At 44.1% G+C, this 135,353-nt stretch overlaps 2 protein-coding genes and 1 long non-coding RNA gene across 7 annotated transcripts; all 3 read left to right on the forward strand.

Annotated features, from left to right (window-relative positions):
* Positions 1-17,810: 17,810 nt before the first annotated feature.
* Positions 17,811-96,953, forward strand: LOC133899493 (uncharacterized). Of its 5 annotated transcripts, XM_062340480.1 has the most exons (12): positions 17,811-17,820; positions 92,000-92,167; positions 93,586-93,666; positions 94,139-94,229; positions 94,903-94,977; positions 95,060-95,096; positions 95,210-95,293; positions 95,523-95,583; positions 95,675-95,781; positions 95,882-95,947; positions 96,088-96,236; positions 96,536-96,953. In XM_062340480.1, the coding sequence occupies exons 2-11, from the start codon at positions 92,116-92,118 to the stop codon at positions 96,181-96,183; spliced, it is 750 nt and encodes a 249-aa protein (XP_062196464.1). In that variant the 5' UTR covers positions 17,811-17,820; positions 92,000-92,115; the 3' UTR covers positions 96,184-96,236; positions 96,536-96,953. The 5 variants fall into 5 exon arrangements, with proteins under 5 accessions (XP_062196464.1, XP_062196462.1, XP_062196465.1 ...); XM_062340478.1 differs by lacking the exon at positions 17,811-17,820 and having other exon boundaries at positions 91,959-92,167; XM_062340481.1 differs by lacking the exon at positions 17,811-17,820 and having other exon boundaries at positions 91,959-92,167; positions 94,145-94,229.
* LOC133899372 (uncharacterized) lies at positions 31,227-32,516 on the forward strand. The gene is made up of 6 exons (XR_009906357.1): positions 31,227-31,340; positions 31,443-31,504; positions 31,598-31,673; positions 31,861-31,925; positions 32,041-32,141; positions 32,264-32,516. It is a non-coding gene; the product is annotated as an uncharacterized LOC133899372 (long non-coding RNA).
* Positions 35,746-58,780, forward strand: LOC133899356 (protein ENHANCED DISEASE RESISTANCE 2-like). The gene is made up of 22 exons (XM_062340341.1): positions 35,746-36,103; positions 37,078-37,152; positions 37,345-37,398; positions 37,485-37,550; positions 37,930-37,985; positions 38,086-38,162; positions 38,570-38,695; positions 40,117-40,151; positions 47,679-47,779; positions 47,901-47,996; positions 48,349-48,413; positions 49,203-49,274; positions 50,088-50,255; positions 50,342-50,547; positions 50,645-50,711; positions 51,603-51,778; positions 54,153-54,254; positions 56,955-57,002; positions 57,156-57,299; positions 57,390-57,485; positions 57,776-57,877; positions 58,482-58,780. The coding sequence occupies exons 1-22, from the start codon at positions 35,843-35,845 to the stop codon at positions 58,566-58,568; spliced, it is 2,280 nt and encodes a 759-aa protein (XP_062196325.1). The 5' UTR covers positions 35,746-35,842; the 3' UTR covers positions 58,569-58,780.
* Positions 96,954-135,353: the final 38,400 nt, after the last annotated feature.

Consider the following 135,353-nt stretch of genomic DNA (forward strand, 5'->3'; position numbering starts at 1 on the left):
AGCATGTCAAGTTCCAGAGGACATGTTCAGAATAGTGGAGATCTAGCATGGAGATGGCGGTTCAGACTTCGGAGCTAGCATGTGATCTGATCCTAAGTAACAGTAGATCAATTAAATTCATGTGTTCATCTTGCAGCCTAAGTTGCGGATGGGCGGCCTTGTGCACATGATCTTTGACTTTTTTTTAATAGAGATTTTTAAAAAACAAACCGGCAGGAGAGTTGTCAATTATATTAATAAAGCATGAGAAAATATGAAAAATAAAAAAGATACATCCGTCTGTCCAAACCCAAAAAACTCCATGGCAACGAAGAGACCCTACTATATGAACACTTGCTAGAGGTGAGCAACACCAGATTGCACAACACCCTTAACACGGACCATCACTTAGCATGCACATACAACATGGCCAAGTGAAGGACAAACCCCACTACTTGACACACTGAAAGCTTTGAACCGGCTTTGAGCTAGCTGATGCAGAGGACCACCTTTGCATAAAGCTTGAAAGAGAAGAATAGAATCTAAGGCAAGATATATCCTAAACTTCACCATGGTTGAAGAACCACAGCAAGCAACACGCTACTAGCAACATCCAGCGATCAAGTTTAGAATAATGGTGAGAAGCAACCCCTTTTCTTGACAACCTCTATCCCTCGACTGGAAACGCGGAACCCGAGCAACTTCCCTGATGGGACTCCAAACGTGCACTTCTTAGGGTTCAGTTTCATGTGGTACTTCTGAAGGTTGTCAAACATTTCCTGGAGGTTCACGACCAGGTCATCCTTGGTTTGACTCTTTACGACCACATCATCAACATACGCCTCGACATTTCTACCGAGTTGTGGTCGAAGAATGAGTTGAATACAATGCTGGTAAGTGGCACCAACACTTTTCAAACCAAAAGACATTTTTACATAGCAAAAGACCACGAAGAGTGTCACAAAAGCAGTCTTCTCCTCATATTCCCTATACATACTAATCTGATGGTACCCTGGATGAACATCTAAGAAGCTTAAAAGATCACTACCAGTGGTTGAGTCAACAAGATGGTCGATCCGTGGTAGAGGGAAGAAATCTTTTGGGCATTCCTTGTTGAGGTCGGTGAAGTCGACACACATCCTCCACTTACCATTGTGTTTTCATACCATGACTGGGTTCACCAGCCACTCTGGGTACTGTATTTCTTAGATGAAGCCTGCTTCAAGGATCTTGTCGATCTCCTTACGAAGTGCTTCCTTTCAGCTAGCTGTGAACCGACGCGCCTTTTGTTTGACTGGTCGTGCGTTAGGTCGCATGGACAACTTGTGTTGGATTATGTCCCTAAGGACTCCGGGCATATCAGACGGACTCCATGAAAAGACGTTCGTGTTCGTCCGAAGGAAAGTGATGAGCGCGAGTTCCTATTTGAGGGCCAGACCGGTCCCTATCTAGACGGTCCTAATTAGGTTGGAGTCGTCAAGGCATACTACCTTGAGCCCCTCGTCCTGGCTGGCAGCGATGTGAAGCTTCACTGGGTGGTGACTAGGCATAGCATTCTTCGGCTGCGACCTGGGAGTTAGATTGACCATGTTGAGGCTCCTCTTATTACAGTGTAGGGCCGTCTTTGCGCAGCAAAATATGGTGATGGCCCCAGTCGTACCAGGGATCTTGATCATTTGATATGCGTAGTGGGTGATGGACATGAATTGGGCCATCACTGGTCGTCCTAGTATCACATTATAAGCGGTCTTGAAGTCCGCCACATCAAACAGAACCTTTTCGATCCTGAAGTTACTTGGCAAGCCAAAAGTGATGGACAGCTCAACCCGCTCGAAGGGCTTAGCCAAAGAGCCCGGGGTAATCCCGAAGAAGGCGGAGATGGTTTCAACACACTCCTTGGGATTTGCAGGGCTTCCAATGTGTCGACAAAGAGGAGGTTGATGGAGCTCCCTCCATCTATTAGCATGCGACCTAATCGGATGTTCTGAATGGTGGATTCAACCACAATAGGATAGCGACCAGGTCGCTTAACACTCGTGGGGTGGTCGACCTGATTGAAGGTAAGGGGCACCTCTGACCACTTCAGATGTGGGCTTAGGCCCGGCGTGGTCGCCCACACTTCCTGGACCATCGACTTGTATTCCCTATTCGAGAAATATGTCGCGATGCCCCCGAAGATGAGGTGGACCATGTGATCGGTCTGTTGGTACCCTAGTGCCAACTAGTCTGGGTTAGCCCCATCCTCACCATCATTGTCGTGCTTGACTTGGTACAGGTCTTCCTCGACCCTGGGTCAGGCATAGGTTCCCTATAAGTTGGTGACAAACTGGTCGTACAGATCCTCCTAGGAGTGAACCGGCTCACGGGGGAGGTTCATAAGCCAGGACCGAACCAAACCGATCGAGGCGGTCAGGAAGTAGTTGGCCATGACTGCAGCCTGCAGCATGGTGGTGTAAATCTACAGGAACTCCTCGAGTTGGTCGAGCCATCATACTTTTCAGCTAGGACTAGCCAAAACTTGTCCGGACAGTGCATCTCTTGTAGTCGGGGTGATAGGGCGTTGCACCCTATTCCATAATGGGGAGTCACTTGCTGATTGGCGACAACGCGTTCTCGGGGAGAGAGACGACAGTCACGTGGTCCTGGGGATAGGATGGAGGAATCTGATGCCTCCCTGCGTGGGGGAGGTGAGTGGTAGGGCTGCTTGCCCTTTTCCTGCTCTCATCAAGCACTATCCTCCTGCTCTCGCATGGCCACCTGGCTCTGGATCATGTCGTGGAGGTTGTGTTAGCACAGAGAGTTGCGCAGGAAAGAGGATTGGCTATCCCGATGCAGCGGGGGTCTTCGAGCGCTCCTCGTTACCGAGGGAGGAAGGGACCTTTCCTGCCATGGGGCCTGTCGTGATTCGTGGTGATCATGACCTCCACCAGTCCTAGCGATGGAGGTGGTGTTTGCGGCTGTAGTTCGGCGTTGGACGGTCTCAACCAAGAGGGCGAGGTCACGCAATCATGGAACAACTGACAAACCCTTTGGTATTGCTACCGGTGGGTGGCTAAGAAGCATTCGCACTGTCTACAGATTCTATGCATGTGTCATGGCCTCATAGTCGAGCTACTAAGTGTGAAGTGGTGACATATCGCGAGGGGGAGCCCCCGGCATTTGTGCGATGTGATGGTCTTGGTGAGTCCTCTACAGCAGTTCCTCCCGGCGACGCTGTGGTGGTTGAGGCTATGCTAGAGCATCCCCGAGTCCGATGCTGATATGGTTCCCCCTAGGCGCGTGGCCTGGGGATTATCGCTGACACCCAGAATATAGGAGCCTATGCTGCTCCCTGTTGCATGAACTATTCGTGCAAACTTTCCGTTGAGCCTCGGAGCTCTCAGACTCCAATTCAGTGTCCCATTTTTAAAGCACACTGGGCTCATCTGGGTCGTATCCCATCACGAACCCCTCGTGGTGGCCGGAGTCCCCGGAACAGGACTCAGTGGTTACTGTGGATCCGACCATGGGTAGCCCAATCTAATCTTCAACACTTACCGAAACGTAGAAATGTGCACCCCCTACCTGGCGCACCAACTGTCGAGGGTTAGTTCCTGACAATGATTCTGGGGTGTACCAGTCGATGGGCGCGTGAACAATGCTTGTGGGGTGCATGTGTTTGTGATAAACTCAAGAACACAAGGATTATCCAGATTTAGGTCTCCCTGAGGATAACAGCCCTACGCCCTATGTATTTTCTTATCAGAGTTTGTGAACTGGCTACAGATGAGTTTCTATGAATCCTCCTTCTCCGTCCCTCTACAAACCGGGTCCTCCTCTCTTTATATACTAGAGATAAGGAGAACTTACAAGTGGGTCATGTGGATCCTGCTTAGCAGACCCATGCCTAGCCAGATATTCTACTCTTGGATCATCATCATGGAGAACTTGGTGAACCCAACTTACCCTGAGTGCTTTGCATGCCCGTCCTATCTGTGGAACGCCATCGCACCTGCCTCCCCTGGTCGCCTGGTATGTCCCATCACCATGCGCTGTAAGTTCGTCTACCAAGCCATCCTATCCCTACTCTCCACGAGTCTACTTGGAAAAATTATCCACTTACCTGGTCATTCTACATATCATGTCCCATCCGTCGCGTGGCACGAGTCGTTCCGTAACATCTCACTCCGTAGCAATTAATGCTATGAGATGGGGCACTAACATCTATGTGGCCCACAACTTTATTCGTTGGAGGAGGTGCTTTGGGAATGAAAGCACTTGAGTAGACATCAAAAAATGCGATTAGACAGGTTAGGTATGGGCGTCCCGCGACCAGCAAGGTAGACTTGTGGACCATATTATATTGCAAGGAGGCTGGTCACGCAAGCCTCGCACTAGTCATGTGAGCCAAGGGCTGGTTACATGATGGGCTAGGGTTCAGGAAATATCCCTGCTGGTGACCACATCCCTTGTGGGGTCCATTAGACAGGATGCCCCCTTACTCAATACTCTGACATCCATATCTATGATCCGTGAAACATGATCATCAATCGGTCAATGTGCTAATCTTCAAGCCATTATTGTCCCGCATAAATGATATGAGATTAGGGATCATTTAGAATAATATCACAATAAAGCAAAGAGTTTCATAAACAAGTCACATACTTGTTGTTCAATGTAAATGATAATTATTCAATGACCAGATAAACAATTATCTAAAGGCACATTAACATAGATAGGACCCATTCTCTCACATGCACTAGACTCAATTATGCAAGTATCTAATACCCATAGAGCTCATGTGTGCCTCATGCTTGGGCTATGAGAGAGGCTTTGTTAGCGTTTCGACAATATTTGAATCTGTGTGCACTTTGCATATCTTTACATCACCTCTATCTATGATCTCTCAGATGAGGTGATAGCGCCGCAATATGTGCTTAGACTTCTGGTGTGACCTATGTTCTTTGGCTTTTGCAATTACTCCACTATTATCACAATATAGATCCATTGGACTAAAAGCAGTAGGTACCACACCTAACTTCGAAACAAATTTTCTGATCCAAAAAGCTTCCTTTGCAGCTTTAGAAGCTGCGATATACATGGCCTCCATCATGAAATCGTCCACCGTTTCTTGCTTGGAACTATTCTAACTCATTGCTCCCCCATTGAGGCAAAACACAAAACCAGATTGCGATCTCGAATCGTTGTTGTCAGTTTGGAAGCTAGCATCGATGTAACCATTTACAACGAGCTCCTCCTCACCTCCATAGACCAGGAACATATCCATAGTTCTTCTCAAGTACTTTAGGATATTCTTTACTGTTACCCAGTGAACTTCACTCGAGTTTGATTGGTATTTACTTGTAACACTTCAAGCATAGAAAACATCTAAGCGTGTATAAAGAATGGCATACATGATGGACTCGATAGCGAAAGCATACGGGATCACACTCATTCTCTTGAGCTCATTAGGTGTCGAAGGACACTGACTCTTGCTGAGAGTGATACCATGTGATATTGGCAAGAAAACTTTCTTGAAATCCTGCATATTGAACCTTTTTCAATACCTTATGTATGTACTTCAGCTTAATCCGATTAGCCTTCTCTACCTATATCTATATATCTTTATACCTAATATGTATGCTGCCTCTCCAAGATCTTTCATTGAGGAGCTCTTTTCAACGAAGATTTAATAGCATCAAACATTGGAATATCATTTCTGATCAATAACATATCATCTACATATAAGACCAGAAACACAAGTGCGCTTCTAATTGCTTTTTTTAAACACAAGGCTCTTCTTCATTCTTGATGAAACCAAACTCTTTGATCACTTTATCAAAACAAAGATTCCAACTCTGGGAGGCTTGCTTTAGTCCATAGATGGACCTTTGTAGCTTGCATATCTTTCTAGCAGTTTTCGGATTGACAAAACATTCAGGCTGTGTTATGTACACATCCTCACTTAGGTTTCCATTGAGAAAAGCCGTTTTGATATCCATTTGCCATATCTCATAGTCATAATATGTGGAAATTGCTAGAATGATCCGGATAGACTTTAGCATTGCGACAGGTGAATTTTCCCAAAACCTTTCACCACTAATTGTGCCTTATAGATATGAATATTTCCATCAACATCTATCTTTTTTCTTAAAAACCCATTTGCACTCAACTACTTTAACACCATAAGGTGGATCAACCAAGTTCTATACTTGATTATCATCCATGAATTCTATCTCAGATTTCATGGCTCCAAGCCATCTCTCAGAGTCCGATCCCACAATTGCTTCAGTATAGGTCTTGGGTTCATCATTTTCTAACAATAATATGTCACACTACTCTATGGTTAGGAACATAAACCTCTTAGGTGCATGACTGACCCTTTCCGACCGATGTGGGGCTGGTGTCTCTACAACACATTCTGCAACATCTAATTATGGTTCAGTAGGAGCTGAAATAATTTTTTATGGTTCCCGAATCTCTTCAAGTTGCACTGTGCTCCCACTAACTTTCTTTGAGATAAACTCTTTCTCTAGAAAAATACCATTCCGAGTGACAAATACTTTGCCTTCTTCCCGACTATAGAAATAATATCCTTTGGTTTCCCTAGGATACCCTACAAAGAAGCACTAATCTGGTTTGGGAGTGAGCTTATCAGACGTCAAATATTTTACATAGTCCTTGCAACCCTAGATCTTAAGAAAAGACAACCTAGGACGCTTCCCGGTCCATATCTCATATGGTGTCTTCTCTACAGCTTTAGATGGAACCCTGTTTAAAGTGAATATAGCAGTTTCTAGAGCGTATCCCCAAAAGGACAATGGAAGATCATATTAGCTCATCATTTATAGGACCATGTCTAACAAGGTTCGGTTACTCCATTCAGATACTCCATTCCATTGAGGCGTTCCTGGCAGAGTCCACTGTGAAACGATTCTGCATTGCTTTAGATGATCACCAAACTCATGGCTCAAATATTCACCTCCACGATCTGATCATAGAAATTTAATTGTCTTGCCTACTTAATTTTGTACCTCATTCTGGAACTCTTTGAACTTTTCAAAGGATTCAGACTTGTACCTCATTAGGTAGATGTAACCATATCTACTAAAGTCATCGGTAAAAGTAATGAAATACTGAAAACCACCTCTGGCGGTAGAACTCATTGGTCCACATATATATGTATGTACAAGGGCCAACAATTCATTCACCCTCTCACTTTGACCAGTGAAAGGTGTCTTAGTCATCTTACTAAGTAAGCAAGATTCACATGTATCAAATGATTAAAAATCAAATGAATTTAGAAGACCATCTTTATAGAGCCTTTGCGTGCACTTCTCATTTATATGACCTAAGTGCCAATGCCAAATAAAAGTGGGATTCAAATCATTAAGCTGAAGCTTCTTCATATTCATGTTATAAATAGAGACATCCTCAAGATCTAGAATATATAATCTATTCACCAATGGACAAATATCATAGAGCATACCATTCAAATAAATCGAACAACACTTGTTTTTTTATTATGAATTCATAATCATCTTCTTCTAAACATGAAGAAGAGATAATATTCTTGCCCAAGGAAGGAATGTAATAATAATTATTTAATTCCAAAACTAATCCTGAGGGTAGCGATAAGGAATAAACACCGATGGCCAACGTAACAACTTTTGCACCATTGCTGACATGAGCATCCATCTCGCCTCTCGCACACTTCCTAGTCCTTTTCAGTCCCTGCAACGATTTGCAAATATGAATTATTGATCTGGTATTAAATACCCATGAATCATTAGGACGAGTAGCAAGATTAATTTCAATAACATTTATACTTGAAGTGGAAGACTTACTTCCCTTCTTCTTCTTGAGTTCTTCCAAGTATAGCTTGCAGTTCCTCCACCATTGGTTAGGATTATGGTAGTGGTGGCAAGCATCAGAAGTAGTAAGGCTAGCCTTGGACTTTTCAACAGGTTTAGGCTTAGAGCTTGAGATATCATCTGAAGTTTCAACCTGGGCCTTGCGTTTTCTCTTCTTACTATCCTTCTGAACCATGATCACATGACTAGAGTTTTTGTTAATGCTTTCCTCAGCAGTCTTTAGCATCACATGCAATTCAGCCATACTTTTCTCTATGCTATTCATATGAAAATTCAAAATGAATGGCTCGAAGCTTGTAGGGAGCGACTGGAGAATCACATCTGTAGCCAACTCAGGGCTAAGGGGGAAAACCAAGTTTTTCCATGCTCTCAATATAACCAATCATCTTGATTACATAAGGGCTGAGTGGACTACCTTCTGCCAACCTGCAGGCAAGCAAGGACTTCGAGGTGTTGAATCTCTCTGCCCTAGCTTGGTTCTCAAACATGCCATGGAGTCTCACAATCATGTTGTAAGCATCAGTATTCTCATATTGTTTCAGAAGCTTAGAGTTCATTGTGGCAAGCATGAGATAGCTAACATCAAGTACATCATTAGTGTGCTTCTCATAAGCCCACTTTTCAGTGACAGATGCATTATCAGCTGGTCCATTAGGATAGGGAACCTCTAGAACATATTCCTTTTTTCTCTTGTCTGAGAACAATTCTCAGACTTCTATAACAATCAATAAATTTTGTTCCAGAAAACTTCTCTTTTTTAAGAATCGATCGCAAGTTAAAACTGGAAGTATTACTAAGCACGATCACAATTGATTCGATCCTTATATGACCGGAGCAAGCATCTTCAATATTGGCACTGGATATCACCTCAAGCCCTCAAGAGCATCCTTCCCAAAGGAATACCCACATGAGATAGCCTCCAACTTTTAGAGGACTACCCCGCTCACCCCCGCCAAAGAGGGTTTCATGGTTTTTCTTAACCCTAATACCATTTTCCATTACTCACACCATCAAACACCTCAACACATTTCGCTCATTTGCAAAGCATGTGACCATAACAAAAAGTGATTAAGTACTCTCCGAGGAGAGATCAAACGTCTTCGAAGAGAGTAGTGTATCCAGCCCTAAGCATACTAATTAGCAAGGGTTCATCCAATATCATTATATCAGGTATTGGGAGCAATCTAGGGTTATCATTTGAGTATTGTGAGTAGTGGTTGTAGTATGGCTCAGTAAATGGGTTATAACTAATACCAGAATTTTAAAAAGAAATCTTTATATAGCATGCAAATATATCTGCATGTTTTTAGTTTGTCATGTTATTATATTGCAAACTTGGGTTCAATATGATCAAAGAATTAGGACTTGCCTTTATGAAGGTTAAATCATGATTGGTCTTGTCGTTTGAGCATCCCGGGTTCTTCATCATCGACGTCGCCTTCAGTTCCTTCCTCATGTTCTTGCTTAGAACATTGACTTCGAGCCTACGCAGATTATCGACAAAAAGCCCACAACGACTAAGCAATGGAACACTAGAAGAAAGCCAAACGAACACCAAAGCGACAGAAGAACGACCGAGAAAACGAAGAAAGCTAACCTATCCTAGCGGAAAGATGATTGGGAAACTATTAGCTAAGCGAAATGGATACACAGAGACTATCGAGGTTATCTAGTGAAGCTAGGTTAAGTTATTAACTAGTTATTTTATTAACTTAAGAGAAATCTTAAACATGCCATTAATAACTAGGTGAGCATTTCTTAGCTTAACTTCTGAAAGGCGACAGTTACAGTTTCTACGTGTATGTGAGTGCACGTGTATCGACATAAACATATGTGTGATACTTACATCTATATGTATGTGAGCATGTATACATATATACGTAAGTATAACTCTAGATGATTATATGTGCTTACGTGTCGAGATTAAAATTCTAATCTACAACACTAAATCATGGTTATCTAAGTAATTAATCTTAATTACCTAGTGTTACTTAATTGCTACTCTAATTAAGCGATAAATTATTGATATTGCAAAAGCATACATGTAATTAATTAACTAGGTAAAACTATTCTTTAAATCTAATTAATTATTAAAAGGGTATTAGTTAATTAATTACTAATATTAAATTATTCTATTATATTCTACACTCGTATTTATTTATTTAGCAGCTACACTGGTTAATTTATTACCTTAATTATGCTAAGGTTAATTTATAAACTATAACAATCTACTTCTAAACATTTAATTGAAAGATGAAAATTAAATATAGGTTAAACGTCGTGACACGAATTAAATACCAAACGAGAATATTAAACGCGCTCCAAAAAATACAAGACTTGACAGGGAGGAAGATCATGATTTTAGAGGAATATTGGCGAAAGGATCGCCAAAATCAAAGTTAAAACGGATGAGTTATGGTCGTTGGAAGATATGATGGAAATAGAAATCCTGTAAATTGGAAAAGTGCACTATGTTGTAAAGTTGGTCCATGAGACTTGTGAACTGAGGGAGTTTTTTTAGTGGAGTCTATAGTGGACTAGATTTGATGGACCGAGTCTATGGCTTTGGTGGACTCGGTGGACCAAAGCCGGCCCGGGTAGGGCCCATGCGCCAGATGGGAATAAGGACGGTCGGGTGTTTTTGGCTTTTGCGAGCGGCTCGCTAAGGGAGAGAGAGGACGGCGCCAGGCGATGGGGCTCATTGGAGGGAGGGAGGGAGGGAGGGAGAGAGAGAGAGAGAGAGAGAGAGAGGATGGGAGCTGAAGGGATGGAGGGTGAGCGGCCGGTGGGGAGAACTACGGCATCGAAGGAAGGAGACGGCCAAAGAAGACGGAGGCGCGATGCGCACGGTGACGACGCAATGCGTGCAGCATGCTCGACTGCAGTGTGCCATCGGGCGGGAGATGGCACGATGGTGAGATGGTCAGGTGGTGGCACAAACCGGCGGTGCATCGGCGCGATGGCATGGAGACGTAGCAGTGTGGAGGTGCGCAAGGGCGTGGTGCACGCGTGCCAGCGGCGGAACGGATGGGATCGGCTAGCTCGGCCAGCCGGTCGGCATGGTGCGCACGACGCGGTGTGGACCAGCAGCATGAGGGTGGATTGGCGGCGTGGGCTAGCTATGGCACAGCGCACGTGGATGGTGGTGTGAGCTCGAGGTAGATAGAAGGGCGTGGCACGGCACGCCACAAGTGGTGAAGGGCGCAGCGGCGTGGCTGCAAGCACAGCACGGCGTAGGAGTGCGGCACATGACTAAGTGGTGTATGCCAGCTGGGCGGTGCTGAGGGGCGCGTTGGGTCGATGGAATATACAGAGAGGAAGGTCGATCGGTGAAAAGGAGACTGGGTAGAGGGAGGAAGAGGGGTGCTCACCGAGGCTGATGGCGAGCGCGACGGCACAACGGTGTAGGTCAACGACTTTGGAATGGAATGTGCGATCTTGGATGGTGTGGACCAGAGCTCAGCCGTGTCGCACTTGGGCGATGACTGAGGACAAATGGACGCGGTGACGTCGGCACGCGCACAGTGACAGTGAGGCACGCTGGAGTGCGACGTCAGTATGCACAGTAGCAATGGAGCTCCTAGGCATCAAACAGCGTAGGCGCGATGATGGTAGCGCGCACGGCAAGGAGGAGCAGAGCACAGTGGCGGCCAGGACGACGCGGGCAAGTGGCGAAGACCAGCTGTGCTAGAGACCCTGTGTTGCTTCTGCCGCTTTGTGTTTGTGCCGTGGGTATAAATGCTTGTGGGTGTATGTATGCCCTATTATGTGTGTGCCTGTGATGTATGCATGGGGAGGGTTGCTTGGTGGAAAAGGAAGGGAGAGGAGGAGAAATGGCTTTTGCCTGTTGGTGAAAGATCACCGGGGGGGAGGCAAGGGTGTGGTGTGAATGTGGAAGAAAGTGGTGGTGTTTGAGCTGTAAGAGGACTTTGGGCTGTTGTGGGAGAAAGATCATGGAGAGAGGAGAAAATGGACTTCTCCTAGTGTTGTGTGATGCTGTGCTTTGGCCGGTGCAGATGAACAAGAGAGAGAGAGAGAGAGAGAGAGAGAGAGAGAGAGAGCAAAATGGATGGCAATTTCAAATATATGTAACTGAGTTTGAAATTGAATATATGATGATTGAATGAATGTATTTGAATTGTAAATGGAATGTGTGATAATTCGAATAAAGGTATTCGAATTTGAATTGGATTGTATGATGATTCGATTTGGGAGTATTCGAATTTGAAATTGGTTTTCAAATTAAATAACTTGAATTGGAAATGATTGGGTGACGATTCATATAGGATTTGAATTGATTTAGAACAAGGATTTGAATTAGAGATAGAATGACTTGAATTTAAAACAAATAGAAGTACTTGAATTTAAGATTTTGATTTGAGATTGATTCAAAAAGAATATTTGAGTTGGATTGGAAGATCAATTTTCACGGATTGATTTGGATTAGGAAATTACCAAATGGAATTAAAACATATTTGATTTTGCGAGACAGTCAAATTCAAATCGCCCCACAAGAACCATAAAAGCAATAAACTAAAATGCATCTGCTCAATTTATTTCAACGATTAATTTAGTGATCTTTGGAATACTTAGCCAAAATAATATATTTGAATATATACATACGAGTATATATACATCAAATATATATTTCCTTGATTTTATACTACTTTAATAATTAGAAAAGTTTTAATTTGGAGTGAATTTTGCTATTTTTATATGCTAAAACTCAGGGTGTTACATTAGAGAACGGTCCCACGATATCGAGCCCCCAAACAGTGAAAGGCCAAGAGAGTGGTATAATTTGCAGTGCTTAGGTTGGTTGGTTGGTATGTCAGCTATGGTACTGACATAACTCGCACCGTTTCACCAGCTCGCAAGCATCCTGGAGAACAATGGGCCAATAAAATCTTTATCAGAACACTTTTTCGACTAGAGCGCGGTACGAAGCGTGGCTACCACATATGCCTCCATGGATATCACAGAGCAATGTGCTCCCCTCTACCTGAGTGATTCATTTTAGTAAAAGGCTAATGCTCCGTTGGCAGTAAAGGTATCCCTCTATCAGGGAGTATTTGTGGGTTTGCCATGAGACTTTTTTTGCTGACGCATCATCGTCATGGTTTGCTAGATTTTGAAGGTAGTTCGAGATCCGATCCATCCAAGTCGTACCCGAATCGAGCAAGGTGGCCACATGATGGCCACCCAAGATCAACATTATCGAAGGAGGCGTTGCCTCCAAAGGTGTTGTCTCTGTTGCTTCATTTTCAAGCGGACCATCTCCTTCACCTCGGCCCGAGACCGCGGTGGATGGTCAGGTGAGTCTTTCTTTAAAGATTTCTACTGAGACAGGTTCGCAAGAAGAAGCTAGACAGGCCAGCTCATCGGCTATGAAGTTGTCCTTGCGAGGGACATGCTTGACTTAAAAACTGAAAAAACATCTCTCCAGTCTTCTCATTTTGGCGAGGTATGTTGCCATTGTCGGATCAAAGCATTGAAACTTCTTTTGTACTTGGTTAACAACCAATAGTGAGTCCCATATCACTAACATGCGTTTAATCCCAAGTGCGGAGGCTACTTGCATTCCAGACAAGAGGCCCTAGTATTCCGCAATATTGTTTGCGGTTGGAAAATATAATTGAACTACATACCTGAGGAGGTCACCAGTTGGTGAGGTCAGGACCACTCCTGCCCCTCGCTCCCTTCAGTGTGAACGATAAGTTGAAGTCGTTGTACCTGCTCGAGCACAAAGGATGACCACTCGGCCGTCTAGGACTTGATAGCCGTTCGGGGGACGAACTGGAGGTTTAACTCCCCGAGCTCTACTACCCACTTTACTGTTCTTCCTGCCACATCTCTATTGTGGAGAATTTCTTTAATCAGGAGCGAGGAAATTACCCTAATTTTATGGGTCTAGAAGTAGTAACTGAGCTTATGACATGCCATCAGAATGGCGTATAGCAGCTTCTGAGCCTGTGGATACTGAGTTTTCACGTTGTGCAAGACCTTACTGATGTAGTATACTGGTTGCTAAAGACCTTCTCGCTCGACGACCAGTACTGCGCTCGTGACCTGTGGGGTAGATGTAACATAGAGCAAGAGCTCATCATCTGTCCGAGGTGCGGTCAATACAGGAGGGGAGGAGAGGTACCTTTTTAGATCTTGGAGGGCCGTTTCCGCTTCTAGGGTCCACCAGAAGTGGTCGCTCTTCTTTAGCAGCTTGAAGAGCGGCAACCCCTTCTCTCCCAGCCTTGAGATGAACCTGCTCAAAGTTGCCACATGTCCTGTTAGTTTTTGGACTTCCTTTAGACTGGTCGAGGATTTCATTTGGTCAATGGCTCTGATCTTGTCAGGATTTGCCTCTATCCCTCAACCGGAAATGAGGAACCCGAGCAACTTCCCTGACAGGATACCAAACGTGCACTTCTCAGGGTTCAGGTTTATATGGTACTTCCAAATGTTGTCGAACGTTTCCTGGAGGTTTGTGACTAGGTCGTCCTTAGTTATACTCTTTATTACGACCGCATCATCAACATATGCCTCGATGTTTCTACCGAGCTGTGGTCGAAGAATGAGCTGAATACAATGCTGGTAAGTTGCACCGACGCTTTTCAAATCAAAAGGCATTTTTATATAACAAAAGACCTTGAAGGGTGTCACAAAAGCAGTCTTCTCCTCATCTTACCTATACATGCTAATCTAGTGGTACCCTGAACGGGCATCTAAGAAGCTTAGAAAATCGCAGCCAACGGTTGAGTCAACAAGCTGGTCGATCCAGGGTAGATGGAAGAGATCTTTTGGGCACGCCTTATTGAGGTCGATGAAGTCGACACATATTCCCCACTTATCATTGTGTTTTTGGACCATGACTGGGTTAGCCAGCCACTATGGGTATTGTATTTATCGGATGAAGCTTGCTTCTAGGAACTTGTCGACCTCCTTACGAAGTGCTTCCTTTCGGTTGATTGTGAACCAACGTGCTTTTTGTTTGACTGGTCTCACGTCAGGTTGCATGGACAACTTATGCCCGATCACGTCCATGGAGACTCTGGGTATATCAGATGGACTCCATGAAAAGACCTCCACGTTCATCTGGAGGAAAGTGATGAGAGTGAGTTCCTATTTAGGGTCTAGACCGACCCCTATCTGGACCGTCCCGGTCGGGTCGGAGTCATCAAGGCATACTGCCTTGTCGCTCATCCTTGTTGGCAGTGACGTGAACCTTCATCGGGCAGTGACTATGCATGGCATTCTCCGGCTGCGACCTGGGAGTTAGCTCTACCATGTTGAGACTCCTCTCGTCGTAGTGCAGGGCTGTCTTTGTGCTACCAAAGATGGTGATGGCCCTGGTCGGACTAGGGATCTTGATCGCCTGCTACGCGTAGTGCGTGACGGCCATGAACTGGGCCATCGCTGGTCACCCCGGGATCGCGTTGTAAACGGTCCCGAAGTCTGCCACATCAAATATAACCTTTTCGGTCCTGAAGTTATTTGGAGAGCCGAAAGTGAGAGGCACCTCGACCCAACCCAAGGGATTAGTCGAAGACCCTGGGGTAATCCCAAAGAAGGGGGGAGACGGTATCAAAGCGCTCCTTGGGACTTGCAGGGCGTCTAGCACGTTGGCGAAGAGAAGGTTGATGGAGCTCCCTCCATCGATCAGTATGTGACCTAGTCAGATGTTATGAATGGTGGGTTCAACCACAATAGGGTATAGACTCTTGAGACTCGTGGGGTGGACGGCCTGACTGAAGGTAAGGGGCACCCCTAACCACTTTAGACGCTGGCTTGGTCCCGGCATGGTTGCCCACACTTTTCAGACCACCAACTTGTATTCCCTGTTTGAGGAATATGTCATGGCACCCCCGAAGATGTGGTGGACCATGTGATCAACCTGCTGGTACCCCAGTGCTGCCTAGTTAGGGTCAGCCTCATTCTCACCATCCTCGTCGTGACTAGATTTACGCTCTTCAAGCTCCTTATCGATGATGCCTCGTACAACCTTACACTCGGTTAGGTCATGGACATTTGTATGGTGGATCGGGCAATAGCCACAACCCTTCTTCCTCTCCCTCTTCTCGAAGCACCGGCACGATTGGTCGGTCTGCTCGATCGCCATGACGTCAAATGGTCCCTCCTTGCATTTGTTCTTCTTTTTCTCCTTCCGGCTGACCCCTTTGGAGGAGGCGGGTTAGTCGGAGGTCAGTTACGATCCGGCATCAATCTGACACTCTTGGGCCTCAGCGGCCTATGCACACTTATCTGCAAGCTCAAAGAGCTTGATAGTGTTTCGAATTTCCTTAGTGGACAGCTTCTCGACCATCTTTTGGTCTCTGACCCCTCTCCTGAATGCTATGACTATGGATTCACTCATGATCATTGGAATGGTGTTTCGGCACTCAGTGAAGCGCTGAATGAAGTCTCACAATGACTCACCTTGTCGCTACCTGACTTGGTACATGTGGTCCTCGACCTCGAGTCAGGCATAGGTCCCTTAGAAGTTGGCAACAAACTGATCATACAGATCTTTCTAGGAGTGAACCGGCTCATGAGGGAGGTTTATAAGCCAGGACCAGGTTGAACCGGTCAAGCTAGTCGGGAAGTAGTTGGCTATGACTTTCCTGTGGTCTCTCACGGCCTGCACTATGGTGGTGTAGATCTGCAAAAACTCCTCGAGGTTGGTTGAGCCATCATGCTTTTTAGCTAGGATCAGTCGAAACTTGTTCGGCCAATGCACCTCTCGCAGCCAAACTGATAGGGAGTTGCACCCTATTCCATAACAAGGAGTCACCCGCTGATTGGTGACAGCGTGTGCTCAGGGAGAGAGACAACAGTCACGTGGTCCTGGTGATGGGATGGAGGAATCTAATGCCTCCCTGTGTAGGGGAGGTGAGTGGTAGGGCTGCTTGCCCTTTTCCTGCTCTCGCGTGGCCACCTGGCTCTAGATCATGTCGCGGAGGTCGCGCTGGCATAGAGAGTCATGCAGGTCAGAGGGTTAGCTGTCCCGACGCGATAGGGGTCTCCGAGCCCTCCCCATTACCGAGTGAGAACGAGATCTTTCCTGTCATGTGGGCTACCGCGATTCTTGGTGATTGCGACCGTCATTAGTCCTAGCGATAGACGTGATGTTTGCCATTGTAGTTTGGCGTCGGGCGATCTCAACTAGAAGGGCAAGGTCACGCAAGGCGAATCCTCTGGTGCTGCTACCAGTGGGTGGCTAAGAAGCATTCACATGGCCTGCGGATTTTGTGCAGGCATCATGGCCTCATAATCGAGCTGCCGAGCGCGAAGTGCAACATATCGCGAGGAGGGGAGCCCCTGACATTCATGCGGTGTGACACCCTTGGTAACGACGCTGCCAAAGATCAGGTTCTCTACGGCAGCTCCTCCAGGTGATGCTATGGTAGTTGGGGCTGTGCTAGAGAGTCTCCGTGTCCGGCACTGGCCTGGTTCCCCTCTAGGCGCGTGGCCTGGGGATCATCGCCGGCACCCAGAATACAGGAGCCTCCGCTGCCCTTTGTTGCATGAACTGTCATGCAAACTTCCCGTTGAGGCTCGAAACTCTCGGACTTCGATTTGATGTCCCATTCCTAGAGCACACCGGGCTCACCTGGGTCGTATCCCATGACAAACACCTCACGGTCACTGGGGTCCTCGGAATAGGACTCAGCGATGACCATGGGCAGCCCAATCTAATATTTAACACCTACCGAAACGCATAAATACGTCTCCCTACCTGGCGCGCCAATTGTCGAGAGTTAATTCTTGACAATGATTCTGGGGTGTACCAGTCGGTGGACGCGTGAACAACGCTTGTGGCGTTCGTGTGCTTGTGATAGACTAAAAAACATGAAAAGGGTATCCAGGTTTAGGCCTCCTGAAGGATAACAATCCTGTGTCCTGTGTATTTTGTTATCAGAGTTTGTGAACTGGTGACAGATGAGTTTTTTCGGCTCTTGCCCCTCTTCCCCTACAAATCAAGTCCTCCCCTCTTTATATACTAGAGAAAAGAAGAACTTACAAGTGGACTTTGTTTAGCAAACTCATGCCTGGCTAGATATTCTACTCTTGAATCGTCATCATCATGTTCAACTTACTCAATACTGTGACATATAATCTGAAGACTCCCATATACTCGGCTAGATGTACAATCCTATCTAGAGACCCAAGTTACTACTCGAGGAAAATAGTCTACCAATTTTTTTCTCTTTGCTGGACTAAGTTTTTTATCTGTTGAAGTCTTATTTAACGTAATGATGGGGGGCTTGATGATGGGTAGTCAATATATGAGTATTTTATGTGTATCTAGATCCTCTAAAGTTTCCTGTATTCTCGTAGCATACATTCATGCTCAAGAAAGGAATCTTTAAACGTATGAAAACTACACACAGGTATCAGAGTATCTTATAAATAGATAAGTTTATCTCTAAGGATAATATAATCCTACTCGAAAAGAAGTTTGGAGGCTACACGACAACTCCTATATATATACGGAACCAAAGGATCCTACGAAGGACAAGACACAAGCCCTTTTGCACCAGCCTACAGAAGCCTCAAGTGCACCATGAGCCCCCAGCCTTATGTACTCACGATATACATCAACATTTCACTGAGACTACACGCAAGGAGCCCTCGACTAGATTTATATCACATCTAAACTAGCCAAAACTCCCCCTTGTAATATATCTCAGAGATCAATATAAGATCACAGGATATAGAACTATTTATCCTACGGTAGGTATGAACCTATATAAATCTCTATATTTTATTCACATATTCGTAAGATAAGTGGTTTACTAATCGTCGACATAACCAATATAGAGTTATAGACCCGTCCTTTGCCCATCTAAATATTCTTAGAGCATGTTTTGAAGACTGAAATTACACTAAGAAATTTTAGGATTTAGTTAAAGTTTGTACTAAATCTTAGAGATTTGGATGCCAATACTCAAGGGTGGGCCTACTTTATAGGTTGCACATGATATCATTTAATTTTTCAATTTTTAGTTATTCATCGTATATATCAGTCCTATATAACACTTTTTAGTTTAACAAATATGACATCCGGATCTTTAATCTAACAAGTAAGACACCTAATTATTTTTATTGTAAATTCACCACTGCCAATACCCCTTCTAAACTTGAATTGGTTGTTGAATGCATAACATCATTGAGTTCTAAAGTAGATCTATACCATAATTCCCCGCGAACTTCTCAGCTCCTCACCTGGCCATGTCGACTCGTTGCTTGCGGCCGTCGGATGCTTGCATCGTGTGTCTCCTGTTGCCTCCCGCTCGCGGTTAGGTGGCCGGCCCTCCTCTTTATTGCGGTTCCTAGTGCGGTCCACGTGTCGTCGTGCCGTTTGTACGCTGCGGCCCGCGTGGGGTGCGTGCGTCGGTAAAATCGCTGCCTCGTTTGGGGGATTGGCCCTCCTCTTTGTTTTCTCCGTCGCTGGTTCTCTTGACTACTCGGTTCCTGAGCTGTACCGCTTCCCCTTCCACTTTCCTCTCTGGTGAATGCCCTCCTCTTTGTTTTCTCCGTCGCTGGTTCTCTTGACTGCTCGCTTCCTGAGCTCTACCGGTTCCCCTTCCAGTTTCCTCTCTGGTGGGTTTCCGTTCACTTTGTGTGCTTGCCGGATGGGGATGTTCACCTTTTTTCTTTGGATCGGATCCTTCTTGTGTGTTCCTGTTGTGTGCATGCCGTGTGGATTTCTTTCTTATTCCTTTGGTTTGTGCAACTTCTTTATTTGTTGGATTTTACGGATCTGGTGTTCTTTGTCTCGGATTTATAGTACTTCTTTGTTCCTCGGCTCTATTGTCTCCAGTTGCTTTGAGTTAGGCTTCGATCTACTCTGCTTGTGTCCTTGTTTGTTGATCTTTTTTGCCCCAAAAACAAAAAAGAGATGGGCATTTGTTAATAGGAAAATGGTAGCTTTCTTTTTGTCCAGCCTACGAATCCCTGGCGTTTGGGTTTTAGGTCTTTTTTCCATTTATTCTCTCCCAGCGTTTTTGCCATCGTTGCTTTCAGTATATTTGTTAGCTGCGTCTTTTTAACTCCGTTCTATGCCGCAGGTTTGTCCATGTTTCTTTTTAATTTATTTTTTACCTTTGTTGTGTGAGTGTTCATTAACCTCTGTCTTTTTGGATCTGTTTTGTGCCGACATTTTGTCCACGTTTCTTTTTAGTTTATTCCTTACTTCTTTGTTCACCCTTTTTTCTCGTTCGTATTTATTTAACGAGAAAATCCTAAACTTTGTTTCTTGGATTTCTTCTTTCCTACCGTTTTGACCGTCCCTTTTTTTGCTTTATTTCAGCGGTTTGCGCTGTCTATAGTTCGGGCTGTAATTTTCGTTCGTTGTTTCCTTTTTTTTTTGGCCCGTTCCAGCTCCGGAGATCGGTGCTTTTCATCTTATAGCTCTGTTCGTTCCTGCTGTATTGTGCTACGGGTTCGTCCACGTCTTTTCCACCCGGGCCCGTCGTTTTTGCCGTCGTTGCTTTCGGTATATTTGTTAGCTGCGTCTTTTTAACTCCGTTCTATGCCGAAGGTTTGTCCATGTTTCTTTTTAATTTATTTTTTACCTTCGTTGTGTGAGTGTTCATCAGCCTCTGTCTTTTTGGATCTATTTTGTGCCGACATTTTGTCCATGTTTCTTTTAAGTTTATTCCTTACTTCTTTGTTCACCTTTTTTTTTTTCTGGTTCGCATTTATTTAACGAGAAAATCCTAAACTTTGTTTCTTGGATTTCTTCTTCCCTGCCGTTTTGACCGTCCTTCTTTTTGCTTTATTCCTGCGGTTTGCGCTGTCTATACTTCGGGCTGTAATTTTCGTTCGTTGTTTCCTTTTCTTTTTGACCCGTTCCAGCTCCGGAGATCGGTGCTTTTCATCTTACAGCTCTGTTCGTTCCTGCTGTATTGTGCTACGGGTTCGTCCACGTCTTTTGCACCCGGCGGCAGGTATGCAAGGCGTGGGCAGGGATTAATGTTGTTTCTAGCTATTTTTTACTCCCGGGCTTTTTTTTGTTTTCTTTCTTAGCCGTTCGGTTTTTTTGCTGTGTTCTAATGTTAGTGTGGATGGTTGTACCGTCTCTGATCATTTGGGTATACGCCGGCCACTGGTCTACTCTGAAGGTTAGTTCTTTTATTCCTTTTATGGATATATATCTTCGGTTCATAGAATATGGATTCCTTGTTTGTTATCTGGTTACTGTTACCGATTGAATGTTGATAATCCTGTCTGTTCTCACGGTCTCCTTGTCATGGTTCCCCCCTGTGTTTTCATACCTCCATGTGTAGCCGGGGCACGCTGCTTTAGGAGCCTGTGTTAGAGCTTATGTTGCTTAATTACCTACGTTGATTCCACTGTTATGTATATGCGGTGCTCCACCATCTTGGTTCTACTCTGTTAGTCTGGGTTAGCGGTCATGTGGTTTCGTTATGTAGGTGAGTTTTGTTATTGCAGATGTTCGGTACCTTAAACGTTTAGTGCACCCTCTATTCTTTCTTGCAGATTTATTAGAAGTTTTTCATTTGCTTAGCGAATTATAATGTGATTACATCACGCTATATCCACAAGCACCCTTCTTTCCAGAGGACGCCAGCTTGTGTCCTGCTTAGATTGCTACTTGCATTAGAGAATACGGTTTCATTAGATTCACATGCCCTTTGCAAGTTAGGAAAGGCTACCCATTGCTTCTCCCAGCGTTTGTTGTCGGTCGGTAATTTTATTTTTCTTCTGATGCGTTGTTACCACATACCTGGTAGCCATCGATTTTCATATTCCCATTTTTTCAGCCTGTCTTTTACGTTGGATTTGTCGATGATTGCTAACTTTCCTTGTTGCTAATTTTGTAGATTCGGTATGTAGAGGTCCTGCCTTTGTATGTTCTCTGTGGCTTTTCCACCTGGTCGTTTCTGGGTGATCTCATTTCTTAATCTAATTCTGGTGCTTCTTCTTGCGGCTTGAAAAGTTACAATCAAGGTGATGTAGAGCTTCATTCTTTATGTATTGTGTTTCAATTTTGGTTACCTGTTGGTTCATACACAAGCATCCTTTTCCCTGGATATTACCCAGCTTGTCACATTGTTTAGGTTGCTATTTAGATAACAGAATCCTGTTTTATGTAGTCTACACAAATATTCGAAGAATGCTAGAAATTCTCTGTTGCTGACTGTTAGTTCCTTGTCTGTGATTTGTCATCTTCTAATCTATTTTTGTGACCTGTTTGTTGACGACTTTCCTGAATATTACCCAGCTTGTCACATTGTTTAGGTTGCTATTTAGATAACAGAATCCTCTTTTATGTAGTCTACACAAATGTTCAAAGAATGCTAGAAATTCACTATTGCTCACTCTTAGTTCCTTGTCTGTGATTTGTCATCTTCTAATCTATTTTTTGACCTATTTGTTGACGACTTTCCTGGATATTACCCAGCTTGTCACATTGTTTAGATTGCTATTTAGATAACAGAATCCTCTTTTATGTAGTCTACACAAATTCTCAAAAAATGCTAGAAATTCTCTGTTGCTCACCATTAGTTCCTTGTCTGTGATTTGTCACCTTCTAATGCATTTTTGTGACCTGTTTGTTGACGATTGATCCTGCTTTGTCACATTGTTTAGGTTGCTATTTAGGTAACAGAATGCTCTTTTATGTAGTCTACACAAATGTTCGAGCAATGCTACAAATTCTCTGTTGCTCACCATTAGTTCCTTGTCTGTGATTTGTCACCTTCTAATGCAATTTTTGTGACCTGTTTGTTGCCGATTGATCCTGCTTGCCTACATCTTTTGATCCATCTTTTGTGTTAAACTTCTTTATAGCAAGTGATCTTCATTGTTGCCTCTTCTCTGTTGCTCATTGTTAGTTCTTTGTCTGTGATTTGCCAGCTTCTAATGTACTTTTGTCATCTGTTTGTTGCCAATTGATGTTGCTTGCCTACATCTTTTGATCCATCTTTTCTATTAAATTTGTTTGTGGACATTAATCTTTTGTGTCACCTCTTCTACAGGGTTGGCATCTGAAGGTTCATCCCTATTGCTGCTCTGTGTAGTTAATCTACCTTGTGCTTCCTGGAGCTTTTGATTTCCTCACTTACTTCTGGGATTACGCGGTTTAATCTATTGTGATCAAGGTAATATATTGTAGCCACCTATCTATCTATATCCTTATTAGTGATTTATGCTTGTTTATTACATATGATAGTTGTTATGAAGCTGGCTCTAACAAACAACTTTATTTTTCGCGGCTTTCTTTTCTTCCCTCCTTGTCTTTTTTCTCCCTCTTTTGCCACCGCCCCCCCCCCACTTTCCCTGTGTGTTTTTCCCCCATCGCGTAGGTGCCAACTTCAGATTTTTAGTTTAGAATGTTTGTGGTTGGGGCGTCTTATGTTTCGTTGTTACAAGCTGTAGTTAGTCGATACGACTCAGTCTCTATTCTTACCTATGTGAGGTCGGTCATGATGGGTCTGTTTTGGCTGGCGTAGAGATAGAGATGCCACCGTTTGATGTAGCCGCTGCTCCTCCCCATGTGTTCTTTTGGAGTTCTCCTCACATCACGTATATGGCCCCTTATGAGCAGACGGCATTCCAAGCTGTTACCTTCCTACAGATGCTGTATGGGTTTGTTGTCCTCGATTATAGCTACCAAAGTCTTTTGTATTATAGAAGAGTAGCATAGTCAGCTGTCCAGATAGCCGCCAGTGCAATACGTCGGCTCAGCTCTGTTTGCCCATTCATTTGTGGCCAGGTTCTATCTCCCTCCGACATAAATGAACTTCGCCGGCTTCTCATGGCTGACCTTTTCCCTCTTATAATGTGAGTTTACCCAAGTGCCATGCTCCCCCTCGTTTGTTGCATACTGTTCTTCCTAGTGTAATATCTATTCCTCGTTTACTGATTAAAGACGTACGTTGTTCCAATCAGCTGATTGTGTCAATCTCCTCTTTTCCTCCTACAATTTAGTCTGCTACGATTGTTTTTAGAGCGGCCTTTATTTACCTTATTTTCCTACTTCATTTTACATCTTCTTTGGGTTTTCCCTCCCTTTCACGTTTCCTTATAACCCGTAGAAAAAAACCTGGCGTTTCCAATGGCCCGAGGTTCATGTAAGAGACCAAGTATGTATATTTATTTTAGTTGTCCTGCATTCCTCATGGTTCCTATGTTCCTGTGCTGATGACGCGTTCAGAACCCCATGTTTTTTAAAATGGGAATAGGAGAGATCATTCTACCCACTGTAGCACCAGATGTAGCCAGAGAGAATCGCCATAAGCGCCTCAGGTTATTTAGGCTCAAACGCCACAGGTTGGCAGGTATTTACTTATCCAACCGACGGTTTCCCCCCTTAAGATTCATAAGTGGATAGTAAATGATGCTTTTCAATTCCCTGATAAACTGTAGGTCCAACCGAAGGCTGTGTTATAACTGATGTGTATGCAAGCTTTACGTAGAAATACATTGATTACCTTAGAGGTATATACACCATGGTACCTACATGTATTCCTCCGTATTTAGTCTTCTATACTTTCCCTCACTGCCTTCCCCTATCCCTTTTCTTATCTGTCAGAATCTTATCCGAAAAGATCATACTATGGTTCGCCTGATTTCGAGTGTCAACATTGCCATGCATTGTTTTGGTATCCTGAAAGAGTACGAGGATCCACCTCTGCTAGAGGTTCTACACCAGCGTATAACCTTTGCTGCAGAGATGGAAGAGTACGAATACCCCCATTTAAAGACCCACCATCGTACCTTCAAAATCTTATCAAATTCAATGGCAATACTCGATGCAAAAATTTCCTTAGACATATTCGCCAATATAACTGTTTATTTGCCTTCACTTCAATGGGTGCCAAAATAGACCACGCTATAAATAGATCTCGAGGACCATATGTATTTCGTATCAATGGTCAGATCCACCATCGTATTGGATCTTTGCTTCCATCAGCCGGCGAGCTTCCGCAGTTTGTCGAGCTGTACATTTATGATACTGAAAATGAAATAACAAATCGAATTCATGCATTAGATACATCTGAGAGGTTAGAAGCTGACTTAGATAGAAATATAATTCACGGACTGTTGCAGATGTTGGATGACCATAACCCTTTGGTTAAGATATTTAGAATGGCAAAAGATCGATTAAAGGACCATGATGAAGAAAATGTGGCTATTAGAATTATTGGTGCTCGTGAAGGCGATCCTGTTCAGTACAATTTGCCGACGTGTAATGAGCTAGCTTTGTTGGTTGTTGGTGATTTTTCTCTTGAGACCTACAAACGTGATATATTAGTTCATTCTTCTGATGATACCCTTCATCAAATATCAGTGTTGCATCCTGCCCTTATGGCTTTGCAATACCCGCTTCTATTCCCTTATGGTGAACGTGGTTTCCAAGTTGGTGTTCCCTATATTGGCGCCAACCTAACAAGATCAAATACTCGAAATAAAATGACTATGCAAGATTACTATCGATATTGGTTCCATTACAGAAAAGACCAGCCAAATCCATATCTATGCTATGGTAGACTCTCTTCGCAAGCCAAAGTTGATGCCCGAGCTTCTATTGACGAGTGTAGACTACAGTGGATCGTTGACAACCAGCCAAAACTTAGAGCGGATCATTTCCAAGGGCTCATTGATGCTGTAGCCGGCGGCTGTATAGACGGTGATGCTGTTGGGAAACGTACATACCTTCCTGCAAGCCACACTGGTGGTAGACGATATATGGTTCAGAATTTCCATGATGCAGTCGCAATAACTAGAGTCTACGGTCCTACTGACATCTTTTTAACCTTCACATCAAATCCAAAGTGGCCCGAAATTGCTGAGGCTCTTAAACTTGAGCCAGGCCAAAAGTACACAGATAGATATGACCTTGTTGTTAGAGTCTACCATATGAAATTACAGGACCTTTTAGCAGATATCAAGGATGGCTCAGCCTTTGGACCCATTAACGCAGGTGTGTTACCTCTTGTGTTCTTCTATACATCCTTTCTTGTTACTATATTCACTTCCCTTCTTACCTTTGTGTTCTATACTCTTCTTACCTATTTTATTAACTCACGTGCGATTCCCCTTGTCGTGTTTTGGTAGTGCTCCACGTCGTTGAATTCCAAAAATGTGGACTGCCGCACTCGCATGTTCTTATATGGCTTCGCCTCGACACATCAGTTCCTACAGCAGACATCATAGATTCGTTTATCATTGCTGAAATTCCAAACCCAGAGGTTGATCCTCTTGGTTATGCTCTCGTTGCAGAGCACATGATGCATGGTCCATGTGGACCAGATGACCTAACCTGCTCATGCATGAAAAATGGTGTATGTTCTAAAGGTTATCCAAAATCTTTTTCTGACAAAACAAGAATTGATGATCAAGGATTCGCTTTGTATAAACGTCCTCAAAATGGAAGATATATTAAAAAAGGCAGAGTTGCTTTAGATAACCAATAGGTAGTCCCCTACAATATACTTATTCTAAAGAAATTTCAGGCTCATATAAATGTTGAATTTTGTAACAAAACCCATGTTTTAAAATATCTGTTTAAATATGTAACAAAAGGACCTGATTGTGCAAAAATTTATCTTGAACGAATAAGAACAAATGAAGCCACACTGTTTGATCCCACAACAAAAACTATCAATGAGGTCAAAGAGTATTTAGATTGTCGGTATATTTGTGAGCAGGATGCGTGTTGGCGCATTTTTGGCTATGATATACATGCACATGTTCCAGCTGTAGAGAGGCTGCCTGTCCATTTACCTAACGAAAACTATGTCACCTATAGAGAAACAGACAACTTGTCTAACATTGTCGGAAACGACCGATTTAAGCAAACCATGCTGACTGAGTGGTTTATTGCTAATCAGACATACCCACAAGGCCATACCATGACTTACTGTGAATTCCCCGCTAAATTTACATGGGATGACACAGATAGAATGTGGCGTGAAAGGCTCCATGGTTATAAGATAGGCCGGTTATACTTTGTGCATCCAAGTGCTGGTGAACGTTATTTCTTACGAATGTTGCTAATGATTGTGAAAGGAGCAAAGAGCTACGCAGATCTTAGAACGTACAACGAAATAGTTTATAGAACTTTCAAAGAAGCGTGTGCTGCCCGTGGTCTTCTAGGCGACGATTCTGAATGGCTTGCTGCTTTTAACGAGGCTGCTACATGGGGTTCCTCCAGCCAGCTTAGACAGCTTTTTGTCACTATGCTTCTATTTTGTGATATCAAAGATGAATATTCTTTTTTTGAAAACATATGGGTCTACTTGGGAGACGATATCCAGCGTCGTATGAACCAAGTTGTGCGTAATCAGAATTTCGTTCTTCCTTTAAATGAATTAAAAGACATGGTGCTTGATGAAATCTCTCTATTATTTAGTAGACGTGGTTCAAATATACAAGATTTCAACCTTCCTGCTAAAACCGACTACAATTCAGCATTTTGTTCAAACAAATTGATAGATGATGAAATGTCTTACAATCTGCCTGAACTGGAGATAGAAGCTCCATCATTGTATAGCCGTTTAAATCCTGAACAACTACGGGCTTTCACAGAAATTGTTACCTGTGTCTCTGATGACAAACCTGGGTTTTTCTTTGTTTCTGGTTTTGGTGGCACTGGTAAAACTTTTCTATGGAATGCAATTGTTACATCTTTAAGAGCACAAGCAAGGATAGTCCTCACTGTTGCATCCTCTAGTGTAGCTGCTCTTCTTTTACCAGGTGGTCGAACTGCTCATTCCCGTTTTAAAATCCCACTTAGTATTGACTCTACTACAGTTTGCGATATCAAACGAGGCACCATGCTAGCTGATTTAATTACTAAGACATCATTAGTAATTTGGGATGAAGCTCTTATGACACATAGAAAATGTTTTGAGACATTAGATAGAACTTTCCGTGACATCATATCTGTCGACAACCCTGACGCAACCAGCATTGTCTTCGGTGGTAAAGTTGTCATACTCGGTGGCGATTTAAGACAGATTCTTCCTGTCATAGAAGGTGGCACTAGAGCTGAAATAGTAAATGCTTCGATTACTAATTCTCCATTATGGCACCATGTAAAAGTACTCACACTTCAGACTAATATGAGATTATTCTCTCCTGATCTTAGTCATGATGCTCAGTCTGAGATCGCTGAGTTTAGCAAATGGGTCCTTGACCTCGGTGAGGGAAAACTATGTACTGATACACACGGTGCTGATACCGAACCAGTCTGGATAGATATACCACCTGATTTATTAATCGATACTGATCATGATCGAATTGCTTCGATTGTTTCTTTTGTCTACCCAAATTTCAAATCAAACTTTGCTGATCCATCGTATTTATGTAAACGTGCTGTATTAACCCCAACAAATGAAATTGCAGATGAAGTAAATTTGTTTGTGTTGATGCTCGTACCAGGCAATGAAAAGGAATACTTAAGTTGTGATACAATCTGTAAATCGACAGACACATTCGGAGATGCAGATTTACTATATCCTGTCGAGTTCCTCAACTCGCTTAAACTAGCCAATTTCCCACAGCATCGTCTCGTTCTTAAAAAAAATGTACCTATTATGTTATTACGTAACCTTAGCCAAACAGAAGGATTGTGCAATGGAACACGACTCATAATTACAAACCTTGGTGACTTAGTGATTGAAGCGGTTATTATAACAGGGACAAATACAGGCCAGACTGTTTATATTCCTAGGATAGTGCTGTCATCACAAAAAAACAAAATGCCATTTACACTGCAGCGCCGTCAGTTCCCTGTTAAACTGTGTTATGCTATGACTATAAATAAGAGCCAAGGCCAATCGCTAGATAATGTTGGTGTCTACCTAAAGAACCCTGTATTTACACATGGCCAACTATATGTAGCCGTCTCCCGAGTGACGTCAAGAAAAGGCCTTAAAATTCTAATTGAGAATGAAGATGGTTCCTGTGCCTCCAAAACTAAAAACATAGTCTACACTGAAATCTTTTCATCTTTGCAGTAGTTTCCTTCCCTTTATTATACACTGTATCTACTTCCAGTATGTCCATAACCCTTTTTACCCCTTCATCTACCCCTTCGTCTGTGATGCATATACATTTACCTTTCGCTTTTCAATACTGTACCCCTCCATTAACCTAGCTCCCTACATTTGTACTCTCTTTTGGCGTAATTCAGATTTTTCATATTGACAAATTCTTCAATTCTATACCTATTGGCTATATTCCCACACTCTTATCCAGAAAAGAGCCAAAAAAAAAACACTTTATTATTCTGTTTCTATTTTTCTATCTCCTTGCTTCTCTTGATTCCCAGTGGCAGCGCATGGTGCTAATCATCCTGTGCTGCCTATTTAGTTTTACCTTTGTATATCCAAGAACAGATGTCAACCTCTATGCTCAAAGATATACACCCCCGGAGTAGACACTGGGTTGTCTGTACCCGAGTCTCAAGAATGTGGGAATATCGTGGAGGATCTGATGATGGTGATATACGACATATTGACCTTGTGCTCTTGGATGCTGAGGTAGTACACAGTTAATCTACTTTGCTATTACAGATGTATACTCCGTTTACCATTCGTTACTCCCTATTTGCTATTCTAATTATGTATCTTCACCTATTTTAGGGGACTGCTATGTACGCTGAAATTGCCTCGGACAATATCAAAGACAAGAAAGCTTTGCTCACTGAAGGGAAGGTATACACCCTAAAGAGATTCAGGGTGCTCAAATCAAAACCCTCTTACAGACCTGTTGACTCAGAATTTATGATCGAAATTACCTGTCATACCTTGATTGAAGAGAACAGTGGCCACCAATCTACCATTCCGCTATACACCTATAGTCTAACGCGATTCTCTGATTTGCCTACGCTTGTTGGGGAGACCAGGCACTTTATTGGTACATACCTATTTCACAATCTATTTATCACTTGCTTCCTACACCGCTAATTACCCAACATTCTGCTACTATTCTGCTCAATCCTTGCTTTTATCTTGCAGATGTTATTGGTTTAATCACTGAGGTTGCTGATACAACCACACTCCAGCTAGCTAATCAAAGCAAACCCACAACCCGAAGGGCTATCACATTGAGAGACAACAGGTAAACTATAATCTGCATTCTTTTCTCCATGACTACTGTCTTCTCCTACTGTTCGAACCAAATTTTTAATATTCCTCTAAAGTTCTTCAGTTGTGATTTATCCCGTTCCATTTTAGCAACTATGAGATCAAACTGTATCTTTGGGGACAAAGAGCTTCTGAATTTAATGCTGATGAAATATACACAATTGGCCAAAAAGAACTAGTTGTGGCTATCTTTGTTGGACTTCTTATGAAATCTTACAGAGGTCTATCCCTTAACAACTTTCCATTGTTCTCTCTTCATATCCCATTACCATACCCTTTTTTTACAAAAAAAACTTAATACCATGTATGTGATTTCCCATTATAGGCGAACATTCGCTAAGTGGTAATACAGCTTGCCGGTGGTACATAAATCCTAATCTCCCTGAAGCTCACACTGTCCTAGCAAAGTATTGTTTACCTACCATAGTCATACCTCTTTTATTTCATACTATTCCATATTGTGCTATTTATTGTTTTATGCAACTACATTCTCCTCAATTAATTACTTCATTCCCCCTCTACACCCCAATAGCCTCCACGGTAGTTTCCAGCCTGTGCAACACGCCGCAATGGATCAACAGCCTCCTATTCCCCAGCTGCCACCTGCTGAACCAGAACAGAAAACTTTAGAGGAGATGTTTAGTATCAGTCCATACGACTTCCCAGTTAAGTATACTACCAGTTTTAACTTCAATTGATCATTCAGTGCCTTATCCAACATGTACTACAACACGATCCATTACCATATCTTTTATTGCAGCCTCAAGGCTTCCGGTGCACCATTACTATTTCCCGGATCGATCCATCTATATCCTGGTTTTTTCCATCATGCAATCGGTGCAGCAAAACTGCGCTCCCTGACGGAAGTGGATACAAATGTCCACATTGCAAATGTACAGGGTCTAAATTCAAGTAATGCTTCCTTACTATACAGATGTACACCTTCTACCAATTTTGCATACCATATTTGAATAATATAGTATACACATACATTCACTCATACCATATCTTTACTGCAGATATAAGATATGCTTAATAGGAACTGATGGCACAGATGAAGCAGAATTTGTCCTCTTTGGTGACATGGGCCGTCGCCTTGTCCATAAAGACGTGAAGGTATTACTCAGATCCTGCCGCTCCATTGACACAATTCCAAGTGAAATAGCCTCGTTGGTTTCGCAAAAATACCAGTTCACAGTGAACGTCACCAGCAAATGTGAAACACATTAATTGTGCATACGGTCGGCAAACTACCGTTCCAACAATCAGGAGGTCCACCAGTTTATCCCTTCATGACAAACAGAAATCAGTTTTAGCAATTGGATCCTCATCTGATTTTTCAGAATCACACAAAAATCCGCAGGATGAGATTTCTGAATTATCTGAGGTACTTAAATCCTTAATCTTTTCTATTCACCTGGTTACCTCCTATTTTGTATCTTATCATATACCTTCTACTGATATTTGCTTTCTCTACCACAACATCAAGCATACTCCACCACCAGCAACATCCCCAAATGTTGCCACCCTGAAAAACAAGCAACCTCCTCCGTAAGTACACTAATCATATTCTACTCTTTGGAATACCTACTCGCTTACTCTACACTTTACCATCGTTCTCTTTTTGCATGTCCCAAAATCTAGTGATCACCCTGTTGATACCAAAGAAAGAAGAGATGTACGCAGGCGTTTATCCTTGCATACAGATACAAGTGGTCAGGTTAATTATACTTCACTCAGTTCCTTCATTCCCTTGACATCTACGTCTAAACCTCTTCTGTTTTCAACAAATGTGTACACACCCAGCCACTGCCAGCCTAATTATACTTATGATACTTTACTTGCCGGCTATCCAAATGTCTAAATGTCATTATTTCGCTTTCAAAATAAGCTGCGTTTTACTGTAGGATACATCCAAACACATTCTCCCTGATGCTGATAGTTTGGAAACCCATTTACACCCTACCACTAGGTCAGTGCTCTCCAAAACTCTCAATAACTACTACCCTCACAATTTATATTATAAACTATTTAAACCTGTTATTTTTACATCTTGACCATTCAATCCTTACTTTCTTTATGTTAAGATCTACACTTCGTTCCCATGCTGCTGCTCATTCTGATATTCCCCACGGTGATCCATCAACTTAACAGAAGTTCCCAAGCTTCCTCAAAGAAATAGCTACCTGTAAGTCCTCTTGCTTTCAACACCTTCACTGCTGCTATCAATCCTACCTTTACTACTTCTATTACTTCTACTCTTCTAATACCTGCTCTTCTTTCTTACTGGTTCTTTCTTTATTATTTCAGATTGACAAACCCCGCCTCTGGACCTTTTTGTACCAATATGGATAACTCAAGACTTGACAACACAGGAATCTACCTTGGTTCCTTCCTGGTTGTGCCAGCAAACTTAATAGGCTACGTTTTTATTTTGCTGTGAATATGACTCTAGCCTCGAACCTGCTACCGATGAACCTCTGTACATATAACCGTCGTAGACATTACCCCTCCACTATAGCACCTCCTGCCTGTGTGATGCATCTCGTCCTCTAAGCACACTCACCCCTTTTTCAACAATACCAATTGTAAATACCTGGTCAACCTACTATAACTGCTTTTGTTGTACTATCTTAGATTACTACAATACGTTCTATTTTATTACCTTCAGCCAAGAAAATTAACCAGTCATGCCACTTGCCTTTTATCACACTGCTAAGACAACCATGATACTGATAGAATACCGCCTTCACCTTTCAGCCAAATCCCACATTGGATTTCCAACTGCTACTTCTCAGATTTTTTCTTACCACTATGCTATACACCTCTTCCTTTAATTATATTACTCTTTTTTGCACCACATACTCATATTTGTCCCTTCCTTCTAACATAACCGTTGATGTCTACGTCTCAACATAGTAGAATCAAATATATATTCTACGCTCCCTTTGTCTACCATCTTAGACAGCATTTTTTTTTCAGGCCTTCACCTCGGCAGGTACGTACTTCTTCTCTACTTCCCTACCTACAACACTCTATAAATACCTTATGTATATTTGTGTTATACACCCAGCATTCCCTCTAGAAGACAGTACGTTGTTTACCACTACTTACTAACACATAAGTTCACTCAACCAATCCCCTCTCTTCACCTCCTATATCTTGCCATCTCAAAACATACGATCCTCCCTTTTATCAAATAACGCCACTACATATTTAATCTGCCACTAGACTAACATCTATTATCGTTAATACGATTACTCTATTTACTGCTTTCCTACCTTCTAACGTAACCTCTGTTCTCCATTAGCATTCCACTATTATCCACCGGACAAAAAAACAAACACTCGGTAATAAATAGTAGGCTAACCAAGCAATATATATATACACAAATTCGCAACATATACTTACAGCTTTAGTAAAGAGTTACAACCCTGCACCTTCTCAACATGTATCTTTCTTACTAGCGGTTCATAATCAACACTATGCTTTTACATATTAAACACCTAATACAATCTCTACGGAATCCATCTCATGCCTCCTTTCCAAACATAAAGCAGTTTTACCAAGCATATTCTCATCTTTATGCATATTCAATTACAAACACTAACTCTATTAACCCACATAACACAGATTAGTTTTCTTCCTTTCTATGTTTTACCTACCCCTTTACATACCTTTCGTCAACCATTTACATTTACTACTTTTCAGCTCACATTATATATATCATCACACACAAAAAATATATCTATATATCCAGATCTCCATGACATGACCATTATCACTCTCACTCCAAACTTTATGCTTAATCAGATGATGATTCCAGGTCAATTTCCCATGCCAAAATACAATAACAGCAGTGCGTGGAGCAAATGGATCCGTCGCGTCCACATGCGGGTCTCCCCGTGCTGTAAATCATAATCATCTATTCCCCACAGGGCCAGGTATACCGGCTTAGCACTGTCCTAAGCCTGACACACGGTATATGTATATCTTGAACTTCGCAATGAGCGATCATCTATCTCACGCTATATCTATATCTTCAAAAACACGGATCCTCTGATTTACTATACACCCACTGTCACATAGACTCGAACCTCACGTGTTAACAGCCGTGCAATACTCAATCGGTATCTTATCTTGAAGACACCAACATACAAAACTACCGAGATGACCGCTCATTGAAATCTTTTTGCATTACCTATAAACAAGCTTACAATAACTTCTAATCTATTCAAGACTAATGTATTTTGCAACAGATTCTGCAATTCTCAAGTAACTTCACAGGTGTATGTATTATTTCTCATCAAACATATCAAGTCAGCCATGAAAGAAGTTGACAAATGCCTTCAAACAGGAGCAGCAATCTTCCATGACCATGGTGTTTACCCATTTGGTTCGGCAAGCCAAGGATGATAACTTCATCATATCACCGCCGAATCCAATTACTACCGTATACATGTAAAATCTATGTATTATTCTATGCGTGTTTAATTCCCTAATCTACATCCCAAACTTTATAATCACACCATACTGTAAATAAACGCTTTGTTGTATTTTTGAACACATCATCCTCCCTCTGTAATATATCTTACTCCACCCTACAAAATTCTAGATTCACAATACCATGCTCTTACAACTAGATATCATACAACATTACTCCAATAATCAATATTTACGTTATAATACTGATTATTATCACGCTCAACCCCTCCTTTCTACTCACCGTTATTTCCTCGTGACGCGCGATGGCACGCCAATCTCCACTAGTAAGATCAAAGAGTACCAACCAACAAGACGTGTAACGTGTAATCGAAGTCGGGTGCATGCTTGGACCTTGAATGGAGAAAAAGTGAGGCTACTACCTACTGGGCCAGCGGAAAACGCAACGACCAGAAAAGGTCCAAGTCCAACTGCGCAGCAGCCCTTTCGTCTTACACATGTACCTGCTAGAAACAATGGAGGGTGGTTTAGAAGTACTGATCCCATTCATATCATTTATCTTAAGATTCAATAATTAAGTTAAAGAAAAAAAAATAGACATATGTTATCAGAGAGATAATCTTTTATAGTACAAGATCCTATAAAATTTGCTTTCTACTAGAGTGAAGATTTTTTTTATTAATAACATGGTTACACAGAATTATATAATTTTTTGGCTCAAGCTTTCCACCGGCCCGCAAAAACTAAGAATCTTTAGATTGGCAACATCTTCTCTCCTGCAGTTCCGAGGTGCATGCACGAAAATAATCAAATGGGATATTTGTTTAAGCTGCAGATTTCCACTTTGCAGGGAGGCTTGTGAAATATTTCGAAGCCAGCTAGTACATAAGGACACAATTTTGCATCAGATTTCTGGGAGAGGCCTGCATTTCTGTAATACTTGCGCATCAAGTGTGCGTGTTTGCTTACAATTGGATGGAAAACTACGCGTCTACCATCCAACACTGGGGCATCATACGGCTGTTTGGCTAGCAGTAAAAGGAGTAAAGCTAAATTTTAATCGTGCTTTGAAAATTTAGTCTTCATTTGATTTAAAATTAATTTTTGTCATGTTTTGAAAAAATTTTACCAATCAAAATTTTTCTATAGCGTTTCTTAGCAAATCCACCAAATTTTTTAGCCGATCAAATTTTAACTTAATCTCAAACTAAATGTAAATTTGACGGTTAAAATTTAGCACTGCTCTGATTTGATTTCTTGCGGGGAAAAAACAGCCCCCGTATTGTTTTGCAAGTTATTTTGGCAAGCATTAATCTTAATTGATAGCGCTTGTATAATAGTAGTAACATCAGAACCGAGGACTAGGACTCGAAATTTCATTGTCCCTTCCATTGTCCCCCACCCTTTCCCCACCGGAATCAATCCACCCCGCGCGCGCGGCCGGAGATGGCCACGGCCGCGAAGCCGCCTACGCTGGCGGCCGGCGGAGACGTGTCCGAGGTGGAGCTCTCCGAGGCCGGATCGCCGGACCTCGGCAGCGGGAGCAGCGGCAGCGGCAGCGGACGGAGCACGGCGGAGTACTCCGGGTGGGTGTATCACCTCGGCGTCAACTCCATCGGCGTCGAGTACTGCCACCTCCGCTTCCTCGTCATCCGCGGCAAGTCCGTCGCCATGTACAAGCGCGACCCGCACGAGCACCCCGGACTCGTCGGTTCCCCCGCTCCCCGCTCTCTCCCTCCATGCTATTGCTTGCTAAGTTTCGGTTCCGATGCGCGTGATGGCTGCGTTGCTTCTCGTGGATTTCGCGCTACAGCTTGTCAGAATTGCGGGGGTTGGGTAACCGCTAGATGAATCCGCTTCCTTGCGGGACTCCTCTGTTTCGTGTTGCCACCTTCGCTGATTGTTTGGTTTGGCTTTGAGCATGCGTCGTTGTTTGGCTTATTTTGAACATGTGGAATTTTGGACTCAATTACTGGATCGCGCATGTTAGAGTTCCTTAAGCTTGTAGCTCGCGATTTGACAAGTTTTGGTTGGATCGGGTGGTATAATGCAAGGATTTTTAAGGGTGTGAATTCCGAAAGTCTACGATCCCTTGAATTTGAGAGAGGCGAAATTAATGACGGAAAATGTGGCATCCATTTTTTGCTGAGAGCCCCACTGGTCATATCTGCTAGGAAATACGCTAGATGTGCATTTGGGGCGCAGTTCTGGGTTGTAGTTTTGGCTTTGATCATGTTGCTATATATGGTGCGTGTGCTGTTTCAATTATATTGTGGATTCAAACCTCTCTGCTGGGTTGCGTGTGTTCAGGCTCTCTATTTGCTCAATTATCGAATTGGCACTTATGTACTATTGTATTATTTGGGGTTTGGCATCAATAGGTTAGGCTGGTTCTCCTGCATGTGTCTCCTGAGCTGTGGAATATGGAATTTGCCATTTAGGGGTTATTCTGGGTTTGTAGTTTGGTTGTATTGATTTTGGTAATACATGACCATATTTTGAGTGTGAGCCACTTTTGGTGTTTCACGTGACCATTTGGTAGCCAGCCAGTTAGATAGAGCTATGTTTGGAGATGACATCACTGAGTGGTTCCTCATTTGCACAATTTTCTCTCCGAGTGCTTTTCTTTTAGTTTAAAAGTTCTTATGGAGGCTTATTTCCTCTTAAACATTTTGTTTCAGGAACCTATTCGGAAGGGTGCTGTTAGTCATACACTTATGGTGGAGGAGCTTGGTCGCCGGAAGGTCAACCATGGGGTACTGGTCCAACTTTTGTTTAGTCCTTTGATTCATTATGATCGCAACATGAATTTTAGCTACTGTGACATTGTTTAAGTGATTTCCCTGGGACAAATAATGACTCTCTGGTGCCATTTGGTTTGTTCAGAATTGTCTCATACTTAGTTGCTAATCTTAAAAATTAACCGATTTGTGTTTTTGTAAACCTAGGATGTTTATGTCCTGAGGTTGTACAATCGGTTGGATCAAACAAAGAAAGGAGAGGTACTCAGCTTTGACGTACTTGCATATTTGTAAACAACATTCCTACATTTCAACTGAATATTTGCTGCTTTTGATCTTTTTTATAGATAGCATGTGCAACTCCTGGTGAAGCTCGGAAATGGATTGAAGCATTTGAGCAAGCCAAACAACAGGTATTTAGAAAATATTATAAAAAATTACCTGATATTATTTAGGTGTCTTTTGTGTGTTTATGGACTAACTTTTACATGGAACCATACTAATGTTCACTTCAGCTGAAATAATATACTATTTGTTTTATATGTTTCCTATTAATGTCAGTCATCATAGTATGATAACAATGTAATGAAGCTTGTTATTTATTTTGTTAGCTACTATTAGTTCAAGATAAAGGCCATAAAATAGCAAAAGCTTGTTATTATACAGCAGTATTTCACATGTATTCAGATCATTAGATTTGCGGCTGCTGGTGTTCACACTACATCCCTACTACGTTTGATTTGTTCCTATTCCTTTGACTTAACACTTACTCTTTCTTGATATTTCTAACAGGCAAACTATGACCTGATGAGAGGGATTAGCAGGAACATATTGCAGAATGAAAATGAGTATGGGAGTTTCTTAATGAGAATCGTTATTGATTAGCTTTTTCTAATTTGCATATTGTTTTTTATGTGAAATCCTGACATACTTTATTTACATCTGGAGGATCAATCTTGATGGTCATCGGCCACGAGTAAGGAGATATGCACAAGGCTTGGGGAAACTCGTAAGAATTGGCAAAGGTAAAACTCTAAAGCTGCTACATTAACTTATCTTCGCTACTAGAAATGACCAATTGGTGAGTGATGATATGATTTTCTCTCCCACCTTGTCCTTTCACCTCCCTTAAACACCTCTAACCAAAAAATAAAAATAAAAAGACCACAGAAAAACCACCACCCCAACAAACAAATTAACTTTCGTACTCTTATGCCAATAACCTCCTCTTCTGTGTCACAAATTCTTTTCTATGGCTTTTGTCCCTCCATCCTGTCATTTTTTAAAAAGAAATTCTGGTTGTAACCATAAAATGAGGCTTTAACAATAGGATAAACCATGCATATTTTTCTGTGATGTTGTCCATGACATGACTAACAATGTGTTAGATCTTTTCCTTACATAAGTTTCTTATATCACATCTTCGTTACAGGGCCAGAAATGCTTCTTCGGCAGTCTTCAGATCTTCGAAGCCATGAAAGGGCTCAATCAAACTTTGGAGGTGATACTGGAGATGCATTTGAAGCGTATGAATGGAGATATGTTCGAACATTTAATGGTATCTTTATACTTTTCCTGCGGGCACCTTTTAAGCAATTTGTTTCAGCTGCCTGTATTTACTATGTTGTTCCTTTTGCATTGTTATGCTTTTGGATGGTTACCCAACTATATCGTGGCTGTGTGCATCTTAGTAATGCAGAGGCTGGGAGTAAACTCTGGTGCGGTTATATCAGTTTGATGTAACGATAAGAGTTGATAAAGCTTCCTTTTTTTTAAAAAAAAAAAATCTTTACCTGAAACTGCACAGATGATCTTTGTTGTTGTGAGCTTACACTTCACTGCACAATCACCGTGACCAGGTGGCACTTAAGACACTGTTTATCTTGGATATTTTGCAATGCAAGAGGAACTATGTGCAATAAAGCAAACTCAAGTTCTGTGAAGTTCATATAAAGTGGAAGATCCTCAACCATCGACGTGCATGTTCTAGACAATATCTACTATCTGTGGGCAAATTGTGCCTCTCCATTATTGTAACCATAAATTAATCTAATATCTTTTGACCAACGCTTAGGAGCTCCTTGTTTTCTATTTCTGGATAAGGTGCATATTTTGCAATTTGATGTATCTCCGTCTTCTGCATCGATGAAACATGGTGCATGTGTCGTTATATGCAACAGTAACAGGCAACGTTAGATTAGCTCAAGCGGTCTTTGCTGCTACGTGTTAAGCGTATTATGGTAATCTTCTAGTCTAGGGTTTCCCTTATGCACTCTACATATTACCCCCATGAGCTACCATTGAATACAAGTTGCTATTCTTAACATGGCATTAATGGTAGCTCATGGGGGCAATATATAGAGTACAAAAACGAAACCCAGACTAGGAGATTACCATAATACCCTTGACTATTATATCCTTAACACTACGCTATTATTTTGTAACTTCAATCTGTCAGATCATGGACCCTTTCTTCAGCTCTGTTGAGCTTTTTAAATGATTTAAATTGGCACGGGCAGATCCACAATTTACCATTCTTATGGGAGGATTATGTGCTCTATATTTAAATTTGTTGATGCAACCTGTATTAGGTATCAGGATCTATAATCCTCAAGGTAGGTTATGTGCTTTACAGCAAACAGTTTTTTTTTGAGGGAGAAAACAGCAGGGGAGGCCCCTGCTGCCAGAAAAATTTTATTATTAAAGGAAAACAAAGGAGACAGGACAATGAAGAAACTATACAAAGAGCCCCAAGAAGGCCCGAAGGAAAAAAAAACAAGAGCCTAAAGAAAGGAGTCAAGCCAATTTAATTTACAGCAAACAGTGGTTAATAGCATGTCTTTCAAGTGCATCATCTTTATGTCTATTATTTAATATCCCTAGAAGCAAATGAACAAATGTGAAATCTGTCTGATTATATTGAATCATGACCAACTTATCTTGATCTGAATTTCTCATATCAGTTACATTGTTACACAGGCATAAGAGTTTTTGAAGATACCACAAACTCAAAGGTAAAAACTTCTTTTGCTTCTTAGGGTCAAACACATAAAATGTTACTGTACCTTTGCCAGTTAAATGTCTGATGAACTTAACCATTTTCCATGATCCATTTCCTTGTTTGTTTGTTGAGCTATCTTCATTAAACAAATATGCAGCTATTTAGTGAGCAATATGCATGAGCCATGAAATGGGCCACGTGTCTACGTTACTAGCAGTCATGGCTATGCGGTCAGACAACTCTACGCCATTTCTGTATGTCATGAGTTGTTTTTCACAGCTTTACCAATCCACACTTTTTTTTTTCGAACCGGCAGGAGAGCTGCCCGTCATTATATTAAGAAGAAGAAAAGATCAAATACAAAACTAACCTAGCAGGGCCAAACACACATAGAGCACACACCCCAGAACAAAAAGAAGCAAAAAGAAAAAGAAAAGGAACACTGGAAGAGTAATTACAGACGCCACAACGGAGGGAAAATGCCCCTAGTGTCTATGGCTCAGGAAAACGACCTAAAAACCAGACCACACTCAAGACCAGAGGGATTCCAACTCAATGGCTTTTGCTGAGCACCAAAGAGCAGATTCATCTCTGATGCTCTGAACCAGACGAGATACACTAGGACTTCTTCCCTCGAAGACACATTCATTGTGATGTTTCCAGATGAACCATGCTACCAACATGACCAAGGAATGGAATCCCTTTCTCCGTCTTTGAGTCAACCAAAAGCATTGCTTCGAACCACCAATTTTGGAAAGACAGACGGTTTTGGCTCACGGGCATAGACTGCACTAGGCCAACCGATTGTAGGAACTGCATCCAAACTTGCTTAGAGAAAACGCAGTCGACCAGTGTGATGGTTTCATCCATCTGATCGCAGAGGGGGCATCTTGTAGGATTAGGTAGACTTCGTCGTGCGAGATGGTCAGCAGTACAACAACAGTTGTGGCAAGCCAACCAAATGAAATATTTTACTCTGGGAGGTGCCCATGATTTCCAAAGCCTTTACTGAGGTTCAAACTTGGTGCTACCCTCAAAGAATGCCTTATAAGCCGATATGGAGGAAAAGATGCCGGGTGCAGTAGCAGTCCATATGAGCATATCCTCCACATCATCATGCAGTTCCACATTGGCTAGGAGTTCTAAAATCTGAAAAAACTCTTCCAAGATCTGAACAGTAACAGTCCTTCTAACATCCTTGACACAATTGTTGCCAAACAAGGCTTCTCTGACAGTCCTCTTCTTAGAGATGCGCTTAGAGACCAAAGCAAATGTGTGAGGTACTAAATTCTGCAGAGATTGACCCAGCAACCATTTGTCAGTCCAAAATTTAGTGTTTCTTCCGTTACCAACCTCCGTTGTGACCATGATGGAGAAAAGTGCTACTGCATTACTTGGAACTGATGTGCCAAACATACACCAAGATCGGTCTGGATCAGTCCTCTATATCCAAAGGCATTTCATTCGCAAAGCCCAACTAAGGACCTCTAATTCATGAATTCCGAGCCCTCCTAACTCCTTAGGTCTGCTCACCTTAGTCCAAGCAAGGAGGCAATGTCCACCATGTACTTCTCTGCGCCCTTTCCACAGAAATGCTCGCCTTCGCTTGTCTATGGCCTTGACCAACCAACATGGCACATCCATTGCTAATAATAAGTATATGGGAATGGCTGCGAGCACAGCCTTAACAAGCATAGCTCTGCCAGCCAGGTGAATGAGGGCCGCTTTCCAACTGGGGAGCCGATCTGCCACTATATCAATCTAAGGAAGCAAGACTACTTTGGTCAGCTTCTTGACTGATAGAGGGAGACCAAGATACGTGTAGGGGAAGTCCACTATAGCACATCATAGATTCCCAAACAATATCAATGTCTGTTGAAGCACACTGAATAGGAGTGGCTGAGCACTTATGAATGTTAGTCTTGAGCCCTGAAATTCCACTGAATCGAGATAGAATCTGCTTTACCATATCAAGATCCTCACTGATAGGCTTTAAAAATAAGACCACATCATCAGCATACATGGAGACTCAATGGCTAACTCGTCTAGTGGACAACAGTTGAAGTAAACCCTCCTACGTTGCCTTAGCAAACAATGAATTCAACACATCCATAACCAAAATGAAAAGCATCGTAGAGAGAGGATCTCCTTGCCGCAGCCCTCTACGATGAATGATATTTTCTCACGGCACACCATTAAGGAGGATATGAGTGGACGATGTGGAAAGCAGATTGCAAATCATAGCATGCCAACGAGCCCCAAAACCAAGATGACTGAGAATTTCCAAAAGAAAACTCCAAGATACTGAATCAAAAGCTTTAGATATATCCAATTTTAGAAGCAACCGAGGCTCTTTTTGTTGATAAAGAAACCGAGCTATACCTTGCACCAAAAGAAAATTGTCTTGTATACTTTGTTCGACCTTGAATGAATGCACTTTAGTTGGGTGCAACCAGCAAGGACAGCTTTGGGGCGAGCCTATTACCCATTATTTTCGTCACAAGTTTAGCAAAACTATGAACGAGGCTTATAGGCCGATAGTCCTTGACCTCCAAAGCATCTTTTTTCTTTGGTAGTAAAGTTAAATATGCTAAATTCAGCAGCCCCAATTTTCTAGAATCACCATGCTGAAGAGCAACCACTGCTTCCACAATATCATCCTTGAAAATCTGCCAACAAGACAAATAGAACTGCCCTGTGAAATCATCAGGTCCAGGGGCATTGTCCCTCAACAGGGACTTGATAGTACTCCAAATTTCTTCTCAAGTGATAGGCTCTTCAAGAGATGAAAGATCTTGAGTTGACTGGTAAAAGGAGGCAAGATTAAAAGTTTTTGCACGTTCCTCAACTGTTCCAAGAAATGAGTTGTAAAATTCCAACATAGCTTGTTGCTTTTCATCCTGACCTGTGACCACCTGATCACCAACCTGTAGCTTTGCTACAAAATTTTTCCTCTTCCGATGGCAGGCTTGAGAGTGAAAGAAGTATCAGCATCTCCCTCTTTGAGCCATGTAATTCGAGAGCGAAGACGAGCAATAGTCCGTTCAAGAGAGCCAAGACCCAAGCTGTGTTTCTTCAATTCCCGTCGTAACCAAGCCTTCTCAGAAGTTAACTGTCGAGAATCCTATGCGATTTCCAGTTTATGTAGTATCTCTTGCCCAGAACAGTTGCGACTTGATATGACCCATAGAATGTTGCCCCCAAGATTGAAGAGCTCTGCTTACCCTCTTGTATTTCACTGATAAACATTCAAATGGGCATGTTGCAGCAACCAGGGCAGACCAAGCTGCCTGTACAACATGCAGAAAACCATCTAGCTTTGGCCAAAAGCTTTCAAAATGGAACCATCGCTTGCCTCTTGTATTGTCCCGTAAGCCCAAAATAAGAGGGCAGTGATCTGAAATCATTGTCGCTGCACTTTGAAGGAGATAGTTCGGGAAGATGTTGTCCCATTCAGCCATGCAAAAAACACGATCAAGCCTCACAAGAGTAGGGGCTTCACTTTCATTTGACCAAGTATACTTGCGGCCAAGCATCGGGATTTCTTGAAGCTCAACAGCATCGATGAACTGTCTGAAATGCCCCATCAACACTTGATTGATGTTTGTGTTGTTTCTATCCTCTGCCATATAAATTAAATTAAAGTCTCCGACAACCATCTAATGTCCATTGCAAAGAGCACGAACATTTCGCAATTCTTGCAAGAACTGAATCTTTTCCCCATCATGTTGCGGCCCGTATACACCAGTTAGCAACCAATGGGGTTTGTCCGCCGATGTAAACTGCACAGAAACAGAAAAGGTATCCACCCTAGAGGAAATGCACTGACAACACGAGCTTTTCCATGCAATCAAAACACCTCCTCAAGTTCCATTAGCAAGAAAGACAACAAATTGATCAAAATCAGGCTCGAGCGCCGAAAGAGTATGACGAAGAGTAATTCGCACTACTTTAGTCTCTTGGAGATAGACAATATCAGCGCGAGAAGATTGCACAATACTACGGACTGAATCTCTTTTAGCCCTTTGATTAAGGCCCCGCACATTCCATATCAATATATGTGAGATATCCATTAAGAGTGGCATCAAGACGACCAATAAAAACCAACTACCCCGATGGGGAAAATAGTTCCCCCACCGTGCTCTCCATCTCAGGGACAGACCACCCAAAAAGTATTGAACATGATCATGAGAGAGTGGCCGCTCAAAAAACTTGGTGCAGCGCTCCAGAGCTTGATCATTCACCCATGCCTTGTCTACTAATAGACTGAGCTTGCGAAGGATTTGAGCGAGCTCGCGTTTACCGGCAGGAACGGGAGCGCCTTGGCCTACTTGAGCCAGACGCGCGCTGTGCCGAGGCTTAAGTTTGGGCGGGTGGTTCTTCTTGCGTTTAGATTCGACAACTGGCTTGCTGATAGTTGATCAATCGAACGGGTGAGACGGTCCTTAAACTTCACTGGCCCAGAAGACCCAGAGTTGCATGAGGAGCGACGGGCCGAATCAGAGGAGTGGCAGGACGGTTCAGTTACTCATCCAGGGCCCTTGGGTCGTCTTGACTAGAAAATGGAGCACTCCTTGGGCTTGTAAATTACGGTCGTGCGCGGCCCAGGACTGGATTGCATTGGACTGAAGGGCCTAACACAAACGGAGGCCATTAAAACCATCCGCTGCTAAGGATCCGTCAACTGCTTCGGGAATCGATACGTGTCCTACATGCGCATCGACCGGGGCTGAAACAATCGACAACCCGACATCAGCCGCCAAGCCAGGGGAGGCCAACATTAAAGAGCTTGTCGGGGCATCGTAGGGATCCTTCTCGACACCCTGGACACTGGCGGACTCAACACCGCCAGAGGTGGAGTCAATACCAACATGCAGATTTTCAACAGCCAGGACGCCAGCGGACTCAACACTGCCAGGGATGGAGTCGACACCAGCATGCAGAAACATCGCGTTGTCTGGCATACTTCTGTCTTGAGTGCCAGCACCAGGGGCCACCCCAACGCCTCTCTCACACACCATACGAGGATGATGAAGAACCGCGATCAAAGTACAAAAAAATGAGGAGTAACATAGTACGCTCCTTATGATCTGAAATCAAAGAGATGGGACCATCAAATCCTTCGGTTAGAGCAACATCAAAGATTTCCTCGGGATTAGTCGGATGCGCAACAGCCGTTGCAGCCTCAGGAGAACGGTCCAAGTCCAACCCAACCCTGCAGGTGGGGACTGACATCCTTGAGGCCGCTGGAGTGCAGAATGAGACGCTAGTGACGCCATGGTGAACGGGCGCCATGTCCACCGATTGGTGAGGAGCCGGGGCAGAAGGAGCGCCACCACCATCTTGGGTATCAGCACCATCGACATCAGTAGGGTTAGGAGCATTACTGGTGACCAATTCACGATCCAAAGTTGTACGTCTTCTGGAACGTTGGCCATCTTTGTTAGCTTTTGAAGGCGAAGTTGAATCAGGCCATAGAGAGAAATCGACGATGACTGTTTTAATAATTTCCACCGGATATGACAAGACCCTCTTGCCCATCGACGCTGCGATCTCGTCAACCATCGCCGGCTCAGAGATCAGAAGATCCAAGCAGGGAGGGATCAATGTACAATCAGCTACTCATGCCGTTAAGCGAAAAACAGAGAGGTCTGAACGAGGGATCAATGTACAATCAACTACCTAATGCAGACCCTGGACCCAACCGTAGGGAGAGAGGAGCTGCTCCGCTGCAGCGATGACCCAAGCATGCACGGGAACGCCGCTAAGGGAGAGCTCAACTCTAAAGGGAAAAGAGCGCGCTCGTGCATGAGCAAGACATGTCCAGGGCTTGGCAGTAAAACTGAACCGAAGGGTATGCACAGGCCTCCCATGATTGACAACCAGCTTAGCCGTCTGCTCGTTAGGTAGCACAAGCAGAAAGTCTTCCGGAGATGAACGATGAATGGTGAGTTGGTCCACGTCCAGGTTAAACCCGGCGGCAATTGCAGCAACAACTTGAGATGAGACCTGAGGACGATTTCCAGTCACAATCACAAGGACAACGCCTTAGATTAGCCTCCGTGTCGTCGATGGAGCTTGTACGGTTGATCACACAGAGTGGCGTTCGAGGTTGCTGCTCCATGGAGACCACACCACTAGTGGCCGCCGGAGGACGGTCTGAGGAGGCCGAGTCCTGGTCATCACCCGGGCCAGAGGGCGGCGTTGACACATTGGAGGTCGAAGAAGGTCAACGGCGACGCAGGTGGCGACATTTGCGCGCGGCACGCTCGTCCTAGGCCACCGACTGCACGATTCCTCACCTCCGCTCAAGGAAGATCGGGTCAGCAATGATGCAAAAGAGACTCGTTGCCAAACCGATCGACGAGCACCAGTGACCTGAGGAGGTGGCACCATGGCGGATGACGGAGCACGCGAACGAGGACACGCCACCAACCGATGGCCTAGAGAGCTACAGCGGAAACACCAAGCGGCAAACGACACAAGGTGGCCTTGTGATCTGGAGCAAAACAATTAATGCATTTGCCCCTCAGGTCAACAGGTACAGGCCGCCGTAGTTGTCGGGGGACGAGACACCGATTCCTTGACCTTTCGCTGATCACCCTCCGCCAACCATCCACATCTGGACCGTCATCCATGATGGGAGCCCGAAAAACCACAGAGCGGATGAATGATCGGAGGGGACCTTGGAAGTGAATGATCCGGGATTGCAGCGGCCAGGGGGGGGGCTGCTGTTGGACACCCTTGGATGACGATGTCCCGAAAGGAAACCCGATAAGAACGGTCAAAGCGCTCCGCGGATGGCGGCGGGCTTTCGTCCCGCCAACGAAGCTCCTTGGGACGCCTCGCAGGTGTGAACGGCGGAGCGGAAGGAGAAAGCTGAGAGTCCGAGGCTCGACGGAAGGGAGGAGAGGCCGACTCACAAGGAGAGGAGACGCTTTGGAGGTGGCCGCCGGGTCTGGAGTAGATTCTAGCGTGAGGTTGGTGGAGGGAGGGGAAGCGTTGGGAGGGAGGGGAGACGAAACGGGAGCCATCGGAACTTTCCTCTTCAAAAAAACTCGACCGACCTAGGAGGAACTAGGTGGCGTGGTATTATATTAAGAAGAAATAGACACTCAAATTCGAGTTGAAGAGGACTCGAACCTGGGTGGGAGGGTGTACATCCACACCTCCCACTAACTGAGCTAGGCTCAGTTCCTTTAAAACTCGACCGACCTAGGAGGAACTAGGTGATATTATATTAAGAAGAAATAGGCACCTAAATTCGAGTTGACGAGGACTCGAACCTAGGTGGTAGGGATGTATACCCACACCTCCCACCAACTGAGCTAGGCTCAGTTCCTAAAATACCTGAAGTGTTGCATTAATTGTTCAGGATCATCCAAATTCATGCAATTATTCATGACCCATACCAAACAACATGAAAAATCATTACTTCTAAATGCATTTCTTGTGATTACTCTTTTGAGGTGTTATCAATCTTACATCCGGACATGTTCGTTTGGGATTTTTTTTTTGTAAAACTATTCCTTTTTCGCAGGGTGGAAAGGGAATACTTCTGAAGTCTGTTGGGGTGGTTGGTGCGAACCCTGATACTGTGTTTGAAGTAGTTCTCAGTCTTGATAAGCATAAGCGATACGAGTAAGCTAGCAGTTGATATGCACCTTACAATAGGGCATATGTTAACTTCTTTTCTGCTTGTGGATGGAACAAATGTACAGTGTATCATTATGATGCTCTACTTAAATTTTCTCCAATGCAGGTGGGATATGTTGACAGCTGATTTGGAGTTGGTGGAAACAATCGATGGATACTACGATGTGGTTTATGGGACCTATGAACCCAAATATTTAAATTGGTATTTTCTTCTCGTTACCTTGTGCATCATTCCCTCAATATATGATTCTGATGCAATTATAAAGCAGTTACCTCTCTATATGTTTTTGGTACCATTGACACATAAGTGTAGATATATCTGAAGATTTTAGGAACATGATCATGTAGCCATCTTTTCAGGATTTGGACAAATCTTGACAGTAATGAGGCATATCTTTTGTGTTTCTTTTTCTGATTACCCTCATCTTTGTGAAGAAGCATGTGGCTTATATCGAAACATATAAGCATCAATTTGTTAGCAAAGAGTTGCTATTGTTCCTGATTTAGTATTTTGCAAAAATTATCACTTCACTAAGTATGGAGACTGTGCTCAGGTGGAAATCAAAGAAGGATTTTGTTTTTTCAAGACAATGGTTTCGTGGACAAGATGGAGCATATAGTAAGTAACTTGATCTTTATTGTATTATAGTCTTGTTGTAGCATGTCTGAATTTGGAATGCTCCTCTTTGATATTCTTAAACTGATGCATGTCCTAAAACATTCTATTAGGTTCGCTTAGATTGAAACAGGGGCTATGAGGTCAACCTCTTAACTTTCAGACTGTAATGCTTCCATCAAAATTAATTGACAGTTCTCCAGATGATACCATACCAGTCAATGTCAAAGATTCCCATGCTTTATATCAAATTCTATTTGATATACCAGTGAATGCTTTATATCTATTTTTTTTTTTAGGAACACATGATGTAACATTTTTACATTGGATAATAAGTGAAAACCACTATAATTCAATGTACTTTTGTTGGTAAACCTACTTAAGTTAATTTAAGTCATTTACTCTTGACTCTTGCTGTCTTGCAAACTCATAAAGGGTTAATAACCATTATGGGCCTGTCACCTGCCTTTCTGTATATGGACTTATATTTTGATTCGGAGAATTCCATGTCTGTAACTGTAACTCTCCATGGGTATATCATACAAAAGCTTTTCTGAACTTTCTAGTTATGATAGGACAAAAAATTGCAAATAAGTACTTCGAAATTTGAACTATAAAAAAGATGTACTTTTGTAGACGAAAGCTGTACATACAAGTCATGTTATCCACCAGTTATGTCCAGTAGACTAGCTGACAAGCAAATTGGTAGCACATATAACAATTGATATCCACCAGTTATGTACTTTACAGGTTCAGAGTTGAGTTGGTTATGTATGTTTTTCTCTTATGCAGCCATTTTGCAGAGTCCTGCTGTTCACAAGAATAAACCTCCAAGGCATGGATATGAGCGTACAAAAATCAACCGTACGATTGATCTTTCCTGTTTATTTTTGTTGCATTCTTAGTATGAGACCATGAGTTACTCATTAGGTTTGCACCTTAGATTTCAGCTTGTTTTGCAATGACTTGTAGTGATAAGAAACGTTTGGTCACAGTAAGTCTTGATTAATCTACTTTTTATAAGTTACAATGATCACACCCTGAATATTTTGATTATGTGTTTTTATATAACTGAAGTAGAAAGAAAGACCAATATATCTGCAGGATGGATAGTGCCCATGCAAGGTTTCTAGTTTCCTTTTCAGATGAAATCTTTTGAAAAAGTACAATGTTTATAACCCTTTTTGTTTTTCCTCCTACCATATCCTCCTCTTGTCTATAACATTCATGCCCAGATATCAGGTGTCATATCTTGCTAAAAATATTTTAAAGAACCAATTCATCTGGCCAATGCATATTGCTATGGAGCTGATGATGCTTGCTCTCCATCAACATTACTTGATTTATCGAACAGGCCATCCACTTTAGTTCTAGTATGGAGAGAAGTCTAGATGTGAAATGGCTCTGGTATGAAGAGAAAGCCTAGACGTGAAATGGTTCACATAAAATGAGATTGAGCAGGTCTGCTATAAATGAACGTGGGTGCAGACCTAACATAGTAGTACTCTGTACTTGCATATTATTAGATGAAATCAAAATGCATCTCCTTTAATCAACATGGTTGGACAACACTCTTATCCTAGCTGTTTGTAGATGACTTTTCACATCCTAAACTGATTTTTTCCCAATGTCTTTTCACATTGCTGTGGAATGTGTTAATTCTACCTTGTCTTTCAGCATCAACATGGGAGATAAGGAGGTTGAACATATCAGGATCATCAACTCAAAAGTCTATTGTTACTCATATGTTGGAGATTTCTCCGAGTTTTTGGGGCAGATGGAAGAGAAGACACTCCTCAAATTTTGACAAAAGTATTCCTTTTGCTTTGCTCAGCCAAGTAGCAGGTTGGTCAGGTTTGCTTTTGTTGCAAGTAATATCATATCACCAATTTGGATAACGGAATGAAGTTCTTGTTTTTCAATGTGGCCAGGTCTAAGAGAGTACTTTGCAGCGAATCCATCCTTGACATCTGATTTACCTTCAGTACTAGTGAAGTTTAAAGCATCTGATTCTTTGGTCATCCAGAGTGAACTTGAAGATTCTGAACCTAGTGATGAATTTTATGATGCACTTACTAGAGGTGAATCCTTTGAAGATGAGGATAGTGATGACAGTGATGATGTTACAACTCCAAAGGTGAACTTTATTGTAGAAATCAGAATTGCGTAAACAAGATGGTATTTATGTTTAGAAATCAATGGAGATCCAATTTTCTTTTCAAATCTCTGTGCAGGCTGGAAAAGTGAAGTTGAAGAATGTGTCATGGGCTATTGCAGGTTTAGCTTTGAAGCCAAGTAAAGGTAAATGATAACCAGGTGTTTTTTTTTTCTAGCTCTCTAAATATATGTTGACAAACATGTATGCATTGAACATAAGCTTTGCAAATCCTATTATGAACAACTAGACTCACAAGTAGGTACACCAACACGCACAAGCATGGATATACTTCTGTATGTAGGTGTGCATGCACATACAGATATATGTGTGCCCACGTACAAATAAACACCAATGACCAATGCTTTAAATAGTTTCTAGTGGAGGCACAGCGGCTGAGTGATTCTATAGACGATAACAAATAATTCTTTTAGTAAACACCCAGAATATAAGCAGACTACATCTAACAAAGATACTATGAGCAGAATATAAGCAAAATATAAGCAAACAATGATGGTGCAACAAAAGAAAAAGGATACTATGAACATGATGGAACAAAGAATGGTATCTTTGTAGATTATAGTGCTAATCAATTAAAATGAAAGAACATAACTTTTAAGGTAAACTAAAGGAAAATATTGCAAGGCAACAGTTAATTATCCTTCATTTTGCCTACACTAGAATGATGCATCAAAATAGGTCCTATATTCCCTCAAAAAATATATAGGTGCCATATTGTTGGATATTGTTGTTCCCTTTTGTTTCAATGGGAAGAGAACACTGGTTACTGCGTATGTTGGAGCATTCATTTTTGTTGTCTGCGGAAATGTACTAATGCAGTAGTACAGGGGAAATAAAAATCTCTATAATTGTACATAGATGTCCTCAAATCTAGAGTTCCTGTTGTAATATAATACATTGATTTTTTTTGTCCTTCTCAACTTAGCTTCTTTTTTCTAGTTAAGTTCTGTTTTACTCATTTAATGAAAATATTTCGTTTCCCTTCAATCTTAAGTATTGTTCAAGTTGTCCTGCAGCTTTGGTTGAGAGCAGCGAATTGGTTACAAATTCTACTCTTGTAACTATTGATCCAAGCCATTTCCACGGCACCCTTCGACGAGCAAAAAGTGAAAATGACCCAAATTCTTGGAGTGCACCCAGTGGAGAGAAGTTTATGATAAGAGGGAAGACTTATTTGACAGATTACACCAAGGTGAGAGGGGCAGAGGGAGTATTGCAATTTTCATGTAGTAATTATCAGAATTGTTAAGGGTATAATAGTCAAGAGTATTATGGTAATCTCCTAGTCCTAAGGTTTCTCTCATGTACTCTATATATTGCCTCAATGGAGCTACCATTAAATACAAGTTGTTATTCCTAACATGGCATTAGAGCCAGGGTTAGGGTTAGGGTTTTCTCCCTGGCATTGCACTTGCGCCTGCCTATCACCACCATCTGCCGGCGTGCTTTTCATCTTGAGCACATTGCTATATTTTTTCTAAGTTCTACACCACCAAATTCACTTCTTCTAGATCAGGATCGTGTTGGTCCCTGTCTTCGTTGTCAATCCGAAATCCAAACCGATCGCCCGCTGCAATGGCGGCCGTCGCCATCTCTCACCTCCTTCGAGGAGCGACGCGCTACACACTCCTATTCCTCTCCCACCGTCGCTTCTCCTCCGCCACCACGGCTTACCGCTGCCGCGTGTCGACTCCTCTCCACGACGGCAGGTTCCACCACGCCCTCTTCAGGTGAACAATACAAGCCCTCGCCCTTCGATCCCTTCCGCGCCGCTAGCCTTGTGTTCTCAGCACCGCCACTGGATTCGCCCCCGATCGTGGAGCCCCCGAGTAGCCTGCCACCCATGGAGGAAGTGGCTGCGACTGCGACTGCATCCAAGGCGGCGCACAAGCAGGCGACACTAGTGTGCCAAGAGGTGGAGCTCGAGGGCCTAAAGGCGGGGGTGGAGGCCATGAGGAGCATGGATGAGTCGCTGGAGGAGGAGGCATGGTGGCTGCTCGGACGCTCGGTCGTGAGCTACTGCGGCAAGCCCATGGGGATGGTGGTGGAAAACGACCTGCCCACCAGCCAGATGCTCAATTATGATCAAGTATTCATCAAGGACTTTGTGTTGTCGACCATAACATTCATCAAAGGGGAGAGCGATATTGTGAAGAACTTCTTGCTCCACACCTTGCAGCTCCAGTATTGTTCAGCGCCGTCGGATCTTCACCGACATTGCCGCCGATGCCTGAGATCTTCATTGGTCTTCGTTAGTCACCGGTCCTCCTATCCTTGGAGTCTCGTCGTCCTCATTTTCGCGATCTCATCATCAATCTGCCCCTTCCGAAGTTGCTATTGCTCGCTAGAAATCGGTGACTTCACTCTTCAATTCGCCACCTGTCATGGCCAGAGGCACAACTTGCTTCATTTTGCACTGCTAATAGCATGATCTTGCTGGTGCTTGCTGCTTGACTTCTTTTGCTACGATTAGCTTTAGTACTGCTAGTATTTGTTGCTATCTTAATTTGTGTCTAGCTTTAGTCTTTATTTTTCACTACGTCCATCCAAGTTTTAGTCTCTCTTTGACTTCGTCAATGCCATACGAGTCCACATATTCCTTCATCAATTAGTCGATTTCTTTTGTGGTTAGCCAAATTTCGTCTTTGTTTTGGTTAATCTTTTCCCATCGTTATTGATGCAATTGTGCCATCTAGGTCTTTCCATATCTTTAGTTACAATTTCTTTTGTCGTCTTGCTACTCATCATCACTTTGTTGCGATTCTTGACCAAGAGTATTCTTTTGTTGTCATCATCACGACTCTACTCTTTTACTTCACTTTGCACTTCGGCTTGATTCGACAGGATTACCAAGGCTCCACTCAACGACGCCTTTGAAGAGACCGATTTTGGATGTATTAGCTTTACTTTGTCTAAGTTTAGTACTTAATGTCCACTCTTTCAAATACAACGTTATTGCACATACCTTGCATTTGAGGGAGGTGTGAAGGGTATAATAGTCGAGGGTATTATGGCAATCTCCTAGTCCTAGAAATTCCCTCATGTATTCTATATATTACCTCCATGGAGCTATCATTAAATAGAAGTTGTTATTCCTAACAAAAACAATAGTTGAAACTGCCTCATTTATTTGTCCGCTAGTTTAAGAAAGTACCAATCATTATTTGGTTCACCTTTGTGGAAGATGTCAGCAGAAGTTTGTTCTTGTATACATAATGCTGTCTATATCAGCAGAAGTTTTCAAAGATGTCAGCAGAATAACGAATATTGTTGACTCATTAGTTAGTACATTTTGAGCACGCGGAAGCATTAGTTAGTAGATCAGCTAAAGCTGACTTGTACAACCAGTAAAGATTTTAGATACCGTCTTAGAATTTGGATAAGCAACTTGATGAATTTCCTGTTGTTAAGCTTTATTTATCATCGCTGCTATATTGTAGAAGCTTCACCTGCACCCGCTACCGAGTTTAATATAGGCTTTCTAGGCATGGAATCAATATTTATGTTCATCTTTATTTCTCCATATGGTGTGATATCGCGTGGTGTTTAACTTGACATTTAAACAGGTTGTTGGGGGGGATCCACTTCTAAAGCTAATTGCAGTTGATTGGTTCAAGGTTAATGAGCGTTTTGATTCAGTTGCCTTACATCCCAAAAGTCTTGTGCAGGTAAGGTAGTTTAATAAGCATTACCAATAACTCAAAGCGTTGGCATCAGCTTGCAGCTCTTAGAATTCATGCAGTGTTAGAATTGAGTTTCGTGATTACCTTGATGTTTCACATTCTTCCTGGCACAATAAATATAAGCATGTGAAAGCTTCAGCGTCTTCTGCAGTAAAACAGTGTCTAATATTGTAATATTAATAGCCATAATCCGGTATACAGCTATACATACATTTATGTTTTACATTATAACTTGTCACAGCAACATTGTACTTTACAAGCATTTTTTCCGTTGGTCCTCATGTTATACTGTGATAATGTCAACTTCAGTTTAAATGAGATGCAAATTTGGATGACATGTTAGGTGTTGTTGACGTTGGCTATGCGCACAATTAGATTAACTGCAAGCGCACGGGTTAATATAGCAATTCCCTAAGAGTATTCTAAGGTTTATCAAACTCAGGGAAAAAGTGGATCGAAGATTTAGCTAAAGGAAATATAAACTAACTAAACAAAAGGTTGATTGTAAAGTGGTTGGTTCCCAGAGAACATGGTGGATGGTTGTAGGGTTGTAAACAAATAGTAAAGCGGTCTTCCCTAGGATTTAGGTTCACAAGCATGCAAAAATTAGATTAAAGAGTCTACTATCACTGTTCAACGGTTACATTGTAGATGAAGAGGTTCACCTCGCCCAGGGCGTCACATAGGAAGGGTTTGCCAAGATCATCTACAAACACACAATAACGATAATGTCGATACATAAGCCTAAACACCATATTTGCATGTATCTACTATATTATCCTCTTATAAGAATGAATTCAAAATACAAGTAATAAAATTCACATCGCATAGGTTAACCAGCTTAAACAAACATGATTATCATCAAAGTGTTACATACAAGATCCCCAACATCCCAAGGAACAACATAGAGATTACTCCATAATTGACTGAGAATACATGGCGTAAGATGAAGTAGAGCCTCTCTGAAGGCTCTGTCGAAGAGGGCAAGCAACCGACCGTCAGGGTGTCGGTGTCACGTAGCACAGGGGGGTGTTGTGCGGCACACTCCTGTGCTACGTAGTCCCACCTCGGGTTTTTCCGAGAACAATACCCATGAGATTTCTAACCCTAATTTAGCCTTTTTCTTGTGAAAAACTAGAACATCTCGCCGTTGGACGAGATCTTCTTTATATAGGGGTTTAGAGAAGATTTTTCTTGGAGAAGAGGGTCGAATCATGCCGCCAATGCCGTGTGAACGGTTCCAGAAACCCTAAGTCATGACAAACCGACCTACGAAAGAAGATGGGCCTTGTGGGCCTCACTTTGTGCAGGGTACCTTATGGTGATCATCCATCCATAGGAAACGAGCCCACATGGCAACTCCTTGTTCTGGGCCATGTGGCCCAGGTCTTCTGAGTAGGCCTTGACAATACCATCATTGTGTTGTTGGTCCTCTGAAATATGCTCTCTTTGTTGTGAATCTTCCAAGATCTCTTCATTGTGTTGATTTCTCACAATTTTCTGCATTTTTACACAATTGAACACAAAACAAAATGTGTCACAACTGGAGTTAACATTTAGACGTCAAGTGGCATTTATGATGAAATAATGATAATGTGTTAACTATATTTAATTTAATATAAAAGATGTACATAACTAGCGTCATCAGGTGTAAGACTCGATCTTTGCAGGATTCTATCGTCACCTTAGTTACTATCACTCATTCATCTGGTTTAGAGCTTATAGATCTTAGAAGCTACCTCCATTGACGGGAACTTCTATTTATGTAGGGATCTGGGATTAAAATCAAGCTACTATAGTCAAATGTTTAGCGTTAGTTTAATCTTATCTTTTATGATAAGCCTAAATACAGGCGACAAGTAGCCGATCCACGGGCAACATGTCGGAGCGAAGCAATCCAGTCACGGATCTGCAAGCTTGGGCGGAGGAACGCGGTGTAGACCCACATCATGAGGCAGATGGCAGTGCGGGTGGCCATGAGGAGCGACGTCGTGAATCTCGGCGAGACGGACTCAAATCAGGCCAAGACGGACCCAAATCGGGCCAAGATGGAGGCAAACCGAGCGGGACAGGGGCGACAGATCAGCCAAGAGGAGGATAACGTGCCTAGGGCGGGTAGAACAGCGGATCCAGCCGAGAGATGATGGATCCGACCAGAGATAGGCAGAGAGAGAGAGAGAGAGAGAGAGAGGGAGAGAGAGAGAGAGAGAGCACCAGCGATTTGGCTAATATTGGGACGAGTTACGACGTCCCAAACAAAAACCTAGCTTTGATACTATGTAAGGAATAACAACGTGTATTCACTAGAGGCCATAGACCAGTATATATATATATATATATATGTGTGTGTGTGTGTGTGAGCAATATGCAAAAAAAAAAACCTTGTAACACGGGGATATTACATAGAAGGCAATGTATCTCTAACAGGCCTATGGACTGTTGATTCTGTTGATGATCTTATTTCTTATTTTTAAATGATGTTGGGTAAGATTAGACCTTCAACATCATTGTAAGCTTTCATCACCCTAACCTATGGATTCAATCACTAGTATGAAGCGAGAGAATGGAAATCCTATGCTAACACAGATAAGATTGTACTATCAGCATTCACGCATGCATGTAGTGCTCTACTCTGTGACATAACATGCATGTTCTTGGATGCCTAACTTTTCTGATATCTTACAGTCAGAAGCTGCAAAGAAGATTCCTTTCATACTGGTTATAAATTTGCAGGTACGTGCCGTTGTGAATTTGTTATACTATCTAAATTTGTAGCTTGGGTTTGTGCTTAGCAAACCATCATGTCATATTTCATTAGAGGGTACATATCATCCTTTGTTCTGTGGATGGCCATGATATATTGACTCCATTGGGATAAACATGCAGGTTCCAGCAAAACCAAATTATAACTTGGTAATGTACTACGCAGCAGATAGGCCAGTGAACAAAGATTCTCTGCTGGGTAGATTCATTGATGGAACTGATGCATTCCGCGATGCCAGATTTAAACTTATACCAAGTATTGTTGAGGTATGCATCGCTTAGGTGATGTATCATGTTACCAACTTACCATGCATATGATTATTTGTTCATGTGAACTCATGTACAAAACGATGTCAGGGTTATTGGATGGTAAAGCGTGCAGTTGGAACGAAAGCTTGCCTTCTGGGCAAAGCAGTAACATGCAATTATCTTCGTCAGGATAACTTTCTGGAGGTAATCAAGTACAAAACAGTGTATTCGCTAAACCCTAGGCATATTCAGTGCACCCTTTTTTCTGTAGATCCAACACAAAAATTCCAAATATAAATTTAGCAGAGGAAGAACTATGCCTGTTGGCTAATTTCAAACTAAAACTACAGAAGAATGCACATGTATGACAATTTTTGAATGAACAATGATAACTTATTTTATTTTGCAGATGTGTTTTCCTTTATCTTCCATGATATAAGTTATTTTAAATTTGGATACTTCCCAGTGGCCTCATAAATGAATTTACTTTGCAGATAGATGTTGACATTGGTTCCTCGTCTGTTGCACGGAGCATTATTGGTCTAGTATTGGGATATGTGACAAGCATCGTCGTTGATCTTGCTATTCTAATTGAGGTATTACTGTACAAATCAGATCTGAAAGAACAATTATGTGCATATATATTTACTTCTTTTGATATATTTATTATTTCAAACTGGATTTCAATAAACGAATTTCCACATGCATCTACTGTAGTTCCAACTATGAAAGACTTTCAAGTTTCAATCACATGTTCACTTCTCACATTGAACATGTTCACCACAATGGTGACAGCAGTTACACAACTCCGTATATCTACTTTATCAGAGATTCCCAACATTTGACAGAAAAAGAAAAAAAGGCATAACTTGGCTCCCAATCATTAATGGTTGCATAAACATCTTGCAATTCATAGTAGTGCTGAAATTTCAATGCAGAATCTTTGTAAGAGTAGTCATCCATTTTGATCTTGTCTTTCCGTATCTGGTATATGTACTACTCTTGCTGCCTCTCAAAAAGAAAAAGGACTTCCTGCTCTTGTGCATATTTTAGACACCGGTTTTCACAAAGGACTCAAGAATGACAATCCCGTGTTCTGTTCGGAACAATTTTTTATCTTTATGAATTTATCAAGGCAGTGACCTTGATGCTGCTCTGCATTCAATAACATGAACCGTGCTAACAGCTTTACATTTGCAGGCAAAGGAAGAGAAAGAGCTGCCTGAGTACATTCTTGGCACTGTTCGTCTAAATCGCGTGAATCCTGACTCTGCTGTATCAATATAAGCTCACTCCAGTTTTTTCTCAATTGTCCGCTTCTCCTCCCACCCAAGAGATGAATGCTGTTGGCAGACCTGTGCAATTTTCTGCTATCCTCTATTATTCTGGGAGGTGGCATAGCATTTGTAAAATGGAAAGTATTATCAATATGTACAGAGTACGGACATGAATACATCATGCCTTTCGTAAATAGAAGAAAAGATATGTTAAAGTCTTCATGGTGGTATTTCCCTTCTAGTTTCGAAATTGTAGGGATCTTAGAAATTCCCCATCAAATACGTAGACCAGAACTTGAAAAGTCCGTTTGGCTGTGGGATGGGTTTCGAAGAGACGAGGATCGAGATGCTTAGGAATCCATTTGTCTTGCGTCAGGTAATGATGTTTTCAGTGTTCATACATGTTATTCGCCTCGGTTCTCCAACAAGAGATGCTCTTCTCACACGGTATTGAGAAATGGTAATGAGAAACCAAGTTAAAATATATTTTTAGTGTTTATATATATTATTGGTCTTGTTCTCCAACAAGAAATGCTCCTAGGTTCTCACATGATATTGAGAAATGCTATTAAAAAACCAAGTTAAAATGTATTTTCGTTTATTTATGATGAGTGATTGATATTGGTATTTATTTAGCTTGATGATTTTCAGTTTTGTATGAGTTTTGATATGATTGGAATTGATTTGGGATTTTATTTGAGTATATTAATTATGGACTAATTATAATTGGAATTGGATATATGCGTTTGTTTGTCTTATAGTGTGTAGGTGATGGATATAACTTAGCGGTCGATGGTAGGATGATCGGGGTCAAGCGGAGTGTTTGGTGTTGAAAAATCAAGGAGGTCGGACGGAATCAAAGGTGATTCAAACTGAACACGTGGAGGTCAAGAAAAGCATGAAAGGTGGATGGAGACGGCATGTTGACAAAGTCAAGCGAAGGGGATACGAGTGCAAGTGATAAAGCGTCCCAAGGGATTGGGAGCTGAAAGGTTTACCGGCAATCAGGATCGTATGACGGAGTACACGCGTCAATATCGAAGCGTTTACTTGAGATGTAACCAAGGCGCCGAGTCACGCTAAGAGAAGCGTGCAGACGGTTTCATAGTTTAGCCTTAAAATCGTGGGAGGACTGAGTAGTACGTGGCATCATTGCGAAGCTTGCATTGAGGCGAAGCTAAGTCGTGAAGGCGACGCAGTCATCTGATGAATGAAGAAAAAAATATATCAAAATACACTCGGTGGTAGATAGGACTATACTACAAGAGGGATATTTTGGGAAAAAGGTAGGAAACTTAGGAGTCAAATTTTCTATGCCTATAAATAGAGGGGTATGGCTCTAAGAGAGTATGAACCAACCACTTGATCCCCTTGTGGCACCTATTTGAGAGCTTAGAGCTGGGGTTTTAGAAGAGAGATTGATGATTGTTTAGCCTATATAATAGGTAAGAGTTTTGAAAGATAAATCTTTGTAATTCGCTTGAAATAAGGCTGATCTCTTTAAGTAACGGAGTTTATGTTTTTGCATGTACTTGAATTCCCTTCTTTTAGTTTTCCTCTGTTGGTTCCCTTGCAAGTTTTTCGGTTTCCCGTTTTGATTTTTGTTTTGGTTTTTAACTGAAATTTTAGCACCTTGTGAGGTCATTCTTCTTGTTGCTAGAGGCATAAAATTCGTGTACACACATTTATGTGATGGGGTCTTAAATTCTCTTGCCTCTAGACAATCAATTTGGAGAGTTTCGTTGCTCGGTGGCATATACTTGAATTCCCTTCTTTTAGTTTTCTTCTATTGGTTTCCTTGCAAGTTTGTAAGTTTTTCGGTTTTCAATTTTGATTTTCGTTTTGGTTTTTGTACTAAAATTTCAGCACCTTATGAGGTCATTCTTCTTGTTGCTAGAAACATAAAATTTGTGTACACACGCTTATGTGATGAGGTTTTAAATTCTCTTGCCTCTAGACAATCAATTTGGAGAGTTTCGTTGCTCGGTGTTCATCTTTTCTTTTTTTTTTTGCAAGTTGTGATCTTTCAGTGCTAAGACACATGGATTGATCTTAAATGAACCTATGGTTCATATACCATTCTTAAAGTCGTGTTGCCTCGATTTTCTTCTGCTAAAATTTCTCTCTATTTTTGCTTCCGCTTGAGTTTTGAGGTGCGTTGGGTGATCCAAATAAGAGAAAGTTATCGATTTCGTAAGAAATTTATTGAGACGCCTATTCACCTCCATTCTAGTCTCCAATCTCGTTACTACAATTGGTATAAGAGCCGGTTTGATCACTTGTTGACCTTAACCGGGTTTGTGATCCGTAGGTGACATGGAGAGAAGTGGGAAGATTCCGCTGTTTGATGGTTCTGATTTCTCATACTGGAAGGCGCGCTTGGAGACTTATCTCGTAAGCCAAGGAAGTGCAGTTTAGGAGGTAGTTGATTCCAACTACAAGATCCCTGCTGCTCGCACAACTCAGATTCAAATCGAACAGTATGAGATCAACAACAAGGCCAGAAATATTTTGTTCACAAGGTTGAGTCGGAATGAGTTCGACAGGGTTTAGCACCTCCGTACTGCTCGTGTGATCTGGACTATTCTGAGTGTCTTTCATGAAAGCACTTATCAGATTAAGGTCAGACGTCAAAGCACATATAACCAAGAATATCAAATATTTGTGCAAGGTCCCGGAGAGTTTTTGGATGCCATGTTTGGTTGTTTTGATGGAATTGTTAGCAATTTTTGATTGACTGGTGTTTTGCCCTATTCTGACCACGAGAGAGCGATCAAGCTTCTCTATGCTCTTAATCGTAGCATATGGGAAGTGAAGATCTCGAGCATTGAAGAGTATTAAGTTACGACACATTAACTTATGATGAATTCTTTAGTAAGCTCAAGTCCATCGAGATAGCCAAGGCGGCTCGGATTGGTCTCGGAAACCCCCTGTCTCAGAACATGGCGTTGGTTTCTGGACCTAGCGGTGGCAACCAGTCTAGAGTTGGTGTATCTTGTGATAACACTTTATCTGGTGGATTTGCTTTGTCTTCCTTTATCTCTATAATAGAGGAGCAGATGGATGTGCTTGATGATGAGGATCTTGCACTGATCATGAAGAAACTCACCCGCTTCTACAACAACCGCCAAGACCGGAGGAGGGGCAGTACCCGTGTCTGCTTTGAGTGTGGTGACACCACCTACTTCAAGGCGGACTGCCCCAAACTCAAGAAGAAGGATGACCGTGACCACGACTACGACAAGAACAAGAAGAAGAACAAGAAGCCCTTCTTCAAGAAGAACCGCGAAAAGATAGCTAAGAAGGCTGCCAATGTGGCTTCTAGGGCGTTCGTGGCAGCTCTCAGCGACATCAACACCTCTTCAAGCGAGGAGGAGAGCTCAGAGGAGGATGAACCGCAAGTGAAGAGCAAGAAGAAGGCCAAGGACCTCACCGGTCTTTGCTTCATGGCGGCCGACAACAACGACGGCGACCCTGAACTTGATTCCTCCGAGGTATTACCTTCCTACAACCAGCTTTCCATCCAAGTCGATACCTTGAATGATACTCTCGTTAGCCAGAATAGGTTACTTAAGAAAGCTGTGCGTGAGTTGAAGGAGCTTAGGCCTAAGTATGAGTCTGTTTCTTCTGAGCTTGCATTGCTTAGGTCTAGGCGTGATGATGAAGAATGTGAGAGTTATTTGGTGGTTATGACAGAACTTGCTGAGCTTCAGCCTTTGCATGATCAAGTTGCCAGTCGACTTGAGACTGCTGAGAAGAAGCTTTCTGAGGAGGAGTCTAGATCCACTCTCTTAGGCACATGCATGAATTGCCCTTTGCTTCCAAATGATGTTGAATTGAAAGTAATGTGCATCAAGGAGTTGGAATCTAGATTGGAGAGTGCTGGGAGTTTGAAGGATGTGTAGTCAAATTGTCCCAACTGCGTCATCTTTCAAGACAAACTCAGCTGGGTTAGAGGGCAAGTTGAGAAGCTTTTAGTTGAGAATGAGTATCTCATTTCTCTAGTGGAGAAATGCTCAGAAGGCTAGGACAAAATGAATTGGATCTTGGCCGAGACCAAGATGTGTGCCGATAAGGCGGGTTTGACTCTTGGGTTGAGTTTTGAGAGGGTGGCTTACAATGGGGAGAGTAAGACTGTTTTCACCACATCTACTACCCTAGAAACTAAGAAATTCAAAATTAATGCCACACCACAACTCAACAAGAAGAAACCCATACTACAGCCTACTAAGAAGAAGCCCGCACCACAATCCAAAAGAGCTTCATAGTCTCAGATGAGAGCCCCTGGGAGAGAGCCTAAAGTGACTAGTATTCGAGTTCCTGAGAGACGCTGTCACTGTCCCTACTGCTAGAGAGATGGTCACTTGGTTGGGTTTTGCTTTCGCCGTAGGAGGGATGAGCGACGTGAGTGGGAGTGGAGTACCCGGGACATGTACCGCCCATCTGTTGGTGTACATGAACCTTCTCCTCGCTCCTACCCACGAGTCTCTAGCGCTTTTCAGTTTCTTCGTAGAGATGGTGCCCGGCGTGAATTTTACCATGACTCATATGGTTTTAATCCATGTGTAAGAGGCTTTGAGTTCCAACGCTTTGGCAGACCACATTTTTCTCTTCGTGGTTCTCGCCCTCAGCGTACTAGTGTTGATTTGCATCCACCTGCTTTTACTGCCTCAGGCGGATGGTCTAGTACTGGATTCCTAAGAAGTTTATGACTAACCCTAGTACTGAGCCATCCACCTACTACTCTTCCCACATGTAGGTGGTAGGCGGAGGCCTGGAGAATAAGTGGCTCGTTGACTCCGGTTGTTCATGCCATATGATCGGAGATACATCATGGTTCTCCAGCCTCACCCCAACGAAGCGGCACAAGTACATTACTTTCGGGGATGATCGGAAAGAAGGATGAAAGCTAAAGGTATGGTAAGGGTGATGAGAGTTTTACTCTCAAGGATGTGGCTTTGGTGGAGCATCTGGGATACAATTTGCTTTCTGTATCTCAATTGCTGGATGAGGACTTGGAAGTACGTTTCAAACGTGATACTTCTCGAGTTCTTGATTCTTCAGGCGCTTTGATTTGCCGGATTTTCAAAGTTAGGAGAGTTTTTGGAGCTAATTTTTCTAAGTCCCTTGGTTCTTCTCATTGTTTAATTGCTCAACCTTCTTCTGAGCTTTGAATGTGGCATAAGAGACTAGGGCATATGAGCTTTGACTTGCTTACTAGTTTGAGTGTCCTAGGCTTGATCCGATGATTGCCCAAGCTCAAGTTTGAGAAGAACCTCGTTTGTGCTCCTTGTTAGCATAGCAAGATGGTTGCCGTTTCTCACCCACCAGTCAATCTGGTGATGACTGAACGACCGGAAGAACTTCTCCATATGGACACTGTTGGTCCTTCTCGGGTTCGTTCAGCGGGTGAGAAGTGGTATGTACTTGTCATCATTGATGATTTCTCTCACTACTCTTGGATTTTCTTTCTTGTGAGCAAGGATGAAGTATTTTCACACTTTCGGAGTTTGGTTTTGAGATTGTTCAAAGAACTCCCTGGTGCATTGAAAGCAATTTGTAGTGATAATGACACCGAGTTCAAGAACTATCTCTTTGATACTTTCTATCTTGAGCATGGCATTGCGCATCAATTTTCTACACCACACGTTCCTCAGTAAAATGACGTGGTTGAGAGGAAGAATCGTACTTTGGTGGAGATGGCTAGAACGATGCTCAATGAGCATAGGACTCTTAGGAAGTTTTGGGCTGAGGCTGTTAGCACAGCGTGATACATCTCCAATCGAATTTTCTTACGCTCGATCTTGAATTTGACTTCTTATGAGTTGCGTTTTGGGAGGAAGCTGAAGGTTTCACATTTGAGAGTTTTTGGGTGTCGGTGCTTCATCTTAGAGCATGGTAATCTTGACAAGTTCGAGTCGCGTTTTTTATGGCATTTTCCTATGGTATTCTCTTCATGGTAATTCTTACAGGATCTATATCTTGACACTAACACCATCACGGAGTCATGTGATGTCACTTTTGATGAATCAACCCCTTGTGCTAGCCTTTTCTTTGATTGTGCAGGTGATCAGGAGATGAGTGAAAGTATTTTTGTAGACAGCGACCTTCCAGCTTTTGGGCCAGACGAGGATGATCCATTACTTCCTACTACTACACTCGTTCCTGAGCTGGTTCCTGCCTCCTCAACATCGGCAGAGGGTCCTGTAGCTTCTACTTCCACTTCAGCTGTTTTTGAGCCTACACCAGCAGTGTTTGAGGGGCAGGTCATCTCACAGTGCAAAACCCCTCAACACATTTAGCGGTGACATCCCCACAGCTGATGATCGACGACCTTGGTGAGAGGGTAACGAGGTCCAAATCTGTTTCTCATGCTCATTTCACTGATTCTGCATTTGTTGCTTCTTTTGAGCCCCATGATGTTGGACATGCTTTATCTAATTTGAGTTGGATCAATGCCATGCATGAAGAGCTTGAAAACATTGAGAGAAACCAAGTTTGGATCCTAGTAGAGTCACCCCAAATGTTCACACCATATGCACCAAATGAGTTTTCAAAAAAAACAAGGGAGGATGAGTCTGTAGTAAGAAACAAGTCTAGACTAGTAGCTCAGGGTTTCACTCAGGTAGAGGGGATAGACTTTGGAGGGACCTTTGCACCAGTAGCTAGGCTAGAAGCTATTAGGATCCTCCTTGCATTTTCAGCATCCTAAGGTTTCAAGTTGTATCAAATAGATGTCAAGAGTGCTTTCCTAAATAGTTTCATAGAGGAAGATGTCTATGTCAAGCAACCCCCAGGCTTTGAGCATCCCATATACCCTCATAGAGTATACAAGCTTCAGAAAGCTTTGTACGGGCTTAAGTAGGCACCTACAGCTTGGTATGATAGGCTTAGACCTTTCTTGCTATGGCATGGGTATGTAATGGGGTCAACTGATAAAACTTTGTTCACTCTCAAGTATGGCAATGATTTCTTACCTGTTCAGATTTACGTGGATGATATCATTTTTTGTGGCTCTTCTCATGCATTTGTGGTCAAGTTAGCAGAAACTATGAACAGGGAGTTCAAGATGTCGATGATGGGCGAGCTCAACTTCTTCCTTGGGTTGCAAATCAAGCAATACAAGCAAGGTACATTCGTCCATCAAACGAAGTACACTAAGGATTTGCTGAAGAAGTTCGACATGAGCGATGCAAAGCCATTAGCGACACCGTTGGCGAGGAGGTGGACCAGCGGGATTACAGGAGCATGATCGGCTCCTTCCTGCACCTGACGGTGACAAGACCCGACATCCACTTTGCCGTCTGCTTGTGTGCTCGCTTCCAGACTTCACCGAGGAGATCTCATCGCCAAGCGGTGAAACGTATTCTGAGGTATCTCAAGCACACTCTCGAGTATGGCCTTTGGTTTTCTGCATCCTCTTCGCTTTCTTTTCGTGTCTTTTCGGATGCGGATTTTGCTATGTGTAGAATTGACAGGAAGAGTATTTCTGGTACTTGACATTTGTTGGGTACTTCTCTTGTGTTTTGGTCTTCTCGCAAGCAGTCTAGCGTTGCGCAGTCTACTACTGAAGCTGAATATGTAGCTGCTGCTAGCTGTTGCTCACAGATTTTATGGATGGTTGCTACCTTGAGGGATTTTGGGTTAGATTTTAAGAGTGTGCCACTTTTGTGTGATAACACTAGTGCCATAAGCTTAGCCAATATCCCAGTTCAACACTCTAGAACCAAACACATAAATGTGAGATTTCACTTCCCGAGAGACCATAATGAGAAGGGAGATATTGAGTTGAGCTATATAGATACCCAACACTAGCTAGCCGACATCTTTACCAAGCCTCTAGATGCAACAAGATTTACCTTTCTGAGGAGAGAGTTTGACGTGTGTCATCCCTATGGCATTGTATGAGGGTGAGTTGCCTTTGTACATATTCTATCTTATTTTTGCTGCATTTGCATTGCATACTATTTTTGTAAGATAATCATGTTAGCAAGCTTCACTTATATGTTCTTTACACTTTCTTGTACTAGTTGTGAAATTGTGCTAAGTGTAGTGGATGTATAACAATTTGTGCAAACTTAAGCTCTTATTGAAACATGGCATATATTTTGTTGAGCAAGCTTGTCTTTTCTAAGAATGAATTTGAAATGTGAACATAATCTCTTACCCTTTAGTGTTTGATTTAGCTTTATCAGTGCTTAATTTAGGGTTAGTTCTATGAAAAGCTTGTGCTAGGCCGCTTTATTCAGTTCAGCGGATTGGGGGTCTTTGACTTTTGTCTATGTAAATGTTTAGTCCATGATTAACCATTGGGAGAGCATGTGCTCTTTTGTGTCGTAAAGGCACAACTTATTTTAGCTTTATGAAAAATTACATATCTTGAATCCTATGTTGAATTAATAAAATGAATGATCAAGTTTTGAGCTAAAATTGAATCCAATTCAGTGGCTTAAGGCTTCATGTGGTTTGCCAAAAAAAATAAACCCTTGGTTGCTTAAAACTCACTTAAGGATAGTTAAATGATCAAATGAGAAAGTTAACTTGTGCTTTTTAATATGCTAAGAATATTATTTTTCATATAGTCAAACTAAGGCTTGAATTGATATATGGGTGTTTGCATAGTCCGTCGGGTTGAACTTGGTTGCCTAGTTTGAACTTGACATAGCACTAGTTTCTATAATCTTTGCACTGATCATGAAACTATGGATTCTTTTGTGGTGACATCTTTTGAATAATTGAACAATATGATCAAAACTTGCTTCACTCCCGGTGCTTGTGACATGAACTCACTTCTAGACTTTGTGCGCCTTTGAGTTATATTATTTACTCCTCCTAGTTCTTTGACAACTCTAGTCATTGCAAGTGCTTTGTAATCTATATATGAAGCTTTGTAGGCTTGCATTTCATTTGCACATCTTTTACATAGTCTTGTATCCTTGATGTTTGCATTGCCAAAGGGGGAGAATATGCCAAAAGATATTATGCATAAATATTCAACAAAGGGGGAGAAAACTGCATTTATCTAGAAATAAAAGAAAAAAAGGAATATGTGCAATTATCAAGGAGGAGCATGTATTCATGGGTTTTTGAGTTTTTCTTGCTCTTTTGATATTTTTGGCTAGTCTTTACCTCTCTTAGGGCTTTTGTAAACTTTCTTATGACAAGTGACATATTTTACTCTTTCTCGAGTTTTTATCACTTAGATGAGCTTATCTTAATTTCTTCAAAACAAAATCTTTATGCTTTGAGGGTTGTTAATGCACTCATTAAGGGGGAGATTGAGAAACCAAGTTAAAATGTATCTTGGTTTACTTGTGATGAGTGATTGACATTGATATTTATTTGGTTTGATGATCTTTGGTTTTGTATGAGCATTGATGTGATTTGAATTGATTTGGGATTTTGTTTGAGCATATTGATTATGGACTAACTATAATTGGAGTTGGAGATATGTATTTACTTGTCTCATGGTGTGCAAGTGATGGATGCAACTTAGCAGTCGATGGCAAGATGATCGGGGCCAAGTGGAGTGCTCGGTGCCGGACGATCAAAAAGGCCGGGCGGAGTCAAAGGTGATTCTAGCTGAACACATGGAGATCAAGCAAAGCATGGAAGGCGGATGGAGACGGCATGTTGACAAAGTCGAGCGAAGGGGATGCCGGTGCAAGTGACAAGGCGGTCTGAGGGATCGGGAGCGGGAGAGACTTGCCGAAGGTCAGGATCGCATGACGAAGTACATACGTCAACATCGAAGCGCTTGCTTAAGGTGTAAGCAAGGCGGCGAATCACGCTTTGAGAAGTGTGCAGAAGGTTTCGTGGTTTAGCCTCAAAACCGTGGGAGGACAGGAGGAGTACGTGGCACCATCGCGAGCTTGCGTCGAGGCGAAGCTAAGTCGTGAAGGTGTCGTAGTCGTCCGATGAATGGAGAAGAAAATAGATCAAAATACCCTCGGTGGTAAGTAGGAGTGTATCACAAGAGAGGGGTATTTTGTGAAAAAGCTAGGAAACTTAGGGGTCAAATTTTCTAGGCCTATAAATAGAGGGATAGGGCTATGAGAGTGTTTGAACAGGCCACTTGCCCTCCCTTGTGCCACCCATTTGAGAGCTTAGAGGTATGGTTTTAAAGGAGAGAAGAATGAGTGCTTAGCTTATGTAATAGGTGAGAGTTTTGACACATAAATCTTTGTAATCCATCTAAAATAGGGCTGAACACTTTGAGTAATAGAGTTTATATTTTTACATATGCTTGAATTCCCCTCCTTCTAGTTTCTCTCTATTGGTTCCCTTGCAAGTTTGTAAGTTTTTCGGTTTCCGGTGTTTCGATTTTCATTTTGGTTTTTGGGCTGAAATTTCAGCACCTTGTGAGGTCATTATTCTTGTTGCTAGAGGTATAAAATTCGCATACACACGCTTATTTGATTGGGGTCTTGAATTCCTTTGTCTATAAACAATCAACTATGAGAGTTTCATTGCTCGCTGTTCATCTTTTCTTGTTTATTTGTAAGTTGTGATCATTCGAGTGCTAAGGCACATGGATTAATATTAAATGAAATCTATGGCTCATATATCATCTTTGGAGTCGTGTTGCCTCGATTTTCTCTTGTTAAAACTTCTCTCTATTTTTGCTTCTGCTCGAGTTTTGAGGTGCGTGGTGATCCAAATAAGAGAAAGCCATCGATTTTGTAAGAAATTTATTGAGGTGTCTATTCACCTCCTCTAGTCACCAATCTCGTTCCTACATGTATTGTCACCGTGGTACATTCAATTTTTACTCTATTCTTTGCGATCACATTTTAATTCTTACATTAAACTGAGAAAATCCTCATGTTCCAAAATGCTTAAACAATGTTGTGTTCAATTTTTTAAGCTGCCGTGGAAAAGGTTGGTGTGAAAACTTGTTCTTCTTGCTTTAGTTGGATACCGGATAAGTTTATCTGATTCAAGATATCTTAGAACACAGCACATTCAGCATCATGCTCAACAAATAAGATTGTACGGAGTAATTCAACAAGTTGTCATCTAATAATCTTTTCCCGCATTCTGATCCACCGCGATGTCTAGCGGGGCTGCGAACTTCTGATTAGGATTGCTTAGCATGATCCACAATGTCAATGATACAGTGAGTATTTAGCAAAAAATGAATGGCATGTGAGTAGTTAATCCTTAAATGGATGGCCATATGCAAATATTTTCATGATTACATAAATTCAGTGGTGATAACATTAATTCAATATTCAACGCAATATAGGAGCAATGTTGGCCTTCATAACAAGAAAAATGGCTTATTTGCCACTTCTGTGACCAATACCAATCCGACTTGAAGAATTCAAACAGTTGACACTTTTGCCAAAAGCTTTGTTCACAAATACTTGCAGCATATATTTCCAAAAGGCCTTTTTTGACTCTAACCAGCACTCTACTTTTCAACTCCATAATTCTTGCTTGATAAATTATGAGTAAATTCACAAATCTACACTAAAATTAAATGACTATCACTAAATTATATTTTAACTACACTTTTATTGTTACTTGTTATCGCAAAACTACACTCTTTGGAGGTGCTATCTTGTTAAATGAATGAAAATGCAGATGTTGTTTTACAATCGGAAATGCTTGCCTACGGACATCCGGAGCGATCGAATATTTTTGACGGGTCAGCCCATGTACTTGAACTAAAAAATGTTATCAATTTAAGTTAATTTTTTGTTCTCGTATCTCCAATATTTTAGATATTCAAGTAATTTGTTGGTATAATTTTTTTTATGTTGCATTCCGGAATCTATTGCGCACAGATCCGAACAAAAAAATTATTCATTTGAGTTAAGTCCTATATTTTCGCATCTTCAATGTTTCAGATGTTCAAATTTAATATTTCAGATATTATGAAAATTTATTGGCATAGTTATTTTTGTACGTTGCATCTCGGAATCTCTTGCGTACAGATCTGGACAAAAAAATTATCCGTTTGAGTTAATTCCTATATTTTCGCATCTCTAATATTTCATATGTTCAAATTTAATGTTTCAGACATTATGAAAATTTGTTGACATAGTTATTTTCGTCTGTTATATCCAATTCTACACCACATAGGTTTTGCATGAAATTATTGCATGAAACAAGTCGTAATATTGCGGTGGGAATTTTTTTTTCTGGATCGGATGCATACGATGTGCTATTTTTGATGCATGTATTTTGATGTTGCAAACAATTATTTTCGATATTGCAGACATTATTTTTTGACGTTGCAACGGATAATCCATCAGACGTCCGGGCGCTAGCTCTGCCCTTTTACAATACATATTCTTGTAAAATGTGGTTTGCAATACGAAGTGATAATAGAAGTGTAATTTTGTGAAATTGATTTTTTAAATGAGTAGTTTTGGGATACTAATGACAATAAAAGTGTAGTTTTGTGAAACATATTTCTATAAGTGTAGTTTTGCGATAGTTTTCACATTGTAATGTAACTTTGTGAAATTTACTGATAAATTATGGATTGAAAATCTCAATATTTATCTCAAAATAATTGCTTAACTATGATAAAAGAAGAGTAAATGGGGAGGGTTTTACCTAGTGAATGCGTGTTTCCTTCCTCCTCCTTAGTTTTCACCTCCCTTTCTTATTCCTTCTTCCCCCGTCGCCGATGACCTCTGTAGCAATTGGAGCTCCACATGGCCATTAGTGTCACCGGTGGTGTTGTGTTCGTCCATCCTGCCACCACTAACCACTTCCACCACCCATGATTTGGCATATTATTTTGATGCCTACCAACATTGCTCTCGTACCTTATCGTGCCAATGTGTCCCCGCCACCGTCTAATGTAGTTGCCTCCAGTCTCCCTTTAAGCCTGCCAGCCCAATGAACCTCTTACCTAACCCCAACCCCAATTTGATACTATCCCATCCTGAATCTTCATTAGGTTTCATCTATCAAAAGCATATGTCCCTTTTTAAACTAGGGTTAATTAGATACATACTATTATAATTTTATCGGTTTTAAAAAATACCACTACAAAGGTCATTACACATGCCATCACAATTTGCTTTTTTCTTTGAGATATGCCATTACATTAATTTTTTTGGACCAAATTAACCTCTTCTTCCTTCTCTAGCCCTCTTCTCCCCACCTGCGGGATCTGCACAGCAGTGGAGGCCTCCCTCCTCCTCGAGCTCCACCCGGCACATGTGCCACTGCGACGGCGATGCCCCCCCCCCCTCCATGCATGTTGCTACCCTCCTGAAGAGCTCCTCCCTCCTTAGCGATGAACAAGAGCATATCTGACCGAATGTAGAAGGTGATCCAACCTTCTCTGTCCAATCTGAACCCACGCGGTGAACTTCACATCGCCTCTAGCATGCTTTTGTGCGCGCCAATTAGCTTTTGCCCGGCGCCTGCGTGGCTCTCTACAGGAGCTGAGTGCTATCGCCTGTTAGGACCCCGACCTCGGGTTCCCATGTGCCTCCTGTATCAGTCCCTGGATCAAGTAGCTGATACGCACAGAATTCAACAGAACAATATCAAATACATACTTCGAATAAAATAATTACCTGAAAAAGCTAAAAGATGGTCTGGTGGATAAGGATCCACAGCAGACCAACTAGGCAGAAGAGCCTATAGCAGAGCAGAGCGAACAACGATGCAACCCAATGCCATAGGCAACTCGGGTCTAGACTCAACCTTCGACTTCTTTTCTTCAACTTCATTTGGGTTGAGGTTGATCTCCATCTCAACAATATGAAAGTAAAAAAATTGAGTACGAAAGGTACTTAACAAGTACTATACTACTTCAAGAGGTTGATAAATGCATAATAGATATTTCAAGGATAAGACTTTATGGCATAGTTTTAAGCGTAAAGCAGGTTTAATGCAAGTATCTAGTTGTATTCTCTAAAGTTAACATTTCAAAACAAAGGTAACCTGGTATCAAAGCTTTTGAAACAGTTATATAACAAGATAACCTGGTATCAAAGCTTTTGAACAGTTTTAAATAAGGCAACAAGGTAATAAGCTTTCAAAACGGTTTAAACAAGGTAACCTTGTAACAAAATTTTGAAACAATTTTAAATCCAGAAAACAGTAACAAGTTATATTTTGGGGTTTTGGATCCTGCGAGGGGCTACACCTCACTCCACAGTCCCTTATTATCACCTCTGGTGTACCTCTAGAACCACACAGCTTCTGGCGGATCGAGCCATGAACCTCATCACAGGGACATCTAGTCCACATACTCACTCATCAAGACACACGCACCCAGAGTCTAGTCAAAAAGGTTCTGCCTTCACATGTCTATGACTGTGGATATGGTTATTCAAATAGTTTTACACTCTGCAATTGTTGTACAGCTTTACCCACACGATATGCTCAGGCTCCAATCGTTGCAAGCGGAGGAGCGAATCATACCAAGATCCTCCAAACACCTTTCCTATCGAGCTTTTCTATAAGATTTACCTCCAAGCGCCAAAGTCCATGTACTGAAGGTCAGTCCCCTTTCTAAGCCTGGGCTGGTACTACCAACCTCCAAACAGAGGGGCATATGGCCAATTGACTCCTCGCTGCTCCCAGTCTCCTAGTATGATGCCCAATTCAGTCTGGTGAAAGAGAAGTCAAGTCCTGCCCATTCAGGACGTATGGTTGCACAGGAGTTGCTAAAGCATGGCTGCAAAATGACTCGGTCCTTAAACGGCCAAGTCAGGTATCTTCTAGCAATGAATACCACAAAGGTAACTCAAGCCCCCAAGAGCATCCTTGTCTAGAGTACTACTCCACCTGCCCCCATCAAACAGTTTTCACCCATTTTTACACATCACCCACCATATCCCACATGACATCAAGGATTTCACAACCATCACGAAATTCACAACCATCAAGGATTCATGGTATACGAGATATCATTGATAACAGTAAATCTTATCTCCGAGGAGAGGTGTTTTAAAAGCGACATCTTTGAGGAGACGTATTCAATCATAAGCATGCTAGATATCAAGAAATCTTCTGTCATTAATATAGATAACAATAGGTAATCTTAGGGTGATATGTGTTTTGGATGATAAAATTTATGGCATGGCAAGTGTTTAATATGATTAACTACTACAAGCAATTTGTAAAAGCACAATACATAGCACATGCGATATAAGTCCAGTTTTGTTGATCATGCAAATTATTTGAAAACATAGGTTTAATATAATCAAGGAGATAGGACTTGCCTTCACGAAGGTCAATTCACATTTGGTCTTGTCGTTCGAGCATCCAGGGTTCTTCAACATTGGGCCTCGCGTTCTCGCTTAGAATTTTGACTTTGAGCCTACGCAGATTAATGACAAAAGCGCAAAATGACTAAGCAAAGGAATACCAGAACAAAACCAAAGGAACACCAAAGCGAAAGAAGAATGACAAAAAAAACGACGAAAGCTAACCGAGCAGAAAGACGACCGGCAACTCTAAGCTATGCAAAACTAACATACAAAGAATAGCGAGATCATCTAGCGAAGCTAGGTTAAGCTATTAACTTAGTTGTTTTATTAACCTAAGAGAAAGCCTAAACAAACATGATCAACTGGGTGAGCATTAATTAGCATGACTGACGGAAAGCGCCAGTTAGGGTTTCTACGTATAAGTGACCGAGCAGCTTCGGTGGCACGGGCTGACGGCGATTGGGTGAGCGGCACGATGCGTTGGCCTGATGCGGCAGACCGATGGTGTACGCAAGTGGGCATGACCAGCAGCGAAAGGCCGATGGCACGAAGGACGCATAGGTGCGGCCAAGCAGCTTGAGGCCGGGTGGCGCGTGGGTGAGTGGCTCTTGTTGTTGTGCTGTGTGTGTGTGTGTGTGTGCTTGTGTGTATGCATGTATGTGTATGTATGGTGTGTGGTGTGGTGGCTTGCAAGTGAAGGAAGAAGTAGGAGAGCAATTTGGTTTTGCTTGCTCGGTGGAAAGATTAGAGGAGTGAAGGCCGATTGATCTTTTGCTACCTTGGTGTGTACACGGTCGGCGGCTGGCAACTGCGTGGGTGAGAGGGAGCAGAGGGAGAGAGGCACATGGGGTGGACGGTGCTGCTGCTCGGTGAAATATCATAGGAGAGAGGGGATGGCCAGTGCTTTTGGTCGGTGATAAGAGAGGTATGGGAGGGAGGTGGCCAGTGTAACTTTGGTCCGCGGTGTGGGCGTGAGAGAGAGAGAGTGTCGGTGACACAGGAACTGGGGGTCCCCGAGTCCCGAGGCCAGAACAGTAGAGTGCCACGTGGCGCCTTCCCTCGGGGGTTATCTCCCCGAGGTCCGAGAAGACCAAGTTCCGGGAGAGGGTGCTCGGGGTCACGAACAGTGGTCCCCGAGTACCCGAGTTCCCCGATGGCTCGAGAAGACCAAGTACCGGAAAGAGAGTGCTCGGGGCTACGAACAGTGGCCCCCGAGCACCCAAGTTCCCCGATGATAAGAAAAGCCAAGTTTCGGGAGAGAGTGCTCGGGGCCATGAATAGTGGCCCTCGAGCACTCGGTTCCCTGAGGACCCAATCAGCCAGTTCCGGGAGAGAGTGCTCGGGGCCGTGAACAGTGCTCTCCGAGCACTCAGTTTCTCGAGGACCAAGAAAGGGCATATCCGGGAGAGAGTGCTCGGGGCTGCGTACAGTAGCCCCCAAGCACTTGGTTCCCCGAGGGTCTGAGAAGTCCTTTGCCGGTGGTCCCCACAGAGGCCCAGCGGTGAGGTGTCAACTGGTGAGAGGCCCGATGCTGCATTTAAGAGGGCGCGTGGCCTGTCACTTCCAACTGCTCCCCCCACGCTTGCTGCCAGTCCCTGCCACGGCCTAGCAGGAAGTTAATACACGGGTCCCATCGCGCATCATCCAGCGCGTCTCGGGATAACATCGCAGAGCTCAAGGTGCCCCGCCTGCCGCCCTGCTGTGTTAGACCTGCTCTGACCGAGCGGGCACGCCGGGCTGCTCGGTGGCTGCCTGGTGGGCCCTCCCTGCGGCTCCCGTTGAAAAACAGCATGATGACGAACAAGACCGGACGGGGGCGCGTTTTCAACCCTCCCCGTCACCTTGCGCAGCAGCCTATGATAGTTGCTTTCCATTTATGGCGCCTTGGAACTCGTGCCATCCTTTATGGGCACGCTACCGCCCTGGCGAGTATATATGCGGGGCGGGCTCCCTGGAGAAGAAGAGGGAGAGTTCGAGATCAGTTGAACCAAACAGAGGACGAACACCGAAGCATAGATCAGCCGAAGAACAAGGAGCACGAAGCTTTAGACTAGACAAATATTCTTGTAACCTAGCAGATACTCAGAGAGACATTCTCAGAGCATTTATAGCATACACACAGGAGTAGGGTGTTACGCTCAGTGCTGCCCGAACCTGTCTAAAAATCCCCTGAGCATTTACTACTTCTTGCATCCGATCGTTCCATTCCACCTACATCTCATTTACTCTCATTTATTTCACCTACAAAGCGGATTCAAAATCATCCCCCCGGCCGAATCTCAAAGGGGGTCCCTCCGAATCCCCGCTTGAGGAGTTCACCCTCCGAGAGAGAGAGAACAAAGAGAGAGTTGAGAGAGAGATGTGGGATCGTGAAAAGATCTTGAGAGAGATGTAAATTGGATATTAAATCCAATTGAATGTAATTGAATAGAAATTGGTTACTCAATTTGAATAAATTGAATTGCGAAGCTATTGAACCGGAATGGAATGGATATAACTCGTACGATTCGGATTGCATGCGAATCCGAGTTCAACGATGATTTGATCGAGTTTGGATTTAAGATAGGATTTAGGATAAATTCAAAATGGAATTTTTGAATTTCGATTTGAAATTAGAGTTTGGCACTAAATCTAATAGAGTATTTGAATTAGGAAAAAGATTTTGGACTTGAAGCCTTGGGATTTGAGATAGGTTGGAATTCAAAAGAACTGAATTTGATTGACTTGAGCTAAAAAGAATCAAGATTGAGATTGTCGGTGTATCAGGAACCGGGGATCCCTGAGTCCCGAGGCCAGGCCAGCCGTCCGCCACGTGTCACCATCCTGCGAGGTCCCTCCTGCGGGATGAGGAAAATCTAAGTTCCGCGAGAAGGTGCTCGGGGCCACAGCCTCTGGTCCCCGAGCAACCCAGGTCCCCGATGACCCGTAGAGTCCAAGTACCGGGAAGAAAGTGCTCGGGGAGGTGCCCACTCGCCCCCGAGCACCCTAGTCCCCCGATGATCAGAAGAGCTAAGTTCCGGGAGAGAGCGCTCGGGGGGCTGCGTGCGGCAGCCCCCGAGCGCCCGGTTCCCCGAGGGTCAGTGCAAAAGTGCTCGGGAGAGAGTGCACGGGGCTGCACGTGGCAGCCCCCGAGCACTCGGTTCCCCGAAGGTTCGTGCAAAAGTGCTCGAGAGAGGGTGCTCGGGGTTGCACGTGGCAGCCCCCGAGCACTCGGTTCCCTGAAGATTCGTGCGAGAGTGCGCGGGAGAGAGTGCTCGGGGAGGTGAACAGTACCCCCGAGCACTCGGTGCCCCGACGACCCAGAAGGGCCCCCGAGGGGCCCGCCGACGAGGTGTCAACCAGTCAGAGGTCCGAGGCCGCATTTAATGGGCGTGCGCGGCCTGACATCCTGACATCCCCAACTGCTCCCGCCGCAGTGTCAGTCCCTACCATGCTTTGGCAGAGAGGCGTGGGGCCATTAATTGCACGGGTCCCGTCCCGTATCATCCGGTGTATCTCGGGATAACGTTGCCAGGATCAAGGCGTTACGCCTACCACCCTGCCGTGGCAGAGGAACAAGATAGGGTGGGCGCGCCGGGTGCCTCTGTGGCTGATCGGTGGGCCCTCTCAACGGCGCCCGGCGCCAGGGCGTCCACAGTGACGGGTGGTCGGACGCGCGCCGCGTTTTTCCACCGCCCCTATCACTTCGCCGAGAGGAAATAATGACGTCTTTCTCAGTTGTGGCGTCTTGGAACTTGTGCCCCTTCTTTCCCGTTCGGGGTATGTCATGGCCGGCGAGTGCATAAAAGGATGGGCGTACAGAAAGAAGAGAAGATTGGATCGAGACACCGGATTGACTCGAAGCATCGGAGGAGAGAACAAGCCCAAGCAATCGACCGTGCCACACTTAGACGAAGAACACGGCAAGCAAGCCTGAGCAGAGCTAGAACAAGGAGCCTCAAGCTCTTAGTTAGACAATACATTCTTGTAACCAGATATATTCCTGAGGGATCCCCCTTAGAGAAGATTATTGCATCCATACAGGAGTAGGGTATTACGCCCCCGTGCGGCCCGAACCTGTCTAAACTCCGGTGCATTTACTTCCCTTTGCACTAGGTCGATCATCCCCCACTACCCGCCGTTGCATTTATTTCCACTTCCATTTATTTCTCCGACGAACTTATTCAGGATCATCCCCCCGGCCGATCTTTAAAAAGGGGTCTCTCGGGATCCCTACGACAGGAGTTCACCCTCCGACAGCTGGCGTGCCAGGTAGGGGGGAACATCCCTGAATCTGTTCGTTTGTTTTCTTCCACAGAAAAAGATGGCCGGTGGGCACCGTCTCCAATGTTCCGGCTCCACTTCCAGTGACGGAGTGCTGCCCGACGTCCAGGAGGCCCCAGTCGCTGCTGCGTTCCAACAGCAGCCACTATCTGCGCGCGCGGCTTTTCCCTCCTAAGGGGACCAGGGTGCTGGGCCCAGCAGGGCCGCCGCCGTCGCCGCCGGTGCACCATCCGACCCCCAGCAGGTGGTCGAAACCCCGGCCGCCAGGTCCGCCTCTAGGCAGCGCTGGGTGCCACTTCGGCGTAGACTCGCCTTTAGCGAGGCCAGCCCGGGGAGCGCGCTGCTTGCGGCGCATGCTCTCCTTAGGCATCCGCCCGTCTAGGCAACGCCGAACACTCCGGAAGGCCGGGGGATCCAAGACGTCGTCGCCCTGGTCGGCACTGCTCGTCGCCAGGTGCTGGCCGGGAGTTCTCGTGCCACCACCCAGCGTGGCGCTGCCAGAACCGGCTCATCAACGGGCAACGTTCGCACGGGCTGGGGGGCCTCCAGGCGGAGTGCCACCCCCCTGGCCGTGTCCGAAGCACGGGACCTCCGCTTGCGTCTCAACGAGCAGAGGGGCCACGAGGGTGCGCGCGTCACTCTCGAGCGCCAGCGGGAAACCTGGCAGGAGGCCGAGGCAGAGGATCAGGCTTCCTCTTTCCCGGCCCATGATCACCGGGAATCCCTGGCTCGCCGGCATTCGCCACCAAGGACTCCCGCCCGCGCCACGGGGTACGGCACCAGTTGCCGTGCCTTTACCACTGAGCTCTGTTGGGTCAAGTGGCCCTCCAAGTTCCGCCCCGAGCTGCCGGAGAAGTACGACGGGTCCATCGACCCCGTCGAGTTCCTCCAGATCTACACTACGGCCGTTCAAGTGGCCGGAGGCAGCGAAAAGGTGATGGCGAATTATTTTCATGTTGCCTTAAGGGGCTCTGCCCGTTCTTGGCTCATGAACTTACCCTCAGGGTCTATTAGCTCCTGGGATGACCTCTGCCACCAGTTTGTGGCTAATTTTCAGGGCACATTCACGCGCCCCGGTTTGGAGTGCGACCTCCACGCCGTCAGGCAACAGGAGGGGGAGACGCTGCGGTGCTTTATTCAGCGCTTCAGCCAGGTCCGCAACACCATCCCGCGGGTAGCTCCCCATGCTGTTATCGTCGCCTTCCGGCAGGGCGTCCGCGACGAGCGGATGCTCGAAAAGCTAGGTACGCACGAAATCGAGACCACTGCGGAGCTCTTCGCACTGGCCGATAAGTGCGCCAAGGCGGCGGAGGCCCAGGCGTGGCATGCTCCGCGCCCCACCGCCGACCAGCCAAGTTCTTCCCGTTCCGATAGGCGGGAAAAGAAGAAAAGAAGAAAGCGCGAAGCCGCTCCTGTCGAACCGGCCCAGGGCCCCGCCCGTGGGCCGGCCCAAGAGCCCGACCGCCGACAAGAACGCCGGGTGGCCGCCAACAGACAGCCCGCGCCCGCAAGGGCCCCTGCCAGGGCCCCTCCTCGGGCCCTGGCACCAGCTAGGGCACCGGCTCCCGCAAGAGCCCCGGCACCCGGCCGGGCTCCTGCTCCAGCGAGGGTCCCCGCTCCCGCGGGGCCCGAGCCAGGCAAATGGTGCCCTGTACACCAGACCAGATGGCACGATCTCATGAAGTGTCGTACGGTCAAAGGCCTCGTCGAGCAGCGCCAGAGGGAGCGCGACGAGTCCCGCGGGGGAGGCGATGTTGAGGCCACCCCCGACAACGCCAAGCTCGGCTTCCAGGAGCCCGAGCATGCCGTCGCCTTCATCGACGGAGGCGCCTACACGCCTTCCTCGTGCCGTGGCATCAAGGTCATGCGGCATGAGGTGTGCTCGGCAACCCCGAGCGAGGAGGCCGCCAGGCCCCTGAGGTGGTCGGACGCCCCGATCACATTCAGCATGGCCGATCACCCCGCAAGTACTGCAGCCGTAGGGCGACTACCCCTGGTGGTGTCCCCCACCATCTGCAATGTCAAGGTCGGCAGAGTGCTGATCGATGGGGGTGCGGGCCTCAACCTCCTATCCAAGGAGGCCTTCGAAAAGCTGCAGGTGTCCTCCACGCGCCTAAGGCCGTCGCTCCCATTCTGTGGAGTGACACCCGGGCACTCCCTGCCCCTTGGACAGGTCGAGCTACCCGTGACCTTTGGGAATCGGGACAACTTCCGCACGAAGAACGTCCTCTTCGACATCGCGGAGCTCCCCCTCCCCTACAACGCCATCCTCGGGCGTCCGGCACTCGCCAAGTTCATGATGCCCGCGCATTATGCGTATCTCACGGTTAAGATGCCGGGCACAGTGGGCCCCATCTCTGTGATTGCCGACTCCGGCGGTGCCGTCTCCTGCTTCGAGCAGTCGTACATAGCTCTGGTTTCAGCACGGGCCGAAGTCGAAGGCTGCACAGGGGGCCCGGGACCCTCTTCATCCAAACCCCGACTCGCCGCCGACGCCTCTGTTCCTACGAAGGAGGTCATGGTGGGCGAAGGCGCTACCCAGGTCATCCGAATCGGCGGTGACCTGGGCAGCAAATAGGAAAGCGCGCTCGTCACCTTCCTCCGGGCCAACGCAGACGTGTTTGCATGGCAACCGTCTGACATGCCCGGGATCCCTAGGGAGGTGATCGAGCATCACTTGGCGGTGCGCCCGGACACCCGCCCGGTGAAGTAGAAGGTCCGGCGGCAGGCGCCTGAGCGTCAGGAGTTCATCCGGGAGCAGGTCAGCAAGCCCCTTGACGCCGGATTTATCCGAGAGGTCCTCCACCCCAACTGGCTGGCAAATCCAGTCATCGTCTCGAAGGCCAACGGCAAGCTCTGCATGTGTGTGGACTACACCGACCTAAATAAGGCTTGCCCTAAAGATACTTTTCCATTGCCTCGTATTGATCAAATTGTAGATGCAACCGCGGGATGCGATCTTTTATGTTTTTTAGATGCAAACTCTGGGTATCACCAGATCCGCATGGCCGTAGGAGACGAGGAAAAATCTATTTTTACCACTCCGGTGGGGACTTACTGTTATATGTCAATGCCTTTTGGTTTGTGCAATGCTGGGTCCTCTTTCCAGAGCGCCATTCGCATTACCCTTGATTCACAGGTTGGCCGCAACGTCGAGGCTTACATCGACGATCTCGTGGTCAAGTCCCGAGACCGCGCCACCCTGCTCGAGGACCTTGCCGAGACTTTCAACAGTCTCCGCACCACCCGCCTCAAGCTCAACCCCAAGAAGTGTGTCTTCGGGGTGCCGGCGGAAAAGCTCCTCGGTTTCTTGGTTTCCGGCCGAGGAATCGAGGCCAATCCAGAGAAGATCCGGGCCATCGAGCAGATGCGACCCCCGGCTCGACTCAAAGAGGTCCAGCGTCTCGCCGGCTGCATGGCGGCCCTCGGGCGCTTCATCTCCAAGATCGGGGAGCGAGGGCTCCCCCTCTTCAAGCTTCTGAAGAAGACCGGTCGTTTCGACTGGACGCCGGAGGCCGAGCAGGCCTTCCGCGATCTAAAGAAGTACCTCACCTCGCCACCCGTGCTGGTGGCTCCCTCCGAAGGTGAGCCCCTACTGCTCTACGTCTCGGCCACTCCTCAGGTCGTGAGCATGGTGCTGGTGGTGGAGCGTGATGAGTGCGTGGGGCCAGGTGCTGGGTCCCAGCTCCCAGTGGCTCCCGAGCACTCACCCGTCCTCGCGGCTCCCCCCGAGCAAGGGGTCGAGCCCGAGCTCTTGGCTCCCCCCGAGCAAGGGGTCGAGCCCGAGCTCTTGGCTTCCCCCAAGCAAGGGGTCGAGCTCGAGCTCTTGGCTCCCCCCCCCCGAGCAAGGGGTCGAGCCCGAGCTCTTGGCTCCCCCCGAGCAAGGGGTCGAGCCCGAGCACTATGCTCCTCCAGATCAGGGAGTCGAGCCCGAGCACCCGGCCAGCCCTGACCACGCCGCCGAGCCTGGGGGCTGCAGCAACCCCTCAGGAAAAGCCGTCGTCCGGGCCCGCCGGGTACAGCGACCAGTGTACTTCGTCAGTGAAGTCCTCCAGGAGGCCAAAACAAGGTATCCCCAGGCTCAGAAGCTACTCTACGCCGTGCTCATCGCTTCCCGGAAGCTGCGCCACTACTTTCAGGCGCACAAGGTCTCGTGGTTACCACGTATCCATTGGGACCCATTCTCCGGAACCGAGAAGGCACCGGGCGTGTTGTCAAGTGGGCGGTGGAGCTGGCGGAATTCGACCTGCACTTTGTCAGTCGCCAGGCGATCAAAAGCCAGACGCTCTCTGACTTCGTGGCAGAGTGGACACCCGTCCCCGAGGTCATCCCAGAAGAGATCTCTGCGTATCCTGGGCACGACGCGCCCGGGTACTGGGTCATGCACTTCGATGGCTCCCTCTCGCTGAAAGGCGCGGGGCCAGAGTGGTTCTCACCTCCCCAACGGGTGAAGAGCTCCGGTACGTCGTGCAGTTGCAGCCTCATTGCCGGCCTCTGAGCTGCGGTGGGGCTCGGGATTCATCACCTCCTGGTCAAAGGGGACTCCCAACTGGTGGTCAACCAGGTATCCAAGGAGTACCAGTGCACGGATCCTCAAATGGCGGCGTACGTGGCAGCGGTTAGGAAGCTGGAGAGGCGTTTCGATGGCCTGGAGTTGCGGTACATCCCTCGCCGCGACAACACTCTGGCCGATGAGCTCTCCCGCCTGGCCTCCTCCCGTGCGCGCGTCCCTGCCGGAGTCTTTGAAGAAAGACTCGCACGGCCTTCCGTCCTGCCTGCCGAACAGGACGAAGGGGAAACCTCGAACTCAATTCAGGGGACCCCGGCGGTACCCTCAGTGGGAAGCCCCGTCAGGGTGCCGCCGTCCGGCGAGTGTGCTGCACTCGCTGAATGTTCTCAAGATGCCTCGTGGATGTCCGACATCCGAGGGTACTTGAAGGAAAAGTCCCTTCCCGGGGATGAGGCGTCTGCCGAAAAAGTTGCTCTGCAGTCCAGACGCTATGCCATAGTAGATGGAGATCTCTACCGGCGTAGCGCAGGAGGTGTCCTCCTGAAATGCATCTCCCGGGCAGAAGGCGGCGAACTTCTCGCTGAGATCCACGAGGGCGAGTGCGGTGGCCATTCATCGTTCTGCACGCTGGTTGGGAAGGCCTTCCGGCAAGGTTTCTACTAGCCTACAGCTCTCCAGGATGCTTCCGAGTTGGTTCGGTGCTGCAGGGCGTGCCAGTTACACGCAAAGCAGATTCACCAGCCAGCTCAGGCTCTTCACACCATCCCCCTGTCATGGCCTTTCGCGGTCTAGGGGTTGGACATTCTGGATCCATTCTCCTGAGCAATCGGGGGCTATGAATACCTCTACGTCGCCATCGACAAGTTCACCAAGTGGCCGGAGGCGGTCCCAGTCATCAAGGTGACCAAGAACATGGTGCTCCAGTTTATCCGCGACATCACTAGTCGCTTCGGTGTCCCGAACCGGATCATCACCGACAATGGCACCCAGTTCACGAGTGCCCTGTTCGGGGACTACTGCGAAGACCTCGGCATCAAGCTCTGCTTCGCCTCCGTCGCTCATCCTCGAAGTAATGGGCAAGTCGAGCGCGCCAACACGGAGATACTGAAAGGCCTCAAGACCCAGACCTATGATGTGCTCGCAAAGCACGGGAAGGGATGGGTGGACGAGCTGCCCGCCGTGCTATGGGCTAATCGGACCACGCCAAGCCGCGCCACCGGGGAGACTCCATTCTTCCTCGTCTACGGCGCTAAGGCGGTCCTCCCCTCCGAGCTCACTCTAGGCTCCCCTCGGATGCATGCAGATTCTGAGGGTGAGTAGGAGCAGCAAAGGCGCGACGACGTTGACTACCTGGAAGAGTGCCGACGGCGTGCCGCCGTCCGGGCGGGTCGATACCAGCAGAGTCTGCGGCGATACCACTGCACCATGTCCGGGCCCGGTCTCTCGAGGTGGGGGACCTAGTTCACCGACGCGTCCAGTCGTGCGAAGGAAAGAATAAGTTGTCCCCCATGTGGGAAGGTCCCTTCACCGTGATCGGGGTCCCGCGAGAAGGTTCTTTCAGGTTGGCAGCAGAAGATGGGCAGCCGCTCCCGAACCCGTGGAACATCGAGCACCTGCGCAGGTTCTACCCGTAGACGGCCATGCTCGTGGCTCAGGTCAACAGGCCGGGGGCTTCCCCCCGCCCAAGTTGACCGGGGGCTACCACTCATTGGGTAAGTCGCCCAACCTTGTAAAATTTGTCAATTCAATGTAAATCTCAATGTGCAGTCGTTATGTCAAATTCATTTTTCTGGATTCTATATGTTTAATCTGTCTGGTGAGATGCTCGATTGTGCGAGAAAAAGTTCGCTCTCTCATTTTCCCCGCTGATAAAAGAATCCCAATCAGTATGCATTCGGGCAGTTGCCGCTGACTTACGTCCGATGTGGTAGGCTGTGGTGTTCGGTGTCGTGACAGGCTCCCGGGCACTACCGAGTTCCTGGGCGCTCTGGGTAATCCTATCGCTCGAGCTCCTCGAGTAGTCTGGAGCCCAGGCCCCAGGGGCGAGCTGTCGGTGCTCGGTCTGGTCTGTCATACCCGGGCGCCACCGGACCATAGGACCTCTGGGTTATGCCTCTGTTTGCTCTTGTCCGCCGGTCTGGGTATTCGAGAGGTCTCGGGTCGAAAACGAGAGCAGTCTATAACAAGTACCGCACTGACAGAGCGCACCAAGCAAAGAAATTGCCTATTCTCTCTTAAGTCATAGGTCGACCATCAAGAGCAGCTCGACCACTAGGGCCTCGATGCCCAGGTCGCTGGTCGGCCCCAAGGGTCCTCGGGTGGTCCTACCGCTTAGGCATGAGTGGTCGAGATCACCCGACCCCGGGATCCTCGCGTGCCCCTGGACGCTCGAGCGCTCCGGTTGAAGGAACCAAGTCCCCGGGCACCCCGAGCTCGGAAGCACATGCCCCTCCTGGATCGGTTGGCCGGAAGGCCGACAGCTGTCCGGTGAGTGGTTAAATTCAGACAAATTTACGTTCAATAGTACTCTGTTCCCGAGTCATCCTCGGGGGCCCTCGTATTCTAATCTGCCCGGTGAGATGATCTCCTCGCGCACAAAACCCTACCGTGTGTCTACTTTTTCCTGAAACGACAGAACGGTTCGTAGAAAGGTGTACCGCACGTACGGTAATGTCCGACCGAAGCCCTTCATGGTGGTCGTGGTGTTCGGTCCGCTTTTAAGGACCCCGAGCACTACCGAGTCCCTAGGTGCCCTGGGTAATCCTATCACTCGAGCCACTCGAGTAGTCCGGAGCCTAGGCCTCATGGGCGGGCTGTCAGTGCTCGGTTCGGTCCGTCTTAAGCCCGGGCACCACCGAACCACGGGGACTCTTGGTCACATTTCCGCCCGCGCGCGTCTCCGGTCTACTGACTGAGTGGTCGCGAGGTAAAAAAAGTATTCACCGGTCATGGCGTGTTCCGTGCTGGATCGATCCATCTCCCGAGCAAGGAAGTTCGTGTCTGTGTCTTTTGACTTAGACGGTGCGGACTCGCGACGGCTCGGGGGCTGAACGCACCAAGAACGACGATCGGGACGACTTCGTTCTCGAGGACGGAAAGGTCGGGAACAGTCCGACTGAGTACTCCCCGGGGCTTCAAGGCAAAACATCGGAAGAAACACTAAGTACTCAAGAACACTGGAGTTGCAAGCCCAAAGAAAAGCTGCCATTATATTCACAAGGAAAATACAAGCATTTCTGAGGGATCACTCCCATATTTACATCCATCCAAGACAAAAACAAAAGAAAAGGAAACTACTACAAAAAGCCTAATCGGCGGTAGAGTCGGCATCGGAGTCGTCTGGGCCATCCCCGGGGGCTGGCGGCGGCGGCATTTCCCGCCTGAAGCTGGCCGCCACCTCGGCAGCGGTGCTCCGAACTGCTTCCCGGGTGGCCTCTCCCTCGGCTTCGACCACTCCTTCCCGCGCCGGCTCCAGCGGGAAGTTCGGGTCTCTACTCCGGTAGCAGGCCAGGACGTGCTCGGCCACCGCGTGGGCCAAGCCGCGTCCTTCCCGGGCAGCGAGTTCCTAGACGGCCCAGGGTAGCGCCTCGAGGCGCTCGCAGACTTGTTGAAGCCCTAGAACTTGTAGTGCGGGGCTATCACTCTTCTCGTCCGCGACGAGTCGCCCAAGGCCGGCCCTCTCCACGGCCCGCCGCATCCGTCGGAGTATGTCCACCAACATTTGCTGCAGGTTGACCCACGAGACAAAGGCAGTCTCGAGCTTCTCCTTCGCGGCCCGCAGTTGCGCCTCGAGTCCCTGGCCCCTGGCCGGGCCAGAAGAACCGCCGTCGGTTGCAGAGCCGGCGGCTTGCTTTGTCTGCGCCACCAGTTCGGACAAGGCGCGCTCACGGGCGGTTAGCTCCGCCTCGTGTTTTACGTTCTCCTCCTCCTTGGTCGCGACGGCCACTACCGCGGCGGCAGCCTCCCCTTCTCGACGGGTCAGCTCCCCCTCCCGGCGGGTCAGCACGTCCTCCTGGTGGGCCAGCGAGTCCTCCCGGGCGCCCAGATTTGCCGCCGTGATCTCATTGTCGACCTCCCGGAGGGAGATGTCCTCCTCCCACCGGCGGATATCTTCTTCAATCTTCCGGAGGTCTTCTTCCCAACGTTGGAGGTCGGCGCGTGTCTGATCGGCCTCGCCCTCTCGGCAGGTCAGCTTAGCCCGGAGCTCCTCCGCCGCCTTCTCGCGGACCGCGACCGCTTCCTCCCTCTCCTGCGCCTGCCCCGCCCTGGCAAGGGCCTCGGCAGCCTGCTGCCGCGATGCCTCAACCAGGCGAGCGGCATCTTCTCACTCCCGCGCAGCTTTGGCGCGGGCGGCCTTCAAAATCTTCCGTTCCCGCGCGACCTCCGCGCGGGTATCTTCCAGGAGTTTCTGCTCCCGCGCAGCCGCCGCGCGGGCCTCATCCTGGGCGCTCGCAAGCTGCGCCCTCTCCAAGATCAGCCGGGCGCGCTCTGCTTTGAGCTGCCCCTCCTTCGCGTTCACCGCCGCGCCCAGCCGCCCGACCGCCACCTGGACGCCCTCGATCGCGGCCAGGAAGGGGTCGGCAGGCCGGCCGGGCGCTGGTGGAGCGCCGGTCTCCCCACGATTCACCTCCGGGGGGTTCAAAGTCCCCAAGGGTCGCCACACGATCATCCGCCCCGGGCTCGGCACGCCCGGGGTAGGTTGGACCGCCGCCGGGCGCTTGGGCGATGGCCGCATTCTTGCCTCGGCCGCCGCATCCGCCGGCCCCGGCAAGGCCGCTGCTTCCGCCACCATCCGCCCCGGGCTCTGCATGCCCGGGGTAGGTTCCACCAGCGCCGTAGGTTCGGGCGACGGCTCCGTCCTCCCCTCGGTCGCCGCTTCCGCCGTCCTCCCCTCGGCCGCCGCGTCTGCTGGCGCCCCCGCCATCGCTGCGTCTGCCTGCCTCGGCACGGCCGGCGGGCTTGGCTCTGGCACCAGCGCCAGCGCTCCTTCGATCGCAGCGGCGCCCGTGGGCGGCCTGCGGGAGATAGACGAAGGTTAAAATCAAAGCCTAGTTCGGGCAAAGAGCGCCCAAGAAAGAGCGAAGAATGAAACTTACTCGGTCGTCGTCCCCCGGTACTGCCATTTGGCCGCCGGGAGCCTGAAGTCCGGGTCTGGCGGTGCCGGCTCGGAATCCTCCCGTCTCCTCTTCCGCCGAGGGCTCGGCGGGGCCGTCGCGTAGTTCTCAGGCACCGGGTCAGGCCCCATCCTCACAAGGCGCGGTTCCAGGACCGGGAACGCCACCGCTGCCGATGGCGACGATGGGGAATCCGGCACTGGGATGTAGACTCAGGGGCGCTTCCCCCGATCCCCCGGCGCCGCCGCTACTACGCTGTCGGCGGTGCCCTCTTCTCTGGTGCGGCGGCTGCTGCCCGCAGCGGCCCCGCCACCAGCCCGCGCCGGGCTGTTCATGGCCTCCTCGCTGGCCAACTCCTCCAACCCAGGGAGCTCGGGGGCCTAGGGGCTCCGGCTCCTCGGTCGGTCCACGAGCCCTTGGGCATCGAACTCCGGCAGCTGCGCCATGATCGCCGCGCGCTCGGGGTTGGCGCAGAGCGCCATCTCCGGCCACGGGAGCTCCGCCCGGCTCATGTCTTCCACTCCGGTCACCACTCGGGTCATGCCCCTTAGCTCCGCTGGGCCCAGGTCCCAGCTCGCGCCGATTTGGGTCCGAGTGATATCCTCAGGCCCGGTGTAGAGCCAGCACGACCGGGCCCGCTCCCGCAGGGGCGCCAGGCGACGGCGCAAGAAGTCCGCCACCACCATGACCGAGGTCAGCCCGGAGTCGCGCAGGAGTCTGATGCGCTCGAACACCGGCTCCAACCTCGCGTCCTCCAGCGGCGGCGCCTCCCACGTCGACCTCCGGGGTTCCGCCGCCACTTCCGGTAGAGCGAGACGATCATGGGGGTCAACGTTGACGAAGAACCAGTCCCGTCGCCATTCCTCCCACTTGCTGCGCAGCACCTGGGGGATGTACTACTCCCCCAAGCCGTCTCGTAGCCGAAGGTTGCAGCACCTCGCGACGTCCGCCGTGGAGTACCCCCTCTTCTTCCCGGCCGGCTGCAAGACGAAGAAGTGCCGGAGAAGCGTCGCCGAAGGCACCACCCCCACGAACATCTCGCAAAGGTGCGCGAAGACCGCCAGCACCACGAAGGAGTTGGGGCTCAAGTGCACCAGCTGGATGCCATAGGTATCGAGAACTTGGAGGAAGAAGGTTGAAAACGGCAGCACCAACCCCGCCGCCAGGAAAGAAGTGAACAAAATGATCTGCCCAGGAACGGTCGTCGCTGGCGGGAAGTTCGCCGGCGTCACCACCACGGCCCCCTCCTGCCCCTCGGGGACCAGCAGCTTCCTAATTTTGGCCGCCGCCTCTTCATTCTTCAGACGAGACTCCGGCAGCAAGCCGTCCGGAGTCCTGTCACGACGGCCTCCTCCGACTCTCGACATCTCGACGGGAGCGGAGGTTGTCTGGTGGTGGAGAGAAAGGAGGGAAAGCGCTCCGATCGCCTGAAAGGTTTCTAAGGGCTCCAAAGCACGAAGGAGACAAGAGCAAGATTGCAAGAAGGCGTAAAGAGGGGGGCGGATCGATCCCCTCCCCCTTTTATATTTCAGAGTTCAAACGTTGCCGGCCAACGGTTCGCTCGGCGGGACGGCCTCCTCGGTCGACGCAACTGCCAGGCGAATCTCCCGCCGATCGTGCGGCGTCAGCGGCTGCCAGGCGTATTTTCCTCGATCTGCGCGGCAGCCGCGTGTGCCGCCCGTACCATTGTCATGCCCTTCGGGAGTTGTGTGACCACGCGTTCGCTTGTCTCCCCGCTGGGCCGTACCCGAGGTCCGGGTCTAAAAGGCCACCTCTTGAAAGCCTGCCATGTGGCGTCTACGCCAGCCTCGGCCTCGTCCACGACGAAGGGCCCATCCGCAGTCTCCGTGCCATCACCTGCCAATGGGCCCGGGGGCTACTGTCGGTGTATCAGGAACCGGGGATCCCTGAGTCCCGAGGCCAAGCCAGCCGTCCGCCACGTGTCACCCTCCTGCGAGGTCCCTCCTGCGGGATGAGGAAAATCTAAGTTCCGGGAGAAGGTGCTCGGGGCCACAGCCTCTGGTCCCCGAGCACCCCAGTTCCCCGATGACCCGCAGAGTCCAAGTACCGGGAAGAAAGTGCTCGGGGAGGTGCCCACTCGCCCCCGAGCACCCTAGTCCCCCGATGATCAGAAGAGCTAAGTTCCGGGAGAGAGCGCTCGGGGGGCTGCGTGCGGTAGCCCCCGAGCGCCCGGTTCCCCGAGGGTCAGTGCAAAAGTGCTCGGGAGAGAGTGCTCGGGGCTGCACGTGGCAGCCCCCGAGCACTCGGTTCCCCGAAGGTTCGTGCAAAAGTGCTCGAGAGAGGGTGCTCGGGGTTGCACGTGGCAGCCCCCGAGCACTCGGTTCCCCGAAGATTCGTGCGAGAGTGCCCGGGAGAGAGTGCTCGGGGAGGTGAACAGTACCCCCGAGCACTCGGTGCCCCGACGACCCAGAAGGGCCCCCGAGGGGCCCGCCGACGAGGTGTCAACCAGTCAGAGGTCCGAGGCTGCATTTAATGGGCGTGCGCGGCCTGACATCCTGACATCCCCAACTGCTCCCGCCGCAGTGTCAGTCCTTGCCATGCTTTGGCAGAGAGGCGTGGGGCCATTAATTGCATGGGTCCCGTCCCGTATCATCCGGTGTATCTCGGGATAATGTTGCCAGGATCAAGGCGTTCCGCCTGCCACCCTGCCGTGGCAGAGGAACAAGACAGGATGGGCGCGCCAGGTGCCTCTGTGGCTGCTCGGTGGGCCCTCTCAACGGCGCCCGGCACCAGGGCGTCCACAGTGACGGGTGGTCGGACGCGCGCCGCATTTTTCCACCGCCCCTGTCACTTCGCCCAGAGGAAATGATGACGCCTTTCTCAGTCGTGGCGTCTTGGAACTTGTGCCCCTTCTTTCCCGTTCGGGGTATGTCGTGGCCGACGAGTGCATAAAAGGATGGGCGTACAGAAAGAAGAGAAGATTGGACCGAGACACCGGATTGACTCGAAGCATCGGAGGAGAGAACAAGCCCAAGCAATCGACCGTGCCACACTTAGACGAAGAACACGGCAAGCAAGCCTGAGCAAAGCTAGAACAAGTAGCCTCAAGCTCTTAGTTAGACAATACATTCTTGTAACCAGATATATTCCTGAGGGATCCCCCTTAGTGAAGATTATTGCATCCATACAGGAGTAGGGTATTACGCCTCCGTGCGGCTCGAACCTGTCTAAACTCCAGTGCATTTACTTCCCTTTGCACTAGGTCAATCATCCCCCACCACCGGCCGTTGCATTTATTTCCACTTCCATTTATTTCTCCGACGAAATTATTCAGGATCATCCCCCAGCCGAATCTTTAAAAAGGGGTCTCTCGGGATCCCTGCGACAGGAGTTCACCCTCCGACAGAGATCGAATTTGAGAGACATCCAATTTCGAATCGCCACTCAAAGAACCATAAAACAATAAACCAAAAATATATATGCTTACTTTACTGCAAGGATTAATTGGGAAATTAATTTGGTGATCTCTGGAATACTTAGCCAAAATAATATAATATATATTTCCTTGATTTTATACTGGTAATAATTAGAAAAAGTTTTAATTTGGAGTGAATTTTGCTATTTTCTAAAATACTAAAACTTTGGGTGTTACACCTCCTCTGGCCGCAGGTCCTCGGTCAAGCCCTTGGCCTGAGGACCCCATGCTAGCTTCCCCTCCGCATATTGCACCTTCTACCGCCTTCGGTCGACCAAAAGTCACACTCATCCTCCCTGTTCCCATGCGTCGCTGACTGTCTTCCGGTCGTCGCCAGCCGCTGTGAGTGCCTCAAACGAGTTCCTCATCCCATGCTATTGCTCATGCTGATGACTCTCAACCGAATGGCACCACCATTCGCCGCCGCGCAAGGGCCGCCGGTGCCACCGAAGAAGAGGAGGAAGAAGACATACATGGGCATTTTGGTCCAAAATGGCATATCTCAAAGAAATCACAAAATTATAATAGCAGTCGTCTAATTTCGACCTTTGCAATAGTATTTTTCAAAACGTGCATATTTATAATTTCACAGTTCGAGTTACCCTTTAAACTAAGCGCTTCGTATTGAATCGCGATCACCTTCACACCTGGAGACAAAAAAAAGTAGTATTTATTCATTCAAGAGGGGAATATATGAGGTAAAGAGAAAAAAAATGCCGGACCAGTAAAGAACAGGAAAAAGGTAATGGCGGTTCAGTTATTCTTAGCCGGGGGCTAAACCCTAGTTAAAAAATCAACCCTGTAAGGAAAAAAACGAGGCCGTGATGGCCCATGTATTGAGCCGGGCCCGCACGTGGGCCGAATCCTATAAGAAGAGAGGGCTCCACTTTGCCCCCCTCCGCCTTCCTCCCTCCTCTCCCCTCTCTGCTCCCCTCGACAGCGAACTCGAGACTCGCAACCGTGAAGAGAGAACTCGACGAGCGGAGGGGAGAAGAACGTGAGGGGAGCCGAATCGGCGAGGGGAGAAGAAGCCAGCTGCGACCATGAGGCGATCCTCGAAGAAGTCGTCGTCGTCCGCCGCGGCCGCCAGCTCCGGTAACGCCTCACCCTCGGATCCCATCCCCCCCCCCCCCGCCTTGTTTTCTTGTTTCTTGAGCGGGTCGCGAGCTTCCTGGCGCGCGGATGGGTTCAGATTTCTATGTGCAAGATTCGATGGGGGTGTTCTTGCCTCGAGAAGATCCAATCTCGAGGTTTGCGCCGTGCAGTAGCGCACTCGACGGTCCGATTCTTCGATGGTTGGTGGCTTGGTGTACGGGGTTTGAATCGTGCGTCACGATATTGGTAGAGTGCGGGGTCAGATTGGGGGTTTAGCAATTTGGCGTGGTGGTATGAAAAGGTGTTGAATCTTGAATTGAATTTGATGTGAAGTTAGCCGTAGATTTGTTCTGCTGGTAACAGATTTATGTTCGCTGTAAATTTATGGCAATTGACAGGTCAGGTCCTGTTCTGAGCTATGTTAACTGGTTTCTAAGCAAAGATAAAGAGCAGAAATTCACACTAATGACTCCATTTTACGAGTTTACTGTATCTGTTGCGATTTTTGAACTATGAGAACCTTAGATTGCTAGGTGTAGTGTGTAAATTCTATACTTATTCCGAACTGCAGGAAGTATTTGTTAATCGTTTGCTATCATTGTGGTGGCCATGTTAGAAAAGTTTTGATGGACCCCCCCCCCCCCCTTCTTTTCTTAGTAAGTTCATGGGAATGTATTCTTTCCATAATTGAGATTAACCTAGTTTTAGTAGATTCATACGAAATAGCAACCATCTCTTGGTATTGCTTGGTAACATTGATTTGCATGTACAGAAATCGCTAGATGAAGAATGTAGCTGTGCAATCATAAATAATAAAAGTAGATGGAGACAACATAAGTGTTAGTTCTGGTAGAAGATTAGAAGGGATTAGGGAATTTGGCGTGTTGTACCGTACCAATTAAGAAATTACATGCGTGAGGGCCCTAGTATCCCATACCCTCAAGAATGTTCAAGGTTAGCTAATTACTCCCTATTGATACCCACAAGTGTCTGGAGTATCTCATTATTGAGTGGTTTACTTGATCCTTTTTGCCACCTCACTAATAATTCTCACTCCTTTTCATGCTGCATCATCTCCTAAGTGGCTAGTTTGCTTTTTCTCATTTGGGCAATTAGTTTACTCATGAATCTGCGGTGACTTTCTCTAATATTCAGTTATACTCCAGAAAGCCTTAATTTGACAGTTTGAGAAGCTTAAATTGAAGTTGTGTGCGTGTAACTACAAGTTATTTAATTAATTTCACACTATTTGCCCATCAGCTTAGCTTGTGTCTTGATTGGTTTTAGTATGCATTTTCTTGGTACTACATTATCGTCACAATATCTTGTCTTTCAAATGCGCTGGAGTAGGGGCTCCTGTGTTATCTCTTTTAGGGTATGTATATCTGAATGAATACTAAGCAAATAATTATATTTAGGTGCGGAACAAGTAAATGAAAAACAAAACAGAAAAAGAAAAGGAGTCAGTACAAACCTGACCAGCAGGAAAGCACAACGTGGTGAGCTGCACTGATTCCTTTTCTTTCTCATTTAGTTGTCTAATTGCTTGTACATATCTGTCTTGGTGTGTTAAGTGTGTGCATGCCTAAATGTCCATATGCGTGTATGTGTCCAGATGCATTTCCTGTTTGAAGTTATGTTGTTAGCCTAACCTTAAACCTTTACAGAGTGTTTTCATGTGATGTGTTCAAAACTTAAATTGATCCAGCAAATATGACAGAGCAATATTTATACACCTTGTTCTATTCTTTGCAAGGGATGAGTGGGGCGTTATGATATTTGTAATGTTAGTCAGCTGTTTTCCTTATGTAAAGCCGTGGCTTTCTTTCTGTAATTTCTGTTTATTTTCTAATCTATCTTCTAGAAATTGAAATTACCTAATTTACACATAGTTATTGCCTTCAACTTAATTTTGACATCTATGGTATGTGCTTCCTATTTATCTCTTTGTGGTAACATTTTCACTATTAGTTCCAGGCCCTACTAAAGCAGTTTCCAAGGAAATAGAACGGATTGATCAACTTTTCTATACTTATGCTGATAATTCATCCGGCATGATTGAGTAAGTTTTTTCTCTGGTGATTCTCAATGCTTTGCCACGTTATTTTTGCTGCTCATTTGGATCCTCTTTCTATTATATAGGTGACATGCTAGCTCCTAATTAGCAGACAAAAATTTGTAGCTTGGTTCGCAATTAGAAATATATAATATACAGAACACCACAGAGAAGCTCTAAATGTAATGGCTACTGTAGACAGAACTACAAGGTGCTTAGTGCCAACTAAGGGTGTACCGATTTTCATTTACAAGATGTTCAGCTCTCTGATAACAGTAGGGGAGGACTGTACTGAATAACAAAGGTCCACAGGAGTTGTTTGTTTCACACAACATTTTTTTCTGGATCCATTGTGATGACCATTTGGGAGTGGTGTTCTTGGTCTAACACAATAGCATGTAGTGGTTGCCATCGACCCATAATTTACATAAGCTCATTTGCAAAGTGTTCTATTGTACTTGATAGATATTACAAGATGTACTGTAGTTGCATGTACCTCTATGTAAGTAATTAATTTTAATTGATGTTACTTTCTTAGGTAGAGAAGCCATGTACTGTATGGCCTTTTTCCCATTGCCCACTCCATGCAACTGCCATTAAAGTTGTATGCTCTACACAACTTTGAGAGACATCATTGTACCAGTGCAAAATTACTGATTTTTTTCCCGTGTTGGAACAGCCCAGAAGGCATTGAAACACTCTGTTCTCATCTTGAAGTTTCCCATACTGATGTGAGGATTCTAATGTTAGCATGGTATGTCATCTGTTCTCTAAAATTTCCTAATTGTTCGTCCCTTTGACAGAATACCTAATAGATGCCATATATCTTGTGTCAGGAAAATGGGGTGTGAGAAGCAAGGTTATTTTACCTTGGTATGCATTACTTCTCGATTGTTCTAACTGCTTTTAATTGAAGAACTTGGTTTGTATAGACTTGTTTTATGCTTTCGAGTGTTGACTGATAATACATACTCCTGTGTTGACAGGCGGAATGGCGAACTGGGTTGAAAGCTCTGCGAGCTGACAGTATCAATAAGCTGAATAAAGCATTCCCAGAACTGGTCCAAGAGGTGAGTTTGTCTCCCCAAATATGCAGTGGAGCATTACATGTATGTCAAAGATGTTGTAGTTTGTTGAGTGAAGAAAGTACTCCGTAATCAAGAAATTCAATCATGTGAAGTATCACAAGATATTGCCACCTTGCGATTGTAATGGAATAATGAGCTATCATCGACTGCCGATAATTTTTGTTCTAGTGTAACTGACTTGCGGACAACTGGATCTGCTTTACAAATCCAGGTTACAAGGCCGTCCAATTTCCAGGATTTCTATACATATGCATTTCGTTATTGCCTCACAGGTAATGTTACTTGCTATTATAACTGCACATTAAAGTGATTAAAGTGGCTGCTATCTCTGTCAAACTTTAAATCTGGATCTTGTTTGCTCAGAGGATAAGAAGAAATGTATAGAAATACCAGTTGCTTGTGAGTTGCTGAATCTAGTATTGGGCTTGCAGTTCCGCCCCCAGGTTGACAAGCTTAATAATTACCTCAAGGTAATGGTTACTGATTTTTTGATTTTTTGTTTTCTTCATCCCTTAATTTTGTGGGCTCGTATTTGCTTAATCAGCATGCTTTTTTAACTGTATGTTTCAGTGCCAAAACGAGTACAAGGTGATAAACATGGACCAGTGGATGGGATTTCTTCGGTTCTGCAATGAGGTCATGTTTTAAACATCCTACTGTTTTGCAGCATTTCATGTTTTTTTTTTGGAATAGCTAAACCTTATAATCCTATTTACCAGATTTAGCATTTTCTTTCAGCCGTCATTCACACTTCACATTCACTTTTTCTAATGCAGATAAACTTCCCATCACTTGACAATTATGATTCAGACCTTGCTTGGCCTTTGATTCTAGACAATTTTGTTGAATGGCTACGAGAAAATAAAAGTTAGCTCTTCTATTCCAGTTGGATGAAGATGTCATCCAAAATGTAATATTCAAGAATGTAGGTGGACTATATCTCCTTGTTTCAGTTTGTATGCATGAATCTTTGCTCACCCATTTGTGTACTTTCACAGTAGTGTGCTTTGATAACTCGTGAAGTTGCATGTTATCCCAACTTCTGTACCATTTTAATGATCATGAGTTGATGTGTGTGTGTGGTATATATGGCAACTAGTAAAAACAATAACTCCAATATTTGCAAGCATGTGTACTAAGCAAGATTCCCATTATTTTTTCTTTTGCATGTAGTTGCTTACAACTCTCTAGTCTCATGCCTGTTTGTATATGTTGTAATTTCAGCACCTCGGATGCTTTGGAGGATGCAGATTCAGCTTGTTTCTGATTGCTACGGTGGAGGCTGGTTCCAGAAATCATCATCAAATCGCCTTCTCATGTTTTTTTTGCTTAATGCATTTTTGAAACTGGAAACGGTCTGCATAGATGTCATCTAGAAATTTTGCATCAACGTCCTCTACATTTGTTGGCTCTGTTATATTCAATGAGTTCTGGTATAGTTTTAAGAGCTTGCAAGTTCCAAATTTTCTGGAAGGCATTGCCTCAACGAGCCTGTCCGCATGTATGGGTGCTGTGTGTTCTTATTTTTCCCCTGTTTCGGTTGTACAGGTAAAGCCATGCTTATCAACATCAGCAGGCAGCAAACAGCTCTTGATGTCTGTAGTTTTTATGTGAAATGAAGTTTCAAAGATTGATTTTTTTAGGGTGGAAAAACTGTCTGAGCTTATCTACTTTGTGTGTGCGTGTCGATGATTTTTGACACGTTGAAGGTTTGGGTGTGAAACAGAAAGGGTACTCCCAAGCTGAACCTAGAACTCCGTTTTGGTATATTCTCAAGGATGGAAAACCCTGAAAGCAGTTTGGTTAGGTTGGGGGGGGGGGGGGGGCGCAGAGCAGAGCAGAATCACAAATCTGTTGTTTTAGTGAAGTGTAAACAGAGTGATTGAGAGAATAAAGAATTGAGAGATTCATTTATTTCATTAATTTGGTCATACATTTATACATGATGAAGAGACGAGATAATACCTATTCAGAAGGATACCTTCTGAACAGGCACCTCCCTGTATAGAGGTACATCCAACTGTTATGTCGGATTGATCACCGTCGTAACACTCCAATATCAATGAGGATATCTGTATAAATTAAATAGAATGTTATGTCCGATTGACCATCTTCGTAACACTCCAATATCAATGTGGATATCTGTATAAATTAAATAGAATGTTTCTTAAAAAAACCTGTGGAAAAAATATGAGAAAAAGTATAATTGTAATATGCCATTGAAAACTCATTTGAAACTTAGAGAAAATGATATAACATATATATATATATGCTTATATTGATATTGTCTTGTTAAAAACCTTATATGATAAATGTTGATAGAAAAAACTCATAAAAGAAAAGACTGTAATATTTATAATCTAATGATTATTAACATGCTACATATCATAGGAGTTTATTCCTCTTGAACTTTGAATGAAAAATATATTAGTAAAGATTTTATGAATAAATCTGTAAGATTATCATTTGTAAAGTATTTATCTCCTTATTTTTTGTAATTCAGGAGGTTAAAATAATTTTGAAGCAATATGATTTGTGATATTGCTCTTTATATAACATGTACGCATTTCAATAATACAAGCAATATAATCTTTATAGATAATGGTAGATAATTATGATAAATCAATACAACATGATTCTTGTATGTACGTTAATTATTCTGTGAAGCTATACACATTCATGTGATGCATCATATAATTATTTTCAGAACGATTAATAGAGGTAGCCATGAGAGTCTGGTTTTAATGACTTCTATTAAAAGACTTTTCCACCATTTAAGAATATAAAGTCTGTCTGTTATCTGATATTATAGGGATACGACAGGTCTTGGGTTTTCTGATAGAATAAACCAAGATCTCTTATACCTTGAGGATATCCTTTACTGCTACCTAATGTTATTTTGTTGGAGTTGCGCTATATTTAGCTAGTAAGTTATCTGTAAATACAATTAGACATGTTGTAATTTGCAAAATATATTAGGGCTTTAAGGATACTGAGATATGAAATTTCAGATCCTAATATCTTTTTATTATCATCCTGGGATTTGAATGGATCTTTATCCATATTAAGGGGTTGAATGATCATAGGTATTTTGATGGATAAGATATATCTATATTGAATTTCTTCAATATCTTCTAGTATATGCAGATTAGTATACAAGTATTTCTAAGCAAATATGCTTAAGATGTAGATTTAAGCAAAATTTGATTTACCCAAATCTTTCACCTCAAATTCTATCTTAAGATGATTGCATGTTTCTTGTGTATTTTTGATGATATGGAGATCATCTATATATACTAAGATGATACAAAATTTAATTGAGAATTTATTTATAAATATATGTGAGTAATCATCATTATTTGAGTAACTCTTCTGCAGAAGGAACTCATTTAGTCAGTTTGTACCATATTTTACACGATTGTTTTAAGCCATAGAGTGATTTTATACGATACATGTTACGATTTATTTTGCAATTCAGAATTTTAAGCCCTTCAGAGACTTTCATATTATTTCTGAATCAAGTAATCAGATTCGACCAATAATATTAAATATCAGAACGTTACTCCACTCATAACTAGACGTTATGTTACATCAAATCAATGTTAGTCTTTGTGTTAAACCTTATGCTACAAGCATCGCTTTGTATCTCACCACCTCATTATTTTCATTCCGTTTGCGGATGAAAACCCATTTTGATCCTATTGGGAAGGTATCTTAGGGACTAAATATTACTAATATAAATACCCCTCTTTTCTTAAGCAAGTATAATTCTGGCTCAATTGGCTTCTTCCATTTGATCCAGTCCGAGCGCTTCAAGCACTCTACCATGGTCTTTAATTCTGGATCTACCTTAAGGTTTTTGGCTATTTTGAGAATAAATAAATGTTGACAATCATAATCTTTCTATTATGTGATTCTTCTGAATTGATATGATTTGTGGATATTTTATTTACCCCTTCTAACTCCTTGTAATTTCTCACGACAATGAAGTTAGGGTGTTCCGATATCCCAGCACCTAAAGTATTGCGCACATTTGTGTTGGGTCTTGGATATTGAGCATCCGTAGGCCTTGGATATTAAATATCTGTAAGGTGTCTAAAACTTTAGGTTGCTTTGCATTTACTATTTTGAAAGTAAACTTTCTTTATTTCTGCGGATGCTTTTAACAAGCAATGTCCCTTATGATGGTACTTCTCTCCATCTTATATTTATTTGGGAGTTGAGTGATTTTATTTGGTACCTCCACTCCTTCTAGCACATTAAGTGCTGGGATATGATTTAGTGACACCTTTGTTTGTTAGTAAATGAATATGTTACATATATGCAATGTGTTATAAATTTATTAATCCTTGAATTTCTTGTTTGGATTCTTTAGTACGTCGATCTAAGGGCTGAATGCATGTGACATTCTAATTTATTTCCTAACATTCTTTATGGTACTTGTGATCTCCCATAATGCTTAGAAATTATCCTCATCAACGTATCAGGCTATGAATATGTCCCCTATCAGGGGCTCAAAGTATTTTATGATTGACGAAAAATATACCTCATATAGATCCTCAATTTTCTGTGATTGCCTATTGATGTATGATGCGGTGGTGATATCGGTACGTATATAGTGTAACCAACTTTTCGTAGATGGAAATACTTATTTGATATTCATGTACTAACTGCAACAGGAAACCGTGTGATATGAAGTTGGTCTTATTTGAATTAAATATGCGCCGTGTAAGACCTCATAACTTCCAACATGAGGTTGGTTAATTGCAATTCTGAAATAATGATTGTGCAATTAATTTAATTTCTCTTTGATGAGATATTTCAGCTAGACCATTTAGAGTGTGCACATAAGGTACTAAATGCTCAATGTTAATGCCTAAGGGCATTCAATAATAATTAAAAGCTCGTGAAGTGAATTCAACAAAATTATCCATTTCAATGGATATTATCCTGTGTTCAAGATAATTTGCTCTTAATTTGGTAATTTGAGCAAGAAATTTATGGATGCGTCTATGAGCACCATAAAGTACCTTAATGGCTAAGATAATTTCTAAATAAGGCCAAATATATCTCCTTAAATGCATTAAGGAAATTAAGTAACTCATTTTTAATTTTAAGGTAAAAGGGTCTTAAAATTAATTTCCCTGTGGCACATGTGGTGCACACAAAATCTAAGGATTTTAGAAATTTTGCAACATTGATGTTGTGACCAATAGAATTACTGATAATTTTCTTATCATCCGTAAACCAGGATGACCAAGGTGACATATTCTGAAAAATTATCTTGAACACACGATGTGATACAAGATTGATGTATGTATGATGCAATCCAGATTATAGGAAAGAAATTTTCTCAAGCATTTGCTTGTCATATCCATTGGGTTTGGTGAGAAATATTCATCACCATTCTTAGTTTGCCATATGAAAACTATTTAGACTGATGTCTTTATAACTGAATAAGGTATGAGTTAAATCAGGATATAAGAGGGCATCTATGATCATTAAGTATGTACACATAGAGAGAATAATTGTGGTTCAATTCAAATCCATAATTAACATATCATGTTTAGCGATGATCATAGTATTTTCATGTTTTAGAGTGTGGAAATATTTTTTCTTCCGAAAAATTATGTTAGTGGTACAACTTTCCACTAAACAAATTTCTTCTTCCATTTGATTGCATCCTATAAAATTTCTATATATATTAGAGGAAATTCAGTAGGAATTTAACTCATATATAGAATACATACAATGCTAATTTTCTTGAGTATCATGTCTTGAGAGACACTATTTTATATAGTGATATATAATATACAATATCACATAGAATAATAGTAGGTATATGACATTTAGGGGATGATTAGAAGACTAATAGTGGTCTCCCAACGTATCTTGGGAAATAAAGTCCACAAGCATATCATTTACACTAAGGATATCTTTCTCCTTTTTTCAGACCAAATCATTGTTCTCCATCAGAGAAATGGTTGAAGAACAGTCTACTATCTGGTTGTGCATTGAAGTGAGCTTCAAGCTTATCCCCTTTAAATTGCTTGGTTTTCCCAATATATTTGAGATACAAATAGACCCAAAGTTAGGTAACCTAGTATTTGTTTGTACGATAATTCTTACATCTATGCCATTGACAAACTTGAGGGTTGTTTATATTATCATTTCTGTTGAAATGATATTTGCATTGTGCAATTCCACTCATTTTGTGCATGTTGGAAACCTTCACTTTGCCTTGGATGTCTTGTTGTACCGTTTATTGCCACAAAATTTTGTATCCTAAGTGTTAGCATGTATAAGGAAAGGGCGCTACACCTATTGGGTGATTTTGATGATGATGATATTGTTGTTGCAATATCTGCAATGATTGATGAAAAGTGTATAAAATTTTCACAATCATCTGAAATGGTGTGATCACAAAATCTCAACATAGAACAAATTTTGTCAACTCGAGAGTTATAATATGCAATGGATTGAAGGTCCAAAAAGCAAAGAAAAGACCATTCACGTTGAGTTTCATTTAGGATAACAAATTTTTATTGCTCATAATGCTCCTTGATGGAGTTCCAAAGAGCGAGTGAATCGTTCTCCATTAAATACTCGTATTTGATATTTGAACAGAGGTGATGCAATAAAAATGCAAACTTGCACATTTTTAATGCTCAGGAATAAAATTGGCATTCTTTGTTGGTGGAGTTATGATGGCAATATATTTTCGGATAGTCAAAGTTATGTTGACATCCATGGCCCAAGTTAAGTAATTATTGTCATCCAATGCAAGTTATGTGAATTCCTTTGTAGAAATATTATCCATGTCTCACATGAAATACCATGAATTTAATTAATTTATCATGAGAGTAAATTAAATAACATGGAAGTGTTGTACTAATGCAAAATTAAAAATCAATATGAGTATTGAATTATTATTTGATGTAGACCTTCACGACAAGCGAAATATTCACTGTTAATGTATCATACTTTACTTCTGAAGCGCCTCGGGTCATCCTCGTTGCTAAAAACTTTATTATACCAGTTCATGTATTAGCCGCTGGTAAATACAAGTCTTACAATAAGTGATATCATAGTCATACAATAAAGGAAGTGGTGAAATAAATCCACCAAACTAATAATACATAAAGGGCTCCGCAAAGGCTCGCGAGCAACATAGTCCAAATCACCAGAGGGCACAACATGATTAGCATGGGGGCATGCCATTCCATAGGCAACTCAGGTGCGGACGCGACCAAGATTTATTCATCAGCCTCACCCTTGATACAGGTGAAGTCTGACTCTTCCTCTGAAATTGTAAGCAAGGGTGAATACAAATATACTCATCAAGTCTCAACCCTTGCCCTACATCAAGGAGTATAAATACATGCATACAGTATTGACAAGAGTACGACTACAATTGATGAGGACATCACTTCTTTAGTTCAACCCACATCACCTGTTGCTACCACAACACCAGGACCAATCACTTAGGCACATGAATTCAATTACGTGATTCTCTTAAAGAATGAAGGACCAGAAGATAGCGACATCAAAGGGGTGTTGCGCCCCTATATTTGGGTTGGGCCCATGTAACAAATTCTGCATTTAAGTAGTTTCGTTAATATGGAATGGTTGGGAGGAGATTTTTCCCTGCATCTTGTGCTGGCCGAAATCCCTTCACCCTCTACCTATTTATACCCATGGCTGGACTCCTTCGCGCCTCAGGTTTTCTTTGTGTAAGTTTAGCCATTATGCAAACACTGTTCTTCAGTTGTGTCGGACGATCACATGCAAGACAACCTTTGAGAATCCCACCTTTGTGTTGAACAAGATTGCTATTTCGCCATTTTAGTTTTGCCTACATCTTATTCTTGCTTGTTTTTTGATTGCTCGTAGGAATTGAACCTCGTGTTCAGGTTGATCTTGTTCTCCAGCAAGGTCAATAACCATTCGGAGTTGGTTCTACGATTGCTAAAGCGCCCACGACCAGTTCATTCATAGTCGTATCGCAAGAGTCACCTCTACCAGATCAATAGTTACCCTCTCATCGAAAGATCGGGAGACCTTAACCTTATCAAGTGTTATCAAATTCCCAGCTTGCTCGGTGAGAATTTTTCCACTTTTATAGTTAAGTTTTTTCTTTCATATTGTCCACTGAAAAAGCCGCAAAAACAAAGATTAGATCTTCCTGTCCAAACCCTTTGCGCCTTGCATTTTTCTTTTTAGTTGTTGCTTTATTTGTGTTACGCCTTGTATCGATCTTTTGGCAACACAGACCCCCTTGTTTCCTTGCTATACCTACACCTTCCAATTCTGAAAAAGCGAGCAATGCATATTTTTTGTTCTTTCGACCAGATCCTTCCCATTCCGAAAAGGCAAGCCATAAACTAGAGAAACGAAATAACTGATTTGCACATCTTTTGGTTTGCACCAAAATAAATCCAACACATCACAGAAAAAGACAAGAGGGTGAAAAAACCGAAAACAATATAGAAGAAAACGCCTCCCCATGTTGGAAACAATAAAAAAGGAAAGTGTCAAACCGCTATTGTGTTTTCCTTTGGTGTCTCAACCAAAGAAGGAAACGGCCAATTCCAAGGTTTCGAACCCACAAAAATAGAAAGGAAGGAACCCAACCATATCGTGATCCAAGGTTTCCTTGTTCATAGAGAGAGAGAGGTGGTATCTATTAATTACATTTTTACCCCTGGTCACCATACACTAAAAATTAATTATCGTGTCATCGTTCGATGTATACTACTCAAGCTAGGGATTCTTTGCATCACACTTCATTTCTATATGCATGGGCTCCACATCGTGTGAACATTTTTTGTACCCTAACATCAGCTTTGAGTAGTCGGCTAGCGTCTCTCCTAGTACTTGGTGTGAGACCTTTTGTTGCTTGCATCAAGTCAAATTATTCTTTGCACAAACTTACTGATACATTTCTCACCTTGATTGGATCAGCAACTGGGATTGGTATTTTGAACACTTATTCAACTTTGCATTTGCTGATTGATTGTGCTAATCCTAGATACTATAATTGAACCTGCCTAGCTACACCTTTCTACAACGAACAGGCTTGTGTCACCTAGCAATTGCTCCATCCAATCTCCATTGGTTGACATCGCTGGTTGCATATCACCCATGTTGGCTTGGTACGAATTGGTAAGGGTTCTTGAGAGTGTGTGTTTTGACATAGCCATGTCCCATTAGTTTGTGGGACATATACTTGTGTTCTTTGTTTTTCTTTTCTCTTTTTTTCTGACCATGATAGGATCTGAGGGGAAGTTAGAACACAGATCACCACATTCTCCTTATACTCGAGGCATCATACAACATTTTGAGCGACAAGTGAGGCTACAAATAGAAGGCCTTGAGAAGGATGTAAGGACAACAAATGAGCGTGTTGCCCAACTTGAGGGCGCCCAGATTGAGATAGGTGCAGCTCTCCATGAAATGAAGACTGCTCAAGGCAGCACCAACACTAATCTAGAAACATTGTCACACGCACACTTGCTACTGTCATACAAGGCCAAGCTACCCACAGCAAGATAGAAGAACAAGGTGAAGATAATTATGTGGGTAATACTGAGTATGAAGAGATTATCAACCACAACACTGCACGGGATCATCATTTGATGCATTTTAATCAACAAGGTATGTGCTGAAACCAGCCTCAAGTGCAGTACGTAATCGCGATGACTCTTTTGCTAAGGTTAAATTCACTATACATGAGTTCAATGGAAAATATGATTCAGATGGTTATCTTGATTGGGAACTAGCTATTGATCAAAAGTCTGCATGCCATGCTTTTCCTGCACATAACTAAGTTAGGGCTTCTACTAGTGAGTTTACAGAGTTTGCTTCTGTTTGGTGGAGAGAACATTGCCTTAAACATCCCAATAGCATTCCCACAACTTGGGGCGCTTTAAAACTGCTCATGCGACCTAGATTTGTTCTAGCTTACTATGCTCGTGACATGCTAAATAAATTACAATGTTTACATCAAGGTACTAATTATGTAGAGGCATACTAATTCTACAGAGGCGTTACATCAAGGTACTACAAATGAAATTAAACTTTAAAAAAATGAAACTGAGGAGAAACGGTCTTCTGAAAATTAAATCTAGAAAAAAATTATGAAATTAAATTTAGATAAATATTGGTGAAAGAATCATCAAAATTAGAGCTGAAACGGAGGACAAACAGGCTTCCAAAAATTAAATGTGGAAAAAGAAAAAGGAAATTTTTCTTTTTTTGGAACTTTTGTTGGGCTTGGTACTGTGCTTATGGGCTGCCACTATGTGAATGTGATGGAGCTGGGCTATGGCTATGCTGTTGGGCTGGCCTGTGGGCCGAGGTGGCCCAGTTCGGCCTAGAGGGGTGATGGCACATCATATGATGTCAGCGGTTGGGCCACCTATCGGGTTTACACAGAGAGAGAGGGGGAACAACGAGAGCAGATGGTGTTTCCTCGAAACATCGCTAGGTAGCGCCGCCTACCGAGATGCGCTCCACGGTGGAGGACTCGCTGGAGGCTCACCGGAACGACCGTCTAGCCGCCATTTTCGATGGTGAGGGCACAAGGAGGGAGCTAGTGACGTGAACGTTTTGCGAAGGAACGGAGCGGGGAGGGGAAGGGGAAGGCTAGCAGCGTGTCACCATGGATGCAGACCGGTGAGCTCGCGGGGACCTCGGTAGGGGCCAAGGAAAAGGGAGAGAGTCACAAAGGATGGTGGAGGAGGGGCCAAGGAAAAGGGAGAGGCACGTGGGAGAGAGGGAGGCTCGGTGTCCGATAGGGAGACAGAGTGAGGGTGAGCGAGGTGGGGCTACCTTGCTTGGGATGCCCGTGAGCTGGGGTGGCATGGCTTAGGCAGGTGCCCATTTATAGGCAGAGGCGACTAGCGTGGAGGTGGGGGACGACGAGCTCAGGAGGAGCTCAGGTAGGAGCCGGGCGCAGGAGCGCTTTGCGTGCGTGTGCACGTGCACGTGCGGCGCTGCTCGTCAATAGTCAGCGTGTAGCACGACGCTGCCACCTCAGAGTGCGCACGCGGGAGGTCGGGGTCGGGGTGTGGTCGCCATGTCCTGTTGCGAAGAAAGGGACAAGGGGGGAGGAGCGGCATTGTGCACGCGTGAGTGGGAATACGAAGGTGTCGATCGGGCTAGGCTAAGGGAAAAGAGAGAGGGATGTGGGCCGAAGGGGGGAGATGGGCAGGTGAAGGCTTTGGGCCGAAATGAGCCCGAGAGAGAAAAGAAAGGTTTGAAGTTTTCTTTTGATTTCATGTTCTGGTTTTTGAGTTGGGAAAATTATGAAAATACCATCGCAAAAGAGCATTTGTTGCTAAATACCATCACAAAGTTGTTGAGTTGCTAAATACCATCGCAAACACGAAAAACTCTGAAAAATACCATCGCCGGCATTAAAACGCAATGAACAGTACTCCATAGCTCCAATTTCAAAATAGTGGTCTTTTGTTACTCCAAAAATCTTAGAACTTTTTGTACGTGTTCTGTAATCTACCCAAAATGCCTATGTACAATTTAAACTAAAATTCTCCAAAAAAGACTACTTTGATAACTTCTAACAATTATTAGATCCTCAAATAAAGTCAAAAAAATCTGGAAAAATTTACTAATATTCTTATTATGTGATGGAATAATTTCTAAAATTATTTCCATCCATAGCTTATATGAGCAATCAAATTTAATTAAAAGAAGAATATCACATGAAGTGATAAAAATGCATAAAAACGGAGCACTACAAAGAAACTCACTTTTTCATCATATAACCTAATGATTTAAATAATTTTAAAAATTATTCCATCATATAATAAGAATATTAGTAAATTTTCCCAGATTATTTGGAATTTATTTGAGGCCTTAATAATTTTTAGAATTTATAAAAGTAGCCTTGTTTGGAGAATTTTAGTTTAAATTTTACATAGGCTTTTTGGGTGAATCCAATTAAATGGGTTGCACATGGATTATGAAACACATACAAAAAGTTCTAAGATTTTTGGAGTAACAGACGACCACTATTTTGAAATTGGAGCTGTTGAGTATTGTTCATGTCATTTTAATGCTGACGATGGCATTTTTCAGAGTTTTTCGCGTTTGCGATGGTATTTAGCAACAAGCGCTCTTTTGAGATAGTATTTTCATAATTTCCCCTTTTGAATTTTAGGGTGTTACAACTTCGAATGAAGTATGTGACATGTGGTCACTGCCAAGTATATAGACTATGTATATGAAAAATATTGGAAAATACATTGAAGGTAATCACCAAAAAGGTGTAGACCTCGCAACAATAGGCAATAAACTCGCTGCTATAACATAGACTCTATCCAATAATGGTGGACGACGCTACAGTCGCAGCCAATGTTATAGACTATACTATCTTGTGTTATGCCAATATTTTATGAAAAGTTAGTCACTAAAATTTTTGTATAAATAACTGCAAGCTTAAAAACATAAGAAATTACAAAATAAATAAATAAAAGAAATAGATGCTAGAAAAGAAATGTGTATATCAAACTGTAGTTATATTAATATATAATGTATTGCTAAGGTAATACATTGGAATCGCAAAAATATACATCACTATATTATTCCTGAGAGCATGAGGGTATGGAAAGCATTTTTACATAAGGTAAATACAATAGAACATAAATTACATATAGTCTGAGGACTAAATCATAAATAAAAAGGACTGTTATGAAGTTTTTAATGCTGATAATACAATTATAAATGTCATGAGGGACTTATTTGCAAAAAAATCAATAAAATTGGGGTTATATTGAATCCGCGTGTAATATATTAAAAACCCGAGAGATTGTTATGCAGTTGTACATATTACTATGTAATTCCTAATAACCTGAGAATCTGGAGTGAAAATTTATAAAAAGTAATTAAATATAACACAATTACTGTACAGTCTGAGGACTTAAACATAAGAAATATTATTAAAAGTAAAGTTATATACTTGCGCACAACTATTGTGAAACTCGAGGGGTTTTCTATAAAACTAATGGCCCAGGCTTAATTGTGTTCTAGCCAAATGGCTCGCAACTTGATTCGAACTCGAGGGGTTTTATGAAAACATATCCGACCTGGTGTAAATTGACATAATTGGTTTGAACCCATCAATGTTTCTGACACAAATTGCCCGTTTGGGCCCAATTCAGCCTCTCCAATCTCCACCCCCCCCCCCCCCCCCTCACACTCTTCTGGCGGCGTCGGGCGCCTCCATGCGCGCCTGCCCGTCTGCCGGCCGACGGACCCTTTGCGTCGCTGCCGAACTCCGGCCTGGCCACCCCAACCGCCAAGTTGGGCCGTGAGGTGTAGCCGCCGCCATGAGGGCGGGCTGGCTTCGCCGCCCGGATACGGCCGGAGAGCCGCCACCGGCCTCCCACGGGCTGTTCGCCGTCTGGCCAGCTCGCCGCCGGAGGGTGGCCTCGGCCGAAGGGAGGACCAGCGAGCCATGGGAGGGTGTGTGAATCAAGGTCGTGCACCGCCGCCACTGTCGAAAAGCTGGGCGGTCGGCTGGATGCGCCGCGGAGCCGTAGCCGCCCGAAGGGCATCATGAAGAAGAAGCATCCGCCCGGCATCGCGCGAAGGAGGATCGCCGCCGCCGACTTGGGGCCTCGCCGCGCGTAGCCACGGGAGATGGCATGGCCGGACAATCGGTGCCGAAGTAGCCACGCCGTCGTGTTTTTGAATGAGATCGCCGTTGGCCGAGGCCGGGATCTACGCGTCTGTGTGGCCGGACATCGCCTGCCGCCGTGCAATACGGGGAGGACGTCGGTGTAGGAGTTCCTTGCGGTAGTAGTACATCAACGGGAAGATGTTGCCGGAAGAAAACAACGACAGTCAACCAGTTGGTGGATCGTCGTCATAGTTCTTCTATCTGGGATCGTCCTCGCCGCGTCACCACCGCTCTGTGCTTTTTCCGTGTGATGCTGTTGATGATGCTCTCTTTTATCTTCTCTGTCCAGCATGTGCGGATAACGTGTTTGGGTAAAAATGTAAATAGAGAGATTGAGAGAACAAAGAACTAAGAGTTTCATTCATTCTATTGATTTCTTCATACATTTATACATGTTAAAGGGAGAATTGATGCTCATTCAGAAAACATCCTTTCAGAATGTTTAATCATCTTCATAACATCTGTCATGGCACATACACATATCATGTCGGTTTAATCATCTTCATAACATCTGTCATGGCACACGACTTCGGGCCAAGCCACCTCATCAATGAGGTAATGACAAGAAACTACTCTTCGCTCGCAAAACGAAAAAAAAAGGAAACTACTCTCTTCGGCGTGAATAAGGTCCTCAGTGGTCAACGAAAGGGCGTTCAGATGCCTTCATAAGAGACCTTTTTACATTACCTCAAAAAAGAGAGACCTTTTTATATGGGAAAAATTGCATATTTGCCACTTGTTTGAGCCCTAATTGCAATGTTTGCTTCAAAGAACCCGTGGCCAGATAATCTGGGTTTACTTTAAACCTAATCCACTTGATTCCTTCGAGAAATAGAAGGAGCTAGTTACGTTGCCCGTGACAAACACAAGGCTAAATGGCTAATACAAGACTGGATCATCATCCAATAAAGATCATACTGGACACGGCTAAAGAACGCAAGTGCAACCGTTAGCACCTTGACACGCACACCCATTTCTAAATATCCCCATCATGTCACGGTTACACGCCCAACGTGAGAACCACGTCGCTTGTTTCATCTCTCCCCTGTCCCCTTCCCATTCATTTCTTCGTGTTCAAATGGATACACAAATTACAATGACAGCAAAAAGCAAAAACTAAAAAAAATTAGAGCAACATAGAACAATCCGAAGCGCAAATCGTGATAATTATGTAATAAAACTATAACATATTTTGGAGCTAATCATTAACAACTCTCAAACGTGTAAAAGATCATGAGCAAAAGTCAGTAAAGATTGGATATTAGAGTCGAATAGGGATAATTTGGAAAAAAAACAACTTAATATTTCATTTCTTTACAATAGCAACACGAACACCAGCCCCCTAAGCACTATATTATGTGAAGAAACAAAAAGGAGGCGCTGATATTTCAGAAAATTCAAAATGATCACCACTATGTTTGTCCAAGTAATAGGCGATTATGAAAAAAAAATATAAGCAAATTTGAACAAATCCATATGCAAAAATATGATTATGTATAAGCAGATCTGAACAAATCAAGAAGCAAAAATATGTGGATGTACAAGCAAATCAAATACAAAATTGTTTCAGGTGAAAAAAAAAACAGCTCCGATTTAAGTTTTAAAGAAAAAAGCAAATCAACATAACATTTGCACGAAAGTTTGGTGATTTTGATTTTGATAAGCAAAATTTGGATAGACAGGAACAAAATTGAAAAGTAATTCAATATATTTTCTAGTCAAATTGATATAAATTTTAAAGTAAATCACTGCTAATGGCAATCCCGCTGAAGCTCGTCGATTCGCCCGCATTGCTCACCAGTTGGGGCATAGCAACATCGAGCTGCCTATGACGGTGAGCACTTTCTCCCTGTTGCCAGTGTAGTTGTGATGTGAGGACGACCTTGGTGTGGCCGCGGCAGAAGGCGACAGGGGTGTCTATGAAGGGGGCGAGCTACCACGATCTGAAAGCCAGTGTCCCATCCCATCGCGCACGTAGGGTGTGCAGTGTGGCATAGGGGTAGTATTGGGTGCCCCCGTCGCCAAGGGAGGTCGGTCTGGGTAGCCGGCTCATAGATCCAGCCATCGACGTTGGGACCTTACTTGAAGGCACCACACACTCCTGCTCCGCTTCCATCCACCAACCCCTCCCTGCCTGCTCCCGTATCGGGGTCATAGACCTAGGGCTCTCTGCCGCAAAGCTTGTCAAGGTGTGCACCGCTGCTTCCAATGATGGGGACCCCGTAGAGCGCGTGGCCTTCTACTGGGTGACTGGACTAGTGCCGTTGCCTCCCCTCAGCAACCTTAAACCTAGTCATATGAGCAAGAACAAGTTGAGATTCCAATAGAGAGGGAGAGGGAGAGAGGGAAGGGTATCAGAAGAGGAAACTAGGAGAGGGCGCAGTGGGGAATGGGGAACCGATAGTGGGGAAATGGGAAGGCAAAACAATCGCAGTCGATTAGAAGTAACCACATGATCTTGATCGGGTGGCTACTGAAGCATACGGGCCGGAGCACAAACACATGTATATAAATAAATCCTTTTGTCACGTGGCATCGTCTCTCTTGTTGTGCTAGGTGAACGGTTTGCATCAGCCATCAGGCTCCAGCTAGTTCTCCTCCCGAATTGACGAGGACAATGAGTAGGGAGCATGGCACTGGAAGGCAAGTGGTCACCACCGGTCAAGGTCTCAAGGATGCAGCAGTAGCAGGAGCCTGCGGTACAATTCATTCATCTGGGTAGGGCTAGGCTGGGCAGCCGCCAATTCACTCACCTGGATAGATTTGCTGTCAGTCGGCCGGGCACATCACGTACGCACGATCGGCGCAACACGATGGTGTTCCCGCCCTTGGTTTGGGCCTTGGGATGCATGGATGGAGCGCAGCTGCCTCGCCGCCCCCACATCGCGTTTATGCCTGTGCCGGTTGCCTGCCAGCAACGGAGGGGGCGTCGATTAGTCACGCCGGGTTGACCGCGGCGAGTTGTTGCCCGCCCCCCGTCTTGAGCAGACCACTGTTCTGCTCGAGCCTGCGTAGGGCTGCGATGTCGTGGCCCCGAGGCGAGCGATCGGACAGGGCACACCGCACGACTGGCACCGAGCACACGGTGCAACCGACCCGCCTTCGTACGAGCTAGGGTTGTCAATGAACTGAGTTAGAGCGGGTATATGATGGTGATCGAGCTTGAGGATGGGTTATCTAAACTCGGCAGTAGGTCTTGCTATTTTAGTCGGGTATTATGATATGTTTAACTAGGTAGGTTTGAGTATGATCTTTTTCTTTTGATCCTTATAATGTCTCATTAGTTTTAAAGATAGATAAAAAAAAGTTAAGATTGTATAAACTTGATAAGATAGTAAATTTAAATAAAAATTGTAATATTTATTAACTCGAGTCTTATCAAACTTGTGAGGCTCACGAGTATTGATCTAGGTTTGATTTAACTTATTTAAGATCAAACTCGAATCACGTTAGTATAAGTTAAATTTGAGTAGCCCGTGAGCTAGCTTTTATTTTTTACAGTCATAGTACAAGCGTGCGGACGGTGGACGACTTCCGAGTGAGGAACCGAGGAACGTCCAACAACGGGACCCTTTCGGTTTTGGCCGCCAAGGTTGTCAAAAAGGTGGAGGCACGGTCGTGTCGCCGGTCGATCAACCTCGATCTCGGCACCAACCAAGGTTGACCGCCGGTCTTCGTTTAATCGTTTCCCTCCTGTCAATCTGGCATGCCCTGACGGTCAGGTCAGGTCATGGTCAACAATTCACCGTTTCAACGTTCACCAAAAAAAAAGCTTTCTATCTGGCTCACGCGCATTCCAATTTTGGAAGCCGAGATATTTTTGAGGGAAAATGTTAGTTCAAAAATAATTTTGAGGGGAAAAGCTGCAGACATCATGTACAATTGTACATCACATGGCAAGCGAGGTGACCCTGTTTCCATACTGTGGTTTTCCAAAACTCTAGTAACGAGAAAATATAGTTGCAGGAACCGCAGTTATGCAATACCACGGTTTAAGGGGAAAAAAGTCTCAAGTGAAGTTTTTAAAACTCAAAAAAAAAAACTACAGATTTAGTAATATTATGGTTTTTATAACTACAAGATTTATTATATTGAAACACCTCGTTGTTTTTAAAGCTAAAGTATTTTGCAAAATTATTTATCTTTCCAAAACTACTTTGCATGCAAAGGCCGTAGAGGCTAGAAAAAAACCGCACTGTTAAGCTGCATAACATATTTGCTAACCCACTCTCTCTTTTGCAGTGACAAATCCAAGGCCACCAAGTAGAGAGTGCTGCCTCTTCCTCCTCTTTCTCATATTCTTTTCTTTTTACTCTTCTATACCTAAAAATTGAGAGGGTTGGGAGCTCTTAAACGCACCCGAGATGGGGTTTGAGACCCCACTGCCCCCACGGTGAATCCACCCCTGCCCCTCTGTCATATCTAGTTTAACTAATACTTCTTAAAGGTAGGGGAATTTGACAGACAAAAATAGAAAAACAGTTAGCCACGCTCTTATCCTCGTACTAGCAAATCTGGGATCACTGGCGTATGTCAATGGCAGTGCACTAGGTGTTACTGTGTTAGTCTAGGAAGATCTGGACTTCCTTTTCTCTTTTTACTGAATATCAATCTAATTACCTGGAGACGTAATAGATCGAGACCACCGGTTGGATATAAAAGCCTTCCGTTAGATTATGAGCGGCTTAGCCAAATAGTGAGAACTCCCGGATATATTATTAGTAACGTTTTTGTGAAACAATACGACACATTATTCGTGCATATTGCCCTTTCATGTCTTTCAACTAAAATTGAGTTCGATATAATAAAGTTTAGCATGATATCACCTCCCCTACATACGGTAACCATTGTTGAGAATTCTTCAAAACTTCTGCCATGACGAAGCCCGTTCACTATGTTTTTGCATGAGTAAAACGATAACGCATACAACACACATTCTCTACACTCACTCCATATGCACCCACACACACGGAGTAGATAGGAAGGGGCCAGGCTTCTAGTGCATATGAAATGCACATGTCAGTAAACGTGCAATGTGCCGAATCTACCCAGGCACTCATCTGAGAGGCTATTTGGGGGAAAAACCCTGGTGAGTCACGCGAGTTTCCATTCTGGGGATTGGACTCGTGCCCAAATACACTATGTAAGTAATTATCAAAGAAGACACATTATTAGAAATGGTTTCTCAATACGTATTACTAATACACTAATACTAACAGGTCTAGTGTCGATCCATCACTAATGTGTGGTCAAAGTTAGGATCCGGCTAAGATCCATCACTAATGAATCCTGACGGAAACGATCTGACAGTCTTTAATGTTATCTGTCACTAAAGATAGTAGTGACGGATAACATTAAAGACTGTCACTAATAATGTAGTCATTAGTAATGGGTAGATGGAGTACACGTCACTAAATATAACCTATTTATTAGTGACGGGTTGTTATTAGATCCGTCACTAATATTAAAATAATCAGTGATGGGTCGTAGTTCTTACTTGTCACTAATTACTAACTCATTATTGACGGGTGTCTTTATCACTCGTCACTAATTTTTACGCCAACGATCTGCTGCTCGACCACTCTCATCTCCGCTCACGTCAGCTAACCTCCTCCTCCCAACACCGAGTCGTTAGCACCGCACCGCCCGATGCTGCTACCATCCTCGTGGCTCCACCATAGCCCGACGCCATCGCCCCCTTTCTACCCGCCAGGATGAGGGCGATGGATCAAGGTAGCACCGGGGGTCGTGACCGTGGTGGCCTTGGATGGATCCTGACGACTCCTCTATCGACTCGCGCAACAGGCGTCCACTACCCTCTAGGAGTTCACCCACCAGCAGCGTCCCCGGTGATGACCCCACGACCACCAGGATCGAGCCCGAGCATAGTACGTAACATTTTTCCTTTTTTCTCTCATTATCAGGCTTGTAGTTACACTCATTATGATACAACAATTTAATTAAGTTCATAGTACATTAGGATCAATTCATATCATCCTATCATGTAAGTGTTGAAACTAATCATATGGCTCAGGTAATCCCTACGATATGTGGTATTATGCCTTTGGTGCAATCCACAATAAATGGAAGGAATTTTGTAGAGTTATCTATCTCTTTTGACATACGTTCAAGGGGAGAAAATAGTAAGGATATCACTATTAGGGTATATGGCAATGCATCACCGATTGTGTTGCATGCCAAAAAAACCGCCGTGGAAGGGTGCCAGAAAGTGCTTGAGGAGCATGCGTTCTTTTTGCCTGATTACAACTATTTTCGAATAAAAATGCTTGAGGAGTACGAAGAGGATTTGGCTTCGATCAATGAGAGGCTTGCTTAATTCAATGAATATGATATGGTACAATAATATATAACCTGGTTGTTTTGATATAGATAACTATTAGCGTGTATTATTTTTATAATTTTATTTTCTTTGCTTGTAGGATATTTTTAGTGGCACCTTTGTATCAATTAGCTTTCATGCTATCTTAGATCAAGCCATGGAGCATCTTGGGTTAAGCTTTTATGGCCCCAAAGTAGATTTCACTGTTGAAGTCAACTTCTATGTTGATATAAGGTTTCATTTAAGAGGAAATGAACCAGCTAATAAGACATTATTTTATTGTCTATGATAAAGCATCGGGTCATCCATGTCAAGCGAAAGAGAGTACACTAATTCATGCGCTAATGTATATTGATGAAGTACTAGGATACAGTATTGTAGATTTTAACTATATTAAATATCTCAAGCTACATGCTCCATCAAATGCTCAAGTGTAATGATGTATGGATATTTGGATAAGTACGTAATGTATGCATAACTATATTGTAGGACTAACTTGAGATAAATTGAAGTTTCTGTATGTATATATGTGTTCTTGAATGTGAAGACGGATGCCAAATCCTGACATTGCTTTAGGATGTCGTCCTTTGAAGTTATGTTATGTTCTATTGAATGGGATCTGTTGAAGTACTCTCAGTTTGCGTACATACCTCTGTTCTGAAAGTCAATCTCTTCTTGTAGAAGTCATTAGTGAATGTATGTGCTGTCGCCTAGAAGGGGAGGTGAATAGGTGTTTCCTGAAAATTAAAACTATGTAGCGGATTAAACAGTCCGAATATTGAGGGTCAAACTAGATACTCCAGGGTCCAGAGGTTCCAGGCACAACCCAGATAGTCCAGGTAAAAATAGGAAATCAAAAATTATGAATTCCTAAGCAATTCGAATTGATTCTAAGTGTTACTGCATATTCCTAAGGTTGTATGTAAGCCTTTTGACACTTCACCTGCAGCTAGAAACACACAATCACGTAGATTGGGGCAAATCCCAAAATCAATTAAAATAACAACGAAAGCAAAGGAGACACGAATTTATTTCCTGAAGTTTGGATCCAATGATCCTACATCTCTATTGAGGTTCTCACAAAGAGCCGAGTCTCTCTCAACCCTTATCCTCACCGAGCGACCACGAAGATCAAGCTTGGGGCTTATTCAACTTTCCTCTTTCCTTACGGAGGCGAGGATGACCTTCACAAACTTCACGGGGCACTCCACAAGCTTGGGTGTTCTCCGGGTGACGTCTAGCCGTCTAGGAGCTCAGAGCTCCAAGAGTAAAGAACACGAATCGACGGCTTGATGACGAACTCAAATGCTTAAAGATGGATTTATGCTTACAAGCACTCGATCTCACTTTTCCAACCTAACTCTCAAATCCTTGCAAGATTTAATGCATTAGAGGAGTGGGAGGGCTCTAAAGAGACTTTGAATGCTTTTGTCTGAAGTTGGTTCAGCAACAAATGAAGGAGGGGTGATAGGGTATTTAAACCCATCCTAAAAAACTAGCTGTTATAGTACTTTTTATACTGACCTAGAGTACCCGGGTCAACCCGGAGACTTCGGGTTAGTACTAAAACGCTCTGCCGAGAGCCCTACCTGGAACCCAACCCGGAGGGTCCGGATAGACAATAGAACCCGAAGTATCTGGATCAACCCAAAGACTCCAGGTGAAACACTTTGCCTCAAGCAGAGCACCTCTGCCGGAGCAACATCCGGAGACTCCAGCCACCCAGAGTATCTGAGTCAACCCGGAGACTCCGGGTTAAACTCCAACACCAAACCGAACACCCCCTACCAGAGCTAAACTCAAAGACTTCGATCAACTGGAGTATCCAGGTTAACCCGTAGACTCTGAGTTCAGACAAAGACTAAGAACTACCTGGTGTTCGTGGGGTGATTTGTGACTCTTCATTTGAGCACTGAGACCTGGATACTCTGGGTTCAGACAAAGACTAAGAACTACCTGGTGTTCATGGGGTGATTTGTGACTCTTCATTTGAGCACTGAGACATCTTCAAGTCAATCTTAATACATTCCTCTTGATTGAACGGCACACTTGTACTCAAATTCAAAAATAAAATAAAATAAAATGTATTGAGTGACTACGTGTTACTTCTCTTTTATTTTTGAAGAATGTCAATGTCATTTAACTTTTCAATGGGACTAAAATCTATTCGTAATCTCAATAAACTCATTAGTCCGTTAATTGTTTGCTATCAATTATCCAAAACTCACATAGGGGGCCTAGATACACTTTCAATTAGTGACGTGTCTTAGTTTTTACCCGTCACTAATGTGTCATGAAAACCATTAGTGATGGGTTTCCTTACAACCCATCACTAATGACTTCACATTAGTGATGGGTATCCTTCTAACCCATCACTAATTAGTGATGTTTACTGTTATTTTCTACGCCGAGCAGCATGACCAAACAGTGTTTGTCTACCGGCTACTTAGCAAAGAGGCGATTTTTTTGGCAATTCTGTTGAGGCCAAATCAAATCTTGGTGATTTGAAATTGGGATTGTCCCTGGCCTTTGAAGGTTTGCCTCCCCTCTCTCCTCCTCCTCTTGCTCATATATGCATGGTGGATTCTAGGGTTTGAGTACATGGAATCATCAATTTTGCTCATTCTCTCTAATCTTGATATATGTGGATTATCCCCCTTAGTGTACATACGTAACCTACGTCTTTTGTTCGGGAGTATTTGATTATAAATATGATTTGGCAACTGGTCATATTTATAAGAAGATACTCCTGAATTGTCCACGTACTTTGAACAGTCTGAGAATATGTGGTCAGAGTAGTAGGTTTTTGTGCTCTTGTATGATTCTAGAGAGAATTTTAGTGTTATCTCCCTGTTGTTCTCCAGATACACACCCTCTCAGCTAATTCTAGAGGTGTGTATTTGGCGAACAGTGGGGAGGTGCTGCCAAAATTTTCTCTAGAACCGTACAAGAGCATGGAAACCTACTAGGGCTACATATTCTTGAATAGGATTATGACCTATCTTTGCCTATTAAAAATTAGTTAGGATCCTTCGTCATAGATAATATGTATCATATTTGGATGTTAATTGTTAGATTGAATATCACTAGAACAATACACGCACACACTTAAGTTAGTTAAATTGAGTTAGAATTTTTATACTTATTCTAGCTACTCTGTCGTTTCTATTAAGAATGAATATTTTTTCAACTTGTAGATGGTGGATCGAAGTTGGATGTACCTTGATTGTCGTACTTGTAACGAGTATATGAGCGGGGTGAAGTCTTTCATGAGTTCCACGGTGGCGGATAAGGAAGCTTGGGGTAAAACGGCAATGTGGTGCCCATGCTGTGATTGCAAGAATGGGAACTTCTGATTGCAAGAATAAGAAGAAGTTTTCAAAATCTGACAATATGTATGATCACTTGTTAAGGAGTGGATTCAAAGAGAGATATCACATTTGGAAAAAACACGGCGAGAAAGGCCTTAACGAAGGGAAAATGGATCAGGTTCTCCCGGATAGCAGTATGGATCAAGGATTCCCGCCAACCGGTGATATGGATGATTATCTCAAGGACGCAGAAATATTAGGATTCAATGATAACTACGTGGATTTTATGGAGAATGTGGACCAAATGGTGCTCGGTGCCGAGGGGCACGACGAGTATAATGATGGTGAGTTTTTCAAATTCCAAGAACTAGTGCGAGTCTCAAAGACACCATTTTATTCTGGCTGTAAGAAGAAATACACGATGTTGTTTGTGGTTCTTATGTTTCTGCAATTGAAGGCAACCCATCGTTGGTTTGATAGGAGTTTCAAATCATTGTTGCATCTGCTAAGGGACATGTTACCAAAGGGGAACAAGGTACCCAAGACCGTCTACAACGCGAAGAAGATAATTTGTCCTTTGGTATTGGAGGTATAAAAAATACATGCATGTAAGGAGGATTGTGTCATGTTTCGTGGAGAGTATGTAGACCTGGATCAATGTCCTATTTGTGAAACCTATCGATACAAGCGTAGAAATGACAGTGGCGATGTGAAGGAATGCAGCAAGAGAAAAGTGCCTCCTAGGAAGGTGATGTGGTATTTTCCTATAATTCCCTATTTGAAGCATTTGTTCCAGAACAAAAAGGAGTCACAAATTGATGTGATGGCACAAGCAGGGTTGTAAGAATGACACAATGATATTGCACCCTGCAGATTTGGCTCAGTGGTGAACTATTAATTCCACATTTGGTTGGTTCGCTGAAGAATTAAGAAATATTAGGTTTGCTATGAGTGTACCTCACATAGCAACTGGCCTTTTGTATTGTCTATCTACAACCTTCCACCTTGACTTTGTAAAAAACAAAAATATATTATGCTGTCGACCTTAATTCTTGCTCCGAGGAAACCTAGCAATAACATCGACGTGTACCTCATGCCTTTGGTGGATGATGTTAAAGCACTCTGGTCTAAAGGTGTTGAGGTTTGGGATCAGTACAAGCGAGAATACTTCACCCTCCATACCATGTTATTTGTCATCATCAATGATATATCAGCACTTCATAACTTGTCAGGGCAGAGTAAAAGAAAAGGTGAATCTTGCCCCCAATACTTAGATGACACTGAGAGTATGTGGTTGAACAAGTCAAAGAAAACAATATACATGCGGTATCCATGTTTCCTTCTAAGGAACCACCCGTACTGGAAAAATGAAGTCTCAATTTGACAACTAAGGGAAAAGGAGTCAACTCCAAGGTATTTCAGCGGGCAAGATGTTTATGATAAGGTTAAGGATATCAATGTTGTCCTTGGCAAGCGAAAACGATCCTCCACGAGTGATGAAAATGGAATATGGAACAAGAAATCAATTCTCTGGGAGCATGATTATTAGAAATACTTAGACGTTCGTCACTCTATTGACCTCATGCATGTAGAGAAGAATATCTACGATAGCTTTCTCGGTACAATGCTCAACATTAAGGGGAAAACAAAGGATCATGAAAACGCACAAACTGACCTTGAAGAAATGGGATTAAGGTCGGAGCTTCATGTCAAGAATATGGATAAAGGAAAATGCCTACCCCCATCTTGCATCACCCTATCCAAGGAGGAGAAGAAGAATTTTGCGAGTTCTTGCATGGTGTGAAAGTTTCCTCCGGTTACTCATCCAATATTAGAAGATTTGTTTACGTGAAAGAGCTAAAAATGGTTGGCAGCATGAAAACTCATGATTGTCATGTGATGTTGACGCAGATGATTACGGTTGGAATTATAAACATGTTGCCAATTGGTGTTTGAGATGTTATCATGAGCCTGTGCATTTTTTCAATGCAATATGTCAAAAGGTACTCTATGTCTACTCGAGATGTATTTCATACCATCCTTTTTCGATATCATGGTCCATCTCACAGCTCACCTTGTGAATGAGATTTATTTTCTTGGTCTTGTGTTCCTACATCAGATGTATTTATATGAGCGATTCATGAGCGTTCTTAAGTCGTATGTAAGGAATCAAGCTTTGCCTGAGGGTTCCATCCAACAAGGTTACTCTACAGAGGAGGTAGTAGAGTGGTGCGTCAATTATACGGACCCAGATAACCCAATTGGTGTGCCTCATTCTCGCCACGAGGGCAGGCTCGCGAAGCAAGGTATTATGGGGAAATATGCAATTACTCCTGATCCAAAGGCATACGACCAAGCTCCTTTTCTTGTGTTGCAACAAATGAACGAAGTGTCCCCATATATCGAAGCACAAGCAGTTGCTTCTTCAAGAGAATCCAAGGCGGACCGAAGCTTGGCTTGCGAAGCAACATATGCAAAAGTTCAACACTTGGTTTCAAGATTGAATCAATGAATCGAGTACTCCAACAAGTGATTTGATCAAGAAACTAGTAGCAGGTCCTATATACACAATTACAACATATTAAGGGTACGATATAAATGGTTACACATTTTACACGGTTGCCCAAGATCAAAAAAGCACATACCAAAACAGCGGTGTCCATATAGATGCTTATGATAACAACATGCACAAGAGCACATACGTTAGATAGATGAGATCTGGGAACTGAATTGCTTGGGATTTAAGGTACCCCTGCTTCGGTGCCATTGGGTACATGGGACAAAGAGCGTTACTAAAGACAAGTACGGATTCACTAGCATTAACCTCAAACTTGTCGGATATAAGGACGAACCTTTCATACTTGATAAACAAGTTGCCCAGGTGTTTTATGTGACTGACATGGCAAATAAGCAACTTCATGTGGTTCTCGCCAGGAAAGATAGATCGTCGGAGTTGAAAACGTGGTTGATGAGGACGAGTACAATCAATTTGATGAAATTCCCCTTTTTGCTACTACAATCATGCCACAGGTTGCACAGAACGAGAATACCTCATACCTATGTTCTGACCATAACGAAGGGATTCATGTCAAGAAAGCACAAAAACGGTAAGTACATGCCAAATGATACATTAATCAATGTAACCTCAAATTTGTAATATTTGTAATATTCGTTTAAGTCTAAATTTCAATGTAAACTCAAATTTATAATTTTTGTAATATTCAGTTAAGACTCTATAACTACGTTCCAACCATAACGAAGGGATACATGAATCAATGTTACCTCAAAGGGTGCATATATATGTTTCCTAGTGTGATATATTTGCTAGAGAAGACGACTGTCAAATCTTGATTTTGCTTCAGGATGCAGCAAGTATACAGGTAAATCTCTTAGAGGGATCAGCATATTAGTGACAGGTAATAAAGTCACACATCACTAAATATAGCATTAGTGATGGGTGAATTTACCACCTGTCACTAATAATTGAGTCTAGTGACGGTGTGGTAAATTCACCCTTCACTGTGACCTGGTCATTACTGATGGGTGGTAAATTAACCCGTCACTGATGACCTAATCATTAGTGATGGGTTATATATATATGACCCGTCACTAATGATGTGTGTGTATAAAATAGGCCCGGAAACCCTAGCCTCCGATTTTGCCTAAGTCCCGACGCCTAAGCTCCAACCTCGATGCCCACAGCCCTCCTCCTTGCTGTCACACCCGCTGCCCGCTCCTCCTTGCCTCCTTCTCCTGGCCTTCCTCGAGGCCGCCATCATCTCCCTATCATCCCCATTCTCCTCCCCAACATCGTCTTTCCCTGCGTCCTCGTCCCCAACTACCCCGACAACGTCACCGAGGGCCATCACCCCGACGCTGAGGAGCCCGCTGCCTCCTCCCCAATGAGCACCCCGAAGCCGAGGAGCCCACTGCCTCCTTCCCAATGAGCACCTTGACATCGAGAAGCCCGTGCCACCATGCTCTGCACTGCCATTATCCACATCCATAGAGGTAGGCCTCCCGCCGTCCCCTCCTCATTGACGTCTGCCGCCGTCGTCGGCATCCATCGAGGTAGGCCTCCCGGCTCACTTACTGTAACCAATTATTTGTGTGAGACCACACGTATGTTCTTGCTTGCTTGAGCACTCTAGCTTCATTGATTTTTAGTGTTTAGTGTTAGATTAAAGGCTAGGAAATTAACATTGTTTAGCAATCTGAGTGTCAGTTCTTGTATACTGGGTCGAGGAGAATATGGTTCATGCTTAAGCGTATTATGTTCTTAACTTCTTATGCTGCTAGTTTATACATGATCTTGTGGACCATAATGTCCACTGATATTTATAAATTGTATTGGATCATTCTTAATTCTATGATATCTTGTTTTTTATTAGCCAAAGATTAAGAGTATGTCATGTTGTCTTTATATAGTTTATTTCTCCTTGTGATTTCTATTATACAAAGCTTACAGTTTTTGTTCCTTCTTTGTGACTGTTAGGATGAATTTTGTGTGACTGTTATTTCAGATTCTCTTATGCTGCTCTTTACCAGTTACTTTCAGTTATGCAAGATCATATTATCTGAATGTTTTTGCTTCAATACACATGTTGTTACCCATTTTTGCTTTGATGATGACATTTAGGAAATTAAAATTAAATTTTGTAAGAAAATCCCAAAAACGAATTAGGTTGCGTAACTTATTATGTCGTCTCCCATTCAGGAGTGTTTGATTATAAATATGACTTGGTAACTCGTCATATTTATAAGAAGATGCTCCTGAATTGTCCCATACTTTGGATAGTTCAAGGATATGTGGCCTGAGTAGTTGGTTATTGAGCTCTTGTATGGTTCTAGAGAGAATCTCGGTGGTGTCTCCCTGTTGTTCTCCAGATACACACCCTCTCGGCTTATTGTCAAGACGTGTATTTGGAGAACAACAGTGAGGTGTTGTTAAAAATTTCTTTAAAACTGTACAAAAGCATGGAAACCTATTCGGGTTATATATCCTCGAATGGAATTAGGACATATCTCTACCTATTAGAAATTAGCTAGGATCCTTCACTTTAGATAAGAAATACATCATATTTTCATAAATTCATATAAAAGTGAATATAGTTACTAATCCTGGATCAATTGTATCCGCGTATTCGTATCTATTAGATGTCTACCAACTAGTCTTTATCGGGATCCTCTGATGAAGCACAAGCTCCCAGTTAGACGTCAACCAAGTCCTAGTGGAGCAACAGTACGAAGGCTAAGGGCACAAGAAGTGGCCAACAGACAAGATTATCATCATGAAAATTGATGATGACGACGTGTCTATGGAGAAAAAGGCCATGCAGATGTTGTGGAATCTTGCAAGCCTTAATGCTCGAGAGAGGGTGTCATTGACCCTTCTAAAGTTAGACGACCTCACTGTGGATCAAAAGAATGTCTTGTTCAATGATGGTGTCAATACGTTTCTAGAGTTCCCATAGAACTTGAAGGCGAAGGCTTGCAATGCTGCTATGAAAATGATCGCCAAACTTTGGAGAAGTCACAAGAGCAAGCTTGTGAATGACTATATTGCAAAAGGGTTGGAGCCCTTCAACAAGTACCCATATATTAAAAGAGATGATTGGGAAGTTTTTCTGAGGTTGAAGAGCTCAGAGGCATTCCAAACGGAGAGTTCAACAAAGAAGCAGCTTTGGACAAAGAACAAGCATAATCACAACCTGGGCACAGGTGGGTATGTGGGGGAAAATGATAAATGGCGGGCGAAGGATGCAAAGATAGCCAACAAAGGCTGCCTGAATCTTTGGTTGCAATTCTCAGGATGATCGCAATCATACTTGCGAGCGAGAGGTTCGCTGTCAAATAGTGGAGAAATTACCTTCAAATTCAGCGAAACCGAGTCAGTCGCTGAGAATGAGAAAGAAATAGGAGCCCACTCCTCCGAAGGTTCATTCACTGGGGTCAGGGAACGTGACGTGCTCTCCACTGCACTGGGAAATCTTGGGCACCCAGGTAACGTTCAAGGTGTGTCCAGTTCACAGGGCTGGAAGTTAGGCTTCCCTGAACACATTGGGATGTATAAAAAGAGGAAGAGGTCGATCCCAATCGATGTGCAAGTGTTGACCTAGTCAATCACAGAGAACATTTATCAAGACGTCCTGCAAAGATTTGCGGCACCAGGAGTCGTAATTCCTAGTGCACCAGTTGGTGATCGCCCCATTGCTGGACACAAGAGTAGTCAAGTCTCTAGGGAGGTTGAATAGCCTATCTCTCCATCCATGGGGCTTGATACTATAGACCTTCTTGATGGGCCCATGCCATGCTCGCTGGTCATAAGACCTGGTGGCTACTATATTGAGGTTGCAAAGGGCCAGGTGCATCCAGTGGTCCAGGTGTTACATATGGTCCTCATACGTCCTGGCTATGCCGTGGTCTTCGTGGATATACATACCAATACCATAGATATAGATTTGCCAGTCCCCCCCCCCATGATGAGATGCAAAAATTAGGTCACGCCCGTCTTCAAAGGATCCAAGGGAAGAGGGGGAACATTATGGTGTACATGAAACCATCTAGGAGTGATCCACCTGGACGTTCAAGTGCACCGAGTTCACTACCCCAACCTCAGCCTCGAGATGAGCTAGTTGTGTCATCTTTGTCCACTCTGCCATCTCCAGTTAAGCAACCTGAGGGCAGCCCAGAGAAGAAGAAGAAGTCCAAGCCAGGGTCTAAGAAGAAGCTGCTGAAGAAATCTAAGTCCTCTAGTAAGGACTCAATCATTGAGAAGCGCTAGATAGCAGCAGCTTGAACTCAGGACAACCCAACATTCAAGCTTGGGAAGCCCTTGCTACCAGCAGATCCACTTCGGAGGGCGGGATAACCTTGTATCCAGTTGCATAATTATTATGTGAGGAACCATCCAAACAGTATTCTAATTAATCATTAAGTTGATCATTTACATAATCATGACTACAATGATTAATTAGAATATCGTCCTAGTAGTCTCAGCACGTGTTTTGTGCCCGAGATCGGAATGCATGCATTTCCAACATATAACATCACAACAAAGCTTAAGAAAGTGTGAGTAATTAACATTATATTATAAATTCTTAAGCATTCAACCATTCATAACAATTTACATCAAAATAGATAAACTACGCTTGATAAGGTGCCCAACATGGCTGCACTTATAGCATGGATGCCCCTTTCCATGATCTGAGTTGCTTCTCCGATTCTTCATAGTTTCTTGGGATTGCCCTTGGGAAGAAAAAGAATGGGTCAAGCACATATATTGGGGAGGCATCTTAGTCACCGCATGAGACAGAAGTGATTGTCCTGCACACAATTGTTGCCTATTGTCTCCATCAGAAAATTGGTCCTCTTGTGCTTCTTTTCATCTTGATGTTTTTTTCATTTTGTAGTCCACCATGATTGATTTGCTTACCAACATGTTGCAATAATCAAAGTTATGGGTGGAGAGCTTCTATTGAATCTTCGTAGAAAGCCCATCCATAAAGTACTCTTGTTTGTGCTTGTCAATGGAGACGTATTTAGGTGTATACTGGGCCAAATAATTGTACTCCTGCATGTAATCCATCACGGATATGTATCCTTACTTGATGCTGAGGAACTCGTGCTTCTTGATGTCCCTCATACCTTTAGGGATGTGGAAAGCATGGAAAGCCGTGTGGAATTCCGCCCAAGTGATGCGGTAGCCAGGGGCTTGCATGGTGAGGTAGCTCTGACACCATGCCGCGGTTACGTCTTGAAGTTGATAGGTGGCATATAGGACCTTATCATGGTCGTCACACCGCATGAGGGCAAGCTTCTGCTCAATGGTGCGAAGCCAATCATCGGCATCATTGGGGTCTTCAGCGTGGGTGAAGACATGAGGTTGGGTGTGGAGGAACTTGAAGAAACCTCCATGCAGGTCGACTCTACCTCCAACAGGATGGGCCGTGTTTTGAGCAATAACTTTGAAAAGATCCAACATATCTGCCATAGGGGATGGCGGGGTAGTCCTCCATCTTGGGTATTTGAACCCTCCAGAATGTCCGCAATGGTACCACTATGGGTTCTCATCCTGTCATCAGTCCCAAAGTTAGTGATGACAAAATCTTGATAACGGAGATACAAAAGGAATTTAGAATGACAAGGACAGAAGATTCAACATGAATGCGACTGGGCTCCTTAAAGCCCATGATAGGAAAATGCGTGCAAAAAGAGCAATAGGAAAAAAAAGTACGCTTGGTCCCTATCTACACGTTTCTTTCTCGAGTACATCATTCTCCAACAAGCATCACAATCACAATCATCACCCTTCATGTGAGAAAGAAAAAATTTTCACACGAATGATGCTTGTGCAACTCGCTGCACAAGCGACATTTCATACGTTGTTGTCAACGTATTCACTTCCCGTACCTTCGTCTTACGAAACACGCCATGTAATCACCACATGAGTAGATGATCATAACCACCATCATATGGTGGATGTTCATACATTATTGCTAACATATTCACTTTCTGTAGCATCGTCGTATAGGACACACTAGGCCCTTACCTCGCACTGGTTGAGCCCCCGATATTCACCGCCATCGAGATACGTTCCTTATCTTTTTCATCGATGCAACAACCAAAAATACGAAACCCAAATGACCTAAGCGCCACAAACAACAACACATTACACTTAGGGGCATAATATAACAAGTTCATACATATTAACTAGAGGAGGTACAAAATAATTTTTGTGAGTTGTTTAAGTGAAGTTCACACACTTACTAAACAATGTCCTAATTATGTTTAGCCTGCTTCATTAAACCAAGATCTGATGCCATGTTGTGAGAAACCATCCAAACAGTATTCTAATTAATCATTAAGTTAATCATTTATATAATCATAACTATAATGATTAATCAGAATACCGTCTCAGTAGCCCCAGCATGTGTTTTGTAACCAAGATAAGAACACATGCCTTTCCAACATATAACATCACAACAAAGCTTAAGAAAGAGAAAGTAATTAGTATTATAAATTCTTAAGCATTCAACCATTTACAATAATTTACATCAAAAGTGATAAACTACGCAGCGAAAGAATTAAAACCTAACAACAACAAAAAGACTGGTGGAGCCATATGCCCTTAGGCTCCACCAAAACCTCACCACACGAGTAGACAACACTACTCTTACCCGCCGCTGGCATCGGCGGACATGAAGTAGCTAGAAACTAACATTTCCTTGTCTGCAACCTGAAAGAGCAGCGTGAGTACGAAGGCACTCTCAAGACTTAATCCATATAGGGTATATATATAATAACCTGACTCCAAGAATTATGCATTTGGGTATTTAGCAAGAATAGGCCACAAGGTTAAGTAATTTCATATGTGGCAGCAATCTTAAGACCCATGTGTGAGCACCTATACTTAACAAAATAACCACTTTCTTTTTCGGTAAACACCAACTGAAACATAAATGTAACTAGAAACATAATGAAAATATATATTAAAACAGAATCATCTCAACCGAAACCCAACATACCAAACCATCACCCCTCATTCGTGACTCTACGACCGATGTAGATGGACAGAAGCATGATCATAACCGAGAGCACGGTAATTCAAATTAATTTTACACCTTGCAGAGGAGTACTCCTAGACACACACCACCGCCCACAAACCTTTGTTCCCATGTCGAGTAATGTGAAGGTCACCTAGATCCATGCGTACTGTGACTTATCGGCACAATCTCAGGCACCCCTAACAACATTTCCGCTCACATCTCAACTTATAGGTCAAATGAACGCGGCAACTTACGGTTCTTGGCTTACCCGTCTCATATCAGAGTATGTGATAAGTACGGAAAAGTGCTAAAGCCAACGGCACTGACGAACGGTGCTTAATCGATGCAAACGCTCTAGGCATCTGAGCTCATCTCCCGAACTACCCCTAGCACCGCCCACATCTCGTCTTATCATCACATCTCATACATCTCAATATCATCATTGTGTTTGTGAACAATAAGTAATTCCTAAGCTCGCGAACAATGGTTGGACCATTGCTCGACTTCTGCTGATGACATATGCATTGCTAAGCATATCGAACAGACTTGTAATTAGACATCAACAATGTTATAAAGGCTACAAGGATATGGATAAACAACAACTCAAGGTAGAGGTGATGCAATCAACATAGGTTCTACCCATATAAGCCCGACATCGACTCACTGAACATGCAACCATACATAAGCAGTAATTTATCAATTTAGACTTCACTCGGTTTGAACCAAAGGGTGCAATATGATTATATGCTAACCTCGCTACTCCGGTGACCACCTAATTGATGAGGACATCACTCCCTCGGATACATACAATGATCCTCCATTGAACTTTCAAGGTCCAATCACAAGAGCTCGCGCACGACAATTAAATTTAGAGGTGAGCTCGTTCCTAAGCAACTCTTTATATAATTTTGAGAATAGATTACTACCTAATGATTATGTGTTGGTTAGGAATCATGGAGAGGACAAGGAGACACATAGAGGAAGGCTTGGAGGCGTGGAGGAGCAGCTAGGACGTCCAACAACAGCAGGAGGTCCAGTCCAACTCGAGTCCGAATCAGCCTCGACCTTCAGGACCAGTGAGCAGTAAAATGGACGTCCAGGACGCATCCGGACTCCGTTTTCGACGATTCACATATGGTTGGAAAGATAATTTCATAAGGAAACCAATGGCGTTGGTTTGAGGTCCAAATTCCTTCTGAGTCAACGGGAAACATCGAAACAAGTCAGCGTCCAGAATCTGTCCCGGTGCTGCGTCACCGTTTTTGGTCCGTTGGGCCATGTATCGTGTTGGAGTCCATTAGGGACACGTCCAGGGGTCCTTGGCCGACCCTAATCCTTTATATACAGTAGCCGCCGCCCTAATTAGGGTTGGGTTTTGCTTAGATTATTCTGTCAAGAACAGTTTCGCCGTTTCGTCGGTTTGTGAGACCCCAACTCGTGAGATTAATCATTCATCTGCAATTTGGTTGCATTCTTCCTTGTTCTTGCTTGTGTTCTTCGATTCGCAGGCAAGGATTTTAGCCTTCTTGGCGAGGTCAACCGTGCAACGCCGGTTGATAACCAGAGGAGACGTGGTGCTGCGATTGCGGGGTTTCGGATCGTGTTGTTCGGAAGCCGGATCGACTTGTGTCTCGTTTCCACCAAATCGAGAGTTACCAGAACCTTTCGGAAGATCGGGAACCCTTGTTCATATTAAGTGGTATTCAGAGCTTCAGGTATACCGTCAGGTTCATATCTACCCTTAGTTTCGAGTGTTTTCGCCTTCGTTCCATAGTCCACTGCTATATCATTTTTTTTTCCTGTCCTACAACCCTTCCGCGCCTTTAGCTTTTGCATATTTCAGTTTCAGAGTTCGTCGTGTTGAGTTTGTGTCCTGGTCAAGGTCTTGTTGCTGGTTAGGTCGTGTTAGAGTCCAGTTCGTGTGTTTTCCCCCACCGTTTCCATCAAACCCTAGCCTCCGTCGCATATTTTCCCCACTTTCTTCCCGTTTTGTCCTCTAATTCGGAGTCGTTTCTCAAATCGGGCATAACTTTCGCATACGAACTCCGTTTTCAGAAAAGTCATAGAGTTTTTTGCATCGAAACAGCATTTCGGATCCGTTCGTCCCCTGCTTTGCTGGGTTCGGCGAAATCAGAATTCCCAAATTCGCCCCCGAAGTTTGAGTTTTCAATTTCCAAATATTTTTCTCATTTTACGGCTGAACTTCAGAAAATTCTACAGGCCACGTCTTTCACTTGTTTAAGCTCAAATTTTCTGTGGTTCCCTCTTGTGTGCTCCTAAGTGAAAAACAAATATCAAAAAAATAAAAAGAAAAAGTCGAATTTTCCCAAAAAAACAACGACAGCCCAAAAAAATAGAAAAAAGAGAGGGGCAAAAGAGGAACAATATCTAGAGGAGCACATAGAGAAGGGCAAAGTGAGCTGTGTTAGCGTGTGCTGTTTAGTTCTTTGTTTCTGTTGCTCTTGCTATCCATCATACTTGTTTCTCCACCTTGTTTAACACACATACTTGGTACTTGCAACACTTTAGGCCAGCAACGAGAACAAGTACTTGGGACTATAATTCAGCATTACTATCTGTTTCTGATTTGTGTTCCACATATACATATTTGTTCTCTTTGTGTGCCTTCCAAGCCCCACAGATTCTTCTGGACAGCACTGGTTTGCATCCCTGCAATCGCTCGCACGCCTTCCAGGTATCCTTTGCTTTGCTGGTAAGAACCCTGGTAAGAGCTTGGTAAGGTGTCTACCTTTGCTGATCTTGATTGAGAGGCACCACTCCACCTTTGTAGTACGATTATTAGGGATAACCTTCACTGTTTGTTGTTGTGTTTGTTTCCACAATGTCAGTTGAAGGAGATAAAACACCAAAGGATTTCAAGGAGTGTGTCAGCCAAGAGCAGCTACAAGCTGTTGTAGACAATGCTCAGAAGGAGATGAGGGAGACAGTCATCAAGGCTGTCACTGAAGCGATAATTGAGATGAAACTCGCAAACGCAGTTGAGCGGGTGGACAAACGGTTATCCGAGCTCACCGACAGGGTAAATGCTTTGGAAAACCGTCCTGTGCACAACGAAGATGTGAATGGAAGCAACACCGGTGATGAGTTGTATGATGACGATGTTAATGTTGATCCAGCGGCGACATTGCAAAACAGATTACGGCGTCGTCTTCGCACTAACACCACAGGTATGGGTGGCGTTCCACATCACCACCACCATCGAGGTATGTATAATCGAGCTCCTGAAGATCCTTATGCTAAGGTTAAATTTACTATACCTTCTTTTTCGGGACATTATGATGCTGAGGGATATCTTGATTGGGAGATGACAGTAGAGCAAAAATTTAGTGCCCATCAAGTACCTGAACAACATAGAGTTAGACAAGCCACTAGTGAGTTTAAAGATTTTGCTATTATTTGGTGGACTAGTTTAGCTGCAGATGGTGCCACACCTCGTACATGGGAAGAGCTTAAGGTTGCTATGCGTGATAGATTTGTTCCCCCATCTTATCATAGAGACTTGCGTAAGAAATTGATGCGCTTAGAACAGGGAGATAAATCTGTGCAGGATTATTATGGTGAGCTTCAAAAGGGCTTGATGCGTTGTGGCATAGTAGAGGGAAACGAAGATTCTATTTGTCGATTTTATTCAGGTTTGAGACGTGAAATTCAGGATATTATTGATTATAAAGAATTTAACAATGTCAACCAGTTGTTTCAGTTTGCTATGCTTGCAGAGAAGGAGTTGCAGGGGCGTGAGCAGCAGGGCAAGTACAAGGCCAGCACCACATACACGCCGCGCACAGGACCATCATTTGGGCTGTCCAAACCATCCACTTACAGGGCTCCCTCACCAGCGAGCAAGCAACAAGCAGCTACGGCACCAAATCCTGTCACTACACGACCTTCGGGCTCAGGTAAAAATTCTATTTTGCAGGGACCTTCCAAGAGTGCTTCCTCTGTTGCATCAACGGGACGCACCTCTGGCATTCAATGCCGTCGCTGCCATGGATTCGGTCATGTGCAGAAGGATTGCCCAAGTCAGCGGGCATACATTGCAACGGAAGATGGGTACATCAGCGCCTCTGACATTGAAGAAGAAGAAGAACCAGTTGTTGAGGAGAGCAACGAAATCTTGGGCTATGATGACACAGCGACCTATAGGAGCATCATTGTGCAGCGGGCGCTCAGCACAAAGGTACAACAACCAGAGAAGTTGCAACGCCATAACTTGTTCCAGATTTTCTTCGTCATCCAAAATCGGCGAGCACGTGTCATCATCGATGGAGGTAGTTGTAATAATTTGGTGAGTTCAGATTTGGTCAAGAAGCTTGGCTTGACCACACGCCAACACCCCCATCCATATAATCTTCAGTGGTTTAATGATGCTGGAAAAGCTAAGGTAACACAAACTTGCAGAGTTTCTTTTTCCATTGGTTCCTATGCTAATTATGTTGACTGTGATGTGGTACCTATGGAAGCTTGCTCACTTTTATTGGGTCGACCTTGGGAATTTGATAATGATGCTATACACCATGGTAGAAGTAATACATATACGTTTATGCATAAAGGAAAGAAAATTACTTTGGTTCCTATGACCCCTGCTGAAATTGTACAAGCTGATAAAGAACGAGCTGCTAATTTGCGTGATACTAAATCTGAAAATCAGCAAGTTGCTAATTCTCTTTACCCACCTAAAAAGGATAAGTCTGCACCTAGTTCTAAGGTACAGGGCATAAAATTGAAGGGTGGTGTTATGCTTGCACTAAAAAGTGACCCTGCTGAAATTTCTAATAATGATATTTGCTACACCTTGGTTTGCAAACGAGTTTTGTATTCGCTTGATGATGTTATTAGTTCGATACCTCCTGCTGTCACTAACCTTTTGCAGGAGTATGAGGATGTTTTTCCAGCTGAGATACCCCCGGGACTGCCACCTATGAGAGGGATAGAGCATCAAATCGATTTGATCCAGGGAGCAATATTGCCAAATCGTGCTGCGTATCGAGCCAATCCCGATGAGACTAAGGAAATTCAGCGGCAAGTCCAAGAGCTTTTGGACCGCGGGTATGTACGTGAGAGCCTTAGTCCTTGTGCTGTTCCTGTGATTTTGGTTCCTAAGAAAGATGGTACTTGGCGTATGTGTGTTGATTGTAGAGCCATCAATAACATTACTATTCGATATCGCCATCCTATTCCTAGACTTGATGATATGCTTGATGAGTTGTGTGGCTCTGTAATTTTTACAAAGATCGACTTGCGTAGTGGTTACCACCAAATTAGAATGAAACTTGGAGATGAATGGAAAACAGCTTTCAAAACTAAATTCGGATTATATGAGTGGTTAGTAATGCCTTTTGATTTAACTAATGCACCTAGCACTTTCATGCGTTTGATGAATGAGGTTTTAAGAACTTTTATTGGACGATTTGTGGTGGTTTACTTTGATGACATATTGATTTATAGCAAGTCTTTGGATGAACATATGGATCACTTACGTGCTGTTTTTAATGCTTTACGTGATGCACGTTTATTTGGTAACCTTGAGAAGTGCATCTTTTGCACGGATCGAGTCTCTTTTCTTGGCTATGTTATTACTCCACAGGGAATTGAGGTGGATGAGATGAAAATTGAAGCCATAAAGAGTTGGCCGGTGCCCCAAAACATCAAACAGGTGAGAAGTTTTCTTGGACTTGCAGGTTTTTATCGTCGTTTCGTGAAGGATTTCAGCGCCATTGCTGCCCCCTTACACGAGTTGACAAAGAAAGATGTGGTGTTCCATTGGGGTAAGGCACAAGAGGAATCCTTTGACACTTTGAAGGACAAGCTTACGCACGCGCCATTGCTGCAACTTCCAAATTTTGGTAAGACCTTTGAGCTAGAATGTGATGCTAGTGGAGTTGGCATTGGAGGTGTTTTGATGCAAGAAGGTAAGCCCGTTGCATACTTTAGCGAAAAATTGCATGGCCCTGTTCTTAATTACTCTACGTATGATAAGGAATTGTATGCACTTGTACGTTCTTTAGAGACGTGGCGTCATTATTTGTGGCCTAAAGAATTTGTTATACATTCAGATCATGAATCGCTTAAGTATCTTCGTTCTCAAAATAATCTGAATCGTAGACATGCTAAGTGGGTTGAATTTATTGAATCTTTTCCTTATGTTATCAAACACAAGAAAGGGAAGGATAATATAATTGCTGATGCTTTGTCTAGACGATATGCTTTGTTGTCCCAACTTGATTATAGAATTTTTGGACTTGACTCAATAAAAGAACAATATGTGCTTGATCCTGATTTTAAAGATGTATTGCTGAACTGTAAAGAGGGACGTACATGGAACAAGTTTGTGATCAATGATGGATTTGTGTTTAGAGCTAACCGTCTATGCATTCCAGTTGGTTCCGTTCGTCTTTTGTTGTTGCAGGAAGCACATGGAGGAGGATTGATGGGACATTTTGGTGCTAAGAAGACGGAGGCTATGTTGGCCACACATTTCTTTTGGCCAAAGATGAGGAGAGATGTTGAGCGGTTCGTGGCACGCTGTACCACATGTCAAAAGGCTAAGTCTCGCTTGAATCCACATGGTTTGTATATGCCTCTTCCTGTTCCTTCTATTCCTTGGGCAGATATTTCGATGGACTTTGTTTTGGGATTGCCTAGGACTAAGAGAGGGAGGGATAGCATTTTTGTTGTTGTGGATCGTTTTTCTAAGATGGCACATTTTATACCTTGTCATAAAAGTGATGATGCCGTTTATATTGCTGACCTCTTTTTCAAAGAGATTGTTCGCTTGCATGGTATGCCTTCTACTATTGTTTCAGATCGTGACGCTAAATTTTTGAGTCACTTTTGGCGCATTCTATGGAATAAGTTGGGTACAAAACTATTGTTTTCTACTACTTGCCACCCACAAACTGATGGCCAAACGGAGGTAGTGAACCGCACTTTGGGTACCATGTTGAGAGCTATTTTGAAGAAAAATTTGAAGATGTGGGAAGAATGTTTGCCCCACGTGGAGTTTGCTTATAATCGGGCAACACATTCTACCACCAAGGTAAGTCCTTTTCAGGTAGTGTATGGTTTTACCCCTCGCGCTCCTATTGATCTTTTGCCTTTATCTACCACTGAAAGAACA

The sequence above is a fragment of the Phragmites australis genome, chromosome 18, assembly GCF_958298935.1.
Source record: "Phragmites australis chromosome 18, lpPhrAust1.1, whole genome shotgun sequence".
NCBI lineage: Eukaryota > Viridiplantae > Streptophyta > Magnoliopsida > Poales > Poaceae > Phragmites > Phragmites australis.

Excerpts from the sequence above, each read along its gene's own strand:
- LOC133899493 (XM_062340480.1), top strand. The coding sequence starts at position 92,116 with ATGAGGCGATCCTCGAAGAAGTCGTCGTCGTCCGCCGCGGCCGCCAGC. Across the intron at positions 92,168-93,585 it reads CGCCGCGGCCGCCAGCTCCG|GTGCGGAACAAGTAAATGAA; the intron begins GTAACGCCTCAC and ends AATTATATTTAG. Across the intron at positions 95,584-95,674 it reads ATTTCGTTATTGCCTCACAG|AGGATAAGAAGAAATGTATA; the intron begins GTAATGTTACTT and ends TTGTTTGCTCAG.
- LOC133899356 (XM_062340341.1), top strand. The coding sequence starts at position 35,843 with ATGGCCACGGCCGCGAAGCCGCCTACGCTGGCGGCCGGCGGAGACGTG. Across the intron at positions 49,275-50,087 it reads TGAGCGTACAAAAATCAACC|CATCAACATGGGAGATAAGG; the intron begins GTACGATTGATC and ends CTTGTCTTTCAG. Across the intron at positions 54,255-56,954 it reads ATCCCAAAAGTCTTGTGCAG|TCAGAAGCTGCAAAGAAGAT; the intron begins GTAAGGTAGTTT and ends GATATCTTACAG.